General features: G+C 38.7%; 1 protein-coding gene across 1 annotated transcript; it reads left to right on the top strand.

The window, feature by feature from the left end:
* Nucleotides 1-137913: 137913 nt before the first annotated feature.
* Nucleotides 137914-142203, top strand: LOC110779591 (NADH dehydrogenase [ubiquinone] 1 alpha subcomplex subunit 13-B). Its single transcript, XM_021984082.2, has 3 exons — nt 137914-138225; nt 141653-141724; nt 141844-142203. Exons 1-3 carry the CDS (start codon nt 138011-138013, stop codon nt 141986-141988), a joined length of 432 nt encoding a protein of 143 aa, XP_021839774.1. The 5' UTR covers nt 137914-138010; the 3' UTR covers nt 141989-142203.
* Nucleotides 142204-144179: the final 1976 nt, after the last annotated feature.

Here is a 144179-nt window from a genome sequence, read left to right as displayed (position 1 = left end):
GAGAACTTTGACCCTACGGTGTACATTACACCACAAGGTGCACCACTCGCCGTGGTCCCTGTGGATCGAATCGAGAGAGAAGTGTGCGGTGTGTGGGATGATGAGGCTGAAGATATTTACCTATTTCAAGTGTCGGGCCAGGACCTCTTTACTGAAACTTGGCCCGGGTATGCTCTCATTGACACCACCCCTCAGGAGCCCGAGGTCGACAACCTCACCCGATCCGGAAGAATATACCAACCGGATATTCGCCCACCTCCTATGGACGATATCCCAGTTAGGAAAACTCCTGAGAATGGACGGCACACCACCGTCGCGGAAATCATTGAAAATCCTCTTTTGAAACAACTAAAAAGAACTAAAGCCGAAATTACCATCTGGGATCTCATGTGTACTTCAAAAGAACATCGCGAAAAGCTTATTCGCTCACTCGACCTCATCTCAGTACCTACAGATATCACACCTGACTCATTGGTTAGCCATGTCACGAGAGATGCCGGAGAAAATGCCATAGTTTTCACTGACAAAGACTTGCCCAAAGAGGGGGGGTGCTCACAATAAAGCCCTCTATCTAGTAGTTGGATGCAAAGGACAAAACATCCCCCTAGCACTCGTAGATAACGGTACGGCGGTTAATGTTTGCCCATTGCGAACCGCCCATTGCTTGGGGCTAGGAAACGATGACTTCCAAACCTCCACGCAAGGGGTACGAGCTTATGATAACTCCCGAAGGCCTGTGTTGGGAAAAATCAACCTTACCATACAGACCGGGCCTGTGGCGCGCACCACGGAGTTTCAAATAATCGACATCAAGCCCACTTTCAACCTCCTCTTGGGGCGACCTTGGCTCCATGACTTAGGAGGTGTGGCTTCTACCTTGCACCAAATGGTTAAACTTAACCATAACGGGGTATTACTAGAAATCCGCGCCCCTCCTCTCGACGTCAGTTGTACTATGGTTGGAACGGCCGACACTGCAGACAACCTTTACGGGTTTCAAATGGAAGAAGCAATCCAGTTCATCAAAGACTATGATCCAGCATTCCTAGACCCGCACGCATCCCGAGTCATCCCTAGAATGCTGTTAGCTCAAGGTTATTTCCCTGGAACCCCATTGGGCATAAGGAAGAAGCAATGCACATTCCATCCTTTACCCAACAAATCTACTACCTTTGGCTTAGGCTATGAACCAACGGAGGAAGATATTGCTGACCGCCTGTCTGGGCTACGCCTTAACAAGGCCAAACAAACCATCCTCCTTCCCCCGTATCAAAGAACCCTTAATGGAATGTTCGTTCGGGAAGGAGAAGGACACCCATGCTGTGATTTCCCTGAACCCTTCATTCAGGATAGCTTGCTAAAACCAGGATTTGAAATCTTCCATGACTGCCACACCTTGGATGAGGCACCCCACCTCACCAAGACTAAAACAGCTGAAATATTGGACGACCAGGCTCTATGGACATTGTTTAACGAATCGAGGCCTATGGAGGACGAGACTGTGATGACTACCCTAGCTTTACAAGATGAAGGTTTCAATCCAACCCGATTAATCGCTCCTACATCAACACTAGAAGAGATCGAGAACGGATGGGTGAAGACATATCAGTGGGTCAATGCAAAAGGAATAGAATTCAAGATGAGTACCGGTGAAGGACCAAAGTTTTACGAGACTAAACCCAAGGCTTGAGCCACATAGAGCACCGTAGTAAAAAGCGCCTAGTAGTTCTTTAGATTGGTAAAATAAAATAAAATAATAAAGACTTTAGATGGTCCTAAGACCCCTTAGAATATAGGTCAATTTTATTTCAGTGTGTTTTCCTTACGTTCCAAATTAATAAAGGCGTAATATTTCTCCTAAATTTTTTATTCTAACACTAAAGTAAGCACCAAATGTACTTGCGAAATACAAAAATAAAGAGGCGGCCCACTCTAGGCCCAACAAACGAGGCCCACTCGGTCTTGAAATAGTGCCATGGGAACCAATTCCCGAAACCCACAAAATAAACCGCACCATCCCCTTCATATCCCCAAAACATAAAAGTCAACCAGTGACATCATAAAAGTCAATCCATGCAACCCAAAGAAATCGAAGGAAATCAAAATCCAAAACAAATGCAAATGTTGCTTAAAAAGGGAATTAACAAAATGTAACCCCGCCATACCCTTCAAAAACGACACGCACCTCAACCCACCTCAAAAGCCTACACAAAGATCTTCATATCTTCCACACCCTAACTCCATTTTTAAAGCCGTTTCGAGTCACGGATAGAAAAAATTAATCCGGAGAAAAATGCATCTCACGCTAACAGTCAAAAAAGCCTCCGAAATAGCCTCAAAATTGATTTTAAATACGAGCAAAAATCAAAGCACTAAAACGAAAAAAAAAGAAAAAAAGAAATGCAAGAACACGTGAAGCAAAGCGTCAAAAACGACCGCCCAAATCATTTTCAGCGCCCAGGGCTGGGCGCCGAAATCTTTGACGCCCCAGCCTGGGCGTTGAAACTCTCTGCCTGCCTAATTTTTAGAAGTGCTCGTCATTTTATCTGCACATAACGGAAAAATAACGAACACTTGGGGGGTACAGCACGTATCCAAACAGGCTTACCAAAAAAATATAGCCATACAAAAATAGTCGAATTTCATTTTTACATAATACTTACGGCAAAAACGGTAGACGAGACGAAAATAATGATAATACTTCACTCATTTGACCGATTAAGTAATATGCTACCACCTCAGGGCATATCTATTAAAATCCGGCATCCTAGAACTTATTCTAGCTAGAACTACGCGCGACCTGATTCTGACAAGATACGTAGGCAATCCTTACCAAGGATTCGATCCAATAAAAAAAAAACATATATAAATTGTGCAAAAAGTGTTAGACATATAAAAAAAAAAAAAAAAGAGGAGAAACAAAAAATGAAAATGAAAAAATAGAATACGCCTTTATTAAAAATAAAAATAAAATAAAAAGGAAAACAAAGTGCTAAGGAATAAAAAACAAACACAACTGAAATAAATAAAGGGAACCTACACCCTAGCAAGAACTACACTACTCTAGTTCTTCCGGATCATCAAATAAAGTCTTGTAGAGGGCAATGTTCGCAGGATCCACCCCCACAGTCTTCTGCGCTGCCCCTATATCAATCTCCATAAGCACCGGCTCCTGGACACTAACTTCCAAAGATGCCAAGACTTCAGAAACATTCTCAGTTATAACCCGCTCAGCCTCAAGGGCACAGACAATGGTGGGAGAAGGATTATTATCATCAACTACACTAGTCACTGTTTCTACAGGCGGCTGAGCCTTCCTAACCCATACATTGTTCCTGCGACGATCTCCGCGAGAGCTTGCATTTCTTTTAACAACAGCAGACCCCTTCATGTTAGGCATCTTTTTAGGCCTGGAACTGGAACGGGGAGGAACTTCCTTTCGCTTTCGATCAGGACGAGCTTTCACAGTCTCAATACCATGGGTACGAGGTTTGGCAGAATCAGGACCCTCATACTTAACACGAATACGAGGTATCAAAACCTCAGCCGGCTTCCCATTTCGAGCCTCGGTCCTCACAGCTTTATCATCGGAGCTCATCCACAACTTGTAGTTTTCAGAAAGACCCACAAAGCCATTTGTAGCTACGGCCCAACGCGGGAGACCATCATAATACTTAGCCCACGCTAGAACCCGTGCTTGTGAAAAGGCCGCTACTTTAGGTGGTACCGTATCAGAAAAGGGGATAGTCTGCCTTAAACCGTATTGACGCATGACTCGGTAAGGGAAAATATAAGTGGGCCGAGATAGCCCCAACAAAGAAACATAAACCGATACATCAGAACCCCCCGTCATAGTAGTCAAACCCCACTATGGTACTACCCACTTAATAGAACAGATGCCATGAGTAAAAAAGGAGGCCCATTCGGCCTCATCCTGGCCTCGGTGCAAATATTTTCGGTTACCCAAGGCTATAGGGCGATAATGTTTAGGATCGGCAGGAGCTTCCAAGAGCCTAAGCCGTTCCACGAGCCAAATCTGCAAAAAACAGGTACGATAAAAAAAAATAATAAAAAGAAAACGGTTCCTGGGGCGCAGTTTCAACGCCCAGGACCAGGCGCCGATAATTCTAGCGCCCAGCCCTGGGCGCTGAAACTCAGCCCCAAGGCAGGACGAATAAAAAATATATATGCAAAAAAGAACGTATACGAGCGCAAAGAAAAAAAATCGATTACCTGTAGTAATAGGGAGCTTCCCTTAAAATATTCAGGTTTGGCGTCCTTCTTCAGCTCATCCGCACTCAGCAAAGTCTCGGCAACCACCAACGGCATAATAGAATAGAAACTTTCCATCTGGCTAATCAAGGGGATCAACCTTATGTCACCGAACTCACCATTGTTATTCGACAGCAAATAATGATTCAACAAGCAAAATACAAGGGCTCGAATATTCAATTTATGTTCGGTCATATTCTTACTAGGCCTAAAGTGATGTTTTACAAGTTTTGCCAAATTAACCTCATCACCTACAACAATTTCAGCAAGCATGTTAGCATCTAGTCCTAGGAAAGCCCCTATGGTTGTTTTACTCTCTTCAATAGTGCCAGGAGTGGCAGGGGTAGCATTAGTAGGATAACCAAGGATCGCAGCAAATTCATCTAGCAAAGGACATATTTCGTTGCCCCGAAAGACAAAAACATGATGATCGGAATCCCAAAAGCTTAGGGCTGCATGCAGGAAATTATAGTCAATGTTAATTTGTTGTAAGCCTAAAAGTGCCTCTAAGTTGTATTCTTTCAACAAAGCCTTTTCTGTAGGAGTAAGGGCCCGTAGCCAACGCCTAACAGCCCGTTGGAGTGAGAAAGTAGGAATCGACATGACGAAAGCAAGGAGTAACTAAAACACAGCAAAGAAAGAAGGAAATTGAGAGTGATGGAAAATAGGGACGTATCTAGCCCCTATATATAGCTGAACGCATCAAGTGACATCCTGATCCCATTCGAAAACGCGTTAAGAAATCCGAAAGTCAAAATTCGCCAGGAAAGGACTTTCAGCGCCCGAAGCTGGGCGCCGAAATAATTAACTCCCAGCCTTGGACGCCGAAAATGCAGCCCAAGGCCCAGATTTCACAAAACGCGGAGCAGGAAAAGACTTAAAACCGTGTTGCTAGACACGAGGCCCTATTGCAATTAAGATCAAGCCCAAAAGCACCTTTAAGCTCCCAAATAGCAAAAATGGTAAAACTTGGTCGAAGCTTAGACTTGTCTCAAGGAACATATATGTACACTTTTCAAAATAAATATGAAATATCAAGGTCATTCTTCGAAACACCAAAAAAATGTTGTTAAGTCGTTGGTTTCTCAAAAAAAAATTGTTTGTCTGTCAAAGATTAATCCGGGCCAAGCTAAACCGGATGATATTAAACCTCGTCGCCCGAAGATTGAGGTCGCACCCCATGACTTCGCCAAAATAGCACACCACTATGAAAGGTCCCTCGCACATACGAGCACGACCCCAAGCATGATTAAAAGACGTTATGAAGTATGCGAAAAATGACCAACAAAAGCCCAAGTGCTCGAGGGCTCGCGAAAAGTATACTGCAACAAAGAGTGCGCAATGGAAATCACATTCCCGGACTACGTTATACGCCGTCCCATGTTTGGATGATCTCAAAAGAACAGGTTCGACCTCAGAAAAGGGTCGTCATTGACACTTGTACATGGTCCTCTGATCAAAGACCAAGTGGTGGCAAAAATCGAGCCATAAAGACTAGCTCAAAACCACGAAAGCAGACGGTCGCAAGACAAAGGTCCGTCTAAACCCGTTGTCAACCCACGTTCAGGTTACAACTAAATTCGAGCATCCCTCGAAAGAATTCGCTCTTGCAAGAATGAACAAAAGAAATTCTCAAAAAAAAAGAAGAGAAATCACGATAAAAAAATAGGAAACTTGCCCATCTCAGTTGGCAAAATCACGTCACGAACCACACGAGTTCCAAAACGAAAAAACGAATTCAGGGACGTCCACCCTCAGCGGACAGGGTTCGCCCACCCTCAGCGGGCGGGGTCTGCGTCACTAGCCGCGCAAATCCTTAGTTTTCAAAAAAAAAAAATTCAAAATTCAAAATGAAACAGACTCGCCATCTTCAGCCGGCGGGGTCTACGGCGCAAACCACGTAGGTCCTCATTTTCAAAAAATAAACACAAAACAAATTTCAAAACAGATTCGTCCACTTCCATCGGACGGGGTGTCCACCCTTAGCGGACAGGTTCGCCATCTTTAGCCGGCGGGGTCTACGTCACAAAACCGCGTAGGTCCTTATTTTCAAATTTCAAAAACAGATTCGTCCACTTCTATCGGACGGGGTGTCCACCCTTAGCGGACAGGCTCGCCATCTTTATCCGGCGGGGTCGGCGTCACTAAACCGCGCAGGTCCTTAATCACTGCAGCGATAACTTTTTCTGGTTTTCCGTTTCTCCAAAAAAGAACGATGTGAGTAGCTCCCCTTTTTTCAAAAGATTGGTTTTCCGTTTTTTCCAAAAAAGAACGATGTGAGTTGCTTTCCCTTTTTCCAAAGATTGGTTTTCCGTTTTTTCCGAAAAAGAACGATGTGAGTAGCTTTCCCTTTTTCAAAGATTGGTTTTCCGTTTTTTCCAAAAAAGAACGATGTGAGTAGCTTTCCCTTTTTCCAAATTTTAAAGAATGGTTTTCCGTTTTTTCCAAAAAAGAACGATGTGCTGGATTTTCCTTCGTTTTACGTCCCATAAAAACAAGGGGGTTTTCTCGTTTAGCTAACCCTGAAAATGAGAATCTTTTAAAACATTTTTACCTCGTGATTAGGCTTGGCCAGGCCCAATTACACTTTATAGCTTTGATTTCGAAAACATCTGTAGCTACTCCCAATGACAAAGTGAGGGAGTTTCTACGCTTCTTTAGATACTTCCAATGACAAAGTAAGGGAGTTTCTATACTATCCATTGACAAATCCCAATGACACGTGAGGGATATGTCGACACTTCAAGTGATGACCCTTAAGTCAAATGTTATCACTCGGGGGCTCGTGAGACCCTCGCAAACACAGGTCACCATGGCTTGTGCGACGCACTCCGTCTAATACTTTGACCATCGTCTTACTCCAAGACTCAGTCAAAGTGGGGGCTAACTGTAGACACCTACTTTTGTCCCCATTCCCGAAAGGGAAGGTTCGATTATGAGAACATAAATCTCCACTTGACAACGCATCTCCTATAAAATAACGAATCTCAATTCCCCTTTTCATTTCACCCGAAACCTGCTATTTGTAGAAACCTGCTATTTATGGAAACCTGCTAAAAATAGTAAACTGCCATAATGGGTAGTTGTTAAAAGTGGCAAGTCATAAAAGATAGAAACCTGTCAGAATTAGGTGTTGCACTCCAACATAAATCCTAAATGAGATAGAAATTACGAGAGAATCCTATTCCTAATATGATTCGAAAATAAGAGTCACATATTAATTAAAATCCTAACGAGCCTAGAGTTCGTAACGGGCCCAGACGCATTCCTTCACAAGGTTAATACGCACTACATGATCCAATTAAATCTCAAACACTCCGGATTTTAGGAATCCGAATCTGACTAAGAAAATAGCCCAGACCCTATTTTCAACGCCTGGTTCTGGGCGCTGAAATTACCTGGGACGTATTATTTCCTAATTCCTCGTGGATTAGAGCTCTACAATTCTATCTTTCCACGAACTCTTTTCTATGAATAGGGGCCTAAGTTCGACGTGAAAAAAGGACACAGCACACAATTATTATTCTGAGTATTGACTCCAACCCCTAAGCCTAAGCCTCACGCTGCGAAATTGATCACGCGTTCTGTCGCAATCGATCCATAAATCGAACAGAACGTATCATGTCCCATAATTTGAGATTCGTTAAATAAAAGGAGAAATAGCAAAGTCAAAGTGGTTAGTTTTCTGAGAACCGTGACGTACCTCTCAAGGGTGCGTCGTAATGTGTCCCTTTTCTATGATTTAATTGCTTTCCTCGCCCTTTTATGAACTGTTAAACTAATTAAATCTGATTGTTCTATCACGCCTAATAAAGATTATGTTTTTGGGAAATTGGATTATCATGCTAGGTCCCCTAATACAATCTAAATCAGATAATCGCGCTCGATCTAGTATTATATGTTGCATATTGTTAAAATCGACTCAAATTAGTTTAATAGTTAACGCATGTCCCTTCAATTATTTATGTTGAGCTAGTAAGGATATCCTGCCTCTGGAGTTATCGAAGAGCAAGTACTCCTCTCGGTAGTTACAGTCCCCCAAACCCTCAATCTCTACCCTGCGGGTGTACGTTGAGCGATCCCCACCACCAGGGATCACAAGGGAACCTACGGCCGTCGTGGTCAAACATAATTGCACTCCCCCTTTATGTCACGATAACCGGGTTTTGTCAGTTTTTCTCATTGTCGTTAAAAACTGAATGACGACTCCTATATTACTAGTCAATTGGGTGTAAACTCACAGGAAATCCTATTACACTTGATTTGACAAAAAGAAGCGTCACACCCACGAGGGACGAGGTCACGCATTAGCCTCGTGCTTTTTCGACCCCCTCACAATAACTAAAACGGAATAATTCTCAACTAAAACCAGGATGACTTTAATTAGTTCAATAAATTAATTAGTTATATTTTTGAACTAATTATTTCTAAAATGATAACTAAAACTCATAAAAATTAACTAAAACTTCTGAAATTATAACTAATATACTTAGAAAATCTTAATCAAAATTTTAAAATCACAAGTAAAAAGAATTATAACTAAAACACAAAAATCTTTAACTAAAATATATAAAACCTTAACTAAGAGCAAAAAATTATGTTTAAATCTAAAACAAAATTATAATAACTAAAACAAAATTATTATTTAACTAAAATGAAATAAATCATAACTAAAACAACATTATTCTTAACTTAAAACCAAATCAATAATACCTAACACAACTATTGGGAAGTATAACTAATACAGCCACAACTATTGTATAACTAATTGAAATAACAACAAACAGCAGTCAGCAGCCCTAAGCATTCTCACTGCACCGTTGCTAACAGGAGCAGGCGACCTCCAGCCACATTGAACTGTCTTGGCCGCACCGAGTGATCGATTGCGAAGAGGATAATCGCCGCCTCTCCTGCGCTTAATATTTCTCCACCATAATCGGCGTCGGAAACCACACACAATCACCACTCTAACCGTTGCATCCGCCGCTGCTAGATTGACCTAGTTTCCGGTAATTTGACGACAGTCGATGTCACCTAAATCGCATAACAAATAAATCAAATCCATATCCAAATCGCATAAACCGAAAAAATAACCTAATCGAAACAAAATTTGGAAAACATAAATGTAAAATCAACTAAATTAATAAAAGAAAAACTGAAATAAAAACCTAGAACATGAATAAAATGGAGGAGACGAAGGAGAATTGAGGTCGAAGTGATGAAAACCTAAAAAGAAAAACAAATCAACGAAATTCATTACCTTGCCGTCGCAACCATGAAAGATCAAACGCATCGAAAATCGGATCTGGTTAGGGTTTGATCTTTGAATTGTTGGTCGTCACGATCCTTTGTCGTCGCCGCCGCCGTCCCATTCTTCAACCTCCACTCGATCGGTTGGCTATGGAAGGGAGAAAGAGGAGAATTCGACAATACATGGAGGTCGGCGAAAATGAAATCCTGAGGAGAGAGGGAGAACAGAGAGGTCCTGAGGGAGAGAGAGAGAGAGAGCGCGCGGAGAGATTGTGAGGAGAGAGAAAGTGAATTACGGAGGCAGGGTTTGGAAATGAGGGCAAAAACAAGGTTATATTATGATCCAAATAAAAAATCCGAGACCCAATTACGCTTCACTTGACCCGCGACTTTAATTCGGGTATAACTTTTTAGAAAGTTTGTATTCTTTTTGTGCTACGATGTTGCTTGCCTATTTAACCCCCTTAGTAAAGGAAATCAAAATATTCTATTACTAAAACTAGTCGGCTATATATATGTGACGTGTGTGAAAGAAAATGTAGTGTAAGAATATGTGTATTGTACATTGTAATCCCTAATATTTTTTGGGCATTACTATTCGACGCCCATTTTTACGCAAAACGTCCACCTTTATTTAAGGAAATGTCCCTTTTGTCCCTCTCACCCCACCCCACCCCACTCTCACTCACCCCCACTTCTCCACTCACTTACCCCACTTTCTCTCACTAGACCCACCACCAAATTCCGGCAACCACTATTTTTGTCGCCCCACCTTAGCCACCTCCATCATTGGCCCGTCAACCACCACCTCAAGTCATATCATTGTCACTCCCTCAACTCCGTGAGCTCAACCACCGGCACTTCCACCGTCGCCGCCACCACCACCACCTTTTATCGTCATCATCGTGATTGAAGTGGAATTTTGGCCGAGAGCATAAATGAATTTTTATTATGTTTGTTTATATGTTGACTAGAATTAAGTTTGTTTGTTGACTATAATTAAGTTAATAATCAGTTAAGGAAAAAAAATTCGATTGTGTTCATTTGGAAAAATTATTTATTAACATTATAATTAATAAATGACCCTATAAAAAAGAACCTATTTAATAATACAAAACATAATAAAAAATATTAATTAAATAATAATTACAAATGTAATAAATTTTTGACGAAGAATTAATTGAGGAAAAACGACTTATTAACAAAAAAAAGTTACGGAATAGTGCTGACATCCCTATCTTGTCCTAGGGCGGGAATTGGGGTGGGAGCCCTATTCCGTGTTTTATAATGGCGACAAAATAGAAAAAACACGAAATAGGGCTGAGATCCCTATCTTGTCTTAGGGCGGGAATTGGGATAGGAGCCCTATTCGGTGTTTTGTAATGACAAACAAGAATGACAGGAATATGGCTGAGATCCCTATTTCGGCCTAGGGCGGGAATAGGGATGAGGTCCCTATTTTGTCCTAGGGCGGGAATAGGGGTGGGAGCCCTATTCCGTATAAACCGACAAAAAAAAACATGCAACATATACACGGAATAGGGTTGAGATCCCTATTCCATTCCTAGGCTGGAATAGGGCCAATATTCCTATTCCTATCTAGGAATGGAATAGGGTTCTTAGCCCTATTCCATGTAAAACACGGAATAAGGTCAAGATCCCTATTCCATGTTTTACATGGAATAGGGTTGAAATTCCTATTCCATACCTAGGTAAGAATAGGGCAAATTTTCCTATTCCCACCTAGGAATGGAATAGGGTTCTTAGCCCTATTCCATGTAAAACATGCAATAAGGTCAAGATCCCTATTCCGTGTTTTACATGGAATAGGGTTGCAATTCCTATTCTGTTAGGTTATGATACATATGACAATTCATAAATCATGCGGAAAAACCATATAGCCAGGAAAGCATATTATTTACACATAATCATTTAGCATAGTTTAGATGCATACACTTTGTTGCGTGCCCTCCCTAGCTGCGCCCGAACCCAACAAGAACAAGTCTTTAGGACTCCAAGTATCGTCCCTCCGTAGATAGTCCACAGCACGTCCGGATCAGCCTTAAGCTTGACCAACTAGGATCGCCCTTAAGGTACTTAGAATTTTCGGCTAGTATAGGCAATTGTATGACTGAATTTTTTGCTCTCAAAAATCACTTTGAATACTTGAATACTCTATATAAATTATGAGCTCTTAACTCATATTTATAGACCATGGAATAAGTAATCGAATCCTACTAGGATACGAATTAATTAAATTAGAATCCTAGTAGAATTCTTATTTAATTAATTTATCTTTTAGGATTAGGAATTTTAATCATTAAACAAATCCTATACTCTTTAGGTTTCGTATGTGAACACAAACTCTACACGAGCATGACCCGCAAGCTTGTAGGCCATGCCCGCGCACAGCCCACACGACCGCTCGGCCCACGCGAGCTACAAGCCCACGCGAGCTGCAGCAATGCTCGCAGCCCATTGCTGCGCGCGCTGCCATGGCCTGCTGGGCCTGGCCTTGCGCTGGGCCTGGCGTGGCCTTGGTTGTTCGTGTGGCGCGCTTGGCTTGCTGGGCGATGGCCTGGCTTCGTGCTGGGCCCTCTTCCGGCAGGCCTCGTCCGATGCTTATTCGTACGATACGCTTCCGATTAAATTCCCGGTTCCGGAATTCATTTCCGATACGAACAATATTTAATATTTCCGATTCCGGAATTAATTTCCGTTTCGAACAAATATTTAATATTTCCGTTTCCGAAATTATTTTCCGATTCCGATAATATTTCCGATTCTGACAATATTTCCGTTTCCGGCAATATTTCCGATTCCGGCAATATTTCCATTTCCGATAATATTTTCCGATACGTACCATGTTTCCGTTTCCGGCAACATCTACGACTTGGATAATATTTATATTTCCGATACGATCCATATTTCCGTTTCCGGCAATATCATCGTTTCCGGAGTATTCATTTCTTGCCTGTGACGATCTCAGCTCCCAGTGAAACCAAGATCCGTCGATTCCGAATATCCATAGATGGAGTATTTAATGCCATTAAATACTTGATCCGTTTACGTACTATTTGTGTGACCCTACGGGTTCAGTCAAGAGTAAGCTGTGGATTAATATCATTAATTCCACTTGAACTGAAGCGGCCTCTAGCTAGGCATTCAGCTCACTTGATCTCACTGAATTATTAACTTGTTAATTAATACTGAACCGCACTTATTAGACTTAACATAGAATGCATACTTGGACCAAGGGCATTATTTCCTTCATTATCCCACTTGTCCTTAGGGACAAGTGTGCATTTCCTAATTCCTTTGTCGCTCGATGCTTGCTCTTGAACATAAGGTAAGAGTTGTCATCCTTATTATGTCCAGAGGTGTTCCTCGGTTTCAGAGTTCAACTGATCAAATAAACAGATAATCATAGCCTATGATTCATCCGAGCACGGCCATGCATTTCACAGTTTCTAGCTCTCTGAGTGGCCTTGTACAACTTTTAAGCATCTCATCCCGATTTATGGGAGGACAATCCCAATCTTGCGATCTTGAGATTAGACTTTGTTTGATAGGTGATTAATTACCCGAGCGTTGCCTTTATAGCCTCCTTTTACGGTGCGACGGTTGGTCAACGTCAAAGCAACCAGTTCTCAAACAAGTAATCTCAAATCACTCAGGTATTGAGGATTTAGTGTCTAATAATTTTAATGAATTTACTTATGACAGATTTTCATCTCTTACAGTAAAGTTTCATAGGTCTTGTCCGATACTAGTCTTCCCAAAGTAAGTATCTATGAAAATGATTATGACAATGCCATGTCCACATAGTTCAAGAAACAGAACTACTAGTCATCTTGCATTCTAATCGTCTAACGTTTTCTATGCGTCCAATTTTATAGAAAACTCCGACTAGGGACCATTTTCAACCTTTGACATTCAAGTTCACTTGATAGACATTTCTTAGTCACAGGACTGGTCCTGACAGTCTATCTTGAATATATCGTCAAATTGAAGGGACTCATCATTTAATAAACCACAAATTAAATGGAAAAATGAATTCTTTTCATTTGTTGTGAATGATTAACCAATAATGTTTTACAAAGATTTAAATTCTAAAACTCTAAAACTTTAAACATTAAACATGGATATCAAAGCCATTCTCCGATATGCTTGATTCCCATAGCTGCAGTGTGCGAGTTGTGCTTCGCCTGCGGCAGAGGTTTAGTTAATGGATCTAATATGTTGTTTTCAGTTCCAATCTTGTTTATCTCGACTTCTTTTCTTTCAACGAACTCTCGTAGAAGGTGAAATCTACGAAGTACATGCTTGACTCTCTGGTGGTGTCTAGGCTCCTTTGCCTGTGCAATAGCTCCGTTATTATCACAATACAGGGCTATTGGTCCTTTAATGGAGGGGACTACACCAAGTTCACCTATGAACTTCCTTAGCCATATAGCTTCCTTTGCTGCTTCATGTGCAGCAATGTACTCCGCTTCAGTTGTAGAATCCGCAATGGTGCTTTGCTTAGCACTTTTCCAGCTTACTGCACCTCCGTTGAGGCAGAAGACAAACCCAGACTGTGATCTGAAATCATCTTTGTCGGTTTGGAAACTTGCGTCTGTATAGCCTTTAACAATTAATTCATCATCTCCACCATAGACCAGGAAGTCATCTTTGTGCCTTTTCAGGTACTTCAGAATATTCTTGGCAGCAGTCCAATGCGCCTCTCCTGGGTCTGACTGGTATCTGCTCGTAGCACTGAGTGCGTACGCAACATCCGGGCGTGTACATATCATAGCATACATTATTGAACCAATCAATGATGCATATGGAATCCCATTCATTCGTCTACGCTCATCAAGTGTTTTTGGGCACTGGGTCTTGCTTAGAGTTATTCCATGAGACATGGGTAGGTAGCCTCGCTTGGAGTCTGCCATCTTGAACCTATCAAGCACCTTATTGATATAAGTGCTTTGACTAAGTCCAATCATCCTTTTAGATCTATCTCTGTAAATATTGATGCCCAATATGTACCGTGCTTCTCCTAGATCTTTCATCGAAAAACATTTCCCAAGCCAAATCTTGACAGAGTTCAACATAGGAATGTCATTTCCGATAAGTAATATTATCGTCGACATATAATACTAGGAAAGCAATTTTGCTCCCACTGACCTTCTTGTATACACAAGATTCGTCTGCGTTCTTGATGAAACCAAAGTCACTGACTGCTTCATCAAAACGTATATTCCAGCTCCTGGATGCCTGCTTCAATCCGTAGATTGACTTCTTTAGCTTGCATACCTTTTTAGCATTCTTTGGATCCTCAAAACCTTCAGGCTGTGTCATAAACACAGTTTCTGTTAAAACGCCGTTTAAGAAAGCAGTTTTGACATCCATCTGCCATATTTCGTAATCGTAATATGCAGCGATTGCTAACATTATCCGAATAGACTTTAGCATTGAAACTGGTGAAAAGGTTTCATCGTAATCCACACCGTGGACTTGCCTGTAACCTTTTGCAACCAATCTAGCTTTGAAAACTTCAAGTTTCCCATCCTTGTCCTTTTTCAGTTTGAAAACCCATTTGCTTCCAATGGCTTGGTAGCCATCTGGCAAATCGACCAAATCCCATACTTGGTTTTCAGACATGGAGTCTAATTCAGATTGCATGGCTTCTTGCCATTGCTTGGAGCTAGGGCTCGTCATACCTTGTTTGTAAGTCGCAGGTTCATCACTTTCAAGTAATAGAACGTCATAGCTCTCGTTCGTCAAAATACCTAAGTACCTTTCCGGTTGAGATCTATATCTTTGCGATCTACGCGGGGTAACATTTCTAGATTGACCATGATTCTCACCAGATTCTTCTAAAGATCTCTGAGTTTCATCCTGAATGTCATCTTGAGCATTCTCTAGAGTTTGTTGTTCGACTCGAATTTCTTCGAGGTCTACTTTTCTCCCACTTGTCATTTTGGAAATGTGATCTTTCTCCAAAAAGACACCATCTCGAGCAACAAACACCTTGTTCTCAGATATATTGTAGAAGTAATACCCCTTTGTTTCCTTTGGATAGCCCACAAGGATACATTTGTCAGATTTTGGATGAAGTTTGTCTGAAATTAATCGTTTGACGTATACTTCACATCCCCAAATCTTAAGAAAAGACATATTTGGAGGCTTTCCAAACCATAATTCATATGGAGTCTTTTCGACAGCTTTAGACGGAGCTCTATTTATAGTGAGTGCAGTTGTATTTAGTGCATGTCCCCAAAATTCTAATGGAAGTTTGGCCTGACCCATCATTGACCTGACCATGTCTAGCAAGGTTCTGTTCCTCCGTTCCGACACACCGTTCCATTGTGGTGTTCCAGGAGGAGTCAATTCTGATAGAATTCCACATTCTTTTAGATGGTCATCAAATTCATAGCTCAGATATTCACCGCCTCTATCAGACCGCAGTGCCTTAATCTTCTTGCCTAATTGATTCTCTACTTCACTCTGAAATTCCTTGAATTTGTCAAAGGATTCAGACTTATGCTTCATTAGGTAGACATAACCATATCTACTGAAGTCATCGGTGAAAGTGATAAAGTAGATGAAACCACCTCTAGCATTTGTACTCATTGGTCCACATACATCTGTATGGATTAAACCCAATAGTTCATTTGCTCTTTCTCCAACTTTAGAGAAAGGTTGCTTTGTCATTTTGCCAAGTAAACATGATTCGCATTTACCATAATCCTCTAAGTCAAATGGTTCTAGAATTCCTTCCTTTTGAAGTCTTTCTAAGCGTTTCAAGTTTATATGGCCTAATCGACAATGCCACAGATAGGTGAGATCTGAATCATCCTTTTGGCCTTTTTGGTATTTATGTTATATACTTGTTTGTCGTGATCTAATAAATAAAGTTCAATGACTAATCTAGCAGATCCATAAAACATCTCTTTAAAATAAAACGAACAACTATTGTCTTTTATTAAAAAGGAAAATCCCTTAGCATCTAAGCAAGAAACTGAAATGATGTTTTTAGTAAGACTTGGAACATGGAAACACTCTTCCAGTTCCAAAACTAGCCCGGAGGGCAACGACAAATAATAAGTTCCTACAGCTAATGCAGCAATCCGTGCTCCATTTCCCACTCGTAGGTCGACTTCACCCTTGCTTAACTTTCTACTTCTTCTTAGTCCCTGTGGATTGGAACATAAGTGTGAGCCACAACCTGTATCTAATACCCAAGAAGTTGAATTAGCAAGTATACAGTCTATAACGAAAATACCTGAAGATGGAACGACTGTTCCGTTCTTCTGATCTTCCTTTAGCTTCAAGCAATCTCTCTTCCAATGCCCCTTCTTCTTGCAGTAGAAGCATTCGGATTCATAAGTGGGTTGACTGGCCTTCCTCTTTACAGATTTGGCGCCAGTTTGCTTAGTTGGGCTGGCCTTGTTGCCACCTTTCTTAGCATTCCTCTTCTTTCCAGATTTCTTGAACTTGCCCCCACGCACCATAAGCACATCCTGCTTATCACTTTTGAGCGTCTTTTCAGCGGTCTTCAGCATACCGTGAATCTCAGTGAGCGTTTTGTCCAGACTATTCATACTGTAGTTCAGTTTGAACTGATCATACCCGCTATGAAGAGAATGGAGGATGGTGTCTATAGCCATTTCCTGAGAAAATTGCTGATCCAGCCGACTCATATTCTCAATGAGTCCAATCATTTTGAGAACATGTGGACTTACGGGCTCGCCTTTCTTAAGCTTGGTCTCAAGAATTTGCCTATGAGTCTCGAATCTTTCGACTCGAGCCAGATCTTGGAACATGTTCTTCAACTCACTGATGATTGTGAAAGCATCTGAGTTGATGAACGTTTTCTGCAGATCTGCACTCATGGTGGCGAGCATTAGACATTTCACATCCTTGTTGGCATCAATCCAACGATTGAGGGCTGCCTGAGTGACCCCGTCGCCTGCGGCTTCGGGCATCGCCTCTTCTAGGACATACTCCTTTTCTTCATGCATAAGAACTATTTGCAAGTTCCTTTGCCAGTCAAGGAAGTTTTTCCCGTTCAACTTCTCCTTTTCGAGAATTGATCGAATGTTGAATGAATTGTTGTTTGCCATATTTAAAACTACAATTGAAAAGAATAAACAAATAAATAACCATTCACAGTTTCTCTTAATAAACTTAAATTCTAGCATACATGCATAATTCAATGTTCATTAAGCATTTTATTCAAGTTATGTGTTCCGGCAGGTGTGAATAAAATGATTCCAAGATCCTAAAATCATTGAAGAACTAAGCACAGTTTGTCGACTTAATCCTTAAACATCTTAGGTAAGCAAAAGCCTTTTGCTAATAGTCTAAAAACTATTCTTGGTTGATAGGTACGTCTAAGAACTTATTAGGTAAACCTATCGATTTTGCCACGACATAAAAGGACTCCTTACTTATATCGTTGAGTTTCACCAAAACTAACATGTACTCACAATTATTTGTGTACCTTGCCCCTTTAGGACCAATAAGTAACACCTCGCTGAGCGAAAACTATTACTAGATTGATGTAAAGGATATCCAAGCAAGTGTATATTTTGGCATGGCACCTTTTAACTCAATTTTTAACTTTGGAACTTAAGGCTCTTACTATGTTGGTTAGATTTTAAGTGAACTAAAATCCTTAATCATGCAACATAATCAAGCTTTTGATCTCATGCATTTTAAGACATATTTAAAAGCAATAAATAACTTAAAACATGCATAAGATAAATGTGATCTAGTATGGCCCGACTTCATCTTGAAGCTTTAACTTCAAAGTCCGTCTTGAAAATCTCCGTGGGAGGCACCATTTTCTTCAAATAGGATAAGCTATAATTAAAAACTAATTACAACTATTTGATGGTACGCAGACCATATTTGAATTGAAAAACAACTTTGGTACTTTAGACCAATTACATTCAAATTAATGGTACGCAGACCATATTTTCTATCCTATTTGGGCCATACTAGTCACTTCATAACCTGCAAAACAGTACATATACAATATATATACCATTCACCCATTCATTATCATGAATGGCCCACATAGCTGGTTAGTAAAACACATTATGCATCACATAAACATTTGCAGCAATTAATCAAGGGCACCAATAATCTACAAATTATTCAGTCCTTATTAATTCTAATCAAGTTGTTTTAACCTTAAGGATTTGTAGACCTAATCAAGAGTTTATGACTAAAAAAGGGCTCCCACTTAAACCAATAAATTCATATGCTTTACTAATTTTAAACATAAAATGTATTTCTAGTCTAACCGGAAACATACAAATTTAATTAAAATTTAAAGCTCATATAAATTTATAATTGAATCCAAAAAGTTTAATTTAATTTCAGTCGTATTTAAATTAATTTAAGATTTTAATTTTAGTAAAATAATTAGAATAAATAAAATTTATTATAATTACAATATTCAAAATTAAAATCCAAGAAAATAATTTAAATTATTAATTTTAAAATTAATTAAAATTACGTAAACTGAAAATTTCAAATTAAAATTTCAAAACGATCTAATCGCAACGCAACAATCCCACGCAACGCACGCCCATGGGCCACACGCACACAGCCATCGCTGGCCATGTGCGCGCAGCCCATGCGCTGCGTCGCATCGCTGCTGCTCACCATCGCAAGGCATCAATCGAGCACGCGAGCTGGTGTTCGCTGCGCGCGCCAGCGCTCGATGCACGCGAGCCATCGCTCGCTGCGCGCCTGCCTTTCCCGCACGCGAGCTTGCGCTCATCGCAGGAGGCAGCAGTATGCGAGCTGGCGCTCGCTGCGCGCGAGCCATTGACGCTGTGCGTAGCGCTCGTGGCACGCGAGCTTGCGCTCGCTGCGCGCGAGGCTCCGCATGCTTGCGCGAGGCAGTGCGCGCTGTGACGCAGCACGCTTGCTGCCCACACGCGACTGCTCGTGCCTTGCTCTCGCCCCTGCCCACACGCCCATTGCTCACAGCCCACGACGCAAGGCAGGGCTACTGCCTTGTGCTCGTGCACCATGCCCTTGCTCGCTGCATTCGTACCGCATGGGCGACGAGCTCCCTTTCTCGTCGTCGCATGCCCGCACTATACAACACCCCTTAAGGGTTACACGTAGCGTCCATTGCTTTGTGTGTGCAAGTTATATGAGCGAGCCGCATAAAAATTAAAAATTTATATTCAAAATTAATGACAAATTAATAAATAATATTAATTTCATAATTTTAGGGCGAAAAATCGAAAATTTATTATTTAATTGATTTCCGATTAACATGGATTCAAGTCTGGGTCATAAAAATTTAAAATTTAACATAAATTTACAATTTTTATGGTGGTTTTTAATCATAGGTATCTAATTAAATTATAACTAATTATGAAAATCAAATTAATTCTAAATTATTCCAATTTTCAACAAATTAATCATAATTACAAATTAGATTGCATAATTAACAAGGCTAGGCATTCAAACTTGTTAAACATATACAGTAGGTCAATCAAAAATTCAAGATTTATCAACAAGAATCGCAAATATTTAATTTAACACCTTAAATTTACGAAATTTTGCATTCGAAAAACTAAAACCTCCGAAAAGTCATAGTTAGACTTCGAATTTGAGAATTCTGGGTTCGGCCGAAAAATATTATTTTTGTCAAAATTTTAGAATGGCTTTTACATGCGGAATTGACACAAAAATCACTCGATTTGGATGAGTAACGAAGAAACTGCCGAAAAACTGCGTACGTATAATTAAATAAACGCAATTTGCAATTAATTAACAATTACGAAAATTAATCACCCCTTTTAATTCTTGCAAATTTGTAATATTTAACCATGTTCATGCAATTTAGATTATGAAAATAATAAGAGGCTCGTGATACCACTGTTAGGTTATGATACATATGACAATTCATAAATCATGCGGAAAAACCATATAGCCAGGAAAGCATATTATTTACACATAATCATTTAGCATAGTTTAGATGCATACACTTTGTTGCGTGCCCTCCCTAGCTGCGCCCGAACCGAACAAGAACAAGTCTTTAGGACTCTAAGTGTCGTCCCTCCGTAGATAGTCCACAGCACGTCCGGATCCGCCTTAAGCTTGACCAACTAGGATCGCCCTTAAGGTACTTAGAATTTTCGGCTAGTATAGGCAATTGTATGACTGAATTTTTTGCTCTCAAAAATCACTTTGAATACTTGAATACTCTATATAAATTATGAGCCCTTAACTCATATTTATAGACCATGGAATAAGTAATCGAATCCTACTAGGATACGAATTAATTAAATTAGAATCCTAGTAGAATTCTTATTTAATTAATTTATCTTTTAGGATTAGGAATTTTAATCATTAAACAAATCCTATACTCTTTAGGTTTCGTATGTGAACACAAACTCTACACGAGCATGACCCGCAAGCTTGTAGGCCATGCCCGCGCACAGCCCACACGGCCGCTCGGCCCACGCGAGCTACAAGCCCACGCGAGCTGCAGCAATGCTCGCAGCCCATTGCTGCGCGCGCTGCCATGGCCTGCTGGGCCTGGCCTTGCGCTGGTCCCGGCGTGGCCTTGGTTGTTCGTGTGGCGCGCTTGGCTTGCTGGGCGATGGCCTGGCTTTGTGCTGGGCCCTCGTCCGGCAGGCCTCGTCCGATGCTTATTCGTACGATACGCTTCCGATTAAATTCCCGGTTCCGGAATTCATTTCCGATAAGAACAATATTTAATATTTCCGATTCCGAAATTAATTTCCGTTTCGAACAAATATTTAATATTTCCGTTTCCGGAATTATTTTCCGATTCCGATAATATTTCCGATTCTGACAATATTCCCGTTTCCGGCAATATTTCCGATTCCGGCAATATTTCCATTTCCGATAATATTTTCCGATACGTACCATGTTTCTGTTTCTGGCAACATCTACGACTTGGATAATATTTATATTTCCGATACGATCCATATTTCCGTTTCAGGCAATATCATCGTTTCTGGAGTATTCATTTCTTGCCTGTGACGATCTCAGCTCCCACTGAAACCAAGATCCGTCGATTCCGAATATCCATAGATGGAGTATTTAATGCCATTAAATACTTGATCCGTTTACGTACTATTTGTGTGACCCTACGGGTTCAGTCAAGAGTAAGCTGTGGATTAATATCATTAATTCCACTTGAACTGAAGCGGCCTCTAGCTAGGCATTCAGCTCACTTGATCTCACTGAATTATTAACTTGTTAATTAATACTGAACCGCACTTATTAGACTTAACATAGAATGCATACTTGGACCAAGGGCATTATTTCCTTCATATTCAATACCTAGGTAAGAATAGGATTTTTGGCCCTATTCCGTAAAAGAAATTCTAACATGTAACTTGGTCGTCGACAATGGTGGAGGCGGCATCCCTTCTACTTGACCCGATGAGCTAGCCTTTAACTTTTTCTTGGGACCCTTTTCAAACTCGTTCATGGTGGTGCGCCGATGTTGGTGGGTGGAAGTGGTGGATGACGGTGGTGGGTGTCGGCAGTGGTGGCGCCGGTGGAAAAGAGGTGGAGATATTATGGAAAGAGAAAGTGATGTATGAGTTGGGGTGGGGTTTGGGGGTGGGGGGGGGGGGGGGGTGGGGTGGGGTGTATAAGGGTAATATCGGGTTTTTACCATTAAAAAAGCAGGCGACATGCGTAAAAGCGGGCGACGAATAGCGTGGCATTATTTTTAACAATAAAAATTAACTTAGGATACTATTGATATGTTCCGCCGACACCTAAGTGATTTAAAGGTAGAATGTGTGTATTGTACATTGTGAATGTATGGTCCCTAATAACCTTGTAAAGTGTCTCCTGTGATAAAGGCTAACCCTTCTGCTACGGAGCTTGTTTGTTTTGGCGAATGACTCTATGAGAAAACCACAGATCTGTTAGGAATTAAACACAACATAGTTAAGTTGACAGGAATATGAAACGGACTTGGAGTCAAATATAAGTCTTGTTTAGTTTATATGTTGTTTCCTAGTTTAATTAGAATTGTAATTAGGAAATTAGATATGTTTTGGTATGTAATAGTCTCTAGAATTTTTTAGACTTGGGAAGCAAGTATAATTCTAGTAGACGAGGGTTTCTAGTTTAACCTATAAAAGGGGTTTAGGCATAGCTAGAAAATAAGGGGAAAATGCATTGGTGAGATAATCATCAATTGGGGGGTTATTGTATTATTTTGCAGGAACTTAATAATAATATTTGAGGGGAGGAAATCTAAATTTCCTCACAAACACTTGTGTCTTTTATTATTATTTTTTGCTATTTGTTCAATATTGTATTCGTAGGGTCCGTTTCCCAATCGTTCGTAGCACGTGTTTGGTTACAACAAACTGGTATCAGAGCTGGTTTTGCCATGGATGATTACGGGAACAATTACAAGGTAGAACCTTTTAATAGAAGACGGATTTCTCATTGTGACAAAGTACAATTAAAGATATTTTTATACATCAAGGTTTTCGTAAGACTTTGGAAGATAAGAAGCCTGATTCGGTGAACAAGGACAAGTGGGAGGATATGCAACTACGGGCTACTAGTACGATCAGATTGACTCTTGCACCGGAGATCAAGTAAGATGTACGCATTTAAGTCATTGGCCAACAAGTTGTTCTTGAAGAAAGACCTTTATTCACTCAAGATGGAGGAAGACAACGCACTACAAGATCATCTAAATAAGTTTGATGGCTTGATCACCCAATTGATGAGTTTGGATGTGAAAATTGAGGAGGAGGACAAGACAATTTTATTGTTGATATCTCTCACTAAAGTTATAACTCTGTGATAACTAGTTTACTTGTAGGGAAGACAACAATGGCTTTGGACGATACTGTGGTGGCGTTATTCGAGGCGGAGAGGTTCATGAAGCAATGGGGATCGTCATCAATCCACGGAGGAGCAGGATTGGTAGCGGAGGGTAGTAGCAATAACTGAAAAGGCAAGAAGAAGACGAGCAATATAAACCCTAAAATCAAGTGTTGGTACTGTGACGAGGTATGATATATACAATCAAAGTTCCCTAGGTACAAGGAATACTTGATGGCGTTGAGGAACAACAGGGTTAGAGGTGCTACTACTATTGTTACTAGTTTTATATGCACGCGATGCGTGCGGGATTATATAAAAACTTAAAATGTATTGCAACAACTAAATCTAAATATTAGATTAAAAAAATATTCACAAAGTTCATATTTAAAAGAATTAAGGTTATACTATACGATCATACATCTAAATAGTGAAACAAAGTAATCATGCCTTTACATGACAAATAATCTAAATCTTAGTACCAAAATATAAATTCCGAAATTCCATCATATACCTAAGAGTTACTCCATTTTGTTTCATTAACGCCATTTATGAACTTCATCAATCAAACTCTTTGAAAAACTTTCTACATCTTTTTCCACAACCATTTGATGAGGGGATACACAACCAATGCTTGGAATAAACTTAAGTCCTAATCCGAATAATGAAGGACCTTGGAATCAAACCAGAAAAGAAGATGTCAGAAGAGAATGGAGTTTATTCCAATAGATGTCAGAAGAGCAGAAACAATAATTTCTGAAGGGTATCCGTATCACTGATTATCTGTAAAGAACTTCCAAACTTGACATGAGAAACAAATCATCAGTCACACATGCAACATAATTGAATAGGGTTGATCAACATAGAACAACAATTTTATCACTGAAATATTTCAGGTGAGAAACTTTAAAGCAAACTGGAAACATGAAGTAATCGAAGAACGACGACCAGAGCAACAATATTTTCTAGCTCAACCCTATTACTTCCTGTTTTCAATAAGTAAAGTTCCTGTTTTCAGTTTGCTTGAAGTCATTGAAAGATTTCAGGCGATAAACTTTAAAGCAAACTGAAAACAAGAAGTAATCCAAGATCGACGACCGGAGCAAACAACATTTCTAGATGATCTGCTAAGCGGCTTATACTATCAGCATTTCTAGTTTGAACCCGAGGTGACATAAGAAAGTCATTAAGAGACCTTTCATCGAGGGATCTTTGTCTGTTCATATGATACACATTACCATATGAAATCAAATATCGATTACCAATTCATATTAGATTGTCAAACAAAAACCCATAAATCAAAACAAAGAACCCATAAATCAAAAAAAAAGAAAACACAAACGTGGAAATCTAAGTCTGCAAAGAAAACCTAGAAATCCAAAGCTAAGATCACTGAAATCACTGAAAGATTTCAGAAGAGAAACTTTAAAGCAAGATGAAAACAGGAAGTAATCAAAGATCGACGACCAGAGCAAACAATCAGTTTGCTTGAAATCACTAAAAGATTTCCGGAGAGAAACTTTAAAGCAAACTGAAAACAGGAAGTAATCAAAGATCGACGACCAGAGCAAACAATATTCTCTAGATGATCTGCTAAGCGACTTATATTATCAGCATTTCTAGTTTGCAACCAAGGCGACATAAGAAATTCATTAAGAGGCCTTTCATTGAGGGATAATCCCAGGCGAGGCAGAACCATCCGGCGAAGGAGACCTACTGACACACATCATCCACCAAAAAATTATAACATTTCAACTGAATAGCTGCTAAAAGATGTACAACCACCAAATTGTTCATAACAATAACAACTGACCTTTCTTCCCTCTAATGTGACATCTATAAGATAACACAAAAACAAAAACACAAAAACACAATTATCATCATAATTCTTATACCATTACTAAATTGAACAAATAAATGCAAATTGGCATCAAAATTTTGAAAAATTCCAACTTTATATTTCTCCTCCTTTTATTGTTAAAGATTTGGGTGTTAGTGAAGCAATAGCTTAACCCCCTTTTCTCATTTTCTTAATTTCTACTCAAAATAATCAGGAGCCGGATAAATGGGTAAAAGATTAAAAAAACGCAACTGGAATCAGGAAACCCTAAGATCGCATCAGTAATCGAAGCGGGGCGACAATAACCCAGCTCGGAAACCCTAGCCGAGTCGCCGTATATTATGCCACCAAACACAAATACAACTACAAAACCACCCCAAAACCTCTTTATCCTTTAATTGATCATTCAACCATTTCTAAATCCCTAATTTTGATTTCCCCTAAAAAATTGAAACCCTAATTTCGAAATTTATTTATTCTCTAATTTCAAATTTTATTTCACCAAAACAAACCAATTAATTAACAAAAACAAAACCAAGGAAAGTGATCTCACCATCAGTAGGCGCGTTCGACTATTCCAAGGTAACCCTATTACTTCCTGTTTTCAGTAAGAACGACAACCAGAGCAAACAGGTAAATTTTTTTTTAAAAAAGAATTGATCGTAAGAATTACCTGAGGATGAGATCGAAGATTTGGGATCTGATCGAAGATTTGAGAACTGAAGATGAGTGAAGGGAGGAGAGAGAAAACATGTGAGAATGAAGAGGAGGAGATTACGTTATGCGAGACAGTGATTGTTTTGGTGAAGTAAAAAGAGAAAGTCTGAATCTATAATTATTATAGATTGCAAATCCTATAATGGGGGTAAAATGGTACTTTCAAGTACCATTTGTGCTTTGGCCCACCTTTTTTTTCTTTCTCCTTTTTATTTCTGCTTCTCTCTCTACATTTCTGATTCAAAAATTTGAAATTTGAATTTTTTTTTTTTGAATTAAAAAAATTGCCCACATCACATCAGTAATTGTAAAACCTTCTCCTTCGTTATTTTCATTTACTCTCTCATTTTCTCTCTCCTTCGTTATTTACCATAGAAGAAAACACCATCTCCCGCGAAATTGTTCTCCTCCAAAATCACCATTGCTACACCACGATTTCTTTATCATCAGATTTTCTTAAACTTACTTTTTTTTTCGAATTTGAGTAATTTGGGGGAGTTTAACGAAGCTTGAAGTTTGGGCGAGTTCGTTGGAGCGAAGACTAATCCTTCATTCAATTCCAGGTAAAGATGAAATATTTCATTTTAATTCCGTAATTTTTTGATTTCATTGTTGTAGTTTGTGTATAAATTGGGTATTTTTGCTGAATTTTGTTGAAGTTAGGGTTTGGATTGATGAAGAATTGTTTGTTTTTTTGGTTTATAGGGTTTCGTTTGTTTCTGGGTAGATTATCTTGCTAGGAATTCGTTTGTTTCTGGGTAATTCATCATTTCATGCTGGAATGTTTTCATCATTTTTTTCAATTACCGGTGTGTGTTAGTTAGGGTTAATCAAATAATTTCAACCTTTTGGAGTTTTATGTTTTGGAGATGCATGAATCAATACAAAGAATTTATTTTGGGGTTTAGGGTTTAGATAAAGAATGTTTGGTTTGGAGTGTGAATTTATCAAATTTGATATTATATTGTAATTTTTTGGGACCTGTTTTATCATATTTGGTGAATGTAAAGAAAGGGCGGGTGTTGAACTTGTATTATTATGTATTTTACGAATGTATTGTTCAAAATTGATTGAGAATGTGACTGCCTTGAGTTCAAACCACATAGAATGTGTGGCAAATAATAAATTTGGTACATGGTGGTTCTTTTTAATGGAAAGTTGTATATAGTTTGGTATTCAATCTAAATTGAATTAGTACTGTTCTTAATCTTATTGTTTATTTACCTAAATTATTTCACGATGGTTTTCAAAAAGGGACACACTGGAGCCAAACAACCATGGGTGAGTGTTATTAGTTGTTAAATTTGGGTTGTACCCACAGAGTGTAATTCTATATTTGGAGTGTATATATCATGCAGTGTAAGTCTAAAAATGGAGTGTATGATGTAGTGTAATCCTTAACTGTGGCATATGATGCTTTTGATGCAGAAGTTTGCTGTTAGTGATGTTGTGCCTGCTGGTAGCCAACCCCTGGAAGCTGGCACCAGTAAGCGTAAGAGGCGTATACCGGAACCGGAACCGGAAAATGAAGAAAACGAAGAACACTATGAATCTGATGAGGCTGTGTCAGGGGATGATAGTGAGGATTCTCTGTATGAGGATGAAGGAGTGGAAGATGAAGATGTAGATGATGATGATGATTTTACAAATTCTGAAGATGAAGGTGGTTCAAATAAGAGAAAGCAGAACAATAAGAAATTGTATGTTAAGAGCCGGCGTGCTGATGTAGATGATGTGGAAGAGTATGCAGAGGATGCTGGTTATGAGGAGGAACAGTTGTTAAGGCATCCAGGGAAGACTGTTAGGGGTGGGAATTCAAATGAAGAACAAATTTTATTGAAGCGTTTGAAGTTATTGAGGCAGAGGCGTAAGGAGGATGAGGGGGGGAAAGTTGTGAAGAAGATGGTGCTGGAGAAGAATAAGCGTAGGAAGGTTGAGGAAAGTGGGCGTATAAGACAGGGAGGAGTAACAGATGGAGGGAAAAGAGAGTGTCCCGTGAAACAAAAGAGAGGGCCGAAAAAGAAAGATTTTCTGCGGGTTAGTAGAGTGACTTAAATTTTTTACTATATACCCCATTTGATATACTAATTTGGTTATGAACTTGTGTTGAAACAGGTTCCTATTCCAGTACAGCGGATGTCAAGGGGTGAATATGCGAGACAACATGACTTGGTAGTTGCCACTCAAATGGCTAATTGTGAGCGTAAGGTATAAAATTATGTTTTAGTGTTTGTGTAGTTGTTGGATGGGTATGTTTCATCTGTTTGTCTTGTGTGTTTATAATAAATCCATTTTTTGTAGCAACCAAGTGTTATTTGTCGCACCGATGCGTTCTCGAAGTTGATAGCTGGGTTTGATCAAACAAGGAAGGACTGTGTGAAAAAGATGGGATTTGGTGGACTTTTGGAGCTGAAAATTTCGAAGCTTCCGCGGCAGCTTTGCTACTGGCTGATGACCAGGGTAGATGGAGTCAACAGCTTTCTTGTTGGTGGTGACGGGAATTTCATGCCCATCAGCCCTGCCCATTGGGAATATGTTTTTGGAATGAAGAACAGCGGGCTGCCTGTTCCGGCAAGCGATGATGATTTGCCCAACCCTGGGGGGGCTCGTGACATTGCTGTTAAATACGGTGAGAAAAATGCAAAAAACAACAAGACATTTATAGGTATATCAAACTCAACCCGTGCTTTGCAAGGTCCCTTGGACGAGTCGGGTAAGATAAAACCCCTGGCAAATAATCGTCAAAGAACCGAGTTCATGGAGAACTTCATGATTGTGCTGCTGGGACAGATTTTGTGTCCTTCCACTGACGGTGGCAACATGTCCACCAAACTACTCGGGGCTGTATGCGTTGCGAAGGACGCCGATAAGTATAATTGGTGTGAATTTTGTCACAAATGGCTGTTGGAGTACGCCGTTAATTGCCAGAGGAAGTTTGAAGTTCAGGGATATGCTGCCGGGACGGGTGGCTGTGTGTTGTTTTTGCTGGTAAGAGCTATAGTTTTGTTTTTTATCTGTTGTTGAATGTGTTGGAGTATTTGCAAATATTTTATGTGTCTGCACACAATATATTTCCACTTGTTTTAGCATATATTCCGTTCTTTCCGTTGTTGTGCAGATATTCTACCTTGACCGTTTGTGTCGACAACCTGTCCGGTGGGGAGAGTTCCCAAGACTTAAAGTCTGGACTGAAGAGGAAGTGGACAAGGTGAAATATCAAGATAGGAAACCCACCGATGATTATGGGAAGTTGATGGTATGTAATCTGTAACCATCCACCTGAGTTTATAAATGAAATGTAGTTAGTTATTTAATTAATCTGTTAAATTCATGTGTTTTTCACCAGACGCTTGATGACGTTGTGTACTCGGAACCTCATCCACTTTTTGGTAAAGAAGGGAAACGGCCAATAGCAGAAGAGGTTGCTGAACAGATTGCTGAACTGGTATAATTATTTGCATTCATTACCTGTCTTCTTGTGTTGTTATTTAGAACTGGTATGCTTATTACTTATTAAGGCAGGATTCCGAATTGCGTTAATATCTCTGGATCTAGCTATCTTGAGGCTTATAATAATACCTTGGGGGGATTCTGCAGTCCAATGACAATGAATGGATAGTTAATTTATTTAAGGAATGCAGAATCCCCCAAAGTATTATTATGAGGTCTTAAAGAGCGAATGAAGACTTCAGAAGGTGGAGACATACTTCAGTAAACTCCCCTGAACACTTGGGAACAGTCAAGTTTTTGTATGCTGAAAACTAGTAGTCTATGTGTACCAAACCACAGTGAACTACTAGTCTATGTGTACCAAACCACGTTGAAATAGTACTGAAAAAAAGTATTCTATGTGTACCAAACCAAAGTATAATAGTACACCATAAGTGACCCCTGTGAATGTTGTTGTACTGTAGGTTTATACTCGTGTGGAATCTAGGTTTATGGAAAAGCTTACCCCTGTACTTCAACAACTTCAAGAACTCCGAAGCAGTGTTCAGATCATTATACGCAGACTGGGGGCCAAGGAACCTGAGCAATGTACGCAGACTTCTGGCAGTAGTGAGCGTGTAATCAGCGATCATGCGCGTGTTGATGTGAATGGGGGAGCAAGTGGCTGTTAATAAGTGTGTTAAAAACGTGCTGTTAGACGTCGACTTATTTCATGTTTCTGACGATGTTTCTGGTGATGAAGAAGATGTACACGCAACGGTGGGTTTGCGTGAAAAGGTTCCTGCGGAGGGTGGTTTCCACCCCTCAGGAAATCCAAATCTTCCCGGATTCTCTGAGTTCTTAAGGCAGCAATCTGAAAAAGTTCCGATGTTCCGTGATCCTGGTTTTTATGCTAGTGAAAATTTCCGAGGTGAACTGGGAAATTCGTTTATGAGTATGCTTGATTATGTAGGGGATTTTAGTATTGACACTCCTTCTTTTTCAGAGGTACAACCTATCCCGGCTGCGGCTGCGCATGTGCCTGCACAAGTGCCCGTGGCTGTGCCTGTGCCTGTGACAGTGCCTTTTGCAATGGCTCAGCCTGTGCAAGTACCCATCCCTGTCCAAGTGCCCTCAGCAGTCTCTGTGCCTGTGACAGTGCCTTTTGCAATGGCTCAGCCTGCTGAAGCCGCGTCTGTTGAAGTGTATGTGCCAACTGATACTGATGGCAAGTTGGTGCCTCTGGAAAATGCTGTGCCAAACCCTACAGGCAAGGAGGATGACGATCAAGAAGAAGAGAAAGAAGATGAAGAGATGGATGATGAAGAGAAAGATGATGAAGAGAAAGATGACGCTGGCCATCTAAAAAAGGACAAGAAAGATGGTGACGGAGGTGATGGTAGTACTGGTGGAACGACACCTGTGATGGACCTTAATTATGGTACTGGTACTCCCAGTGACAATCAGAAACCACCGCCGAGTGAGGACAAGGAACAACGCGATAGTGCAGATGGTCAAGGTTCTGGGGAAGGCAATACAAAAATTATTCTGGCTCTAGAAAACAAGGTTCTGACGGTGATCAGTAAAACAAATGCACCACCCAACACACGTGGTCATGGAAGGTCTAGTAAACCACCTAAAATTCCCAGTTCAATCCGAACACGTACACAAGCATTCATACATGAGCCCCTGAATGAGGTTGAGATTTCAATTCTGAAATACGTGGAGTCTTGCAACCCTAAAACAAAGACAGAGTATGTTATTCTACTGTATTAATTTCTTAATTTTCTTTGAAATAAATGTATAATAATGATTGTTAATTTGTTTTCAAGGGGAGCTATGTTGATTGAATGTGATGGGAATGACGCTAGTCAGAGGATGTGCTATTCAGTTGTTAATCCTAGAGCCTGTGTTAATTCCCAGTATGTTCGGACCGTAGCAAATCTATACAACAAGGAATGGGCTGCTGATTACCCGAACTCTTCTCGATGAATCATGTTGGACTCCTCCTTTTCAGTACGTTCTACACTTGACAATTTAACAATACTAATACATAATTGATTGTTGTGTTGGGTAGTCAATCCATTTTAATTATATTGATTTATAGTATCAGAAGCTGAACACAAGGGAGACCTATGCGGGTTTGTTGAAGAAGTGGTCGCAGCCCCTTAGGAAGGTGGTTTCTTCGGACATCTCTGTGGTATGATATTTTTACCAAAGTTGACTCATGTTGACTTGTATGAAACATAGTATGAAACATAATGGTGTTTGTGTGTATGTGATACATTACTTAATTAATAAATAAACATATGAGGTTTTTAAATTCTTCTAACACATAGGGAGTAAACAACCTACACATAGTAATGATATACACATAAATAAATATCTGGTTTTGTAGCTTATGTATAAACACTGGTTTACTGTATCTTAAGATGTTATATATTTTTGTAATATGATGGTCCAGGTTTATGTTCCAGTTGTACAACATGAACACTGGTGGTGTGTTGCTTTCGCATTGAAAGACAAGAAGATATGGTTCATCGACAGCATGTTTAATAATCCCGCTTGCGAGCATTCTGAGGAAGTAAAGAAATTGGTATATGGACTGGAGGATAGATTTGTAGGGATTTAGGGTTCCAAATTCTTGTAATTATTCAATGTCAGTCATTGACTATTCTTTTAAATTTCCACATTCCGGCGTTGGATTACGTTTTGCAAGAAAATGACAAGGAGTTCAACGCAGTCCCAGCTTGGAAACCGAATCAAATGGGTATTTGGCCAGTGGATTCTGTAAAGTTTCCCGATTATAATGACAAGTTAGTGGTTTGGTAACTTGGTATTCATGTCTATACTTGTGGATTTTAATAATTTAATGGGTTTGAACATGTAATCTGTTATGTTATTTCTCAGTCGTGCATGCGGAGTGGTGATGCTCATTGCAATTCGAGAGACTGCAGAATCGTTTCTGAAATCCATTAACATCGTGAGTTTTATTAATCTGTTCCAAAAATAAGTACGATTTCGTGAGTTAACATTGTATTATATACTAATATTTTTATTGTACCGCCTAGGGTGATGTTCGGAGTGCTCGTCAATCTCTGTTTTTGTCCCATTTGAATTCCGACTACAACTCATGCCGCCCTCTGCTACCGGAGATTATGGCGACCCATTGTCACTGATTGCAGCCTCTACCAGTAATGAAGTTGAAAAGTTTTTGAAACATTAAGTATTTTTGGGTTAAATGTCTTGCGAAAACTAAGATCTTATTTTGGGTTTTGCGGAGACTAATGTTTTTTGCGAATACTAATGCCTTATAATTGTATTCATCAAAATTGTAGGCAAGGATGTAAAAATACCATACGTGTCCAGTTTGGTATGCGTATGGGCAATGATATGGTACGGAATGATATAAAAATACCATAAGTGTCAGTTTCGTATGCGTATAGGCAATGTATGGTACCCAGTGATAAAAAAAATACCCTGAAAAAACAGTTTGGTATGCGTATAGGCAATGATATGGTACTTTGTTTTGTGAAGTATGGTAATTTAGGGTTAATTTGATTGCCTACAAAACCCTCAAAACATAATATACATCACGAAATTAAAGAACAAGAATTAAATAAGTAAAACAGTTACTATTTTTAGCAGTTTTGGCTGAAATGAAAGGGGAAATGAGATTCGCGGAGGAATGCGTTGCCAAGTGGAGATTTATGTTTACATCTTTCGGGAATGGGGACAAAGTAGACGTCTACACTACCCTTGAACCTTCCCTTTCGGGAATGGGGACAAAGTAGACGTCTACACTACCCTTGAACCCTAAACCCTATTACTCCCTCCCGAAAGGAACGGTGGTCCAAATCAATTAACATCGTTGTCTAATACTCCCTCCGTCCCGGAATACTTGAAACGCTTTCCTTATCGGGCCGTCTCGGATTACAACGCTTCTAAAAATGGAAAATTTACATAATATTTTATTATTTACCTTTTCTAAGGGCCCAACAACAACAACAACAACCCTACTACCAAATCCGTGGACTATGGACCGTGGTGCACATAGAGCATGGTGCACATAGAGCATGGTGCATGGTGCACAAAAAGAACATATGTGCATAAGCAAAAGAACATGCGATATAATATTTCACTTTTTTGTTATAACATGTTCTTTTCTCGTAACCAGATGTTCTTTCAATTATATACCAGTGAATTAAGAAGGTGCACCATGGGGTCTATGTGCACCATGGTCCACCTTCTAAATTGCTACCCCAAATAAACATTAGAAAATTCACGAAATTAAACATTAGAAAATTCAAATAAACATTAGAAAATTCACGACCCCCCCACCACATCCCACTACCTACCTTTCAATTAAATAAGAAGTCAATTATAATGAATTATAATGAATTATAATTGAAAGGGATACGGAATGATATTATTATAAAATAGAGGTCAAATGTACTCTCACACGAATCGCGTGCGTATATGATATGGTACTTTATACTGTGTACTTTGGTAATTTAGGGTTTTTTGGGAATAAGGAGAACGCTTTTGAATGAGATTCAAACATAAGATTCAAACATACATTACAAATAAAAAAATATTAGAATTAAAAAACATAAACATTTCAACTTTCATGTTATTATTGTTATTATATTCTATTCCAATAAAACATAAGATTGGTTTGGTATGCGTGAAGCCAAGACATGGTACTATGTACTGTGACGTTTGGTCATTTAGGGTTATGATATTTAGGGTGCCCCGTAGAACGATCATGCTTACGCTCATATGCCACGTAGAACGATCATGCTTACGCTCATATGCCACGTAGAACGATCATGCTTACGCTACGTGATCTGTTAGGCAAGGTTATGCGATATTGTTGACAACTAAAAATCATACAACAATGTTTGGTGGTTTCCCTAGACCTCGAGTTTGAAAAATAACTCTCTTAACATCTTATTATATTTCTAACTAGATTTTAACCCGTGCGATATATGGATTCTATTAAATTGTTATGTATATACAAATTTTATATACTTCGAATTAAAAATAAGTTTTTGATTTTGTATGAAATTTCATTTTAGATGTAAAAAAATAATAATTTATGAGATTTCACATCCAAAATCAAACAATAATATAAAATAAAATAAATAGAATTCAAATTAAAATCAAACATTAATCCAATATTAGAGCGCCACGTAGAAAAATCTAATGGCTTCGGCCAATAGAAGAATATTTGATAAAATATTAGAGCGCCACCTAGGATTACTAATGGTTGTTTACCAATGAAAAAATAATATTTCTAATTTCGTTTTGAATTTAAAAAACCAACTGACACGTAGATATTTTAATTAATTAATTACTAATATGTACAACTCCATCGATAATCAAACACTCTAATAATTAAAAAATAAACGATTTCCACGTAGAAAATCAATTAGGTGCCATGTAGATATTATAATTAATTAATTGATTAATTACTAATATATACAACTCCGTCTAAAATCAAACACTCTAATAATTAAAAAATAAATCTAAAATAAGATTCATCCAAAATCAAACAATAATCTAAAATAAAATAAATAAAATTCAATTTAAAATCAAACATTAATCCAATATTAGAGCGCCAAGAAAAATCTCGTTGTACATTGACTATTTTACCCTCATCTTTTCCCTTGTACATTAACTATTTTACCCTCATCCACTTGCATTGTACTTGCTAATTTTACTTTAATCAATCAGTCGAAAACGTGTTGAGTTAAAAAATCAGGTACAATATTCATACAGAATGGTACAGTTACACACATAAACCAAACAACAATTAAACTTACATATTCATACAGAATGGTACATAATCACAAATATTAGACAACTCAACTACAACGTTTATAACAGGACTTCTGAATTTGAGTCTTATTTGTATTAGTTCTTCGTCAAGTCATGACAACTCAATAGGTCTTGTGTGAATATAGGAGTACGACTTCCATGAAATGTATGATTTCCGTTGCGTTGAACCTGGTTGCTATTATTTCCAGCAAAGCATTGATATTTATCTGTGCGTTGATAGTTTCTGTCACTACCGTCACCTTGAAAACCTGGAGTACCTTGAAAATTGTGGTTACCATTGCCTCCCTGTATAAACTGATTTCCGGATCCTTCAAAGGTCCCACCTACGTTGCCGGTGAAGTACCTAATGTTGCCTGCGTTTTGGGACATTTGAGTTCCACTTTGGTTTTGTGACATATGAAAAATTCCCTGTCCGCTTAGGTTTTGTGACATATGAACACCACCTACATTTGAAGATATCTGGGACATTTGAACTCCACTCATGTTTTGTGACAGGGGCATAACACGTGGATCTTGAGACCCTATCAAACCATCCCCATCTTGGGACATACGAATCCCACCGACGGACATGCGAACTTGAGACTGTGGAAACAAATTTGTAGCAACACCACCTCCTACTCTAGTAGCAGATGCCTGAATCAGAGCATTAAGTCATTGACCAAAAAACGTGAAGTAGTTCATAATACTGCATAATACATGATCAATAAAATCACCTGATAGTTTTGCATGGGTGCTCCATTGTTGTAGTTGTGTTGCAGATATATAAGAGTCCCACTCATCTGACCTACACAAGCACGGACATTGTTTCCTCCAACTTGATGTTGCGGATCCACTACATTCACCGTATTATACCCAGCCATTACCTGCTGTTGGGGAGGGGACAACACAATATCACTTACAAACAACAAACAACAAATAATCATAGAACAATATGTTGCGCAGTCAGGAACTTACAAATTGATTTGGCCAGCCGGGATGGAAGTTGTTCTGTGCGTTACCGTACTTTATTCCTTGGTGCCCGGTGTAATCAGGATTCATAGCTACCGGATCCATAGGTTTTGTAAAAGGTACAGGAAGATTAGTAGCAGGTTGTTCAGGAGGAGCATCTTCAGCCACGCCTTTCTTGTTTTTCCGTACTTGCTTTTTAGCTGGCTTTGTATTCTCACCAGGAGGGATAAAACGTTTCTCACGAGGCCTATGAGCCTTTACCCCACCTCGTGGAACAGGATCTTTGGCAAGAATGGGTGGTGACTGACAAGGGCTTTCTTCTCCAGAACTATTAGGCGGTTTATTAACCGACCCAGGCGTTGGTGGTCCGTCACTGCCCCTTCTGTTAAGGACGGATGCTGCACCGCCTTCATTATCGGCCACTTCTGCTGTCACTACGTCACTTACATCCATCCGTAACATAGCAGCCCGAACCATCTCAAGCATTATGTCAAGTTTTTGCTCATTCTGGGACCCAAGTAAAGCAGCAGGTTCTACTGCATTCATAATTTTGTCATACCGATTAATTTCCTCTGTTTTCTCAGGATCATGATAAGCTACCTTCACAAGGGTGTGCTTACGTTGAATATCTTTCCTCCATCGATCTATAATGTATGCTGCAGGAACTGTTACCACATTCTCCATGTCTAACACTTTTATTATATGCCTACAAACAATGTCGTGGCACTCAAAGTATTTACAGTCACACTTCCCAAATAAGGTTTCTTTGTTGAACAATACCACATAAGTACGCTTAGGGCCACCCAAAGATATTTCCTTTTTTAAAAACTTCGACCATATCCACACTCTATCGGAGACGGTATGCTCTACCTCAACATCACAAATGTCTTTTTTACTAACAGGGGTCACATAACATACCCGCGTGCACTGGACCTGAACTTCAACAAACTTCGCATCCGTATATACTTTCTGACATTTTCTCTCATACGCAAACTCCCCAACCAAAGGCCTTGTAAAACGGCTACAATTCACATCCGCAGCTCTTTCATCATTCGCCCTACTCTCCATGGCCTTGCAATATCTAGGAGCAAACTGATACAATCTCGTGTTCTTCTTTAGGTACCCGTCGAAAAAACTATTTATGCTTTCAACCCGCTGAGTCGTCTGCATCCCTGCCCAAAATATATGTTTGACATACGCCGGTATCCACATATCTCTCTGCTTGTACAGAACTGCCATTTACAAATTATGAAATATATTCAATTTAACATACTCTATGAACAATTTTGTGTCCTCCAGGAAATTAAACTACTGTTACTGCCTATTCAATTAAACTACTTATTCAATTAAACTACTGTTACTGCCTATGGTATGATTCATTGATTAAATAAGTACCAAATATATAAAGTAATTATACCAAACGGATTAGCAGAGAATCACTGAAACTGATAATATCAACACATACCTTGAAGCCACTTAGAGCTTTGCTTTGTGTCCTTGCGCGTGTCCTTGTTTGTGTCATCAACACATACCTCCAGCTTATATTTTTTAATTGCTTCAGCCCAACCTTCCTCGAACTCTTCTGGTGATAAACTGTTGTAGATTACATTCTGTAACGCCACTTTAATTTGGGGATAATCTGTAAGAGAACCAAGTTTCCGGCTGAACTTTTGCATAATGTGCCACATGCACCACCGATGTCGGGTATGTGGCATTGGCATCACTATTCGAATTGCCTTCCTCATTGCTGCATCTTGGTCAGTCATTATTGCGGCTGGAGCTTTTCCTCCCATACATGACAACCAAGCCCTAAACAACCACACAAAGGTCTCTGCATTTTCATGGGACAATAACGCACATCCTAACAATATAGTTTGTCCATGATGATTTACCCCCACAAAATTCGAGAACGGCAACTCATACTTGTTTGTCAAGTAGGTCGAGTCAAAACATACAACATCACCAAAATACTGATACGCCGCTCTGCTACGAGCATCCACCCACATTACGTCCTGCAACTTTCCTCCTTTATCTAACCGGTGCAGATGGAAAAAGTTTTGGTTATCCTTGGTCATTCTGTCTAAGTAGTTAATCATTGCTGCAGCATCACCATCCCTAAGCCTCAGTCTCATCCTCTTATTCAAAACATTATGAATATCTTTCTTCGAAAATCCTATATTCTCAACCCCATTCCTTCTTCCTGCTAAGTTGTTGAAAATCTGTGCAACGGGCGTCCCTGAATCATGATCATTTTCCATATTTTTCAATAAGACATCTGTAATCTTTTTCACCCTATACATCGAAATCTGATTAGACTTGCTTGGCGTAGGGTTATGGTTCATGTGTTCCTTTACAACAGTCTTCACAACCCAGTTATTCTCACTGGTACGAGAACCATACAACATCACAGGGCAATTACACTTCTTCGACTTCTTCTTAACCATTGGTTCTTCAAAACAAGTCACTTTTTTCCCATTAATCACGCGCCGGTAAGTGGTTCTCCCATAACATTCACACCTCCATACATAGCTCTTAAGGGATTTTGATTTCCCACTTTCTTTGCCACTTTCTTTCCTTTCTTTGCTAGATATACTTCCACCAACACAAACTACACCAAATCCTTGTTGCTCCCCATACAAACGATAATAGTTATTCATAGCTTCCCAACTACTAAAACTCATACCAACAACAGGGGTCGCCATGACCGGACCATTTGTACCTTTTGTCTTCTTAATAGGGGTACTATAAACTGCAGAACTTCTTCCTTCTCCACCTTCCCCATTACCTAAATCTCCAACAACCTCATCCAACTCCGTATCCTCATTAAGGTCATCATCATTTGCCACAAATACTTCTTCATCCAATTCATCACCTGCATCCAGTTCCTCATCATAATCATCAATTACTTCGTAATCATTACCATCTTCAACCCCATCATCAACATCTTCATCAACATCCTCATCAACATCCTCATCAACCTCATGACCCTCATCACCCTCATCACTCTCATCACCCTCACCCTCATCACCCTCATCACCCTCAACCTCATCATCCTCATCACCAAGTAAATCCCAATGCTCATCTAAAGAATCTTCATCCAGTTGATTATCAACAACCTTCATTACCAACACAACTTACTTACTGACTAAACAAAATAAACAACAGAAGTACTAAACTATATATATATATATTCCATAAATGTATATAGTTTGGTACAGTAACAATAACATCCTAACTCAATAATAATAATGTATAATGTATCAAACATCGTTTAATCAGTAATAATAAATCATTAATCGTATAATCACTCATTAATAAAATCATTCATTCATCATAATTCAATCGTATAGAATATCAATACATCATTATGCTTTAAAACTATTTCATTTCAGTTCCTAATTTCATTGTGTTCCTAATCTGATTATGTTCCAAAGCAAATCATATCAATAAATTTATTAACCATAACCCTAATTATTAAATTAAATGATTCATTCATGCTTGTAAACTTACAATTCTAGGAAGATGAAAATCTTTCAAATTATTACAAATTTACCTCGTCTAGTTGTAATCTTCTCCTTCTTCCCTCCACTGTCCTGCTTCCCTCCATAGCTTGTAAACTGAACCGGATCTGATGCCCTTTAAGTGTCCAAACCCAACCCAGCTCTGGATTTAAATTAATAGGAATAACGGAAACTGAACCGGATCTGGATGCCCTTTAAGTGCCCATTTGCGAATGAAGAACTATTTCAGTGCCCATTTGCAAATGAAGAACTATTTCAAGATTTTGGACAAAATAATTTCGAAGAATTAATAAATGGTTTTTATTTGGAGCAAATTCATTTGTAATTGTTTTAATTTGGAGTAGAGAAGATTAATTTGTAATAATTTTTTTAGGATCGCGGATATTAAGAGAAACAAATTTTTGGAGGAAGGAACAAGAAGAACTGCTAAAATGAAGAACTAACAAATGAAAGAGGAAGTGGGAACCTTTGGTTTTGCCGCCAACAAAATTTCACAGAACTTTGGCGCAATTGGTAAAAATTTCACTCTCTCTCTAGGATTTCAGTTGGCGCCAAGTAATATACCATTTTGCTTTTATTTTCTCAGTTTAGTAGCCCCACAATTGTACCATATGAATATAAACCATTATTTAATTGCCATTATAGGTTTTGCAATCTATAATAATTATAGATTCAGAAACTCTCGAAGTAAAAAGGGGAAATGAGAAATTACATGGCCCATTATCTTTAAATAATTAAATTGTTGCTGACTATTTGACGTTACATTGAATAATTTAAGATTAGTAAGCGTTTTTTTTTTTTTACTTTTTAAATTATTAAATAATTAGTTTTTATTGAATTAAAATTGTGAAGTTGTTTGGGGTATATTTTTATTTTTGCTTGGGGACACCAAAAGTGGTGTTATCGAAATGTCCCTCCCCTCTTGGCTTATATAATAGAGATTGATGAGGATATGGCTCTAATGGTGGAGGAGAGTCAAGATTCAAAATAGGGTTGGATTCGGGATATAGGAGCTCACAACATATTTGTTGTAGGAAAGAGTGGTTTACTTCTTATAAACAAAGTGAAAGGTTGTGTGTTACCTTAACTAATGAGGAAGAGGCTAAGGTTGAGGTTATAGGTGAGGTTGAGATTAATGGTGGAAGACTCGAAAATTACGAGAGGTAAGGTATATTTCGAGACTTGATCGTAATCTCATATCTTTGGGTCGTTTGGATGGCTTGGGTTATGCTACTCACATTGAGGGAGGTCGTTTGGAGGTCACCAAGGCTAAAAGTGTGATCTTGAAGGGACGACGAAACAAACAAAATCTCTTCATACTTGAAGGAGGTATTGAGGGACATTTTTTGGCTCAAGTGAAGGCAAGTTCCGAAAGTTGTTTGTTGGTTTGTAAGAAGACTAAGTTGAGTTTAAGGAAAGGGTTGTTAGGAATTAAACACAAGATATGTTTCCTAGTTTAATTAGAATTGTAATTACGAAATTAGATATGTTTTGGTATATAACGGTCTCGATCTGGAATTATTTAGACTTGTGGAACAAGTATAATTCTAGTAGACGAGAGTTTCTAGTTTAGCCTAAAAAAGGGGGTTTATATTTTAGGGGAGCAAATCTAAATTTTCTCAAAAACACTTATGTGTTTTATTATTGTTTTTTGCTATTTGTTCTATATTGTATTGGTAGGTTTTGTTCCCAATCGTTCATGGCACGCGTTTGGTTATAACAAGATCTAATTACTTCGACTAATTTCTCCATCATTCTGGTGCACACGGAGTTTTTGACGACAATTCGGTGCCATGTTCAAGTTATTTCTACACATTCAAGCTGTTTTAGGAGAGAGAGTGAGGAAGGTGGTTTCCATGTTCGGGTATATTTGATTGTGACTAAAGCTATGGTAATTGTGGACTGCTGCTCATGGATGTTATGTGGTTGATATCATACAATAATGATATTATAGAGGGGGGAAGAAGATTATGAAAAATAACAAAACCCTTATCCCAAAAAAACCCCTATCCATAACAACATAAATTAGTAACTTTTAATATAAGCAGTAGTATTAAATGACTCTTAAAAAATATGATAATTTAATTAAGAGAAGAGGCTTTGGAAATTTTCATGTAATGCGAATACGACTGGAAATTCTTTTAAAGAACCAATCATCTTAATTCTTGATCCAATTCAATCTAGGCTCTAGAAGGTTGGATCTGGTCACGAAAATCACTTAGAAGGAGGAGTCCAGCTTCGAAGCGGAATTGGAGCAGTTTTTAGAAAAATGCTCCGGCCCCTTTGGCCTCACGCACCAGCTAGCCTGACTTGGTCAAGTCAGGTTAGCCCCATGTGACCTCACGTGGCATCTTGGTTCATTCATAGGCCATGGTTGGACCCTTTAGGTTTTTTCCCTTGTGTTTATAAGCCCACTTGGGAAAGTTTTTCTCAGTTAGGACATAAAGTAGAATTAATTTTTTTTTTCTAAGCATGCTAAAACTCTTCTTCTGGCCGACCTCTATACTCTATAAGTATAGCAACCCTCTCTAATAATTTTCAAAATATAGTTTAATAAAAGAAGAGTTTTTCTTAATTTAATTGGTTCCTTGCTTTAATTCTATTTTCAACAATGATTTTAGGGTTTTAGAACATTAAACACTTAGCATCCAGGAGTGGGCTATGGTTTAATTATTCAAGTCTTGACATCCAAGAGTGAGTCATGAGGAGATATTAGAGTTTAGCCTTTTCAATTTAAGTGAAGGCTAAACTCTACACCTGTCTCCTGATTAAGCAAACAAGCATCCGTGCAATTGATTGAAAAAGATCGCTCCGGAGCTAAACGACTATTTTTAGTAACTGCCGAAAATAATAACTGCTATGCTAAGTAGCTGCTAAATATAAACCCCGAACAAGATAGTTTTAAGTTGTCAAAGGATAAAATTACATTCCAACTAGTATTTTTCAAGAGAACAAATCGTAAAAGGGTAGAAATTTGGAATTATACTGAAGGATCCAAAAGCTGCGCGCACAACGCAAATCTACTAGCGCAACAAATTTCTAGTGTTGGTAGGCAGACGCAAGTCACTTCTAGCGCCTTCCACGCAGGCGATGGTTATTTCCTGCGAAAATTTTCGTTGGTAAACGTGTTATACTAAAACACAAGTATGACAGATCTGACGCATTTCGTTGAGATTTGGCGCCACTTGGATAACGCGAGATAATTCTTGCGCATACCAGTCAGGCGTTACATATTTCTAGCGCATGCCAGTCAGGTTTCAGCCAACTTACGACTCTTCCTACATCTATCTTTTTTCAGCCATTTTTTCACTATAATACGAGCCCCCGAAACCTCAAAAATTGACAATCAACCATTCATAAGCTTAAGTATTGACCTAATTTAAAATTCTCCCTTATTCTCTTCGTATTATAGAACCTCTGCGAACACCCGCTCTCGAATATTGTACTTCTTATCTATTTCTAAGCCTACCATTTAGTCTAATCTCTAGCCTATACTTGGGATCTAACTAGGACTTTAGGGTAATAGTAAGGTTAAGTACTCTAGAGGAATCAAGACAAGAATCAAGATCTATCAGTCAGCTACCAGGGAGCTCCAACCTAAAAGGAGATCTAGCAAGGACAAGTGGTAAGTTCCTGAGAACCACAATACAATTTCCTATTAATTGTAACGTGCATAATGTTTTACTACTTTCATCACCCTTTATAAACTCAGCGCTCACCTAATCTGATTAATTATCACGCCTAATAAGATAATCTCTGTACCAATCAGATCTTTCTAGGTACCTTAAATCTATCTTAAACCCCTATATGATCTATTCTTTAGTCTAATCTTTATGTGCATTAAAATCAATTCATATTACTAATGTATTCTAATGCATGTCACTAAGTTAATATGTGACACACGTTTCAGACTAGTAAAGACCACTAAGGGTTGACCCTGTGCACTCCACGTATTAGTAACTTTACCCCCGAACCCAAGCTCTACTCCACGAATGCATGTTCCGAAGATTTCCATTCAAGATCACAACTAAACTAATTGATATTGTGATCAAATACTTAAGCCTCTTTACATCAAGCATCTATGGTACTCTTGTATCACGAAAACATGGTTTTGTCAGTTTTCTTCAATAGATATGCTAAAACTGTATGGAAGATCCATTAACTAGTTAAGGCATGATAAGATACTTTCCTTAATTGATTTCCACAACATATGAAGGAATAAATGAGAATCAACTACAATACGTATCCTATTCTGGATAAAAGAAAGGTTGTGCATCTGAAAATTGCATCACGTACGGATCCGCCTTAGCTTCACCAACTAGGATATTTACTAAGGTTTTATGTATTCGGGTTAGGCTATTAATTATGTTCTCCCTTGAATACAGTCTATGTAAAGTATATTGTATGGGTTGTCTATAAATTGTGAACACTAATCACCTATTTATAGAGTAGGAAATAAGGAATTAGTATTTTACTAGTATTCAATTAACTAATCCTATTAGGACTCTAGTTAATTAGTAGCATAAGAATTCAAGGATTAATTAAACACTAAGTGTTCAAATCTATCCAAAATATCTAATTTTAGCAGAAGTAGGAAAAATGATTTCTTAAGGCCGAAGTTACTTGGCGCCGAAGAAATCGCACAAGCCTTGGTGCACAAGGACTCGCCACCAACGCAGCCTTCCAGGCCCATGCTGGCGCGCTCCTTGGCTTGGCCCAAGCGAGGCTCGCTGCTGGCTGTGGCCCATTGCTTGCTGCTGCTTGGTCGTGGCCCATCGCATAACACGCCAGCACCATTGATGGGCGCTAGCCCTAGCGTTGGCGCTGGGCCTTATGCTCGGCGTCGACGATGGGCCTTGTGCCTTGCGATGTGTGTGCGGCCTTTGCTTCTCGAGTGATGAGCCGGCTCGCTTGCCGGCTTGTCGCTCGTCGAGCTTCCAAATCGTTTTTCAATTCCAGAATTTATTTCCGTTTGAACTACATTTACGTTTCCGTTAATATTTCTGATCCCGGTAATAATTTCCTATTCCGACAATATTTCCGATCCCGGTAATATTTCCGTTTCCGGCAATATTTCTATTTTTGTTAATATTTTCTGATACGAACGATGTTTCCGTTTCCGGCAACATCTACGAATTGGATAATATTGATATTTCTGTCATGAACCATATTTCCGTTTCAGGCAACATCTTCATTTCCGGAATATTCTTTACTTTTCCTTTTGACGATTTCAGCCCCCACCGGAACCAAGATCCGACATTTCTGAATGATCATAAATAGAGTGCTTAATGAATAATATATTCACTTAAATACTTGATCCGTTTACGTATTTGTGTGACCCTATGGGTTCAGTCAAGAGTAAGTTGTGGATTAATATTATTAATTCCACTTGAAATGAAGCGGCCTCTAGCTAGGCGTTCAGTTCACTTGATCTCACGCACTGAATTATTAACTTGTTAATTAATACTGAACTGCATTTATTAGACTTAGCATTAGATGCGAAAATGCAGACTTGGACCAAGGGCATTATTTCCTTCAGTATCCCACTTGCCCTTAGGGACAAGTGTGCATTTCCTAATTCCTTTGTCGCTCGATGCCTGCTCATGAACATAAGGTAAGAATAGTCATCCTTATTATGTCCAGAGGTATTTCTCGGTGTCAAAGTTCAACTTATCAAATAAGCAGATAATCATAGCCTATGATTCATCTGAGCACGGCCATGCATTTTACAGTTTCTAGCTCTCCGAGTGGCCTTGTACAACTTTCGGCATCTCATCCCGATTTTCATCTCTTACAATAAAGATTCATAGGTATGTCCGATACTAATCTTATCAAGTAAGTATCTATGCAAATGATTGTGACGTTGCCATGTCCACATAGTTCAAGAAACAGAACTACTAGTCATCTTGCATTCTAGTCGTCTAGCGTTTTCTATGCGTCTACCTTTATAGAAAACTTCCGACCAGGGACCATTTTCAACTTTTGACATTCATAGGACTGGTCCTGAAAATCTATCTTGAATATGTTGTCAAATTGAAAGGACTCATCATTTAATAAACTAAAAAATTAAATGGAAAGAATGAGTTTTATTCATTTCTATGAATGGTTAACCAAATTTTTTTACAAAGTATTAAACTCTAAAACTTTAAAACATTCATTAAGGACATCAAAGCCATTCTCCAATATACTTGATTCCCATAGTTGTAGTGTGCGAGTTGTGCTTCGCTTGCGGCAGAGGTTTAGTTAATAGATTTTAGATGTTGTCCTCAGTTCCAATCTTTCTTATCTCGACTTCTTTTCTCTCCACGAATTCTCGTAGAAGGTGAAATCTATGAAGTACATGTTTGACTCTCTAGTGGTGTCTAGGCTCCTTTTCCTGTGTAATAGCTCCGTTATTGTCACAGTATAGAGCTATCGGACCTTTAATGGAGGGGATTAAACCTAGTTCACCTATGAACTTCCTTAGACAATTATCTTCCTTTGCTGCTTCATGTGCAGCAATGTACTCCGCTTCAGTTATAGAATTCGCAATGGTTCTTTGTTTAGCACTTTTCCAGCTTATTGCACCTCCGTTGAGGAAGAAGACAAACCCAAACTGTGATATGAAATCATCTTTTTCGGTTCGGAAACTTGCGTCCGTATAGCCTTTAAAAATTAACTCACCATCTCCACCATAGACCAGGAAATCATCTTTGTGCCTTTTCAGGTACTTCAAAATATTCTTGGCAGCAGTCGAATGTGCCTCTCCTAGGTCTGACTGGTATCTTCTCGTAGCACTGAGTGTGTACGCAACATCCGGGCGTGTACATATCATAGCATACATTATTGAACCAATCAATGATGCTTATGGAATCCCATTCATTCGTCTTCGCTCATCCAGTGTTTTTGGACACTAAGTCTTCCTTAGAGTCATTCAATGAGACACGGGTAGATAGCCTCGCTTGAAGTCCGCCATATTGAACCTATCAAGCACCTTATTGATATAAGTGCTTTGACTAAGTCCAATCATCTTTTTAGATCTATCTCAGTAGATCTTGATGCCAAACATGTACTGTGCTTCTCCTAGATCCTTCATCGAAAACATTTCCCAAACCAAATCTTGAAAGAGTTCAACATAGGAATGTCATTTCCGATAAGTAAAATGTCGTCGACATACAATACTAGGAAATTATTTTTGCTCCCAATGAATTTCTTGTATACACAAGATTCGTCTGCGTTCTTGACGAAGCCAAAGTCACTGACTGCATCATCAAAACGTATATTCCAGCTCCTTGATGCTTGCTTCAATCCATAAATGGATTTATTAAGCTTACATACCTTTTTAGCATTCTTTGGATCCTCAAAACCCTCAGGTTGTGTCATAAACACAGTTTATGTTAAAACGCCGTTTAAGAAAGCGGTTTTGACATCCATCTGCCATATTTCGTAATCGTAATATGCAGCGATTGCTGACATTATCCAAATAGACTTTAGCATTACAACTGGTGAAAAGGTTTCATCATAATCCACAACGTGGACTTGCCTGTATCCTTTTGTAACCAATCTAGCTTTGAAAACTTCTAGTTTCCCATCCTTGTCCTTTTTCAGTTAGAAAACCCATTTGCTTCCTATGGTTTGGTAGCCATCTGGAAAATCGACCAAATCCTAAACTTGGTTTTCAGACATGGAGTCTAATTCAGGTTGCATGGCTTCTTGCCACTGCTTGGAGCTAGGGCTCGTCATAGCTTATTTGTAAGTCGCATGTTCATCACTTTCCAGCAATAGAATTTCATGGCTCTCATTCGTAAAATACCTATGTATCTTTCTGGTTGAGACCTATATCTCTGCAATCTACGCACGGTTAAATTTCTAGTTGGTTCTTGATTCTCACCAGGTACTTCTAAAGATCTAAGAGTTTCAACCTAAATGTCATCTTGATCATTCTCTAGAGTTTGTTGTTCAACTCGAATTTCTTCGAGGTCTAATTTTCTCCCACTTGTCATTTTGGAAATGTGGTTTCTTTCCAAAAAGATACCATCCCGAACAACAAACACCTTGTTCTCAGATGTATTGTAGAAGTAATACCCCTTTGTTTCCTTTAGGTAACCTACAAGGATACATTTGTCAGATTTTGGTTGAAGTTTGTCTGAAATTAATCGTTTGACGCATACTTCACAACCCCAAATCTTAAGAAAAGACACTTTTGGAGGCTTCTAAACCATAACTCGTATGGAGTCTTTTCGACAGCTTTAGACGGAGCTCTATTTAGTGTGACTGCAGCCGTGTTTAGTGCATGTCCCCAAAATTTTATTGGAAGTTCGTCCTGACCCATCATTGATCGAACCATGTCTAGCAAGGTCATGTTCCTCCGTTCTGACACACCGTTCCATTGTGGTGTTCCAGGAGGAGTCAATTCTGACAAGATTCCACAATCTTTCAGATGGTCATCAAATTCATAGCTCATATATTCACCGCCTCTATCAGACCGCAGTGCTTTAATCTTCTTGCCTAGTTGATTCTCTACTTCACTCTGAAATTCCTTGAATTTGTCAAAGGACTCAGACTTATACTTCATTAGTAGACATAACCATATCTACCGAAGTCATCAGTGAAAGTGATAAAGTAGCTGAAACCACCTCTAGCATTTGAAATCATTGGTCCACATACATCTGTATGGATTAATCCCAATAGATCATTTGCTCTTTCTCCAACTTTAGAGAAAGGTTGCTTTGTTATTTTGCCAAGTAAGCATGATTCGCACTTACCATAATCCTCTAAGTCAAATGGTTCTAGAATTCCTTCCTTTTGAAGTCTTTCTATGCGCTTCATGTTAATATGGCCTAATCGACAATGCCACAGATATGTGAGATCTGAATCATTTATTTTGGCCTTTTTGGTATTTGGGTGATAAACTTGTTTGTCGTGATCTAGCACATAAAGTCCATTGACTAATTTAGCATATCCATAAAACATCTCTTTAAAATAAAACGAGCAACTGTTGTCTTTTATTTCAAAGTTAAATCCCTTAGCATCTAAGCAAGAAACAAAAATGATGTTTTTAGTAAGACTTGGAACATGAAAACATTCTTCCAGTTCCAAAACTAGCCCACAGGGCAACGACAAATAATAAGTTTCTACAGCTAATGTAGCAATCCTTGCCCATTTCCCACTAGTAGGTCGCCTTCGCCCTTGCTTAACCTTCTACTTCTTCTTAGTCCCTGTGGATTGGAACATAAGTGTTAGCGACAACCTGTATCTAATACCCAAGAAGTTGAATTTGCAAGTATACAGTCTATAACGAAAATACCTGAAGATGGAACGACCGTTTCGTTCTTCTGATCTTCCTTATATTTTGGGAATTCTCTCTTGTAATGGCCAATTTCATCACAATAAAGACAGCTTGATGTGGACTTGCCCTGCTTTGTCTTCTTTCTGGAAACTGACTCAGCATTGCCCTTGGACTTTCCACTTTTCTTGAAAGGTCTCCCTTTAGCCTTGAGTAAATATTTGGCTTCACAGTCGAGTACTATTTCAGCATTTTTGACTAGCCGAATAAACTCACCGATTGTTTCTTCTTTTGGTTCACTCGTATAGAACTGCTTGAAGTGTCTAAATCCATCATGAAGTGAATTGAGTAAGATGGAGACGACCATCCTTTCGCTTATTGGTGAACCTAGCAGACTCAAGTGATCAAACAATGAAAACATGTAGTTCACAGGATCCCTAAGTGGTTTACCAACTCTTTGTTTAGAGCGAAGGACTTGAGCATGTGTTTCTTGGACTTCTCGCCTGAAACATCTGTTATGAAGATCAACCTTTAGCCCTTTCATTGATTGAATCAATTCATGGACATTTAGGTCTCTTTCTTCCGTGCTTCCACGACAGATATCCCTTAGATGCCCGAGAAGCATATATGGTTCGTAAGCTACAAACCTTCTATGCCAATCGTCAGGGATGTTTCACAGCATGAGACTCATGACCTTTTTGAGATCTGCTTCCCAGGCGGCGTATCTTTCACGAGTCATTTGTCTTGCATAATAGCTTGCCATGGGGTAGAACTGAAGGAAATAATGCCCTTGGTCCAAGTATGCATTCAATGCTAAGTCTAATAAATGCGGTTCAGTATGAATTAACTATGCAAGTTAATAATTTAGTGAGATCAAATGAGCTAAATGCCTAGCTAGAGGCCGCTTCAGTTCGAGTGAAATTAATAATATTAATCCACAGCTTACTCTTGACTGAACCCGTAGGGTCACACAAATAGTAAGTGAACGGATCAAGTATTTAAGTGAATTAAATACTCTATTTATGAATATTCGGAATCGACGAATCTCGGTTCCAGTGGGAGCTGAAATCGTCAAAAGGCAAAATATGAATACTTCGGAAATGATGATATTGCCAGAAACGGAAATAAAAATATTATCCAAGTCGTAGAAGTTGCCGGAAACGGAAACATGGTACGTATCGGAAAATATTATTGGAAATAGAAATATTGCCGGAATCGGAAATATTGCCGGAAACGGAAATATTACCGGAATCGGAAATATTGTCGGAATCGGAAATATTAAATATTTGTTCGAATCGGAAATAATTCCAGAATCGGAAATATTAAATAATGTTTGAATCGGAAATGAATTCCGGAATCGGAAAACGAATCGGAAATGCGACGTACGAAACGATCGACGAGCTCGCTAGACGCAAGGCCCAACACGAAGCCAGACCCGCGCCAAGAGAAGCCCGCGCGCAGCGAGCTGCAAGGCAAGCGAAGCCCGCGAGCACCGAGCAAGGCAAAGCCCAGCGCGCAGCAAGCGAGCAAGGAAAGGCCCAGCAGCAGCGCCCACGATGGGCCGCGTGCTGCCAACGCCTGCCTTGGGCCGAGCCGCGCACCAACGCCCCTTGTGGGATGCGTGGCTGCTATGCTACGTACGACCAACTCCTTGGTCGTTTAGGATTGCTTGACTAATCGTTTTCCTAATTCTACGCGATTTGAATGTTTGCTAAATCTGAAACACTTAGGTGTTTGATTTAACATTAAATTCTAATGGATTAATTTAACTATAATCCTATTTGATATAGTTATTTGAATCCTAGTAGAAATCTAAGTCCGTTATTTCCACCCTATAAATACGTGGTTCATAATCACAATTTATATACAACAATTCAACAAGTATTCATATAGTTATAAGTTCAAGTGGGAATTTAATAATTTGTCTAAATTAATAATTATCCTTTCCGAATAAACATAATACCTTAGAGAATATCTTAGTTTGTTGAATCTAAGGCGGATCCGAATGTGCTGTGGACTATCTACGGAGGGGCGACATTTGGAGTCCTAAACTTGTTTTTGTTCGGTTAGGGAGCAGCTAGGGAAGGCACCCATCACATGTATGTAGCCTAAATTATGCTAATTGACTATGTGGAAATTAATTTGGATTCCTGGCATTATGATTTTTCCGCATGAAATATATGTTTTATATTTGTTATAACCTAACAGTAGTATCACGAGCCTCTAATTAATTCCATAATCAATTATAGTTAACATGGATAAATTTTATAAATTTGCAATGAATTAAAGGGGTGATTAATTTTGTGTATTTAATTAATTGCAAATTCTTGCGATTATTTGATTATATGTTCGCAGGATTTTTCGGCAGTTTTGTCAATAATGGTTGGAATCTTATAATTTTATAGTGAATTTCGCATGTAAACGACGTTTTAAAATTTTGACAAAAATCCAAGATTTGATGCCGAACCCATAATTCCCAAATTCGAAGCCTAACTATGACTTTTCGGAGGTTTTAGTTTTTCGAAAGCAAAATTTGTAATTTTTATGATGTTAAATTAAATATTTGCGAATCTTGTATGTAAACCTTGAATCTATGATTGACCTACTGTATATGTTTAACAATTTTAAAGCCTAATCTTGTTAATTATACAACCTAATTTGTAATTGTAATTAATTTGTTGAAATTCGAATAATTTAGAATTTGTTTTGATTTTCATAATTAATTACCAATTTAGTTAGGATCCTATGATTAAAAACCACCATAAAATTTGTTGAAATTTAAAATTTTTAATTTTATGACCTAGATTTGAATCCATGAAAATAAATATAATCGGGAATTAATTTGAATAATAAATTTTCGATTTTTGCCCGAATTTAATGAAATTAATATGATTTATTAATTCGTCAATTAAATTAAAGTATAAAAATTATTAATTTTTATAAAACCGATCACCAATGTTGCACGCACGAAGCAATGGAAGCTAAGTGTTACCCTTAAGGGGTGTTGCATTGTGCGGGCATGCGACGACGAGCAAGGGAGCTCGTCGCCCATGCGGTACAAGGCAACGAGCAACGAGGCATGCGCAACAGCCATAGGCTGTGCCGTGTGGGTGGTCAAGCAACAAAGGGCATCGATTCAACGTAGCGCCAAGCACGAGGCAAGGCAGCAACATACGAGCAAGGGAGCTCGCATGCGCTGCGCATGCCAAGGCCCAGCGCTGGCAGCCATCAGCGAGCAAGCCCCCGAGCAAACGAGCAGCACGCACAGCGCAAGGCTGTGCGCAGCAATGGGCAGCACTCGGCCACACAGCGTGGGCCTGGGCGCTGCTTCGTGCACGCGGCCCATGGCGTTGCGGCTGTGTTGTGCTTGGGCGAGGCTTAGGCTTCGGCCTAAGGCCTTGCCTTTACGTAAGGGCCGTTTTATTTATTTTTCGGTTGAAAACGATTTAATTAAATTTAAATTCGTAATTTAATTTTTTCTCGGAATTTAATTTTGATTAATTTAATTATTATAAATTTATTTATACTAATTATTTTACTAAAATTAAAACCTTGATAAAATTTAAATTAATTAATTTTAATCAACTGAAAATAAAATAAAGGGATTTAAATAATATTTTATATGAGCTTTAAATTTTAATTAAATTTGTAAATTTCCGGTTGGACTAGGAAATACAATTTTATGTTTAAAATTCGTAAAGCATGTAAATTTCTTGGTTTTAGTGGGAGCTTTTAATCATTAAACTCTTGATTAGGTCTACATTCCTTTAAGGTTAAAACAACTCGATTAGAACTAATAAGGATTAAATAATTTGTAGATTATTGGAAACCTTAATTAGTTGTTGCAAATGTTTATGTAATGCATGATATGTTCTACTAACTTTCTATGTGGGCCATTCATTGATAAAGGAATGGGTGAATGGTATATTGTAAATGTACTGTTTTGCAGGTTATGGAATGTTACTAGTATGGCCCAAATCGGATAGAAAATATGGTCTGCGTACCATTAATTTGAATGTAATATTGGTCTAAAGTACCAAATTTTATTGCTTTTAAATATGGTCTTCGTACCATCAAATAGTTGTAATTAGGTTAAATTATAGCTTATCCTATTTGAAGAAAATGGCGCCTCCCATGGTGAAATTCAAGACGGAGTTTCCAATCCATTTTCAAGACGGAGGTTGAAGTTGAAGCTTCAAGATGAAGTCAGGCCATACTAGATCACATTTATATATTATGCATGCTTTAAGTTATTTATTGCTTTAAATATGTCTTAATTATGCATGAGATTTTGGCTTGATTATGTTGCATGATTAAGGATTTTAGTTCACTTAAAATCTAACCAACATAGTGAGAGCCTTAAGTTCCAAACTTAAAAAAATTGAGTTAAAAGGTGCCATGCCAAAATAACACTTACTTGGATACATTTACATCAATCTTAGTAATAGTTTTCCGCCATAGTGAGGTGTTACTTATTGATCCTAAAGGGGTAAGGTACACAAATAATTGTGAGTACATGTTAGTTTTGGTGAAACTCAACGATATAAGTAAGGAGTCCTTTTATGTCGTGGAAAATGAGATAGGTTTACCTAATAAGTTCTTAGACGTACCTATCGACCAAGAGTAGTTTCTAGACTATTAGCAAAGGATTTGCTTACCTGAAATATTTTAGAATTGAGTCTAAATACATAATGTGCTTAATTCTTCAATGATTTAAGGATCTTGGAATCATTTTATTCACACATGCCGGAACACATAACTTGAATAAAATGCTTAATAAATATTGAATTATGCATGAATGCTAGAATTTAAGTTTATTAAGAGAAACTGTGAATGGTTATTTACTTGTTTATTCTTTTCAATTGTGGTTTTAACTATGGCAAACAACAATCAAAACATCATCATGGGTTCTGTGCTTATAATCAAGGTGAACCTAACAAATTTTCTTGGATGGGAAGCTAAGCTGGTTGAAGTAGTGAGACTCAATGGATTTGAGTATGTACTGTTCAATCCCATGCCAAGCTACTATGCCAGAGACATGACCCCTGAAAGACATGCCGCCTGGGATGCGGATCTCAAGAAGGTTATGAGTCTCATGCTGAACAACATCCCTGATGATTGGGCTAGGAGGTTTGCAGCTTACGAACCTTTTATGCTCATCAAGAGTCTGAGGGATATCTGTCGTGGAAACACGGAGGAAAGAGACCTAAATGTCAATGTCAGGCCTGAAGGTTGATTCTCATAACAGATGTTTTAGGATGGAAGTCCAAGAAACACATGTTTAGGTCCTTCGCACTAAACAATGGGTTGGTGTTCCACTAAGGTTTCATGTGAACTTTATGCTTTCATTATTTGAACGCTTAAGTCTACTAGGAACATCAATAAGAGAAAGGATGGCAGTCTCTATCTTGCTCAATTCACTCCACAGTGGGTTTGGTCGCTTTAAGAAACTATACATGAGTGAACCAAGAGAAGAAACAGTTGAGGAGTTTGTTCGTCTGGTCAAAAAGGCTGAAATAATACTCGACTGTGAAGCCAAGGATTTACTCAAGGCTAAAGGGAGACCCTTCAAGAAAGGTGGAAAGTCCAAGGGCAATGCTGAGTCAGTTCCCAGAAAGAAGACAAAGCAGGGCAAGTCCACATCAAGCTGTCTTTATAAGGAAGATCAGAAGAACGGAACGGTCGTTCCATCTTCAGGTATTTTTGTTATAGACTGTATACTTGCAAATTCAACTTCTTGGGTATTAGATACAGGTTGTGACTCACAGTTATGTTCCAATTCACAGGGACTAAGAAGAAGTAGAAGGTTAAGCCAGGGTGAAGTCGACCTACGAGTGGGAAATGGAGCAAGGATTGCTGCATTAGTTGTAGGAACTTATTATTTGTCGTTGCCCTCTGGGCTAGTTTTGGAACTGGAAGAATGTTTCCATGTTCTAAGTCTTACTAAAAACATCATTTCTGTTTCTTGCTTAGATGCTAAGGCATTTTCGTTTTTAACAAAAGACAATAGTTGTTCGTTTTATTTTAAAGAGATGTTTTATGGATCTGCTAGATTAGTCAATGGAGTTTATTTACTAGATCACGACAAACAAGTTTATAACATAAATACCAAAAAGGCCAAAAACAATGATTCAGATCTCACCTATCTGTGGCATTGTCGATTAGGCCATATTAACATGAAGCGCATAGAAAGACTTCAAAAGGAAGGAATTCTAGAACCATTTGACTTAGAGGATTATGGTAAGTGTGAATCATGCTTACTTGGCAAAATGACAAAGCAACCTTTCTCTAAAGTTGGAGAAAGAGCAACTAAACAATTGGGTTTAATTCATACAGATGTATGTGGACCAATGAGTTCAAATGCTAGAGGTGGTTTCAGCTACTTTATCACTTTCACTGATGACTTCAGTCGATATGGTTATGTCTACCTAATGAAGCATAAGTCTGAATCCTTTGGCAAATTCAAGGAATTTCAAAGTGAAGTAGGGAATCAGTTAGGCAAGAAGATTAAGGCACTGCGGTCTGATAGAGGCGGTGAATATCTGAGCTATGAATTTGATGACCATCTGAAAGAATGTGGAATTCTATTAGAATTGACTCCTCCAGGAACACCTCAATGGAACAGTGTGTCAGAACGGAGGAACAGAACCTTGCTAGACATGGTTAGATCAATGACGGGTCAGGCCGAACTTCCAATAGAATTTTGGGGACATGCACTAAACACAGCTGCACTCACACTAAATAAAGCTCCGTCTAAAGCTGTCGAAAAGACTCAATATGAGTTATGGTTTGGAAAGCCTCCAAATGTGTCTTTTCTTCAGATTTGGGGTTGTGAAGTATACGTCAAAAGAATAATTTCAGACAAACTTCAACCAAAATCTGACAAATGTATCCTTGTGGGATATCCAAAGGAAACAAAGGGGTATTACTTCTAGAATACATCTGAGAACAAGGTGTTTGTTGCTCGAGATGGTATCTTTTAGGAAAGAGATCACATTTCTAAAATGACAAGTGGGAGAAAAGTAAACCTCGAAGAAATTCGAGTCGAACAACAAACTCTAGAGAATGCTCAAGATGACATTCAGGTTGAAACTTAGAGATCTTTAGAAGTATCTGGTGAGAATCAAGAACCAACTAGAAATGTAACCCCACGTAGGTCGCATAGATATAGGTCTCAACCGGAAAGATACTTAGGTATTTTGAAGAACGAGATCCATGAAGTTCTATTGCTAGAGAGCGATGAACCTGCAACTTACAAACAAGCTAAGACGAGCCCTAGCTCCAAGCAATTGCAAGAAGCCATGCAATCTGAATTAGACTCAATGTTTGAAAACCAAGTTTGGGATTTGGTCGATTTGCCAGATGGCTACCAAGCCATAGGAAGCAAATGGGTTTTCAAACTGAAAAAGGACAAGGATGGGAAACTAGAAGTTTTCAAAGCTAGATATGTTGCAAAAGGTTACAAGCAAGTCCACGGTGTGGATTACGATGAAACCTTTTCACCAGTTGCAATGCTAAAGTCTATTCGGATAATGTTAGCAATCGCTGCATATTATGATTACGAAATATGGCAGATGGACGTCTAAACCGCTTTCTTGAACGGCGTTTTAACAGAAACTGTGTTTATGACACAACCTGAGGGTTTTGAGGATCCAAAGAATGCTAAAAAGGTATGCAAGCTTAAAAAATCCATTTATGGATTGAAGCAAGCATCAAGGAGCTGGAATATACGTTTTGATGATGCAGTCAGTGACTTTGGCTTCGTCAAGAACGCAGATGAATCTTGTGTATACAAGAAGGTCAGTGGGAGCAAATTTTCTTTTCTAGTATTATATGTCGACGACATATTACTTATGGGAAATGACATTCCTATGTTGAACTCTGTCAAGATTTGGCTTGGGAAATGTTTTTCGATGAAGGATCTAGGAGAAGCACAGTACTGTTAGGTTATGATACATATGAACAACATAAATCATGCGGAAAAACCTCTATGCCAGGATTCAAATTAATTGCACATAATCAAATAATTAGTCTAGAACGCATACACTTTGTAGCGTGCCCTCCCTAGCTGCGCCCGAACCGAACAAGAACTAGTCTTTAGGACTCCAAGTGTCGTCCCTCCGTAGAAAGTCCACAGCATGTCCGGATCCGCCTTAAGATTGACCAACTAGAATCGCCCTTAAGGTACTAGGAATTTTCGGCTAATATGGGCAGCAATATTACTGAATTTTGCTCTCAAAATGTCACTCTGAATACTTAAAACTCATCCTTAAATTGTGACCCTAGGCCACATATTTATAGGGGTATGGAAAGGGAATTGGAATCCTATTAGGATAATAATTAGCTTAATTAGAATTTTATTAAAACTCTTTTTAACTAATTCTATCTATTAGGATTAGAAATTAATCATTGAAAGAACCCCATTAGATTTAGGATTTGTATCGAACACAAACACACACGAGCCATGCCCTTGCGGGTGCTCAGCCCGCGCAGTCCTTGCGGCTCATGCGTGCCTCGCAGCCCACGCGAGCGCAGCTCGCTGCCCCATTGCGCGCACTCCTTGGCCTGCTGGGCCTGGCCTTGCGCTGGGCCTGGCGTGGCCTTGGCTGCGTTGTGTTGGTGCGCTTGGCTTGCTGGACGCGGGCCTAGCTTCGTGGTGGGCCTTGGTCTAGCAAGTCTCGTCCGATGCTAATTCGTACGACGCGCTTCCGATTAATTTCCCGATTCCGGAATTCATTTCCGATACGAACAATATTTAACATTTCCGATTCCGGAATTAATTTTCGTATCGAACAAATATTTAATATTTTCGTTTCCGGAATTATTTTCCGATTCCAATAATATTTTCGATTCCGACAATATTTCTTTTTCCGGCAATATTTCAGATTCCGGCAATATTTCCATTTCCGATACGTACCATGTTTCCGTTTCCGGCAACATCTACGACTTGGATAATATTTATATTTCCGATACGATCCATATTTCCGTTTCCGGCAATATCATCGTTTCCGGAGTATTCATTGTTTGCCTTTGACGATCTCAGCTCCCACTGAAACCAAGATCTGTCGATTCCGAATATCCATAGATGGAGTATTTAATGCCATTAAATACTTGATCCGTTTACGTACTATTTGTGTGACCCTACGGGTTCACTCAAGAGTAAGCTGTGGATTAATATCATTAATTCCACTTGAACTGAAGCGGCCTCTAGCTAGGCATTCAGCTCACTTGATCTCACTGAATTATTAACTTGTTAATTAATACTGAACCGCATTTATTAGACTTAACATTAAATGCATACTTGGACCAAGGGAATTATTTCCTTCAGTCTCCCACTTGTCCTTAGGGACAAGTGTGCATTTCCTAATTCCTTAGTCACTCGATGCTTGCTCTTGAACATAAGGTAAGAGTTGTCTTCCTTATTATGTCCAGAGGTGTTTCTCGGTTTCAGAGTTCAACTGTTCAAATAAACAGACAACCATAGCCTATGATTCATCTGAGCACGACCATGCATTTTACAGTTTCTAGCTCTCCGAGTGGCCTTGTACAACTTTTAGCATCTCATCCTGATTTATGGGAGGAGAATCCCAATCTTGCGATCTTGAAATTAGACTTCGTTTGATAGGTGATTACCTGAGCGTTGCCTTTATAGCCTCTTTTTACGGTGCGATGGTTGACAACGTCAAAGTAAGCAGTTCTCAAACAAGTAATCTCAAATCACTCAGGTATTGAGGATTAGTATCTAATAATTTTAATGAAATTTACTTATGACAGATTTTCATCTCCTACAGTAAAGTTTCATAGGTCTGTCCGATACTAGTCTTCCCAAAGTAAGTATCTATGCAAATGATTACGACATTGCCATGTCCACATAGTTCAAGAAACAGAACTACTAGTCATCTTGCATTCTAGTCGTCTTACGTTTTCTATGCGTCCATCTTTATAGAAAACTCCAACCAGGGACCTTTTTCAACTTTTGACATTCAAGTTCACTTGATAGACGTTTCTTAGTCACAGGACTAGTCCTGACAGTCTATCTTGAATATATCGTCAAACTGAAGGGACTCATCATTTAATACTAAACCAAGATTAAATGGATTATGAAAATATATTTCATATATGATAAATGTTCAACCCTAATGTTTTACAACCATGGGCCTCAAACCCATCTTTAAAACAGTTCATGGAATTCAAAGCTATGCTTGATTTCCAGTGCTACAATGTGAGTGTTGCTTCTCACTTGTTGCATAGGTTTAGTTATCATGCTTTGCCAATCTTAATATCCTTTTCATCGAATATTCTTCGAGATATGATGATAAGATTTTTTGAGTATGTTTATTTTGTGATCTAATCTTTCTTGCTACAATAGTGGTTCAAGAACCATCAAGTCAGCAGATATGTGATCCACCCAAGTTCAGTGAAGAACTCTTTAACTTAAACAACCCTGTTTTATTGCTTGTTAGGCAATAAGTACTTTTACTTCAACTGTATAGGTTGCTAGTGATGCTTTGTTTAGATTTACTTATCCAAGCAGTTCATAGATATGCGGAAGACTTTCCAACTATATCTTAGAACATAGAAATTAATATTTAATTTCCCACGCAACAACTCATGGTATCCAATCCATGTTTCCATTTCAAAACACGATGCTCTGTAGCTCGTCCTTGCCAATGGTTAACTCTAAAGGGATCTTGCTTGATCCTTTGCCAGTGTTTATGCGTGTAGTATCAATATTTAGCATATCTTTATTTCCTTGAACCAAGAACTATTCCTATGTACTTTTTCAAGTACCATAAGTATTCTTGATCTCAATCTAGTTGATCTTCACTTAGATCAATATAGATTGGTATATGTTCGTCATGCCTAAAGCCATACGATACGTTTTTGGCGATCCTCATATTATATCATACATGATAAATTCTTTTGCAGAATAATTCCCAATTGAATTCTATTCATGTAACTTTAGCTCATCTTGTTTCAGTAGATACTAATTCCAGCTAAATTCTTTGACATATAATATAGGTTAAGAATCTCATTAGATTATTGGATGTTTAACTTAGTAAATGCTTATACATAGTTCAAACATTCTTTTACTTAGATTTATTCATATGGGTCGAATATCTCCAATGGAGTCTTTCGTGTTTGATTTAGTAAATGCCATTACTTAATCCAAAACAATAATATAAGATCTTTGTAAATAGATCTTAATACCCAGTATGTACTAAGTTTCTCCATGGTCCAGCATTGATTATTAATTTCAAATCTAAGTCATTAGCATTTGAATGTTATTTCACAATAGAGATATGTGTGTGATACACATAGGACCAATCAAGTTTTTACGTACTCCCACTAAACTTCTTATATATCTATAAGAATCATGTGCATTTTATGAAACTAAAATACTTATTAGCTTCACTAAAATACATTTTCAATTCCCAATTGCTTGCTTAAATCTGTACTTAGATTTCATAAGCTAGATTTCCTTTTCAAGAATTTATTTGGATCCACAAATCCTATGACATATCATGTACATAGTTTCTTCCAACATTTGATTGAGGAAGAACTTTTGTCATCCAATTGCCATATGTACCAATATGCAATTATTGCTTGAATTATAGACTTGAGCATTATGATTATGCATGAGTTTCAACATAATCCACACCGTGAATTTGCTTGTAACCTTTAGCAACTAATCTAGCTTTGTGTGTGAACACAATTCCATGTTCGATGGTTTTTATCCTTAAAACCAATTCGTAACCAATAGGTGTAAATCTATTCTTGCAAATTAACAAATTTCTATTTTGTCATCAAAACATTTATTATGTTTTATGGCCTTTAACCATTTAAAACATTGAGTCTATATATGGCCTCTAACCATTTTAGGGAATCTAGGTTTCGTCATATCTTTCTTACAAGTCACAAACTGATTAATCTACATGATAATAGTTTGACTGTAAGTTGTAGGTTTCTTAACTATCTAATAGAAGAATCTCATAGTTTCAGTGACTTGAACTCTATGCCTACTTGGGTATAGAACATCAAACAATAGAATATCAATAGCCACTTGAAAGTCCTTTGAATATTCCGTTCTCCTTGAAGCACTTGTAAAGTCTTCTAAGAGATGTCTATTCTTTAAAGCCACTTCTAAAGTCCTTAAAGAATAAGTGTTCGGATTTTCTGAAGAACTTCGAAAAGCCTCCGGAATGTCCGTTTATGTTTGTTGTTCGCCTCGATGACTTTCGAGGTCTATTTTCTCCCACTTGTCATTTTGGAAACGAATCTTCAAAAGGACATTATTTCGAGCAAACAAACATTATGTTCTCAAATATTCGTGGTAGAAACAATACCCTTGTGTCTCATTTGAATAAATCACAATGAAACGTATATCTATACTTGGGCCTTAGTTTGTTGAATAACAAACACTAAGCTCCCACTGAGTTTAGGAATTCTTTAGATATATTATGAAAAGATATTCTGAAATTACTTTTCAATTGCTTTGACGAATTTGGTTTAGTTTGGTGGTAGTTGAGCCTTTTGTTTAGAAATTATAGGAAAATTCTTTATGATTCATCATTGATCGAATCAAGTACTAATTGACTTCGATCATTCCAACGTAGATATGCCATATCTTATGGAGCTAGATCGTGAAATTACAACACACAATCATTGATGATCATTCTTGACTTAAGTAATCATCAACATGATCTTACCTAGATCTTTATGATTTCTTGCCAAGTGGATTTCATACTTCTGAATCTTTGAACTAGCCAAACAGATTCAAACTTATATCACTTTGAGTAAATAAACCTATATTCACTCAAATCCAGGTGATATAATAAAGTCATAAAATATTTCTTTAGCTTTGAACTCTATTGTCTTAGGTGTTCTAACAATAGTTCATATATTTTGTTACTTTCAACAAGTAAGACTAGATTGTCTTGAATTGATCTAGAAATCAATCAACTTTCAAAAGTCCATCAAAATAGAGCTTTTGAATGTTAACTTGTTGATATGGTCTAAGCACCAATGCTAAAGGTTTGTGGAACTCAAATCAAGAAATTGATTTGAACCTAGTAAAATTCTTATTGTTAAAGAGTTGTTTGTTTTAATCAAGCATACGTGTCTCAACCCGTAAATGACCATTTCATTCAAACTACAAACAAACATTGTTTCTGTCTTTCTTGAATGTGAGTCTTTCTGTGTTTGAAGCAGAAATATAGGTATGTTGATTATGGAACGAAATGGCCATTAAGTTCCAGCCTTTGAAAGGACTTAAAACAAACTAGATGACCCTACAACTAATGTAGCATTGCCATGCTTCATTTCCCACTTGTAGGCCATTAGTGTAGCCAAGCTTCCATTGTTTGAGTTATTACCGAAGTAAGAACCTCAAGCGGTATATGATACCAAGGAACTTTGATTGCTAGGTCACTTCTCTTTATACATAAACTTATAGGTAGAAACAGAATCGTAAATTCCTTTCATTTGTTCCTTGTTTTCCTATTTCTTGTACCCTTTCTTATAGTCTTAAGAATTGACTTATCTAGTGTTGACTTTTATACTTTGTTTAGACATGTCCAATGTCACTCCAACAAAGTTCTTACCATTTTATTTATGTTGAATATTTTTCTTCAACTAGATGATCTTACCAGAAGCTTCTAAAGCTCTCTAAGTATCGATCTATTCGAATGTCTAGGGGCTAGACTCTTTCGAGAATTAAATGGACAAAGATATTAGGTTGTTAACCATTGGTAAAGTTGAGCGTTTAAACTCAATGCTTTATGATCTCAAAACTACAGTGTATTTAGAATTCACAAGCACCAATCGGTTTGCCATTCGACTTTGATACTCGAAAACAACCATAAAAGTCGCTAAAAGAAACGTACATTTTAAATTGCTCATTTTCTCTCATTTCCGTGAATCGTTCTTGGATTCACTACCAATCGAGGAAATTTACTGTTATCTTTCTAAAAGGATTTACTGCAGTGCAAGATATTTAATTATAAACAATAATTAAAATATACATCGAAGCACGCAAAGTCTAAAACATTTATCATGAGTAATAACTTGAAAATTAAAGCAATCATGCAATTTAAACAAGTCATTAGCATTTTATTCGAATTTATTGTTCCGGCAGGTGTGAATAAAATGAATCCAAGATCCTAAAATCATTGAAGAATTAAGCACATTATGTATTTTGACTCAATTCTAAAATATTTTAGGTAAGCAAAGCCTTTGCTAATAGTCTAGAAACTAATCTTGGTTGATAGGTACGTCTAAGAACTTATTAGGTAAACCTATCGCATTTGCCACGACATAAAAGGACTCCTTACTTATATCGTTGAGTTTCACCAAAACTAACATGTACTCACAATTATTTGTGTACCTTACCCCTTTAGAGTCAATAAGTAACGCCTCGCTATGGCGGAAAACTATTACTAAGATTGATGTAAAGGTTATCCAAGTAAGTGTTATTTTGGCATGGCATCTTTTAACTCAATTTTTAAGTTTGGAACTTAAGGCTCTTACTATGTTGGTTAGATTTTAAGTGAACTAAAATCCTTAATCATGCAACATAATCAAGCCATAATCTCATGCATAATTAAGACATATTTAAAAGCAATAAATAACTTAAAACATGCGTAAGATATAAATGTGATCTAGTATGGCCCGACTTCATCTTGAAGCTTCAACTTCAAAGTCCGTCTTGAAAATGGATTGGAAACTCCGTCTTGAATTTCACCATGGGAGGCGCCATTTTCTTCAAATAGGATCAGTTATAATCAAACTAATTACAACTATTTGATGGTACGCAGACCATATTTAAAAGAAATAAAACTTGGTACTTTAGACAAATATTACATTCAAATTAATGGTACGCATACCATATTTTCTATCCTATTTGGGTCATACTAGTCACTTTCATTAACCTGCAAAACAGTACATATACAATATATACCATTCACCCATTCATTATCATGAATGGCCCACATAGCTGGTTAGTTAAAACACATGTTATGCATCACATAAATATTTGTAGTAATTAATCAAGGGCACCAATAATCTACCAATTATTCAGTCCTTATTAATTCTAATCAAGTTGTTTTAACCTTAAAGGATTGTAGACCTAATCAAGAGTTTGTGACTAAAGGCTCCCACTTAAACCAATAACTTTATATGCTTTACTAATTTTAAACATAAAAATGTATTTCTAGTCTAACCGGAAACATACAAGTTTAATTAAAATTTAAAGCTCATATAACATTATAATTGAATCCGGTTTTTAATTTATTTTCAGTTGAATTAAACAATTAAATTTAAATTAATTCAAGGTTTTAATTTTAGTAAAATAATTAGTATAAATTAAAATTTATAATAATTATAATATTCAAAATTAAATTCCGAGAAAACAATTTAAATTGTTAATTTTAAAGTTAATTAAAATTATTTCCGAACTGAAAATCTAAAATTAAAATCAAAACGTATCAATCGTCGCAAGACGAGGCACTTGGGCTTGCGCCCAAGCCCCATCGAGCTACGAGGCTGCTGTGCCCCGTACGACTGATCGCTGCACAAGGCACGAGCAACAGCGCCACACGCACACGTAGCCATCGCTGGCCACGCTACGCGCAGTCCCTGTGCATCGTCGCGTCTGCTTGCTTGCTTGGGCGAGCCAAGCTCGCTGTGGCGCAGCACCATCGCTGCCCACACGCGTCTCGCTCGTCGCTTGTGCCTTGCCCTATCGCCCTCGCCCATCGCACATCACACACGCCCAGGCGCTGGGCCTTGCGCGCGCGCCTAGCTTGTTGCTTGCTGCATTCGTACCGCACGGGCGACGAGCTCCCTTGCTCGTCGTCGCGTGCCCGCACTATACAACACCCCTTAAGGGTAACACGTAGCGTCCATTGCTTTGTGCGTGCAACATCTGTAGGGGAATACAGTTAAACATAATAACATGTGCGGAACAATCCCCAAAGCCAGGAAACATGTATAAAGCACAAATTAAGCATACTTACATTCGAAGCGTGTTTTCCACAATAATCCGTCAACGAACACGAACAAAGAACTCCAATTGTCGTTCCTCTACTTGGTTCACCGACACGATCAGATCCGTCTTGATAATCGTAGCTTAGACAATTAATCAAGATACTTTGCTTTTTGGGAAGAACTCACTTTGGAGGCACAGAGATAATTAGGGTTCTCTGTGTCTCTAGGGTTTTGAGTAATCTGAATTATGATTACAGTAAGTTGGAAATTAGGTCATAAGGTTATTTACATAACCTTACTAACCGGCCAAGCCCGGAGGCAAGGCCGGCTAGCAAGCCACGCGTGAGACAAGCACAGCGCACTGGGCCATGGGCCTCGCTGCTGTGGCTGTGTCGCTGCATAGGCCCGCGCGCACACGCGCAGCTCCGCTCGGCCATGGGCCAGGGCTGCCGTGTTGCCTTGGCCCTTGCTTGCTCGCCTAGCGCGCGCCCATGGGCCTCGAGTGCTTCGTGCACTCGGCTCGTGGGCCGCTCTTCGTATTCGCGTTTAATATATTTCTGATATATTATTTATCGTTTCGTATACGACGAATCACCGTCGTACGATACGATTTATTCGTTTCGCCTAGCTTACGAATATTCGCGATACGATAAACGATTCCGATGCAAGGTCGTATCGTATAATACGTTTCCAACTTAAATCCCGAAAAGCTATTAAATGAATTTCCGATTCATTTAATCCGGTGATATGTTACGTGTCATTGGTGTGACCTTGTAGGTTGAGTCAAGAGTAAGTTGTGAGTTCAATATCCATTAGAACTCACTGATCGGAAGCATTGCTCCAGCTAGCTGTTCCGATCACTTGATCTCACTGAATTAATTGTTCGCAATTAATCGGAACCTTGGTATTAGACTTAATGCACCTTGGGTGAAGGACATATTTCCTTCAATCTCCCACTTGTCATTCAGACAAGTGTGCATCCACATTCCTTTGTCACTTAGTGTTACTTACTGAACATAAGGTAAGATCCAAGCCATCCTTATTAGGTCCAGAAGTGTTTCTCGGATTACAGAGTTCAACTGTCAAACTTTTGCAGAAGGTTAAGCCTAACCATTCTGAGCACGGCCATGCATTTTACAGTATCTAACTCTCCGAGAGGCCTTGTTACACAACAACACCATATCATATCAAAGATAGGAGGACAATCCATTCTTGCAATCTATGAATACTCTCTTTGATTCATAGTGCGCCCAATAACTGCTTTTATAGCCTCCTTTTACGGTGCGACGTTTAGCTAGTATCAAAGCGAACTAATTCTCAAACGAGAAGACATAATCGCTCATGTTCCGAGGAACGGTTTCTAATCACCATTAATGAGAACTACCTATGACATGACTTTAATCTCTTAAAGTGTTCTCATGGTCAATCCGATACAAGATCCAATAAGTATCTATGCAAAAGATTCTGACATCCAGTCACTCTAGTTCAAGAAACAGAACTAAGTAATCTACTTGCAATCTAACCTTCATTAGTCATTGGTCGTCCACCTTTCAATGACCTGGATTAGGGATCCTTTGTGACTTCAATATTCAAGTTCACTTATGGGTGTTTCTTTGTCGAAGAATCCATCTTGACATCCCATTTGAATGATTTGAATCACATGGACTTATCATTTAATACTAAACCAAGATTAAATTTCATAAATGATAAATGTTTAAACCAAATGCTTACCAATTTGTGGGCCTCTAACCCAAAATCAAGCATTTAATGTTTTACAGATATAGGCCTTTCACCCAATACTTAAAACATTCATGGAACTCAAACTTGATTCCATATCTGCATATGAATGTTGTGTATCATTCAATGCAGACGTTTAGTTTATCATACTTTGCTATCCTTAGCATCTTTTCAATCGAAAGCCTTTCGATGTAAGATGAAAAGATCTTTGAATATGTTTCTAGAATGATCTAGTCTTTCGTTGCTGTTTGGCAGACCTGTGATCAACCTGAGTTCATAGAAGAACTCCCACTAAAAACAATTCCCTTTCATTGCTTCTTAGGCAACAATGAATTCATTTCAATTATGTAGAATTTCAAATGATGCCATCCTTTTGGAATATTCCAACCAGTTCACAAAGATACATCTTTCAACTGAGAACTTGGAAACTAATCATTGATTCAGTTTCCCATGCATCACATATGGTTTAGAACCTATGTAACCACCTTTTAATCACGATGCCCAATTGCCCGTGTATGTTTGTGGTTTGCCTAACAACAAGATTCAACTTTTTCTTAGGCAAATGCATGTAGCATCAAAACTTTAGTTATCTTCACTTCCTCTTATCAAGTGCTCATCCTACATCTCCAAATGTATTGGATGTTCTTGATACTATTCCAATGATCTTTGATCCAGATAAATAGAGATTGGCATAAACTCGTCACGATCCAATGTTCACGAGTTATCTTGGCGATCTGTATATCACATTATACATGATTGATTGTAATGGAAAAACCATTCGCATTTTAAAATCCATCCATGTAACTTTTAGCTTCATTCTGTTTCAAGAAACACTGAATCTTGCTAAAATCTTGGCATTGCCATGTGATATAAGGTGAAGGCACCTCTTCAAGGTCCTTCATGCTTAACTTTAGTGATAATAGCCTAGCTTTATACTTAGTTAAAGCATTCATAACTTAGACTTACTCATATGGGTTGAGAGTCTCTTTTGAGTCTCTCCATTGTGTTTGATTTAGTAATTACTTTTACAGAATCCAAACAACGCTTTAGATCCTATCCAATAGATCTTTAACCCAATATGTTCTAAGTTTCGCCATGGTTCTAATATTGACAAATACTTTCAAATCTAACCATTTAGAATTTGAATGTCATTTTTAATACAGAGATATGTATCTCATATATAGAACCAATAAAATTGACTTGGCTCCCACTAAACTCCTCATCTATAAGATGATCCATATTTTCATAAAGCTATGATTGCTCAATAGCCTTTTAGACAAATATGGTCTAATTCCCACTTGCATGCTTTAATTTATGAATAGATTTCTTAAGCTTGCTCTTTTATCTAGCATCCAAAACTTTTACATTGTGTGATGCACACAATTCCTTTCTCCAAGTCCAATTGAGTAAAGTGTTTCGTTTTCCAAGTGCCATATTGCCATATGCAATTATTGCTAGATTTATCCAAAATGTTTCAAGCATTCCGACTTGGTGAAAAAGATTTCAACATTATCAACGCCGTGAAGTTGTTTACAATCTTTACCCACCAATCTAGCTTCTCTTTTGTATGAGTATATAATATCATCTCTATATGTTTTGAAAACATGTTTGCAACCAATGGGAGTAAACCCTTTATGCAAATCAACGTTGTATGTTTAGAAAACATGTTTGCAACCAATGGGAGTGAACCCGTTATGCAAATCAACGTTCTATGTTTAGAAAACATGTTTGCAACTAATGGGAGTGAACCCTTTATGCAAATCAACCAAATCATAGATTTGATTCTTCAAGATGAAGGTACTTTGGATGAAATGGCCTCAAACCATTTTGTATGGCCTCGAACCATACTTTATGTTTCTGATGGACTCGAACCATACTCGGGAATTTTTAATTCGTCGTAGCTAACCTGTAAGTCGTATATTTTTGAAGCACTTTCCAAAGTCTTCATAGTTTTCATTCCTCAAGATATCTATGTATCTTTCTTGGTTGAATTCTATTCCTTATACGATTTACCTAGGTATTGAACATCAAACGTTAGTGTCTATAAAGACATTACTCAAGTCCTTTGAGTATTAGGATTCTCTTGAAGCACTTCTAAAGTCTTCATGAAGCTCTTCCAAAGGCTTCTAAGTATGGAGCTTTTCCAAAGACTCCTAAGTATCCTACATTTGTTTGTTGCTTGACTCGAAGTCCATTCGAGGTCATTTTTCTCCCACTTGCCTTTTTAGAAATATGATGGTTTCCTAAAAGACATTATCTTAAGCAACAACCATATGTTCTCAGATTTGTGGTAGAATCAATACCTTTTGTTTCTATGAGTCGCTCATAAAGAAACATATATTTATCCTTGAGTTTGTTTGATGTAAACACTAACTCCCACTGGGTTTGACAACCCTAGATATATATGCTGAAAAGATGTACTGAACCGAAGTTCAATCCTTATGAGATCTTATCTTAGCTTTGACAACCTTGTTTAGTGTGAAAGTCACTTGAGAGTATCATTTAGAAACTATATAGGAAAATAGTCGTGATTATCGTTAATCGAATAGATTCCGATTTCTCCATTTGGACATACCATTTTCTTATGGAGCTTCGATATGATTGTTATAATGCCATATAAAAAATCTAGATAATCTTTCTTGGCTCATGCAAACATCACCTTGACCCAGCCTAGATGTTCCAAAATTCTTGCCAAGTTGATCTTATACCTTTTTGTGAATTACATTGAAGCATTTCACATATTTCACTTTGAGTAAATATAGCCATATTTTCTCAAATTATTATGAAATAGGTAATTCATAAAATCCATCTTTGGCCCATGAACTTCATTGTCTAGAAACTTCTAACAATAGTCCATTTCTATGTCATGTTCAACAAGCAAGACCCACGTGTCTTAAATTTACTAACTTTCAGAAATCTATGCCATAGAATCTTAGAATGTTGACTTGTTGATATGGTCGTATGACATGGCCAAAGATATGTGGAACACAAATCAAAATGTTTGATTTGAACCTTCTGAAGTTTGAGTGTGAAGAGATTCGTTTGTTTATTAATCAATCATATGACTCAACCCTTAAATGACCATTTCATTCAAATAAACACTCAACGAATGTTTTTGTTTACTTTGAATGTGAGTCTTTCCGTTGTCCAAACAGAAATTGATTATGATGATTAATGGAACATAATACCATTAAGTTCCAGCCTTTAGAAGGACTTTAAAACAAACATGATGACTCTACAATTAATGTAGCACAATTTTGCTTCATTTCCCACTTGTAGGTCAATAACCAGACTTAGCTCCCGAAATTTGAGTTCTTAACAAGAGTTAGAACCTCAAGCGGTAATCTAATACCATGGGGGTTTATTTGCTAAGTCGTTTCTCTTTAACACAAACTTTTAGGTAGAAATTGAATATGAATTCATTTCTTTTGTTCCCCTTTCCTATCCTTTCTAGCATGTTTTCTTATAGTCCTAAAGATTTTACTCTTTGCTTGATCTTCTTACTTTGTTATGCGTACAAAGTCCCTTTCTTTTATTCACTTGAATGACCGCATCCAATGAGTCTAGTTCATTATCAAATCAAAAGAAAATTGGTTGTTAACCATTGGTTATACATGAGTCTTTAACTCAATACTTCATTATTTCAAAAGTACCAAGTATTCTGAATATATGAGGTCCAATTGGTCTACCATTCAAATTTTAGTTTGAAAACAACCATAAAGATCACTATAAGAAAATAGCATTCAAGATACTCTCTCACTCTCCTTTTGTTTGAGAATCGCTCTCAAAAAATAGTTACCAATCGATCGAGGAAATATCGCAGTTCTATTGTCCGAACGCAATAAGGTTGAAGATTGACTATTCTACAAAATCAACTAGCAAAGAAAACATTTATCATACTTTAATAACTTGAAATAAAAGAATTCACGCAATCATCAAAGCTATTAAACATTTCATTCATGCAAAAATAAAACATGGTCCAAAATGAATGAAACGATTCCAAGACCCCAAAAGTCCTAAATCCTTAAGCAACTTTAGCATGTCTTAAGTAGTTTAAGATTTTAGGTAAGCAAAACCTATTGCTAGTAATCTCCAAATTACTCTTGGTTAATAAATTAATGCCATAATTTATCCCATTGCCACAACATAATGACATTGTTGTTTGAGTTGTAACCACAATCAACGTGCTCCTTTAGGACGCCTTACCACCTAAGTCAACTAAAATAGCACCTCGCTTTAGCGTAAACCTACTATCTTAGATTCCTAGATTTTTGTAAGTGCTTGATTTGGAAGGCAATTTTTAAACTCAATATTACTTTGGACCTAGTTGTTTCTATGTTGGTTCGATTATTTAGTGAACTCAATCTAATCGAGTCATAAGAAACAACCTGTTCATGCAAAGCATACATACATCCATACATTCACGCATAATATATATATAGAAGTGCATAAATAAACGGTGATCTAGTATGGCCCAAAACATCTTGTCTTGAAGCATCCAATCTTCATCACCTCCTTGTTAGCTTGGCATCGTCTTGAATCTTCGTTCAAATGCTAACTAAAGTTCTAAACTTAGAAATACTTGAAAATAATAAAATTACATCAAAATTTCCATGGTACGCAGACCATATTTAAAACTTTACATTCAAAGATAGAACGGTACGCAGACCCTATTTAACTATCCTAAATTTGGCCATACTAGTCACTTGGAGTACCTGCATTGCATAAAATATATATTCTACACATTCACCCATTCGTATGCTAAAACGAATGGCCCATGTTAATATGCAAGTATTTACGTGAATTAATTAAAATTCACGTTCACATAAACGCGTCCTAAAAGATTATTCAATTTCCAAATTATTAATCCTTAGACATTATTCTAATTAAAATTGAATTTAATTAAAATAATGCGACCTACGAAACAATTAAAATAATTATTTCATTTTAATTTCATTTAGTGGCTCCCACTCAAACCAATAATTATTCCGGATAATTAATTATGAAATATTAAATTAAAACTCGCGGCCCGGCCCAAGCAAATAAAATATTAAATTAAATATCCCGTTAGCCCAAATTAATGCAAATATACGAAGCCCAACTAATTAAACGATTCAAAAAAAAAAGTTCAATTAAACGGCCTAGGCTTGCGCCCAGCCCGTCGTGCGAGAGGCCCAAGAGCACACGAGCACTGCCCGCGCGCCCCAGCCCATCGTGCGAGAGGCCCAGGAGCACACGAGCACTGCTCGCGCACCCCGCCCCATCGCTCGCGCGCACGCATCGCGTACCCGCAGCCTAGCTGTCCTTGCGCTGCGTGTGTGTTGTGTGTCGAGTGTGCTGGACGTCGCAAGCCTTGTGCTTGCTTCATCGCAGCCCCGCAAGCAACATGCCTGCCCTCTCCTCGCCTAGCGCGCACGAGGCACGCATCCTTGTGCTGCTGCCCGTGTCGCATGGCGCGGCGAGCACAATGGCCTCGTATGGCTCGACGAGCCATACGTCCATCATGCCCATGTTCGTGTTTTTGGTTCGTAAAACGGACCAACTTAATTAAAATTAAATTTAATTCACGAACTTGCATTAATTTTATTTTTCAAAAAGGTTACGATTTAATTTTTTGAAAAACAACGATTTTTAACGATTTAATAAACTTTAACGTCAATCCAATTTCGTAAAATTAATAAATCAAGGGCTAACAATATTCAAACTTTTAAGAACGATCGAATCAACTTTAAAGTTTGAACTTTTAATTAATAAAATCCGAAACTTTATATCGTTCATAAACAATTAAATTTCAGATTATTAATAATTTGGTTTAAGTGCGATTAAAATTAACGAAACCATTCAAAATTTTAATCCAATAATTTTTAAAATTAGCCACTGACCCATGAAATTATACCCCCTTCCCCAATTAACTAAATTATTAAACCAAAATTAAGTAAAATTCAATTAGTGTTGAAAATTTTACGAATTGGGGAAAGGCAAAATTAGGGTTTATACTTATCGGAAAAATCTGAACTTTTTACCCTAGATCAAGCATGTACCCAGCAACATTGTGTCAAAATTTCAAGAAATTCCCAGTAGTTTAGGTTGACCTTTTAATTGAATTACTGTCCGACACATTTAATTTTTAATGAAAAATTAACAAAAACGCCCAAAAACTGATGCTTCGAGGCCTGTTTTCGCAATTTTATTCTCATGAGTTGATCTTAGAAAATCGTTTTCCATCAGATTAGGGTTTTAAAAATCGGAACTGCCAATTTCGCAATTAACACGTAGCGTCCATTGCTTTGTGCGTGCAACATCTGTAGGGGAATACAGTTAAACATAATAACATGTGCGAAACAATCCCCAAAGCCAGAAAACATGTATAAAGCACAGATTAAGCATACTTACATTCGAAGCGTGTTTTCCACAATAATCCGTCAACGAACACGAACAAAGAACTCCAATTGTCGTTCCTCTACTTGGTTCACCGACACGATCAGATCCGTCTTGATAATCGTAGCTTAGACAATTAATCAAGATACTTTTCTTTTTGGGAAGAACTCACTTTGGAGGCACAGAGAGAATTAGGGTTCTCTGTGTCTCTAGTGTTTTGAGTAATCTGAATTGTGATTGCAGTAAGTTGGAAATTAGGTCATAAGGTTATTTACATAACCTTACTAACCGACCAAGCCCAGAGGCAAGGCCGGCTAGCAAGCCACGCGTGAGACAAGCACAGCGCGCTGGACCATGGGCCTCGCTGTTGTGGCTGTGTCGCTGCATAGGCCCGCGCGCACACGCGCAGCTCCGCTCGGCCATGGGCCAGCGCTGCCGTGTTGCCTTGGCCCTTGCTTGCTCGCCTAGCGCGCGCCCATGGGCCTCGAGTGCTTCGTGCACTCGGCTCGTGGGCCGCTCTTCGTATTCGCGTTTAATATATTTCCGATATATTATTTATCGTTTCGTATACGACGAATCACCGTCATACGATACGATTTATTCGTTTCGCCTAACTTACGAATATTCGCGATAGGATATACGATTCCGATGCAAGGTCGTATCGTATAATACGTTTCCAACTTAAATCCCGAAAAGCTATTAAATGAATTTCCGATTCATTTAATCCGGTGATCTGTTACGTGTCATTGGTGTGACCTTGTAGGTTCAGTCAAGAGTAAGTTGTGAGTTCAATATCCATTAGAACTCACTGATCGGAAGCATTGCTCCAGCTAGCTGTTCTGATCACTTGATCTCACTGAATTAATTGTTCGCAATTAATCTGAACCTTGGTATTAGACTTAATGCACCTTGGGTGAAGGACATATTTCCTTCAACATCTATGAGCGTTTTTCATAAAAAATTTAAAAAAATTTAATTCAAAATTAACGACAAATTAATAAATCATATTAATTTCATAATTTTAGGGCGAAAAATCGAAATTTTTTTAATCAATTAATTTCCGATTAACATGGATTCAAATCTAGGTCATAAAAATTTAAAATTTATCACAAATTAACAATTTTTATGGTGGTTTTTAATCATGGATACCTAATTAAATCGTCAATTAATTATGAAAATCAAATCAAATTCTAAATTATTCGAATTTCAACAAATTAATTACAATTACAAATTAGGTTGTATAATTAACAAGCTTAGGCATTCAAATTTGTTAAACATAAACAGTAGGTCAATCAAAAATTCAAGATTTAACAACAAGAATCGCAAGTATTCAATTTCACATCTTAAAATTACAAACTTTTGCGTTCGAAAAACTAAAACCTCCGAAAAGTCATAGTTAGGCTTCGAATTTGAGAATTCTGGGTTCGGCCGAAAAAAAGGACTTTTGTCAAAATTTTAGAATGCCTTTTACATGCGGAATTGACTCAAAAATCACTCGATTTGGTTGAGTAACGAAGAAACTGCCGAAAAACTGCGTACATATAATTAAATAAACGCAATTTGCAATTAATTAACAATTACGAAAATTAATCACCCCTTTTAATTCTTTGCAAATTTGTAAAATTTAACCATGTTAAGCAATCATTGATCATGCAAATAATAAGAGGCTCGTGATACCACTGTTAGGTTATGATACATATGAACAACATAAATCATGCGGAAAAACCTATATGCCATGATTCAAATTAATTGCACATAATCAAATAATTAGTCTAGAACGCATACACTTTGTAGCGTGCCCTCCCTAGCTGCGCCCGAACCGAACAAGAGCAAGAACAAGTCTTTAGGACTCCAAGTGTCGTCCCTCCGTAGAAAGTCCACAGCACGTCTGTAGACACCTACTTTTGTCCCCATTCCCGAAAGGGAAGGTTCGATGATGAGAACATAAATCTCCACTTGGCAACGCATCTCCTATAAAATAACGGATTTCAATCACCCTTTCATTTCAGCCAAAGCTACTATTTATAGAAACCTGCTAAGAATAGTAACTGCCGTAAAAGGTAGTTGTTAAAAGTGGCAAAGTCATAAAAGATAGAAACCTGTCAGAATTAGGTGTTGCACTCCAATATAAATCCTAAAAGAGGTATAAATTCGAAAATAAGAGTTACGTATTAATTAAATTCCTAACGAACCTAGAGTTCGTAATGGGCCCAGACGCATTCCGTCATAAGTTAATACGCACTAAAATACTCGGATAAATCTCAAAAGCTCCGTGTTCTAAGAGTCCAAATCTGACAAAGAACTCGGTCCAGATCCCATTTTCAACGCCTGGATCTGGGCGCCGAAATCTTCAGCGCCCATCCCTGGGCGCTGAAAGTTCCTGGGGCCGTTTTATCTCCGGATTCTTTTTGGATTCGTATCTTACAATCTATCTTTCCACACACTCTTTTCCTATAAATACAGCCTAAAACCGACGTGAAAATAACACACAATTCCATAATCTGAGTATTGACTCTAGCCTTAAGCCTAAGCCTCACGCTGCAAAATTAATCCAACGTTCTGTCGCAATCGACCCAGAAGTCGAACAGAACGCATCCTGCCCCTTGTAGCTTGATGATTTAAGCCTAAATATTGGAACATTGCTTGGAAACCCGAGATTCGTTAAATAAAAGGAGAAACAGCAAAGCCAAGTGGTTAGTTTTCTGAGAACCACAACGCACCTCTCAAGGGTGCGTTGTAATGTGTCCCTCATATGATTTAATCGCTTTAATCACCCTTTTATAAAATTGTCAAACTATTAATTTGATTGATCTATCACGCCTAATAAGATAATACCTTGGACAATTGAATTATCATGCTAGGTACCTTAAATCAATCTAAATAAGATAATCACGATCGATTTAGTATTATGTGTTGCATATTGCTAAAATCAATTCAGAATAGTTTAATAGTTTAACGCATGTCCCTTCAATTATTTATGCTGAGCTAGTAAGGATAACCTGCCTCTGGAGTATTATCGATGAGCACTCCTCTCGGTAGTTACAGTCCCCCGAACTCTCAATCTCTGCCCTGCGGGTGTACGTTGAGTGATCCCCACACCAGGGATCACAAGGGAACCTATGGTCGTCGTGGTCGAACATAATGGCACTCCCTTTATGTCACGATAACCGGGTTTTGTTAGTTTTTCTCATTGTCGTTAAAAACTGAATGGCGACTCCTATATTACTAGTCGATTGGGTGTAAACTCACAGGAAATCCAATTACACTTGATCTGACAACGTCACGCCCACGAGGGACGAGGTCACGCATTAGCCTCGTGCTTTTTCGACCCCCTCACAGTGGCGACTCCGCTGGGGACGTTAATGAAATACTCGTGCTCGTAGGTAATCAAAATAGCCGAAGGGTGAAACGATCCTACCCCACGTTTATTTCCCTATCAAGTTGGGACGACCTGAAAATCAGCAAATTAATGTGAACGGACAGAACCGCATAACGAATCTTGGCTCCCTTGGCATGTTTCATCTCGGGAGTTGGGAATAAGGATACCCATCGCCACCCGGGGGTGCATACGCTTCGAATGTTGTCCACTCGGCTTTTTCTCTAGTAGTACACCTATCCCAAACCAAATCGCTCGCCCACTAGGTCCCTCTCATTGGTGCATGCCCCCTTGGCTTACATCGTGATTGGCCTCTTGGGACGAAATTCGCTCGTGAATGCACTTCCCCGACCGGGGCATGTGTTGGATCGACGATAGAGGAGGTACCAAGCCGGCGCAAATATTACCCATAGAAGCCTATCATAAACTACGTGACATATTATTTTGCTTCATGTTGTAATGTTAGTTGTGTGTAGCGAATTATGTGATTGTGTGTGACAAATAAAGCTAGAAAACCAACGACCCTAAAAATTGCCCAAACATTCATAAACACCAATTGGCCAAAGAGTTGTACCAAAATACGTGTTCCGCAGCCCTGGGCGATCGCCACAAAAATAAGCGACGCCCAGGACAGCCTGTACCGGATCCCACAACGCCGCACAACGCGTAAAGGACGTTATTAGGCAAACACGCAAAATCAAGTCGTATATACGAAAAAAGGATACGCGAACAGAATACGAGTACCAGTCAGGGACGAATTTTCAACGCCCCTGGCTGGGCGCCAATCATTTTCCACGCCCGGCCTGGGCGCCGAAGTTTCTGCCTGGCCTACTGGTCAGGCCCAGTAGCTTTGGTGCCCGCGCATAAAAAAAATGAATAATGAGCGACAAATCTGTTGCAAGGACGTATTGGAAAAAAGGCACTCGACTTTGAAACACGACTCATAAACTAAACAACTCATTATGTCGTCATTAGGCCTCCTATGACGACTATGTTCGGCACTAAACCGAGCACGCTGATTAAATGACCTTGAATGTCACATGGGCAAAGTATTCAAAAAATGATGTTCGAATAAAGTTTTCAAGGAAAAATAATATTCGAATAAAAAATAAATAAATCCGAGTCCAGACTAGGCTATGCCAAAGTACAATCTAAATCCTAAGTCTTAGTTGTCTTATACATAGAATCAGTCCTAATGCTTGGTGTCGTTCTGCAAGTTAAAAGGTTAAACCATATTGAGTCTCCCTTCCTAACATTTAAAAGAAATCAATAAGCACCCATATGTAAATGTCATCCCTTGCTAAGAATGTACGGCCTCAATACTCTCTCTCACCAATAAAAAGAATATATTATGTAATTTAAGTATTTGCAAAATGGAAACAGTCACATTCTGAAAATCATTCCTCCATAGTCGCACAACCCCCAAAGTGAGCCTAAGGTGTCAATACCATTGGCAAAAAAAATTAATGGCCTCAAGGCTCATGATCACATTGGGTCACGACTATCATAGTCCTCTCGAGCCACTCGCTCCTTGAAGTACTCCTAGGTACGGACTAAAAGATTTTCCATGAACGTAACATGACGAACCATGAAAATACCCAAGTCGGCATGCCATAAGGCTACCATTGGGGTAAAGCAATACACACTAAGAGGGAAGCCGCACTAATGATTCTAGTCTTGCAAAAATGAAAATTCGATCTCCCCAACTAACTACCTTGCCAACATTAAGCAAAATGGCGCATGACAAATGAACACCCAAGGGTTAAAATCTAAAGTGTCAACCTACGAAAATTATGGTCAAATTAGCCTAAGTCTGAAAGTCGCTTGGTCAAGTATTATAGGCTTACGCCATGTCATTATTTTGAGTCTAGGCCACCTCCTTGTATTCATACACGGGTTATAATCAGAAAAATTAATGAAAGTTCGAGTCTAAATCACAACTTCCAATTAAATCCCGGAAACTGGAATCTGAAAAGAAGCAAAAAAATTATTTTCGATGTAATTCTTTCGTTAAATTTCAATAAAGTAAAAACAACATTTTGAATCTACGCTATTTACACATTTTAAGAAACGACTAAATACACTTGCAAAGTAAGACAATTTAAAGGTCCACCCTAGGCCTACTAAAATTAAAGGTCCACTATAGGCCTACCAAACGAGGCTCACTCAGTCTCGCCTCGTGACTCAAAGACCACAACCATCTACCTTTTAGCCCAAATAAAAAGGGGGAGAAATCCCAAGCAAAAAAGAAAAAAGAGAAAGAGAAAAGGGAGAGCGAAAAGAGCGAGCCATGAAACACTTAGCCCGTACCTCCCAAAGTGCGAAATTTACCCAAGTAAACGAAGGAAAAGAATTGAGTCAACCAATCCAAATCATACCACAAAAACTACATAAAGTTCTACGATCTTCTACCCTTTCCAAACCTCATGCTTGACTAATACCTATACAAATCATCCTATCTCATTCAACCCATCTTTCAAGCCGTCTTGAGTCACGAATAAAAAAAAAGACAAATGAAAAGTACATTCTACGCTTAACGTTAAAAAAAATAAAGCATTTAGCGCACAAAAAATATTCGCAAATATTTGGCACGAAACGAAAAGGAGCAGCACAAAAAGGCAGCCCAGAACACATTTTCAACGACCAGACCTGGGCGCCAAAGATAATAACGCCCAGCCCTGGGCGCCGTTCTTGCTTATCACTTTTCAACTCCCAATTCCGAAAAGTGTTCGTATATTTTCCTATATACATGCGGAAGAATAACGAACACTTGGGGGTAGAAGATCATATGAAATACGCAAAATACGCGCGCTCCAAAATTTTCGTACACTTATTTCACCCTATTTCAAACATTACGATTCCACTCGAACGTACTTGTTTAAAATCGGCATTCTAAGAAACCATTTTCTGGCTAAGAACTACGCAAGACCTGATTCCAAATTAAATCTATTTAAGGCGGATATGTAGGCAATCCATGATTCGGTCCAACCAATATGCAAAAATGTTATAGCCCATAGAATAACAAGAATAAATAATAGAGTCCCTTATTGAAATTTAATTACTTGCAATCCAAATCTAAAGAAAAATTTAAGTCAAAAGAAGAATCCAAGTCATCAAGATGCCAAAATGAGCACACATCGAAAAATAATAAGGGCACGTACCCTTGCCAGAAGGAGCACTCACACTCCTAGGCACTTAGCCAATACTCAAAAGATCGCTTTGCCTCAATTGAATGGGGGCTAGCGCGAGCGTCCATGACCTCTAAAGTACTCGACTTGACCTTCCCTAAAGCAAAGTAACTCACTTAAAGACCTTCTTTCACCACTAGACACAGTCATAATCGCCAACAAGTAGTAAAGGCAGTAAGCTTGCAATAAAGAGGATTGTTCTACGGCATCGCCCCGTCGTTCCTTCGAACTCAGGGTACCCGTTCATGGTAATTCAAATGCTTGCGAATCCCCTTTGAAAAACAGACATTGTCAATAGGACTTGGCACTTAACCAAGGCTCACCCTACTCAGACATATGACACGGGCATCTAAAATCGAAATCTGAAAGCATCATTAACGAGAAGACATAATAGCAACTGGGGGCTAAAAATTGAAATGAAAGAACTATGGAAAGAACTAAGTATACCTTGACCTTTTGTGCAGACATACACCAAGTAAATCTAAGTCAATTTGAAAGCGGTTTATATTCCCGCAATTCTGGAAAAGATGGCCCTAAAAGCCTAAAGCATGTGCCACACGGGCACAAGTAATATCTTGACGCCTGCACCCTGGCTTCCAGCAAATCCTTAGACAGCATTCCGAAAATCGTAACAGTATTTTGATTCACTCATGTAATCCTGTACGAACCCTTCTATAAGTCAACTTACTTAGGACACCTCGGATTGTACACAGTAGGACTCGAATTTCAAATAATTTTCAAAGACTTCTTCGAACATAATAAAGTGTCGTTGGTTTAAGCTAAGTATGTGTTTATCTTGATGTTGCAAGTGAGTCAAAAAGATTTCTAAATATGATTATGGGTAAAGAAAGGCACCTAGCTTTTGATCAAGGCACACTTCAACATGTGACTACCTTGACCATGGCAATGTCGCACAATACGACATTTACAAGAGAAGTAGCAAATCACTACTCGAACGTACCTCGCACTAAACGAGTCTGGTTCAAACTATTCATGATCCATGTCACCATGAATGCATAAAAACGTATGCAAAGCATTATAGCACCAAGCCAATCCCGTAGCTACAATTGGGGGCTTGAGAAAGACACTCTAAACGTGCTCGAAATGACGATTTTATCGCAAATTCTCGACGCTAATGCTATACACACGTCATAGGGGGACAATCCTAAGGTTTGATCGTGTAAAACGAACCTTAGAATGGCTACAACCCCTCCCTAATTCTAAGCGCTACTTAGAATATATAAAGTCACCCCACTAACAAGGGTAACTGAAAATCGCGAGTCACCAAACTCCGATCAAACTACTGCACATAACGCTCGCCCTACAAGCGCCCGTTACACAGTCTACGTCGTTCCAAAGCAAAAGCGAAAGAAAAATCAAGGATAAAAAAAATAAAAAAAAAAATAAAACATCTATGAATCCTCGCATCGAACGAAGTAATAAGCCGTGCACACCCACGCAGAAGGTGCTACACTTGTTCGAGCACCTGAACGACACGTGATGAAGTACTCCAATGCAAAAAATAATAATGATATCCCAACACCTGGAGGAATGTTCTAAGACACGTTGTTAGGCCACACAAGCCTACGTCGCACCATAAATACAACCATCCCACGGTACAAGTCTTAAAAAAAAGAGTAAGGCATATTGCATTAATGCGGGCACGACCAAGAGTATGAGGCAAAGACTATTTATCGCCCAAATTCAAAATGCAAGCCACACGACTTCTACATTAAGGATTAAAGGTAGCAAAATATTACCTACCACGGAAGGGATAGCTCGCACCTACACGTGTGGGACCCCAAGGCATCTTTCTCGAACGAACCTACAAAAATCGTACGCCAAAAGGAAGCATCCCAACATGCATACTTGGGGGCTCCAAGCTACAAAACGACCGTAGCAAAATAAAAAAAATATACGCGATCAAAGTCTTACGCCTCAAGGTATGTTCCTCGGGCCATATAGACTTGCCCAACTATTGCAATAACTGTACGCCTTAAGAGCGACAGTTCCTTTAAATAATCGCCCCAAAGCGACAAACACCGCAGTCCACCATTCGGCTACGGCTTCTCGAGAAATCATCACGATCACTCAAACTCATTGTGATCTCTAATAAAATTCTACGTTCCAAAAGTAAAGAAAAACAAAAGAGAAGAGAATACGTAGAATTTCCAAGTAAAATAAACGAACGAACAAGAGGCCAACTATGTCATCAAAAGACCAGCCCAAACAATATTTTCAACGCCCCACTTGGGCGTGAATTATTTCTAACGCCCAGGCCTGGGCGCCGAAAAATGAGCCCAGGCCCAAAAGAAGCCCTGACTTCTATAGGGCCCTGTCGTATCCATTCGACTCGAAAATTGCCGATTTCTTTACTGAAAGTCGCACCTCACGGCTTTATGAAGAGTAGCACACCACTACAAAGATCGCTCGCACTTACGAGCACGATCACGATCAAGGACATTACAAAATGTGTATCCCCAAGGAACCTCTTTGACAAGAAATGACCGTCAAGCACGAGTGCTTGGGGGCTCGGGAGAAAATATATATTTCAAAAGAGAGTATGCAAAGTTAAAACAATATTCCCTGACTACGCTGTACGAAGTCCCGTGTTTGGGTAATCTCAAAAGATAAAACCGGATTACGACCTCAAGACAAAGGTCGCCGTTGATACTTATACATAGTCCCCTACTCAAGGACCCAAGTAGTGGCAAAATTGAGCCGTAAAGACTAGCTCAAAACCATGAAAGATGATGACCACGAGACAATGGTCCGTCTAAGCACGTTGTCAACCCACATTCAGGTTGCAACTAAATCCGAGCATCCCTCGAAAGAATTCGCTCTTACAAGAATGAATAAAAAGAAATTCTCAAAAGAAATCAAAAGAACAAATGAAATAGGGACTTTCCCACCTCAATCGGGCAAGATCGCGGCACGTACCACGCGAGTCCCAAATCGAAAAGACGAATTTAGGTTCGCTCACCTCCAGCGGGCGGGGCGCCCACCCTCAGCGGACAGGCTCGCCCACCTTCAGCAGGCGGGGTCTGCGTCACTAACCGCGCAGGTCCTCAGTTTTCGAAAATAAAAAGAAAATAAAATCTTCAAAAACAAAAACAGGCTCGCCATCTTCAGCCGGCGGGGTCTACTTCACAAACCGCGTAGGTCCTTATTTTCAAAAAACATCAAAACGGATTCGTCCACTTCTATCGGACGGGGCGTCCACCCTCAGCGGACAGGCTCGCCCACCTTCAGCGGGCGGGGTCTGCGCCACTAACCGCGCAGGTCCTTAGTCGCTGCAGCGATAACTTTTTCTGGTTTCCCTTTTCCAAAAATCAAAGGATTGGTTTTCCGTTTTTCCAAAAAAGAGCGATGTGCTGGATTTTCCTTCGTTTTACGTCCTATAAAAACAAGGGGGTTTTCTCGTTTAGCTAACCCTGAAAATGAGAATCTTTAAAATGTTTTACCTCGTGATTGGGCTTGGCCAGGCCTAGTTACACTTTAGCGCTTTGATTTCGAAAACATCTTTAGACACTTCCAATGTCAAAGTGAGGGAGTTTCTATACTATCAGTTAACAAATTCCAATGACACGTGAGGAATGTGTCAACACTTCAAGTGATGACCCTTAAGTCAAATGTTATCACTCGGGGGCTCGTGAGACCCTCGCAAAATAGGTCACATACACCATGGCTTGTATAACGCACTCCGTCTAGTACTTTGACCATCGTCTTATCTCGAGACTCGGTCAAAGTGGGGGCTAACTGTAGACACCTACTTTTGTCCCCATTCCCGAAAGGGAAGGTTCGATGATGAGAACATAAATCTCCACTTGGCAACGCATCTCTTATAAAATAACGGATCTCAATCACCCTTTCATTTCAGCCAAAGCTACTATTTATAGAAACCTGCTAAGAATAGTAACTGCCGTAAAAGGTAGTTGTTAAAAGTGGCAAAGTCATAAAAGATAGAAACCTGTCAGAATTAGGTGTTGCACTCCAACATAAATCCTAAAAGAGATAGAATTTGCATTCCTGGTATAAATTCGAAAATAAGAGTTACGTATTAATTAAATTCCTAACGAACCTAGAGTTCGTAATGAGCCCAGACGCATTCCGTAATAAGTTAATACGCACTAAAAGACTCGGATAAATCTCAAAAGCTCCGTGTTCTAAGAGTCCAAATCTGACAAAGAACTCGGGCCAGATCCAATTTCCAACGCCTGGATCTGGGCGCTGTAGACACCTACTTTTGTCCCCATTCCCGAAAGGGAAGGTTCGATGATGAGAACATAAATCTCCACTTGGCAACGCATCTCCTATAAAATAACGAATCTCCATCACCCTTTTCATTTCACCCGAACCTGCTATTTATAGAAACCTGCTAAAAATAGTAACTGCCATAATAGGTAGTTGTTAAAAGTGGCAAGTCATAAAGATAGAAACCTGTCAGAATTAGGTGTTGCACTCCAACATAAATCCTAAAAGGGATAGAATTTGCAAGAGGAATCCTATTCCTAGTATAATTCGAAAATAAGAGTTACGTATTGATTAAAATCCTAACGAACCTAGAGTTTGTAACGGGCCCAGACGCATTCCGTCATAAAGTTAATGCGCACTAAAAGACTCGGATAAGTCTCAAACACTCCGGATTCTAAGAGTCCAAATCAGACAAAGAACTCGGCTCAAACATCATTTTCAACGCCAAGCCCTGGGCGTTGAAATTGCCTGGATCCCATTTTCAACGCCCAGAGCTGCCCTGGGCGCTGAAATTACCTGGGTACGTGTTCTCTCCTAATTCTTCTTGGATTAGTGCTCTAAAATTCTATCTTTCCACGAACTCTTTTCTATAAATACAGCCCCAAATTCGACATGAAACCAACATGACACACAGTTCATATTCTGAGTATTGACTCCAACCCCTAAGCCTAAGCCTCACGCTGCAAAATTGATCCCGCGTTCTGTCGCAATTGATCCAAAAATCGAACAGAACGTATCCTGTCCCTTGTAGCTGAAGGATTAATCCCGGAAACTTGAGATTCGTTAAATAAAAGGAGAAATAGCAAAGCCAAAGTGGTTAGTTTTCTGAGAACCATGACGCACCTCTCAAGGGTGCGTCGTAATGTGTCCCTTCGCATGATTTAATCGCTTTCCTCACCCTTTTATAAAACTGTTAAACTATTAAATCTGATTGTTTTATCACGCCTAATAAAGATAATATCTTGGACAATTGAACTATCGTGCTAGGTCCCTTAAATTAATCTAAACAAGATAATCACGATCGATCTAGTATTATGTGTTGCATATTTCTAAAATCAATTCAGATTAGTTTAATAGTTAACGCATGTCCCTTCAATTATTTATGCTGAGTTAGTAAGGATATCCTGCCTCTGGAGTTATCGAAGAGCGAATACTCCTCTCGGTAGTTACAGTCCCCCGAACCCTCAATCTCTACCATGCGGGTGTACGTTGAGCGATCCCCATACCAGGGATCACAAGGGATCCTATGGCCGTCGTGGTCAAACATAATTGCACTCCCTTTATGTCACGATAACCGGGTTTTGTCAGTTTTTCTCATTGTCGTTAAAAACTGAATGGCGACTCCTATATTACTAGTCAATTGGGTGTAAACTCACGGCAAATCCAATTACACTTGATTTGACAAAAAGAAACGTCAAGCCCACGAGGGACGAGGTCACGCATTAGCCTCGTGCTTTTTCGACCCCCTCACAGTGGCTTCGCCTCAATTGAATGGGGGCTAGCGCGAGCGTCCATGACCTCTAAAGTACTCGACTTGACCCTCCCTAAAGGAAAGTAACTCACTTAAAGACCTTCTTTCACCACTAGACACAGTCATAATCGCCAACAAGTAGTAAAGGCAGGAAGCTTGCAAGAAAGAGGATTGTTCTACAGCATCGCCCCATCGTTCCTTCGAACTCAGGGCATCCGTTCATGGTAATACAAATGCTTGCGAATCCCCTTTTAAAAAAAATCAGACATTGTCAATAGGACTTGGCACTTAACCAAGGCTCACCCCACTCAGACATATGACACGGGCATCTAAAATCGAAATCTGAAAGCATCATTAATGGAAAGACATAACAGCAACTCGGGGCTAAAAAAAATTGAAATGAAAGAGCTAGGGAAAGAACTAAGTATACCTTGACCTTTTGTGCAGACATACACCAAGTAAATCTAAGTCAATTTGAAAACGGTTTATATTCCCGTAATTCTGGAAAAGGTGGCCCTAAAAGCCCAAAGCATGTGCCACACGGGCACAAGTAATATCCTGACGCCTGCACCTTGGCCTCTAGCAAATCCTTAGACAGCATTCCAAAAATCGTAACAGTATTTTGATTCACTCATGTAATCCTGTACGAACCCTGAAGGAAATAATGCCCTTGGTCCAAGCATGCATTCAATGTTAAGTCTAATAAATGCGGTTCAGTATTAATTAACAAGTTAATAATTCAGTGAGATCAAGTGAGCTGAATGCCTAGCTAGAGGCCGCTTCAGTTCAAGTGGAATTAATGATATTAATCCACAGCTTACTCTTGACTGAACCCGTAGGGTCACACAAATAGTACGTAAACGGATCAAGTATTTAATGGCATTAAATGCTCCATCTATGGATATTCGCAATCGACGGATCTTGGTTTCAGTGGGAGCTGAGATCGTCACAGGCAAGAAATGAATACTCCTGAAACGATGATATTGCCGGAAACGGAAATATGGATCGTATCGGAAATATAAATATTATCCAAGTCGTAGATGTTGCCGGAAACGGAAACATGGTACGTATCGGAAAATATTATCGGAAATGGAAATATTGCCGGAATCGGAAATATTGCCGGAAACGGAAATATTGTCAGAATCGGAAATATTATCGGAATCGGAAAATAATTCCGGAAACGGAAATATTAAATATTTGTTCGAAACGGAAATTGATTCCGGAATCGGAAATATTAAATATTGTTCGTAACGGAAATGAATTCCGGAATCGGGAATTTAATCGGAAGCGTATCGTACGAATTAGCATCGGACGAGGCCCGCTAGACGAAGGCCCAGCACGAAGCCAGGCCATCGCCCAGCGAGCCAACACGCACCATCGCATGCCAAGCCTCGACCAGGCCCAGCGCAAGGCCAGGCCCAGCCAAGGCCAAGGGCGCGCGCGCGAGAGCACAGCAGTGGGCCGAGCGCTGTGCGCCTAACGTGGGCCGCAAGGCTTGCGCGGGTGTACGGTGCTCGTGCAATGCTTGTGCGGGAATCCTAAAGCAATCGGGATTCGAAATATGATTAAATCCTAAAACTATTAGATAATGATTATTTAATTAGAGTCCTAGTAGGATTATAATTAAATAAATTAGTATCCTAATAGGATTCCAAAACCTTTTCCATAACTCTATAAATAGGTGCCTAGGGTCACATATTTACATAGATTATTCAAGTATTCAAAGTGAGTTTTTGAGAGAAAAATTCAGTCACACATTTGCCCAAAAGTGTCGAAAATAATAGTACCTTAAGGGCGATTCTAGTTGGTCAATCTTAAGGCGGATCCGGACGTGCTGTGGACTATCTACGGAGGGACGACACTTGGAGTCCTAAAGACTTGTTCTTGTTCGGTTCGGGCGCAGCTAGGGAAGGCACGCAACAAAGAGTATGCATCTAAACTATGTTAAATGATTATGTGTAAATAATATGTTTTCCTGGCTTTATGGTCTTTCCGCATGATTTATGAATTGTCATATGTATCATAACCTAACAGTGGTATCAGAGCCTCTTATTATTTTCATAATCTAAATTGCATGAACATGGTTAAATATTACAAATTTGCAAGAATTAAAAGGGGTGATTAATTTTCGTAATTGTTAATTAATTGCAAATTGCGTTTATTTAATTATACGTACGCAGTTTTTCGGCAGTTTCTTCGTTACTCATCCAAATCGAGTGATTTTTGTGTCAATTCCGCATGTAAAAGGCATTCTAAAATTTTGACAAAATTAGTATTTTTCTGCCGAACCCAGAATTCTCAAATTCGAAGCCTAACTATGACTTTTCGGAGGTTTTAGTTTTTCGAATGCAAAATTTCGTAAATTTAAGATGTTAAATTAAATATTTGCGATTCTTGTTGATAAATCTTGAATTTTTGATTGACCTACTGTATATGTTTAACAAGTTTGAATGCCTAGCCTTGTTAATTATGCAATCTAATTTATAATTATGATTAATTTGTTGAAAATTAGAATAATTTAGAATTAATTTGATTTTCATAATTAATTATAATTTAATTAGATACCTATGATTAAAAACCACCATAAAAATTGTAAATTTATGATAAATTTTAAATTTTTATGACCTAGACTTGAATCCATGTTAATCGGAAATCAATTGAATAATAAATTTTTGATTTTTCGCCCTAAAATTATGAAATTAATATTATTTATTAATTTGTCATTAATTTTAAATATAAATTTTTTAAATTTTATGCGATTCGTTCATATAACTTGCACGCACAAAGCAATGGACGCTACGTGTTACCCTTAAGGGGTGTTGTATAGTGCGGGCATGTGACGACGAGCAAGGGAGCTCGTCGCTCATGCGGCACGAATGCAATGAGCAAGGCCATGGTGCACGAGCACAAGGCAGCAACCCTGCTTTGTGTCGTGGGCTATGAGAAAAAACGAATGGGCGAGGGCGAATGCAAGGCACATCAGTCGCGTGTGGGCAGCAAGCGAGCTGCGCCACAACGCGCACTGCCTCGCGCAAGCACGCGGAGCCTCGCGCAAGCACGCGGAGCCTCGCGCGCAGCGAGCGCAAGCTCGCGTGCCACGAGTGCTCCGCCCAGCGTCGATGCCGCGCACAGCGAGCGCTGGCGAGCGCACACAGCGAGCGCTGGCGAGCGCACACAGCGAGCGCTGGCGAGCGCACACAGCGAGCGCTGGCTCGCATGCAGCGAGCGCTGGCAAGCGCGCATAGCGAGCGCTGGCGAGCGAGCGCAGCGAGCGATGGCTCGCGTGCATCGAATGCTGGCGCGCGCAGCGAGCACCAGCTCGCGTGGAGCCTTGCGAAGGATAGCAGCAGCAGCGATGCGACGCAGCGCATGGGCTGCGCGCACATGGCCAGCGATGGTTGTGTGCGTGTGGCCCATGGGCGTACGTTGCGTAGGGTGTTTGCGTTGCGATTAGATCGTTTTGAAATTTTAATTTGAAATTTTCAGTTTACGTAATTTTAATTAATTTTAAAATTAATAATTTAAATTATTTTCTTGGATTTTAATTTTGAATATTGTAATTATAATAAATTTTATTTATTCTAATTATTTTACTAAAATTAAAATCATGAATTAATTTAAATACGACTGAAATTAAATTAAACTTTTGGATTCAATTATAAATTTATATGAGCTTTAAATTTTAATTAAATTTGTATGTTTCCGGTTAGACTAGAAATACATTTTTATGTTTAAAATTAGTAAAGCATATGAATTTATTGGTTTAAGTGGGAGCCCCTTTTAGTCATAAACTCTTGATTAGGTCTACAAATCCTTAAGGTTAAAACAACTTGATTAGAATTAATAAGGACTGAATAATTGGTAGATTATTGGTGCCCTTGATTAATTGCTGCAAATGTTTACGTGATGCATAATGTGTTTTACTAACCAGCTATGTGGGTCATTCATGATAATGAATGGGTGAATGGTATATATTGTATATGTACTGTTTTGCAGGTTATGAAGTGACTAGTATGGCCCAAATAGGATAGAAAATATGGTCTGCGTACCATTAATTTGAATGTAATTGGTCTAAAGTACCAAAGTTGTTTTTCAATTCAAATATGGTCTGCGTACCATCAAATAGTTGTAATTAGTTTTAATTATATCTTATCCTATTTGAAGAAAATGGTGCCTCCCACGGAGATTTTCAAGACGGACTTTGAAGTTAAAGCTTCAAGATGAAGTCGGGCCATACTAGATCACATTTATCTTATGCATGTTTTAAGTTATTTATTGCTTTTAAATATGTCTTAAAATGCATGAGATCAAAAGCTTGATTATGTTGCATGATTAAGGATTTTAGTTCACTTAAAATCTAACCAACATAGTAAGAACCTTTTAACTCAATTTTTAAGTTTGGAACTTAAGGCTCTTACTATGTTGGTTAGATTTTAAGTGAACTAAAATCCTTAATCATGCAACATAATCAAGCCACAATCTCATGCATAATTAAGACATATTTAAAGCAATAAATAACTTAAAGCATGCATAAGATAAATGTGATCTAGTATGGCCCGACTTCATCTTGAAGCTTCAACTTCAAAGTCCGTCTCGAAAATCTCCGTGGGAGGCACCATTTTCTCCAAATAGGATAAGCTATAATTAAAACTAATTACAACTATTTGATGGTACGCAGACCATATTTGAATTTAAAAAACAACTTTGGTACTTTAGACCAATTACATTCAAATTAATGGTACGCATACCATATTTTCTATCCTATTTGGGCCATACTAGTCACTTCATAACCTGCAAAACAGTACATATACAATATATACCATTCACCCATTCATTATCATGAATGGCCCACATAGCTGGTTAGTTAAAACACATTATGCATCACATAAACATTTGCAGCAATTAATCAAGGGCACCAATAATCTACCAATTATTCAGTCCTTATTAATTCTAATCAAGTTGTTTTAACCTTAAGGATTCGTAGACCTAATCAAGAGTTTATGACTAAAAAGCGCTCCCACTTAAACCAATAAATTCATATGCTTTACTAATTTTAAACATAAAAATGTATTTCAAGTCTAACCGGAAACATACAAATTTAATTAAAATTTAAAGCTCATATAAATTTATAATTGAATCCAAAAAGTTTAATTTAATTTCAGTCGTATTTAAATTAATTCATGAGTTTAATTTTAGTAAAATAATTAGAATAAATAAAATTTATTATAATTACAATATTCAAAATTAAAATCCAAGAAAATAATTTAAATTATTAATTTTAAAATTAATTAAAATTACGTAAACTGAAAATTTCAAATTAAACATTCAAAACGATCTAATCGCAACGCAAACACCCTACGCATCGCACGCCCATGGGCCACACGCACACAGCCATCGATGGCCATGTGCGCGCAACCCATGCGCTCGTCGCATAGCTGCTGCATCTACCCATCGCAAGCCATCGCACAAGTTGGTGGTCGCTGCGCGCGCGCCAGCGCTCGATGCACGCGAGCCATCGCTCGCTGTGCGCGCTCGCCAGCGCTTGCTGCGCGCCCTCCAGCGCTTGATGCACGCGAGCCATCGCTCGCTGTGCGCGAGCAATTGCGCGCTGCGCGCGATCAGCGCTGGGCGCAGCGCTCGTGGCACGCGAGCTTGCGCTCGCTGCGCGCGAGGCTGCGCGCACTTGCGCGAGGCAGTGCGCGTTGTGGCGCAGCTTGCTTGCTGCCCACACGCGACTGCCATGCCTTGCCTTCGCCCATGCCTATTCATCCATAGCTCGTGGCCCACGACACAAGGCAGGGCTGCTGCCTTGTGCTCGTGCACCATGCCCCTGCTCATTGCATTCGTGCCGCACGGGCGACGAGCTCCCTTGCTCGTCGTCGCATGCCCGCACTATACAACACCCTTAAGGGTAACACGAAGCGTCCATTGCTTTGTGCGTGCAAGTTATATGAACGAATCGCATAAAAATTTAAAATTTATATTTAAAATTAATGACAAATTAATAAATTAATATTAATTTCACAATTTTAGGGCGAAAAATCGAAAATTTATTATTCAATTGATTTCCGATTATCATGGATTCAAGCCTAGGTCATTAAAATTTAAAATTTATCATAAATTTACAATTTTTATTGTGGTTTTTAATCATAGGTTTCTAATTAAATTATAATTAATTATGAAAATCAAATTAATTCTAAATTATTCTAATTTTCAACAAATTAATCATAATTACAAATTAGATTGCATAATTAACAAGGCTAGGCATTCAAACTTGTTAAACATATACAGTAGGTCAATCAAAAATTCAAGATTTATCAACAAGAATCGCAAATATTTAATTTAACATCTTAAATTTACGAAATTTTGCATTCGAAAAACTAAAACCTTCGAAAAGTCATAGTTAGGCTTCGAATTTGAGAATTCTGGGTTCGAATTTTAGAATGCCTTTTACATGCGGAATTGACACAAAAATCACTCGATTTGGATGAGTAACGAAGAAACTGCCGAAAAACTGCGTACGTATAATTAAATAAACGCAATTTGCAATTAATTAACAATTACGAAAATTAATCACCCCTTTTAATTCTTGCAAATTTGTAATATTTAACCATGTTCATGCAATTTAGATTATGAAAATAATAAGAGGCTCGTGATACCACTGTTAGGTTATGATACATATGACAATTCATAAATCATGCGGAAAAAACCATTAAGCCAGGAATACATATTATTTACACATAATCATATAGCATAATTTAGATGCATACTCTTTGTTGCGTGCCTTCCCTAGCTGCGCCCGAACCGAACAAGAACAAGTCTTTAGGACTCCAAGTGTCGTCCCTCCGTAGATAGTCCACAGTACGTCCGGATCCGCCTTAAGATTGACCAACTAGAATCGCCCTTAAGGTACTATTATTTTCGGCTAAAATGGGCAAGAGTTATGGCTGATTTTTCTGCTTAAAAATCCTAGTTTTGAATACTTGAAAACTTATATATAAATAATGACCCCTAGGCCCTTATTTATAGAGGTATGGAAAAGGAATTGTAATCCTACTAGGATGTGGATTTGTTAATTAGAACTTTATTAGGACTCTAAATAACAAAGCAATTCTAATAAGATTAGGATTTTAATCTTCGCACGAATCCCAATAGAATTAGGATTTCCGGCATACGCATCGCACAAGCCGTGCACCCGCGCAGGCCTTGCGGCCCACGACAAGCGCACAGCCCATGTGCGGTGCTGCGTGCGCGCGCGCGCCCTTGGCTGGGCCTGGCCTTGCGCTGGGCCTGGTCGAGGCGTGCGTTGCGTGCGGCTCGCTGGGCGATGGCCTGGCTTCGTGCTGGGCCTTCGTCTAGCGGGCCTCGTCCGATGCTAATTCGTACGATACGCTTCCGATTAAATTCCCGATTCCGGAATTCATTTCCGATACGAACAACATTTAATATTTCCGATTCCGGAATTAATTTCCGTTTCGAACAAATATTTAATATTTCCGTTTCCGATAATATTTCCGATTCCGGCAATATTTCCATTTCCGATAATATTTTCCGATACGTACCATGTTTCCGTTTCCGGCAACATCTACGACTTGGATAATATTTATATTTCCGATACGATCCATATTTCCGTTTCCGGCAATATCATCGTTTCCGGAGTATTCATTTCTTGCCTGTGACGATCTCAGCTCCCACTGAAACCAAGATCCGTCGATTCCGAATATCCATAGATGGAGTATTTAATGCCATTAAATACTTGATCCGTTTACGTACTATTTGTGTGACCCTACGGGTTCAGTCAAGAGTAAGCTGTGGATTAATATCATTAATTCCACTTGAACTGAAGCGGCCTCTAGCTAGGCATTCAGCTCACTTGATCTCACTGAATTATTAACTTGTTAATTAATACTGAACCGCATTTATTAGACTTAACATAGAATGCATACTTGGACCAAGGGCATTATTTCCTTCAGTCTCCCACTTGTCCTTAGGGACAAGTGTGCATTTCCTAATTCCTTTGTCGCTCGATGCTTTCTCTTGAACATAAGGTAAGAGTTGTCATCCTTATTATGTCCAGAGGTGTTTCTCGGTTTCAGAGTTCAACTGATCAAATAAACAGATAATCATAGCCTATGATTCATCCGAGCACGGCCATGCATTTCACAGTTTCTAGCTCTCCGAGTGGCCTTGTACAACTTTTAAGAATCTCATCCCGATTTATGGGAGGACAATCCCAATCTTGCGATCTTGAGATTAGACTTCGTTTGATAGGTGATTACCTGAGCGTTGCCTTTATAGCCTCCTTTTACGGTGCGACGGTTGGTCAACGTCAAAGCAACCAGTTCTCAAACAAGTAATCTCAAATCACTCAGGTATTGAGGATTTAGTGTCTAATAATTTTAATGAAATTTACTTATGACAGATTTTCATCTCTTACAGCAAAGTTTCATAGGTCTTGTCCGATACTAGTCTTCCCAAAGTAAGTATCTATGCAAATGATTATGACATTGCCATGTCCACGTAGTTCAAGAAACAGAACTACTAGTCATCTTGCATTCTAATCGTCTAATGTTTTCTATGCGTCCAATTTTATAGAAAACTCCGACTAGGGACCATTTTCAACCTTTGACGTTCAAGTTCACTTGATAGACATTTCTTAGTCACAGGACTGGTCCTGACAGTCTATCTTGAATATTTCGTCAAATTTGAAGGGACTCATCATTTAATACTAAACCAAAATTAAATGGAATATGAAAATACATTTGATATATGATAAATGTTCAACCCCAACGTTTTACAACCATGGCCCTCAAAACCCATCTTTAAAACAGTTCATGGAATTCAAAGCTATGCTTGATTTCCAGTGCTACAATGTGAGTGTTGCTTCTCACTTGTTGCATAGGTTTAGTTATCATGCTTTGCCAATCTTAATATCCTTTTCATCGAATGTTCTTTGAGATATGATGATAAGATCTTTTGAGTTTGTTTAGTATGTGATCTAGTCTTTCTTACTTCGATAGTGGTTCTACGCATTTTGTAATGAAGAACCATCAAGTCAGCAGACATGTGATCCAGCCAAGTTCAGTGAAGAACCTTTTAATGTAAACAACTCAAATTTATTGCTTCTTAGGCAATAAGTACTTCTACTTCAACTGTTTAGGTTGCTAGTGATGCTTTGTTTGGATTTGCTTATCCAAGCAGTTCACAGATATGTGGAAGACTTTCCAGCTGTATCTTAGAACATAGAAATTAATATTTTAATATCCCACGCAACAACTCATGGTCTCCAATCCATGTTGCCATTTCAAAACACGATGCTCTATAGCTCGTCCTTATCAATGGTTAACTCCAAGGGAATCTTGCTTGATCCTTTGCCAGTGTTTATGCGTGTAGCATCAATATTTAGCATATCTTTATTTCCTTGAATCAAGAACTATTCCTATGTACCTTTTCAAGTACCATAAGTATTCTTGATCTCAATCTAGTTGATCTTTACTTAGATCAATAGAGATTGGTATATGTTCGTCATGCCTAAAGTCATACGATACGTTTTTGGCGATCCTCATATTATATCATACATGATAAATTCTTTTGCAGAATATTTCCCAATTGAATTCTATTCATGTAACTTTAGCTTATCTAGTTTCAGTAGATACTAAATTCAGCTAAATTCTTTGACATATAATATAGGTTAAGAATCTCATTTAGACTCTTTGATGTTTAACTTAGTAAATGCTTATACATAGTTCAAACATCCTTTACTTAGATTTATTCACATGGGTTGAATATCTCCAATGGAGACTTTCGTGTTTGATTTAGTAAATGCCATTACTTAATCTAAAACAATATTATAAGATCTTTGTAAATAGATCTTAATACCCAATATGCACTAAGTTTCGCCATGGTCCATTATTGATGAATAATTTCAAATCTAAGTCATTAGCATTTGAATGTTATTTCACAATAGAGAGATATGTGTGTGATACACATAGGACCAAATAAGTTTTTATGTACTCCCACTAAACTTCTTATACATCTATAAGAATCATGTATATTTTATGAAACTAAAATGCTTATTAGTTTCACTTAAAATACAGTTCCCATTCCCAATTGCTTGCTTAAATCTGTACTTAGATTTTATAAGCTAGCTTTCCTTTTCAAGCATTTATTTGGATCCACAAATTCTATGACATACCATGTACATATTATATTCCATCATTTGATTGAGGAATACGTTTTGTCATCCAATTGCCATATGTACCAATATGCAATCATTGCTTGAATTATAGACTTAAGCATTACGATTTTGCATGAGGTTTCAACACAATCCATGCCATGAATTTGCTTGTAACCTTTAGCAACTAATCTAGCTTTGTGTGTGAACACAATTCCATGTTTGATGGTTTTTATCCTTAAAACAAACTTGCAACCAATAGGTGTGAAACTATTCTTGCAAATCAACAAAATTTCAATTTTGTCATCAAAACATTGAGTATGTTTTATGGCCTCTAACCATTTAAAACATTTGAGTCTATATATGGCCTCTAACCATTTTAGGGAATCTGGGTTTCGTCATAGCTTTCTTACAAGTCACAAACTCATTAATCTACATGATAATAGTTTGACTGCAAGTTGTAGGTTTCTTCACTATTTAATAGAAGAATCTCATAGTTTCATTGACCTGATCTCTATGTTTCTTCACTATCTAATAGAAGAATCTCATAGTTTCAGTGACTTGAATTCTATGCCTACTTGGGTATAGAACATCAAACAATAGAATATCAATAGCCACTTGAAAGTCCTTTGAATATTCTGTTCTCCTTGAAGCACTTGTAAAGTCTTCTAAGAGATGTCTATTCTTTAAAGCCACTTCTAAAGTCCTTAAAGAATAAGTTCGGATTTTCTGAAGCACTTCGAAAAGCCTCCAGAATGTCCGTTATGTTTGTTGTTCGCCTCGAAAAACTTTCGAGGTCTATTTTCTCCCACTTGTCATTTTGGAAACGAATCTCCAAAAGGACATTATTTCGAGCAAACAAACATTATGTTCTCAAAAATTCGTGGTAGAAACAATACCCTTGTGTCTCATTTGAATAAATCACAATGAAACATATATCTATGCTTGGGCCTTAGTTTGTCGAATAACAAACACTAAGCTCCCACTGAGTTTAGGAACTCTTTAGATATATTATGAAAAGATATTCTGAAATTACTTTTCAATAGCTTTGACGAATTTGGTTTAGTTTGGTGGTAGTTGAGCATTTTGTTTTAGAAATTATAGGAAAAGTCTTTATGATTCATCATTGATCGAATCAAGTACTAATTGACTTCGATCATTCCAACGTAGATATGCCATATCTTATGGAGCTAGATTGTGAAATTACAACACACAATCATTGATGATCATATTTGGTCTCAAGTAATCATCAACATGATCTAACCTAGATCTTTATGATTTCTTGCCAAGTGGATTTTATACTTCTGAATCTTTGAACTAGCCAAACAGATTTAACTTATATCACATTTGAGTAAATAAACCTATATTCACTCAAATCCATGTGAAATAATAAAGTCATAAAACCTTTCTTTAGCTTTGAACTCTATCGTCTAGGCGTTCTAACAATAGTTCATATTCTTTTTTACTTTCAACAAGTAAGACTAGCTTGTCTTAAGTTGATCTTGAAATCAACCAACTTTCAAAAAGTCCATCAAAATAGAGCTTATGAATGTTAACTTGTTGATATGGTCTAAGCAACAATGCCAAAGATTAATGGAACTCAAATCAAGGGTTTGATTTGAACCTAGTAAAGTTCTTTAAAGAGTTGTTTGTTTTAATCAAGCATATTGACTCAACCTGTGATTGACCATTTCATTCAAATAAACAAACAATCATTGTTTTTGTTTTTCTTGAATGTGAGTCTTTCTGTGTTTGAAGCAGAAATTTAGGTATGCTGATTATGGAACAAAATAGCCATTTAGTTCCAGCCTTTGAAAGGACTTAAAACAAACTAGATGACCCTACAACTAATGTAGCATTGCCATGCTTCATTTCCCACTTGTAGGTCATTAGTGTATCCTAGCTTCCATTGTTTGAGTTATTACCGAAGTAAGAACCTCAAGCGGTATATGATACCAAGGAAGTTTGATTGCTAGGTCACTTCTCTTTAAACATAAATTTATAGGTAGAAACGGAATCGTAAATTCCTTTCATTTGTTCCTCATTTTCCTATTTCTTGTACCTTTTCTTATAGTCTTAAGAATTGAATTCTTTAGTGTTGACTTTTATACTTTGTTAGACATGTCCAATGTCACCAACAAGGTTCTTTACCATTTTAATTTATGTTGGATATTTTGTTTCAACTAGATGATCTTACCAGAAGCTTCTAAAGTTCTCTAAGCATCGATCTATTCGAATGTCTAGGGACTAGACTTATTCGAGAATTAAATGGAAAAAAGATTTTAGGTTGTTAACCATTGGTAAAGCTGAGCGTTTAAACTCAATGCTTTATGATCTCAAAACTACATTGTATTTTGAATTCACAAGCACCAATCGGTTCGCCATTCGATTTTGATACTCGAAAACAACCATAAAAGCCGCTAAAAGAAACGTACATTTTAAATTTCTCACTTTCTCTCATTTCCGTGAATCGTTCTTGGATTCACTACCAATCGAGGAAATTTACTGTTACCTTTCTAAAAGGATTTATTGCAGTGCAAGATATTTAATTATAAAAAATAATTAAAACATACATTGAAGCATGCAAAGTCTAAACATTTATCATGAATAATAACTTGAAAATTAAAGCAATCATGCAATTTAAACAAGTCATTAGCATTTTATTCGAATTATGTGTTCCGGCAGGTGTGAATAAAATGATTCCAAGACCCTAAAACCATTGAAGAATTAAGCACAGTTTGTTGACTCAATTCTAAAACATTTTAGGTAAGCAAAAGCCTTTTGCTAATAGTCTAGAAACTACTCTTGGTTGATAGGCACGTCTAAGAACTTATTAGGTAAACCTATCGATTTTGCCACGACATAAAAGGACTCCTTACTTATATCGTTGAGTTTCACCAAAACTAACGTGTACTCACAATTATTTGTGTACCTTGCCCCTTTAGGACCAATAAGTAACGCCTCGCTGAGCGAAAACTATTACTAGATTGATGTAAAGGATATCCAAGCAAGTGTATATTTTGGCATGGCACCTTATAACTCAATTTTTAAGTTTGGAACTTAAGGCTCTTACTATGTTGGTTAGATTTTAAGTGAACTAAAATCCTTAATCATGCAACATAATCAAGCCACAATCTCATGCATAATTAAGACATATTTAAAGCAATAAATAACTTAAAGCATGCATAAGATAAATGTGATCTAGTATGGCCCGACTTCATCTTGAAGCTTCAACTTCAAAGTCCGTCTCGAAAATCTCCGTGGGAGGCACCATTTTCTTCAAATAGGATAAGCTATAATTAAAACTAATTACAACTATTTGATGGTACGCAGACCATATTTGAATTTAAAAAACAACTTTGGTACTTTAGACCAATTACATTCAAATTAATGGTACGCATACCATATTTTCTATCCTATTTGGGCCATACTAGTCACTTCATAACCTGCAAAACAGTACATATACAATATATACCATTCACCCATTCATTATCATGAATGGCCCACATAGCTGGTTAGTTAAAACACATTATGCATCACATAAACATTTTGCAGCAATTAATCAAGGGCACCAATAATCTACCAATTATTCAGTCCTTATTAATTCTAATCAAGTTGTTTTAACCTTAAGGATTCGTAGACCTAATCAAGAGTTTATGACTAAAAAGCGCTCCCACTTAAACCAATAAATTCATATGCTTTACTAATTTTAAACATAAAAATGTATTTCAAGTCTAACCGGAAACATACAAATTTAATTAAAATTTAAAGCTCATATAAATTTATAATTGAATCCAAAAAGTTTAATTTAATTTCAGTCGTATTTAAATTAATTCATGATTTTAATTTTAGTAAAATAATTAGAATAAATAAAATTTATTATAATTACAATATTCAAAATTAAAATCCAAGAAAATAATTTAAATTATTAATTTTAAAATTAATTAAAATTACGTAAACTGAAAATTTCAAATTAAACATTCAAAACGATCTAATCGCAACGCAAACACCCTACGCATCGCACGCCCATGGGCCACACGCACACAGCCATCGCTGGCCATGTGCGCGCAACCCATGCGCTCGTCGCATAGCTGCTGCATCTACCCATCGCAAGCCATCGCACAAGTTGGTGGTCGCTGCGCGCGCGCCAGCGCTCGATGCACGCGAGCCATCGCTCGCTGTGCGCGCTCGCCAGCGCTTGCTGCGCGCCCTCCAGCGCTTGATGCACGCGAGCCATCGCTCGCTGTGCGCGAGCAATTGCGCGCTGCGCGCGATCAGCGCTGGGCGCAGCGCTCGTGGCACGCGAGCTTGCGCTCGCTGCGCGCGAGGCTGCGCGCGCTTGCCCGAGGCAGTGCGCGTTGTGGCGCAGCTCGCTTGCTGCCCACACGCGACTGCCATGCCTTGCCTTCGCCCATGCCCATTCATCCATAGCTCGTGGCCCACGACACAAGGCAGGGTTGCTGCCTTGTGCTCGTGCACCATGCCCCTGCTCATTGCATTCGTGCCGCACGGGCGACGAGCTCCCTTGCTCGTCGTCGCATGCCCGCACTATACAACACCCTTAAGGGTAACACGAAGCATCCATTGCTTTGTGCGTGCAAGTTATATGAACGAATCGCATAAAAATTTAAAATTTATATTTAAAATTAATGACAAATTAATAAATTAATATTAATTTCACAATTTTAGGGCGAAAAATCGAAAATTTATTATTCAATTGATTTTCGATTATCATGGATTCAAGCCTAGGTCATAAAAATTTAAAATTTATCATAAATTTACAATTTTTATGGTGGTTTTTAATCATAGGTTTCTAATTAAATTATAATTAATTATGAAAATCAAATTAATTCTAAATTATTCTAATTTTCAACAAATTAATCATAATTACAAATTAGATTGCATAATTAACAAGGCTAGGCATTCAAACTTGTTAAACATATACAGTAGGTCAATCAAAAATTCAAGATTTATCAACAAGAATCGCAAATATTTAATTTAACATCTTAAATTTACGAAATTTTGCATTCGAAAAACTAAAACCTTCGAAAAGTCATAGTTAGGCTTCGAATTTGAGAATTCTGGGTTCGGCAGAAAAATACTAATTTTGTCAAAATTTTAGAATGCCTTTTACATGCGGAATTGACACAAAAATCACTCGATTTGGATGAGTAACAAAGAAACTGCCGAAAAACGGCGTACGTATAATTAAATAAACGCAATTTGCAATTAATTAACAATTACGAAAATTAATCACCCCTTTTAATTCTTGCAAATTTGTAATATTTAACCATGTTCATGCAATTTAGATTATGAAAATAATAAGAGGCTCGTGATACCACTGTTAGGTTATGATACATATGACAATTCATAAATCATGCGGAAAAAACCATTAAGCCAGGAATACATATTATTTACACATAATCATATAGCATAATTTAGATGCATACTCTTTGTTGCGTGCCTTCCCTAGCTGCGCCCGAACCGAACAAGAACAAGTCTTTAGGACTCCAAGTGTCGTCCCTCCGTAGATAGTCCACAGTACGTCCGGATCCGCCTTAAGATTGACCAACTAGAATCGCCCTTAAGGTACTATTATTTTCGGCTAAAATGGGCAAGAGTTATGGCTGATTTTTCTGCTTAAAAATCCTAGTTTTGAATACTTGAAAACTTATATATAAATAATGACCCCTAGGCCCTTATTTATAGAGGTATGGAAAAGGAATTGTAATCCTACTAGGATGTGGATTTGTTAATTAGAACTTTATTAGGACTCTAAATAACAAAGCAATTCTAATAAGATTAGGATTTTAATCTTCGCACGAATCCCAATAGAATTAGGATTTCCGGCATACGCATCGCACAAGCCGTGCACCCGCGCAGGCCTTGCGGCCCACGACAAGCGCACAGCCCATGTGCGGTGCTGCGTGCGCGCGCGCGCCCTTGGCTGGGCCTGGCCTTGCGCTGGGCCTGGTCGAGGCGTGCGTTGCGTGCGGCTCGCTGGGCGATGGCCTGGCTTCGTGCTGGGCCTTCGTCTAGCGGGCCTCGTCCCATGCTAATTCGTACGATACGCTTCCGATTAAATTCCCGATTCCGGAATTCATTTTCGATACGAACAACATTTAATATTTCCGATTCCGGAATTAATTTCCGTTTCGAACAAATATTTAATATTTCCGTTTCCGATAATATTTCCGATTCCGGCAATATTTCCATTTCCGATAATATTTTCCGATACGTACCATGTTTCCGTTTCCGGCAACATCTACGACTTGGATAATATTTATATTTCCGATACGATCCATATTTCCGTTTCCGGCAATATCATCGTTTCCGGAGTATTCATTTCTTGCCTGTGACGATCTCAGCTCCCACTGAAACCAAGATCCGTCGATTCCGAATATCCATAGATGGAGTATTTAATGCCATTAAATACTTGATCCGTTTACGTACTATTTGTGTGACCCTACGGGTTCAGTCAAGAGTAAGCTATGGATTAATATCATTAATTCCACTTGAACTGAAGCGGCCTCTAGCTAGGCATTCAGCTCACTTGATCTCACTGAATTATTAACTTGTTAACTAATACTGAACCGCATTTATTAGACTTAACATAGAATGCATACTTGGACCAAGGGCATTATTTCCTTCACACATAACTTGAATAAAATGCTTAATAAACATTGAATTATGCATGTATGCTAGAATTTAAGTTTATTAAGAGAAACTGTGAATGGTTATTTATTTGTTTATTCTTTTCAATTGTAGTTTTTAATATGGCAAACAACAATTCATTCAACATTCGATCAATTCTCGAAAAGGAGAAATTGAACGGGAAAAACTTCCTTGACTGGCAAAGGAACTTGCAAATAGTTCTTATGCAGGAAGAAAAGGAGTATGTCCTAGAAGAGGCGATGCCCGAAGCCGCAGGCGACGGGGTCACTCAGGCAGCCCTCAATCGTTGGATTGATGCCAACAAGGATGTGAAATGTCTAATGCTCGCAACCATCAGTGCGGATCTACAGAAAACGTTCATCAACTCAGATGCTTTCACAATCATCAGTGAGTTGAAGAACATGTTCCAAGATCTGGCTCGAGTCGAAAGATTCGAGACTCATAGGCAAATTCTTGAGACCAAGCTTAAGAAAGGCGAGCCCGTAAGTCCACATGTTCTCAAAATGATTGGACTCATTGAGAATATGAGTCGGCTGGATCAGCAATTTTCTCAGGAAATGGGTATAGACACCATCCTCCATTCTCTTCATAGCGGGTATGATCAGTTCAAACTGAACTACAGTATGAATAGTCTGGACAAAACGCTCACTGAGCTTCACGGTATGCTGAAGACCGCTGAAAAGACGCTCAAAAGTGATAAGCAGGATGTGCTTATGGTGCGTGGGGGCAAGTTCAAGAAATCTGGAAAGAAGAGGAATGCTAAGAAAGGTGGCAACAAGGCCAGCCCAACTAAGCAAACTGGCGCCAAATCTGTAAAGAGGAAGGTCAGTCAACCCACTTCTGAATCCGAATGCTTCTACTGCAAGAAGAAGGGGCATTGGAAGAGAGATTGCTTGAAGCTAAAGGAAGATCAGAAGAACGGAACAGTCGTTTCATCTTCAGGTATTTTCGTTATAGACTGTATACTTGCTAATTCAACTTCTTGGGTATTAGATACAGGTTGTGGCTCACACTTATGTTCCAATCCACAGGGACTAAGAAGAAGTAAAAAGTTAAGCAAGGGTGAAGTCGACCTACGAGTGGGAAATGGAGCACGGATTGCTGCATTAGCTGTAGGAACTTACTATTTGTCGTTGCCCTCCGGGCTAGTTTTGGAACTGGAAGAATGTTTCCATGTTCCAAGTCTTACTAAAAACATCATTTCAGTTTCTTGCTTAGATGCTAAGGGATTTTCCTTTTTAATAAAAGACAATAGTTGTTCGTTTTATTTTAAAGAGATGTTTTATGGATCTGCTAGATTAGTCAATGGACTTTATTTATTAGATCACGACAAACAAGTATATAACATAAATACCAAAAAGGCCAAAAAGGCTGATTCAGATCTCACCTATCTGTGGCATTGTCGATTAGGCCATATAAACTTGAAACGCTTAGAAAGACTTCAAAAGGAAGGAATTCTAGAACCATTTGACTTAGAGGATTATGTTAAATGCGAATCATGTTTACTTGGCAAAATGACAAAGCAACCTTTCTCTAAAGTTGGAGAAAGAGCAAATGAACTATTGGGATTAATCCATACAGATGTATGTGGACCAATGAGTACAAATGCTAGAGGTGGTTTCAGCTACTTTATCACTTTCACCGATGACTTCAGTAGATATGGTTATGTCTACCTAATGAAGCATAAGTCTGAATCCTTTGACAAATTCAAGGAATTTCAGAGTGAAGTAGAGAATCAATTAGGCAAGAAGATTAAGGCACTGCGGTCTGATAGAGGCGGTGAATATCTGAGCTATGAATTTGATGACCATCTGAAAGAATGTGGAATTCTATCAGAATTGACTCCTCCAGGAACACCACAATGGAACGGTGTGTCAGAACGGAGGAACAGAACCTTGCTAGACATGGTCAGGTCAATGATGGGTCAGGCCAAACTTCCATTAGAATTTTGGGGACATGCACTAAATACAGCTGCACTCACTATAAATAGAGCTCCGTCTAAAGCTGTCGAAAAGACTCCATATGAGTTATGGTTTGGAAAGCCTCCAAATGTGTCTTTTCTTAAGATTTGGGGATGTGAAGTATACGTCAAACGATTAATTTCAGACAAACTTCATCCAAAATCTGACAAATGTATCCTTGTGGGCTATCCAAAGGAAACAAAGGGGTATTACTTCTACAATACATCTGAGAACAAGGTGTTTGTTGCTCGAGATGGTGTCTTTTTGGAGAAAGATCACATTTCCAAAATGACAAGTGGGAGAAAAGTAGACCTCGAAGAAATTTGAGTCGAACAACAAACTCTAGAGAATGCTCAAGATGACATTCAGGATGAAACTCAGAGATCTTTAGAAGAATCTGGTGAGAATCATGGTCAATCTAGAAATGTTACCCCGCGTAGATCGCAAAGATATAGATCTCAACCGGAAAGGTACTTAGGTATTTTGACGAACGAGAGCTATGACGCTCTATTACTTGAAAGTGATGAACCTGCGACTTACAAACAAGCTATGACGAGCCCTAGCTCCAAGCAATGGCAAGAAGCCATGCAATCTGAATTAGACTCCATGTCTGAAAACCAAGTATGGGATTTGGTCGATTTGCCAGATGGCTACCAAGCCATTGGAAGCAAATGGGTTTTCAAACTGAAAAAGGACAAGGATGGGAAACTTGAAGTTTTCAAAGCTAGATTGGTTGCAAAAAGTTACAGGCAAGTCCACGGTGTGGATTACGATGAAACCTTTTCACCAGTTGCAATGCTAAAGTCTATTCGGATAATGTTAGCAATCGCTGCATATTACGATTACGAAATATGGCAGATGGATGTCAAAACTGCTTTCTTAAACGGCGTTTTAACAGAAACTGTGTTTATGACACAGCCTGAAGGTTTTAAGGATCTAAAGAATGCTAAAAAGGTATGCAAGCTAAAGAAGTGAATCTACGGATTGAAGCAGGCATCCAGGAGCTGGAATATACGTTTTGATGAAGCAGTCAGTGACTTTGGTTTCATCAAGAACGCAGACGAATCTTGTGTATACAAGAAGGTAAGTGGGAGCAAAATTGCTTTCCTAGTATTATATATCGACGGCATATTACTTATCGGAAATGACATTCCTATGTTGAACTCTGTCAAGATTTGGCTTGGAAATTTTTTTCGATGAAAGATCTAGGAGAAGCACAGTACATATTGGGCATCAAGATTTACAGAGATAGATCTAAAAGGATGATTGGACTTAGTCAAAGCACTTATATCAATAAGGTGCTTGATAGGTTCAAGATGGCGGACTCCAAGCGAGGCTACCTACCCATGTCTCATGGAATGACTCTAAGCAAGAATTAGTGCCCAAAAACACTTGATGAGCGTAGACGAATGAATGGGATTCCATATGCATCATTGATTGGTTCAATAATGTATGCTATGATATGTACACGCCCGGATGTTGCGTATGCACTCAGTGCTACGAGCAGATACCAGTCAGACCCAGGAGAGGCGCATTGGACTGCTGCCAAGAATATTCTGAAGTACCTGAAAAGGCACAAAGATGACTTCCTGGTCTATGGTGGAGATGATGAATTAATTGTTAAAGGCTATACGGACGCAAGTTTCCAAACCGACAAAGATGATTTCAGATCACAGTCTGGGTTTGTCTTCTGCCTCAACGGAGGTACAGTAAGCTGGAAAAGTGCTAAGCAAAGCACCATTGCGGATTCTACAACTGAAGCGGAGTACATTACTGCACATGAAGCAGCAAAGGAAGCTATATGGCTAAGGAAGTTCATAGGTGAACTTGGTGTAGTCCCCTCCATTAAAGGACCAATAGCCCTGTATTGTGATAATAACGGAGCTATTGCACAGGCGAAGGAGCCTAGACACCACCAGAGAGTCAAGCATGTACTTCGTAGATTTCACCTTCTACGAGAGTTCGTTGAAAGAAAAGAAGTCGAGATAAGCAAAATTGGAACTGATGATAACATATCAGATCCATTGACTAAACCTCTGCCGCAGGCGAAGCACAACTCGCACACTGCAGCTATGGGAATCAAGCATATTGGAGAATGGCTTTGATGACCCTGTTTAATGTTTTAAAGTTTTAGAGTTTAAATCTTTGTAAAACATTATTGGTTAATCATTCACAATAAATGAAAAGAATTCATTTTTCCATTTAATTTGTGGTTTATTAAATGATGAGTCCCTTCAATTTCACGATATATTCAAGATAGACTGTCAGGGCCAGTCCCGTGACTAAGAAATGTCTATCAAGTGAACTTGAATGTCAAAGGTTGAAAATGGTCCCTAGTCGAAGTTTTTTATAAAATTGGACGCATAGAAAACGTTAGACGACTAGAATGCAAGATGACTAGTAGTTCTGTTTCTTGAACTATGTGGACATGGCAATGTCATAATCATTTGCATAGATACTTACTTTGGGAAGACTAGTATCGGACAAGACCTATGAAACTTTACTGTAAGAGATGAAAATCTGTCATAAGTAAATTTCATTAAAATTATTAGACACTAAATCCTCAATACCTGAAGTGATTTGAGATTACTTGTTTGAGAACTGGTTGCCTTGACGTTGACCAACCGTCGCACCGTAAAAGGAGGCTATAAAGGCAACGCTCAGGTAATCACCTATCAAACGAAGTCTAATCTCAAGATCGCAAGATTGGGATTGTCCTCCCATAAATCGGGATGAGATGCTTAAAAGTTGTACAAGGCCACTCGGAGAGCTAGAAACTGTGAAATGCATGGCCGTGCTCGGATGAATCATAGGCTATGATTATCTGTTTATTTGATCAGTTGAACTCTGAAACCGAGAAACACCTCTGGACATAATAAGGATGACAACTCTTACCTTATGTTCAAGAGCAAGCATCGAGCGACAAAGGAATTAGGAAATGCACACTTGTCCCTAAGGACAAGTGGGAGACTGAAGGAAATAATGCCCTTGGTCCAAGTATGCATTCAATGTTAAGTCTAATAAATGCGGTTCAGTATTAATTAACAAGTTAATAATTTAGTGAGATCAAGTGAGCTGAATGCCTAGCTAGAGGCCGCTTCAGTTCAAGTGGAATTAATGATATTAATCCACAGCTTACTCTTGACTGAACCCGTAGGGTCACACAAATAGTACGTAAACGGATCAAGTATTTAATGGCATTAAATGCTCCATTTATGGATATTCGGAATCGACGGATCTTGGTTTCAGTGGGAGCTGAGATCGTCACAGGCAAGAAATGAATACTCCTGAAACGATGATATTGCCGGAAACGGAAATATGGATCGTATCGGAAATATAAATATTATCCAAGTCGTAGATGTTGCCGGAAACGGAAACATGGTACGTATCGGAAAATATTATCGGAAATGGAAATATTGCCGGAATCGGAAATATTGCCGGAAACGGAAATATTGTCAGAATCGGAAATATTATCGGAATCGGAAAATAATTCCGGAAACGGAAATATTAAATATTTGTTCGAAACAGAAATTGATTCCGGAATCGGAAATATTAAATATTGTTCGTAACGGAAATGAATTCCGGAATCGGGAATTTAATCGGAAGCGTATCGTACGAATTAGCATCGGACGAGGCCCGCTAGACGAAGGCCCAGCACGAAGCCAGGCCATCGCCCAGCGAGCCAACACGCACCATCGCATGCCAAGCCTCGACCAGGCCCAGCGCAAGGCCAGGCCCAGCCAAGGCCTGGGGCGCGCGCGCGAGAGCACAGCAGTGGGCCGAGCGCTGTGCGCCTAGCGTGGGCCGCAAGGCTTGCGCTGGTGTACGGTGCTCGTGCAATGCTTGTGCGGGAATCCTAAAGCAATCAGGATTCGAAATATGATTAAATCCTAAAACTATTAGATAATGATTATTTAATTAGAGTCCTAGTAGGATTATAATTAAATAAATTAGTATCCTAATAGGATTCCAAAACCTTTTCCATAACTCTATAAATAGGTGCCTAGGGTCACATATTTACATAGATTATTCAAGTATTCAAAGTGAGTTTTTGAGAGAAAAATTCAGTCATACATTTGCCCAAAAGTGCCGAAAATAATAGTACCTTAAGGGCGATTCTAGTTGGTCAATCTTAAGGCGGATCCGGACGTGCTGTGGACTATCTACGGAGGGACGACACTTGGAGTCCTAAAGACTTGTTCTTGTTCGGTTCGGGCGCAGCTAGGGAAGGCACGCAACAAAGAGTATGCATCTAAACTATGCTAAATGATTATGTGTAAATAATATGTTTTCCTGGCTTTATGGTTTTTCCGCATGATTTATGAATTGTCATATGTATCATAACCTAACAAACTCTTCTATAAGTCAACTTACTTAGGACACCTCGGAATGTACACAGTAGGACTCGGACTTCAAATAATTTTCAAAGACTTCTTCGAACATAATAAAGTGTTGTTGGTTTAAGCTAAGTATGTGTTTATCTCGATGTTGCAAGTGAGTCAAAAAGATTTCTAAATATGGTTATGGGTAAGGAAAGACACCTAGCTTTTGATCAAGGCACACTTCAACATGTGACTACCTTGACCATGGAAATGTCGCACAATACGACATCTACAAGAGAAGTAGCAAATCACTACTCGAACGTACCTCGCACTAAACGAGTCTGGTTCAAACTATTCATGATCCATGTCAACATGAATGCATAAAAACGTATGCCAAGCATTATAGCACCAGGCCAATCCCGTAGCTACAATTGGGGGCTTGAGAAAAACACTCTAAAAATGCTCGAAATGACGATTTTATCGCAAATTCTCGATGCTAATGCTATACACACGTCCTAGGGGCACAATCCTGAGGCCAATCGTGTAAAACGAACCTTAGAATGGCTACAAACCCCTCCCAAATTCTAAGCACTACTTAGGATATACAAAGTCACCCCACTAACAAGGGTAACTGAAAATCGCGAGTCACCAAAACTCCGATCAAACAACTGCACATAACGCTCGCCCTATAAGCGCCCGTTACACAGTCTACGTCGTTCCAAAGCAAAAGCGAAAGAAAAAGCAAGGATAAAAACTGTCCAATTCTGCCCAGAAATCATTTTCAACGCCCAGAGCTGGGCGCCCATATCTTTAACGCCCCAGCCCTGAATATCTCTGCTTGCCAAATTTTGCCCAGATATAAAAACAAGAAAGAAACATCTATGAATCCCCGCATCGAACGAAGTAATAAGCCGTGCACACCCACGCAGAAGGTGCTACACTTGTTCGAACACCTGAACGAGGCATGATGAAGTACTCCAATGCAAAAATAATAATGATATCCCAACACCTGGAGGAATGTTCTAAGACACCCTGTTAAGCCACACAAGCCTACGTCGTACCATAAGTTCAACCATCCTACGGTACAAGTCTAAAAAAAGAGGCATAGACTACTTATCGCCCAAATTCAAAATGCAAGCCACACGACTTCTACATTAAGGATTAAAGGTAGCAAAATATTACCTACCACGGAAGGGATAGCTCGCACCTACTCGAGCGGAACCCCAAGGATCTTTCTCGAAAGAACCTACAAAAATCGTACGCCAAAAGGAAGCATCCCAACATGCATGCTTGGGGGCTCCAAGCTACGAAACGACCATAATAAAGAAAAATCTCAAAGCAAATGTTTGAACGATCAAAAGGGCACGATGCTTGATCCCACTTCGTGAATAGGCCTGAACCCTATCAAGCTTCTAAGCAAACTATTCAACATCGATCATTTCTCAAAAGAAAAAATGATTCAAGCAAACTGATTAATAGACCGCACGCAACGGCCATTCTATGAACGCTCGTTCGCACATACACATCATCATTCTAAGAATCAAACATTCACGAACACGTTCAAAAGGAAAAATATAAGAGAGATCAATGTCTTACACCTCAAGGTATGTTCCTCGGGCCATATAGACTCGCCCGACTATTGCAATAACTGTACACCTTAAGAGCAACAGTTCCTTTAAATAATCGCCCTAAAGAGACAAACACCGTTGTCCACCTATCGGCTACGGCTCCTCGAGAAATCATCACGAGAAAGTCCTGCCCAGGACGCACTTTCAACGCCCAGGACCAGGCGCCAGATATTCCGACGCCCAGACCTGGGCGCTGAAAATCTGCTCAACTCATTGTGATCCCTAAAATTCTACGTTCCAAAAATAAGGAAAAAACAAAAGAGAAGAGAATACGTAGAATTTCCAAGTAAACAAGAGGCCAACTGTGTCATCAAGAAACCTCGCCACAAATCATTTTCAGCGCCCAGCGCTGGGCGCCGAAATCTTTAACGCCCAGGCATGGGCGCCGAAAATTATCCCAGACCCAAAAAGGCCCCTGACTTCTATAGGGCCTTTTTGTATCCATTCGAATCAAAAATTGCCGATTTCTTTACTGAAAGTCGCACCTCACGGCTTTGTTAAGAGTAGCACACCACTACAAAGATCGCTCGCACTTACGAGCACGATCCCAAACACGATCAAGGACATTACAAAATGCTTATCCCCAAGGAACCTCTTTGACAAGAGATGGCCGTCAAGCACGAGTGCTTGGGGGCTCGAAGGAAAATAAATATTATGCAAAGTTAAAACAATATTCCCAGACTACGCTGTACGAAGTCCCGTGTTTGGATGTCTCAAAAAATAAAACCGGTTTACGACCTCAAGACAAAGGTCGCCGTTGATACTTATACATAGTCCCCTAATCAAGGACCCAGGTAGTGGCAAAATTGAGCCGAAAAGACTAGCTCAAAACCATGAAAAGGTGATGACCACGAGACTATGGTCCATCTAAACACATTGTCAACCCACATTCAGGTTGCAACTAAATCCGAGCATCCCTCGGAAGAATTCGCTCCTACAAGAATGAATAAAAAGAAATTCTCAAAAGAAATCATAAGAAAACAAATGAAATAGGGACTTGCCCACCTCAATCAGGCAAGATCACGGCACGCGAGTCCCAAATCAAAAAGACGAATTCAGGTTCGCTCACCTCCAGCGAGCGGGGCGTCCACCCTTAGCGGACAGGGCTCGCCCACCTTCAGCGGTCGGGGTCTGCGTCACTAACCGCGCAGGTCCTCAGTCTTCGAAAATGAAAAGAAAATAGAATCTTCAAAACAAAGCAAAAAACAGGCTCGCCATCTTCAGCCGGCGGGGTCTACGTCACTAACCGCGTAGATCCTTATTTTCAAAAAACTTCAAAACAGATTCGTCCACTTCTATCGGACGGGGTGTCCACCCTTAGTGGACAGGCTCGCCATCTTTAGCCGGCGGGGTCTATGTCACAAACCGCGTATGTCCTTATTTTAAAAAAAAAACACAAACAAATTTCAAAATAGATTCGTCCACTTCTATCGGACGGGGTGTCCACCCTTAGCGGACACGCTCGCCATCTTTAGCCGGCGGGGTCTGCGCCACTAACCGCGCAGGTCCTTAGTCGCTGCAGCGATAACTTTTTCTGGTTTTCCCTTTTTCCAAAAATTAAAGGATTGGTTTTCCGTTTTTCCAAAAAAGAGCGATGTGCTGGATTTTCCTTCGTTTTACGTCCTATAAAAACAAGGGGGTTTTCTCGTTTAGCTAACCCTGAAAATGAGAATCTTTAAAAACATTTTACCTCGTGATTGGGCTGTGCCAGGCCCAGTTACACTTTATAGCTTTGATTTCGAAAACATCTTTAGATACTTCCAATGACAAAGTGAGGGAGTTTCTACACATCTTTAGATACTTCCAATGACAAAGTGAGGGAGTTTCTATACTACCAGTTGACAAATCCCAATGACACGTGAGGGATATGTCGACACTTCAAGTGATGACCCTTAAGTCAAATGTTATCACTCGGGGGTTCGTGAGACCCTCGCAAAACAGGTCACATACACTATGGCTTGTGTGACGCACTCCGTCCAGTACTTTGACCATCGTCTCATCCCGAGACTCAGTCAAAGTGGGGGCTACCTGTAGACACCTACTTTTTTCCCCATTCCCGAAAGGTAAGGTTCGATGATGAGAACATAAATCTCCACTTGGCAACGCATCTCCTATAAAATAACGAATCTCGATCACCCTTTTCATTTCACCCGAACCTGCTATTTATAGAAACCTGCTAAAAATAGTAACTGCCATAATAGGTAGTTGTTAAAAGTGGCAAGTCATAAAGATAGAAACCTGTCATAATTAGGTGTTGCACTCCAACATAAATCCTAAAAGAGATAGAATTTGCAAGAGGAATCCTATTCCTAGTATAATTCGAAAATAAGAGTTACGTATTGATTAAAATCCTAACGAACCTAGAGTTTGTAACGGGCCCAGACGCATTCCGTCATAAAGTTAATACGCACTAAAAGACTCGGATAAGTCTCAAACACTCCGGATTCTAAGAGTCCAAATCTGACAAAGAACTCGGCCCAAACATCATTTTCAACGCCCAGCCCTGGGCGCTGAAATTGCCTGGATCCCATTTTCAACGCCCAGAGCTGCCCTGGGCGCTGAAATTACCTGGGTATATGTTCTCTCCTAATTCTTCTTGGATTAGTGCTCTAAAATTCTATCTTTCCACGAACTCTTTTCTATAAATACAGCCCCAAATTCGAGAAGAAACCAACACGACACACAATTCATATTCTGAGTATTGACTCCAACCCCTAAGCCTAAGCCTCACGCTGCGAAATTGATCCCGCGTTCTGTCGCAATCGATCCAAAAATCGAACAGAACGTATCCTGTCCCTTGTAGCTGAAGAATTAAGCCCGAAAACTTGAGATTCGTTAAATAAAAGGAGAAATAGCAAAGCCAAAGTGGTTAGTTTTCTGAGAACCATGACGCACCTCTCAAGGGTGCGTCGTAATGTGTCCCTTCGCATGATTTAATCGCTTTCCTCACCCTTTTATAAAACTGTTAAACTATTAAATCTGATTGTTCTATCACGCCTAATAAAGATAATATCTTGGACAATTGAACTATCATGCTAGGTCCCTTAAATCAATCTAAACAAGATAATCACGATCGATCTAGTATTATGTGTTGCATATTGCTAAAATCAATTCAGATTGGTTTAATAGTTAACGCATGTCCCTTCAATTATTTATGCTGAGCTAGTAAGGATATCCTGCCTCTGGTGTTATCGAAGAGCGAGTACTCCTTTCGGTAGTTACAGTCCCCCGAACCCTCAATCTCTACCCTGCGGGTGTACGTTGAGCGATCCCCATACCAGGGATCACAAGGGAACCTATGGCCGTCGTGGTCAAACATAATTGCACTCCCTTTATGTCACGATAACCGGGTTTTGTCAGTTTTTCTCATTGTCGTTAAAAACTGAATGGCGACTCCTATATTACTAGTCAATTGGGTGTAAACTCACGGGAAATCCAATTACACTTGATTTGACAAAAAGAAACGTCACGCCCACGAAGGACGAGGTCACGCATTAGCCTCGTGCTTTTTCGACCCCCTCACAGGCGCCGAAATCTTCGGCGCCCAGCCCTGGGCGCTGAAAGTGCCTGGGGCCGTTTTATCTCCGGATTCTTTTTGGATTCGTATCATAAAATCTATCTTTCCACACACTCTTTTCCTATAAATACAGCCTAAAACCGACGTGAAGATAACACACAATTCCATAATCTGAGTATTGACTCTAGCCTTAAGCCTAAGCCTCACGCTGCGAAATTGATCCAGCGTTCTGTCGTAATCGACCCAGAAGTCGAACAGAACGCATCCTACCCCTTTTAGCTTGATGATTTAAGCCTAAATACCGAAACATTGCTTGGAAACCCGAGATTCGTTAAATAAAAGGAGAAATTGCAAAGCCAAGTGGTTAGTTTTCTGAGAACCACAACGCACCTCTCAAGGGTGTGTTGTAATGTGTCCCTCATATGATTTAATCGCTTTCATCACCCTTTTATAAAATTGTCAAACTATTAATTTGAATGATCTATCACGCCTAATAAGATAATACCTTGGACAATTGAATTATCATGCTAGGTACCTTAAATCAATCTAAATAAGATAAGCACGGTCGTTTTAGTATTATGTGTTGCATATTGCTAAAATCAATTCAGAATAGTTTAATAGTTTAACGCATGTCCCTTCAATTATTTATGCTGAGCTAGTAAGGATAACCTGCCTCTGGAGTATTATCGATGAGCACTCCTCTCGGTAGTTACAGTCCCCCGAACTCTCAATCTCTGCCCTGCGGGTGTACGTTGAGCGATCCCCACACCAGGGATCACAAGGGAACGTATGGCCGTCGTGGTCGAACATAATGGCACTCCCTTTATGTCACGATAACCGGGTTTTGTCAGTTTTTCTCATTGTCGTTAAAAACTGAATGGCGACTCCTATATTACTAGTCGATTGGGTGTAAACTCACAGGAAATCCAATTACACTTGATCTGACAACGTCACGCCCATGAGGGACGAGGTCACGCATTAGCCTTGTGCTTTTTCGACCCCCTCACAACGTCCGGATCCGCCTTAAGATTGACCAACTAGAATCGCCCTTAAGGTACTAGGAATTTTCGGCTAATATGGGCAACAATATGATTGAATTTTGCTCTCAAAATGTCACTCTGAATACTCAAAACTCATCCTTAAATTGTGACCCTAGGCCACATATTTATAGGGGTATGGAAAGGGAATTGGAATCCTATTAGGATACTAATTAGCTTAATTAGAATTTTATTAAAACTCTTTTTAACTAATTCTATCTATTAGGATTAGGAATTAATCATTGAACGAATCCCATTAGATTTAGGATTTGTATCGAACACAAACACACACGAGCCACGCCCTTGCGGGTGCTCAGCCCGCGCAGGCCTTGCGGCCCATGCGTGCCTCGCAGCCCACGCGAGCGCAGCTCGCTGCCCCATTGCGCGCGCGCCTTGGCTTGTTGGGCCTGGCCTTGCGCTGGGCCTGGCGTGGCCTTGGCTGCGTTGTGTTGGCGCGCTTGGCTTGCTGGACGCGGGCCTGGCTTCGTGTTGGGCCTTGGTCTAGCAAGTCTCGTCCGATGCTAATTCGTACGACGCGCTTCTGATTAATTTCCCGATTTCGGAATTCATTTCCGATACGAACAATATTTAACATTTCCGATTCCGGAATTAATTTCCGTATCGAACAAATATTTAATATTTCCGATTCCGGAATTATTTTCCGATTCCAATAATATTTCCGATTCCGACAATATTTCCGTTTCCGACAATATTTCAGATTCCGGCAATATTACCATTTCCGATAATATTTTCCGATACGTACCATGTTTCCGTTTCCGGCAACATCTACGACTTGGATAATATTTATATTTCCGATACGATCCATATTTCCGTTTCCGGCAATATCATCGTTTCCGGAGTATTCATTGTTTGCCTTTGACGATCTTAGCTCCCACTGAAACCAAGATCCATCGATTCCGAATATCCATAGATGGAGTATTTAATGCCATATTAAATACTTGATCCGTTTACGTACTATTTGTGTGACCCTACGGGTCCAGTCAAGAGTAAGTTGTGGATTAATATCATTAATTCTAAGCGGCCTCTAGCTAGGCATTCAGCTCATTTGATCTCACTGAATTATTAACTTGTTAATTAATACTGAACCGCATTTATTAGACTGAACATTAAATGCATACTTGGACCAAGGGCATTATTTCCTTCAAGTACATACTGGGCATCAAGATTTACGGAGATAGATCTAAAAAGATGATTGGACTTAGTCAAAGCACTTATATCAATAAGGTGCTTGAAAGGTTCAATATGGCAGACTCCAAGCGAGGCTACCTACCCATGTCTCATGAAATGACTCTAAGCAAGACTCAGTGCCCAAAAACACTTGATGAGCGTAGATGAATAAGTGGGATTCCATATGCATCATTGATTGGTTCAATAATGTATGCTATGATATATACACGCCTGGATGTTGAATATGCACTCAGTGCTACAAGCAGATACCAGTCAGACCCAGGAGAGGCACATTGGACTGCTGCCAAGAATATTCTGAAGTACCTAAAAAGGCACAAAGATGATTTGCTAGTCTAAGGTGGAGATGATGAATTAATTGTTAAAGGCTATACAGATGCAAGTTTCCAAACCGACAAGGATGATTTCAGATCACAGTCTGGGTTTGTCTTCTACCTCAACGGAGGTGCAGTAACTTGGAAAAGTGCTAAGCAAAGCACCATTGCGGATTTTACAACCGAAGCGGAGTACATAGCTGCATATGAAGCAGCAAAGGAAGCTATTTGGCTAAGGAAGTTCATAGGTGAACTTGGTGTAGTCCCCTCCATTAAAGGACCAATAGCTCTATATTGTGACAATAATGGAGCTATTGCACAAGCATAGGAGCCTAGACAACACCAGAAAGTCAAGCATGTACTTCGTAGATTTCACCTTCTACGAGAGTTTGTTGAAAGAAAAGAAGTCGAGATAAGCAAGATTGGAACTGACGACAATATCTCAAATCCATTAACTAAACCTCTGCCTCAAGCGAAGCACAACTCGCACACTACAGCTATGGGAATCAAGCATGTTGGAGAATGACTTTGATGTCCTTAATAAATGTTTTAAAGTTTTAGATTTTAATACTTTGTAAAACGTTTTGGTTAACCATTCATATAAATGAATATAATTCATTTTTCCATTTAATTTTGTGGTTTTATTAAATGATGAGTCCCTTCAATTTGACGATATATTTAAGATAGACTGTCAGGACCGGTCTTGTGACTAAGAAATGTCTATAAAGTGAACTTGAATGTCAAAAGTTGAAAATGGTCCCTGGTCGGAAGTTTTCTATAAAGGTGGACGCATAGAAAACGCTAGACGACTAGAATGCAAGATGACTAGTAGTTCTGTTTCTTGAACTATGTGGACATGGCAATGTCGCAGTCATTTGCATAGATACTTACTTTGAGAAGACTAGTATCGGACAGACCTATGGAACTTTATTGTAAGAAATGAAAATCTGTCATAAGTAAATTCCATTACATTATTAGACACTAATCCTCAATACCTGAGTGATTTGAGAATACTTATTTGAGAACTTGTTACTTTGACGTTGTCAACCGTCGCATCGTAAAAGAAGACTATAACGGAAACGCTAAGGTAATCACCTATCAAACGAAGTCTAAACTCAAGATCACAAGATTGGGATTGTCCTCCCATAAATCAGGATGAGATGCTGAAAGTTGTACAAGGCCACTCGGAGCGCTAGAAACTGTAAAATGCATGGTCGTGCTCAGATGAATCATAGGCTATGATTATCTATTTATTTGATCAATTGAACTCTAAAACCGAGAAATACCTCTGGACATAATAAGGATGACTACTCTTACCTTATGTTCATGAGCAAGCAAGAAGCGACAAAGGAATTAGGCAATGCACACTTGTCCCTAAGGACAAGTGGGAGACTGAATGAATAATGTCCTTGATCCATTATGCATTCAATTCTAAGTCTAATAAATTCGGTTCAGTATTAATTAATTATGCAAGTTAATAATTCAGTGAGATCAAGTGAGCTGAATACCTAGCCACAGGCCGCTTCAGTTCGAGTGGAATTAATAATATTAATCCACAGCTTACTCTTGACTGAACCCGTAGGGTCACACAAATAGTACGTGAACGAATCAAGTATTTAAGTGATTTAAATACTCTATTTATGAATATTCGGAATCGACGAATCTCGGTTCCAGTGGGAGCTGAAATCGTCAAAAGGCAAAATATGAATACTCCGGAAATGATGATATTGCCGGAAATAGAAATATGGATCATAACGGAAATATAAATATTATCCAAGTCGTAGATGTTGCCGGAAACGGAAACATGGTACGTATCGGAAAATATTTGGAAATAGAAATATTGCCGGAATCGGAAATATTGCCGGAAACGGAAATATTACCGGAATCATAAATATTTTTGGAATCGAAAATATTAAATATTTGTTCGAATCGGAAATAAATTCCGAAATCGGAAATATTAAATATTGTTCGAATCGAAAATGAATTCCGGAATCAGAAAACGAATCGGAAGCGCGACATACAAACCGATCGACGGACGAGCTCGCTAGACGCAAGGCCCAGCACGAAGCCAGGCCCGCGCCTAGAGAAGCCCGCGCGCAGCGAGTAGCAAGGCAAGCGAAGCCCGCGAGCAAGGCAAAGCCCAGCGCGCAGCAAGCGAGCAAGGCAAGGCCCAGCAACAGTGCCCACAATGGGCCACGTGCTGCCAGCGCCTGCCTTGGGCCAAGCCACGCACCAACGCCCCTTGTGGGCTGCGTGGCTGCTATGCTACATACGACCAACTCCTTGGTCGTTTAGGATTTCTTGATTAATCGTTTTCCTAATTCTACGCGATTTGAATGTTTGCTAAATCTAAAACACTTAGGGTCTGTTCGGTATCACTTTAAATTTCGAGTTGTGAGTTTTATGAAAATGAAGAACCGGTTTTAGTTTTGTTTTACCAAAACAAAAAACTGATTTAAAAAACAAAAGAAAGCCCACCCTGGATGAGTCCCCACGAAAAAAAAAAAGAGAGATGTTCTTAAATTTATGGGCTTCCTCTCTTTCTCTCTCCTCTAGCTACTAACCCACCATGGATGAGTCTTTCAGTTCTTCCTAAGGCAAAGAGCAAACACCGGAGTCCATGGTTAATTTTTCATGAATTAATCTCAGAAACTCTTTATTTAATTTGGTAGATCTTTAAGTTCTATGGAAGGCATAAATACCAACAATAAACCACACATTTTCTCTCTCTTCAACATCCATAAATACCAATAATGAACCTCGAAAATCTTCAACCTATTTTCCGACGAGTGCCTCATTTTCCTATAAATTAGATGAACGGAGATCTTAAATCATAGGATAGAAAAAATATATAGGGTTGACGAAATTTTTGATTTGGAATTTTCGGAACATCTACTACTAACGATGAAAAGTTATTGAGATTTTAACAAGGTAGAATTTTTTTTTTTTTACAATTTCAAAGCATTGAATAACAAGAGGAGAGAAAAATATCATGCAGAAAGGAAGAATGGGGTTGAGTACTTAAGCAGTATTGTATTACGGAGTAGAAGATTGATAACAGTGAGAAAGAGAGGAAATAGGTGAGAGAATCTGCCTTGTAAAAAGAAAACGCATTTCCAAAAAAATCAAAATCCAAAAACCACTAAAGTGGTTTTGTCTTTTGCGTTTAAATTCTGTAAAAACCGAATGGAAGTTTGATAGGCGTATTTTCCGTCGTTGATAGAAAACAACCTATGCAAACAATATTTATAAAACCACTCAACTACCGGCTAGCGGTAAGCAAAGGGATCGTCCCAAAGAAACGGTGGTTATTGAGTTTGAAAGTCAATCTAGTTCGGAGAAGGATTTGGTTTTGAATTGTCACTTTTAAGAATCTAAAACTAAGAATTATGCAAAAATTGAATCAAGAAAGGGAAACGTTAGGGAGTCGGGGATAGGCTAGGGAAACCGGGGGAAATGAATTCAACTATCTAGCAATGGTGATCATGCAACGAAATGGTGATTAGGCAAATGGCATCTAAAGACGAACCCGCCACCTCTCGGATAGGGAACGCTAAGCGTCTAATCCACGGAAGAGCTTTCGCCTAATCCTAAACTAAACTAACTAGCATATAATAGGCACCGCCATTTGATCATACAAGATAGGCCCACAATCTCTCGCCAAACCTATCCTATGGTTCCATGTGAATCCAATCGAATAGCATTTGCAACTACCACTCAACTAACATGGATATCCTATCATCAAATCATATTTAATCACATGAATCAACCAACAATCAATCAACAATTTCCCCTAATTAAGCCCCTAGATTCTCCCCTTTCCCTAATCTAATTCTACTCACTAATCATTCTAGAAATCAAGCAATCCATTAATTCTAAGCTAGCAAGCATGAAATTGAAGGAATAGGAGAAGAGAATTAAGAGTTCAATTGCACAATCAAATCACAAATTGAAAATCAAAGTAACTTCAATCAATGAAATCAAGAACTCAAGAAATTAAGGAATTGAAGAACAATCAACAACAAAGCAAGAGCAAGAATTAAGAAACTAAGAATTAAATTGCAAGAAAAAGAGAAGAGTTGAAGGAATTACAGATTTGAAGCTTGAAATCAATGAGTTTCTCTCTCTAGAACACTAGCTTGAAGAGCAAAATAACTAAAACTTCCTAAATTCTATTTCTGAAATTAATTGTTAATGAAAATAAAGAAAATTCTATTTATACTAATCCCCAAAAATAGGAGATTTAAACTCGAAAACTGAATCCCGCGCAGCCGTGCGAACGGGCATACCCAGCTGCGATCGCACCTGTGCGATCGTGCTGTGATTCCATGCGAACGAGCTCAGCAACAATTTTCCTCCTTCGTGCCGTGCGATCGTGCTCAGCAACCGTGCGATCGCACGGTTCTGACTTGGCCAATTCTTCATAAATCCTCATGTGCTCGCACAGAAATTCAGTGCGAGCCCACCGAAATTCCGTGCGAGCGGGCTCCTCTGCGGTGCGATCGCACAAAATCACTCATAATTCCTGCATCGATTTTCCAGATTCGTGCGAACGAGCTCTTCTTCTGGTGCGGTCGCACAAATTCCCATATAGTTCCTGCATCGATTTTCTGAATTTGTGCGAACACACACTCTTGTGGGCACGAGCACACGAACCTGCTTGACTTTGGAGGCAACTTTGCTGACCCGTGGGAACGCACATAAATTCCGTGCGATCGCACGGGCTCTGTTCGAGCAATTCTCAGCCATTTTCCATCATTTTCAACATTTTTACCTGAAAAGTACAAAGATGGAATAAGGGGATAAAAATGCAACAAAACTATGCAAAACTATCAAAAAGCATAATGAAATTCTATAAAATCCTAGGCCTAGAGCGACATAAATTCCGCTCATCAAAGTTGATTTTAAAAACAATTTTGGCGAACAGGTTTGTTTTTTATTTTTATGAAAAAAACGAAAAAACGAAAAACCATAACAATACCGAACATCCCCTTAGGTGTTTGATTTAACATTAAATTGTAATGGATTAATTTAACTAGTTGATTTAGTTATTTGAATCCTAGTAGAAAACTAAGTCCGTTATTTCCACCATATAAATACGTGGTTCATAATCACAATTTATATACAACAATACAACAAGTATTCATATAGTTTTAAGTTCAAGTGGGAATTTAATAATTTGTCTAAATTAATAATTAACCTTTCCGAATAAACATAATACCTTAGAGAATATCCTAGTTGGTTGAATCTAAGGCGGATCCGAACGTGTTGTAGACTATCTACGGAGGGGCGACATTTGGAGTCCTAAACTTGTTCTTGTTCGGTTCGGGAGCAGCTAGGGAAGGCACGCATCACATGTATGTATCCTAAATCATGCTAATTGACTATGTGGCAATTAATTTGGATTCCTGCTTAATGGTTTTTCCGCATGAAATATATGATTTATATTTGTCATAACCTAACAAGAACAGTTCATACTCAATGCCATTGAGTTTGACCACTTCTACTAGTTTCCCTTCCCATTCAAGAAATTTTGTTAGGTTCAACTTGCCCATGAGTTCAGAACCCTTGATGATGTTTTGATTGTTGTTTGCCATAGTTAAAATTACAATTGAAAAGAATAAGCAAATAAATAACCATTCATACATGCTCTTAATAAACTTAAATTCTAGCATACATGCATAATTCAAAATTTGTTAAGCATTTTATTCGAGTTTTTGTGTTCCGACAGGTGTGAATAAAATGAATCCAGGATCCTTAAAATCATTGAAGAATTAAGCACATTATGCATTTTGACTCAATTCTAAAATATTTTAGGTAAGCAAATCCTTTGCTAATAGTCTAGAAACTATTCTTGGTTGATAGGTACGTCTAAGAACTTATTAGGTAAACCTATCCCATTTGCCACGACATAAAAGGACTCCTTATGTCGTTGAGTTTTATCAAAACTAACATGTACTCACATCTAATGTGTACCTTACCCCTTTAGAATCAATAAGTAACACCTCTCTATGGCGGAAAACTATTACTAGATTGATGTAAAGGTTATCCAAGTAAGCGTTATTTTGGAATGGCACATTTTAACTCAATTTTTAAAGTATGGAACTTAGGGCTCTTACTATGTTGGTTAGATTTTAAGTGAACTAAACTCCTTAATCATGCGACATAATCAAGCCGCAATCTCATGCATAATATCAAGACATACTTAAAGCAATAAATATCTTAAAGCATGCATAAGATTTAAATGTGATCTAGTATGATCCGAATTCATTTTGAAGCTTCAACTTCAAACTCCGTATTGAAAATGGATTGGAAACTCCGTCTTGAATTTCACCATGGGAGGCGCCATTTTCTTCAAATAGGATATGCTATAATTAAACTAATGACAACTATTTGATGGTACGCAGACCATATTTAAATAAAAACGTTGGTGCATTAGACCAATTTTACATTCAAATTAATGGTGTCAGCCCATATTTACTATCCTATTTGGGCCATACTAGTCACTTTTCGCAACCTGTAAAAGAGTACATTTACAATATACCATTCATCCATTCATTTATCAATGAATGGCCCACTTAGCAAGTTAGTAGAAAATTATGCATCACATAAACATTTGCAGCAACTAATCAAAGGTTCCAACAATCTACAAATTATTCAACCTCATTAGTTCTAATCGAGTTATTTTAACCTTAAAGGAATAAAGACCTAATCAAGAGATTAATGACTAAAATCTCTCACTAAAACCAAGAATTTACATGCTTTACTAATTTTAAACATAAAATTGTACTCCCTCCATTCCTAAATGATCTTCCTATTTGGTGTTTGGGGTGGAAAATAAGAAAATGAAATCTTGTAATGATTGGGTGTAAGAATAATGATTGAGTGTAAGAGAAAATAATAAATAAATGAAGAAAAGTAATAAAGAAATGAAAGAGAGAGAAGATATTTTTATTAAAGTAATAAAAAATCATAAAAGTGAGGTTGGGTGGGTGAATGGGGAAATGCGAATGAATTAAATAAGGGATGGTGGGGAAATTTATGGTAAAAAGTAATATCCAAAAATAGAAACAGGAAGATCAAATAGGAAAGACATTTATAGAAACAGGAAGATCAAAAAGGAATGGAGAGAGTATTTCCTAGTCCAATCGGAAACTTACAAATATAATTAAAATTTAAAGCTCACATAAAATCATTTTATATCCCTTAATTATTTTCTTGTTGAGTAAAATTAATTAATTATAATTTTACCAAGATTTTAATTTTATTAAAATAATTATTATAAAATAAATTATAATAATTAAATTAATCAAAATTAAATTCCGAGAAAAATCAAAATTACAAAATTAAATTAATTAAAATCGTTGTTCAACGGAAAAATTAAAACGAAAGGACCCAACAAACTAAGGCAAGGTCGTAGGCCAAAGCCCACGCCTCACCCAAGCCGTACAGCAGCAGCGCCCAAGGGCCGCGTGCACGAGTGCAGTGCCCATGGCCTGCTTTGTCGATGTTCGTGTGGTGCATCGCAGTGAGCAACGCAGCAGCCAACGCTGTGCTTGCTCCTGTGCGCTGGTCAGTGGGCTAGGCGCAGCGGCACGCGATCTCCCTTTGCTCGTCGTGTTGCTCGCCCTGCCTCTTGCCTTGCGCTTGATGCTCGTCGCCTTGCTCTATCACTCGCACAGCACACACCAAACAGGCCCTTTGCCTGCGCACGCATGCTTGTGCATTGCTCGCTGCCTAGTACCGCATGGGCGATGAGCTCCCTTGCTCGTCGTCGCATGCCCGCACCATGCAACACCTCTTAAGGGTAACACTTAGCTTCCATTGCTTCGTGCGTGCAAGATTGTGAACGATTCATAAAAATCAAAACTTTTATAATTAAATTTAATACCAAATTAATAATCCATATTAATTTCACTAAATTTAGGCGAAAAATCAAAAATTTATTAATCAAATTAATTTCAGATTACATTATTTCTTAGGAATTAAAATCTAGGTCATAAAATTTTTAAAAAAAATCATTTTAACAAATTTCATGGTGGTTTTTAATCATAGGATCCTAATCAAATTATCAATTAATTATGAAAATCAAAACAAATTCTAAATTATTTGAAATTCAACAAATTAATTCTAATTACGAATTAGGTTGTATAATTAAAAAATTAGACCTTAAAATTGTTAAACATAAACAGTAGGTCAATCATAAATTCAGATTTACATACAAGATTCGCAAATATTTAATTTAACATCATAAAAATTACAAATTTTGCATTCGAAAAACTAAAACCTCCGAAAAGTCATAGTTAGGCTTCGAATTTGGGAAGTCTGGGTTCGGCATCAAATCTTTGATTTTTGTCAAAATTTTAAAACGTCGTTTACATGCGAAACTCACTATAAAAACATAAGATTTCGACCATTATTGAAAAAACTGCCGAAAATCCTGCGAACATATAATCAAATAATCGCACGAATTTGCAATCAATTACAATCACGAAATTAATCACCCCTTTAATTCGTTGCAAGTTTATAAAATTTAATCCATGTTAACTATAATTGATAATGGAATTAATTAGAGGCTCGTGATACCACTGTAAGTTTATGAACAATAATATAAACAATATATATTCTTACGGGAAAACCATAAAGCCAGGAATCCAAATAATTGCCACATTGTCAATTAGCATAATTTAGGGTACATACAATGTGATGCGTGCCTTCCCTAGTTGCTCCCAAACCGAACAAGAACAAGTCTTTAGAGCTCCAAGTGTCGCCCCTTCGTAGATAGTCCACAGCACGTTCGGATCCGCCTTAGCTTAAACAACTAGGATATTTACTAAGGTTTTATGTACTCGGGTTAGGCTATTAATTGTGTTCTCCCTTGAACACAATCTATGTAAAGTATATTGTATGGGCTGTCTATAAATTGTGAACAATTTATAGAGTAGGAAACAAGGAATTAGTATTCTACTAGGATTCAATTAACTACTCCAACTAGGACTCTAGTTAATAAGTAGCATTAGAATTCTAGGATTAATTAACACTAAGTGTTTCAAGTCTATCCAAAATATCTAATTTTAGTAGAAGTAGGAAAACTGAATTCTTAAGGCCCAAGTTACTTGGCACCGAAGAAATCGCACAAGCCTTGGTGCACAAGGACTCGCCACCAACGCAGCCTTGCAGGCCCACGCTGGCGCGCTCCTTGGCTTGGCCCAAGCGAGGCTCGCTGCTGGCAGTGGCCCAATGCTTGTTGCTGCTTGGTCGTGGCCCATCGCATAACATGCCAGCACCATTGTTGGGCGCTAGGCCTAGCGTTGGCGCTGGGCCTTGTGCTCGGCGTCGTCGCTGGGCCTTGTGCCTTGCGATGTGCGTGCAGCCTTTGTTTGTCGAGTGATGAGCCGACTCGCTTGTCAGCTTGTCGCTCGTCTCCGATTCGTTTTCCGATTCCAGAATTTATTTCCGTTTCCAACATTATTTACGTTTCCGTTAATATTTTTGATTCCGGTAATAATTTCCTATTCCGACAATATTTTCGATTCCGGTAATATTTCCGTTTTCGGCAATATTTCCGATTCCGACAATATTTCTATTTCCGTTAATATTTTCCGATACGAACTATGTTTCCGTTTCCGGCAACATCTACGACTTGGATAATATTTATATTTACGTCATGAACCATATTTCCGTTTCCGGCAACATCTGCATCTCCGGAATATTCTTCACTTTGCCTTTTGACGATTTCAGCCCCCACTGGAACCAAGATCCGTCATTTCCGAATGATCATAAATAGAGTACTTAATGAATAATATATTCACTTAAATACTTGATCCGTTCACATACTATTTGTGTGACCCTACGGGTTCAGTCAAGAGTAAGTTCTGGATTAATATTATTAATTCCATTTGAACTGAAGTGGCCTCTAGTTATGCATTCAGTTCACTTGAACTCAGTGAATTATTAACTTGTTAATCAATAATGAACCACATTTATTAGACTTAGCATTAAATGTATAAATGCAGACTTGGACCAAGGGCATTATTTCCTTCACTTTGTTCCCGGAAATACCCTGCTCGAGGGGCAAATATTATGGGCATAATTACGGTCCACCGTGGACCACTCAAGATACGAAACATGTCACCCCATTCTATCTACTATTGTGTTGAAGGAAATAATGCCCTTGGTCCAAGTATGCATTCTATGTTAAGTCTAATAAATGCGGTTCAGTATTAATTGACAAGTTAATAATTCAGTGAGATCAAGTGAGCTGAATGCCTAGCTAGAGGCCGCTTCAGTTCAAGTGGAATTAATGATATTAATCCACAGCTTACTCTTGACTGAACCCGTAGGGTCACACAAATAGTACGTAAACGGATCAAGTATCTAATGGCATTAGATACTCTATCTATGAATATTCGGAACCGACGGATCTTGGTTTCAGTGGGAGCTAAGATCGTCACAGGCAAGAAATGAATACTCCGGAAACGATGATATTGCCGGAAACGGAAATATGGATCGTATCGGAAATATAAATATTATCCAAGTCGTAGATGTTGCCGGAAACGGAAACATGGTACGTGTCGGAAAATATTATCGGAAATGGAAATATTGCCAGAATCGGAAATATTGCCGGAAACGGAAATATTGTCAGAATCGGAAATATTACCGGAATCGGAAAATAATTCCGGAAACGGAAATATTAAATATTTGTTCGAAACGGAAATTAATTCCGGAATCGGAAATATTAAATATTGTTCGTATCGGAAAATTTAATCGGAAGCGCATCGTACGAATAAGCATCGGACGAGGCCTGCCGGACGAGGCCCAGCACGAAGCCAGGCCATCGCCCAGCAAGCCAAGCGCGCCGCACAAACAGCAAGGCCAGGCCCAGCAGGCTGCGCGCAGCGCGCAGCGCGCACAGCGCGCACAGCACGCGCAGCGCACAGCGCGCACAGCGCGCAGCGCGCACAGCGCGCAGCGCGCGCGGGCGCTGAGTGGGCTGCTGCTCGCGCGCACGCATGAGGCCCATCGTGGCTGTCGTGCGTGTGTGTGCAAGTGTTTGTGTTCGTGCACGTTTCCTAAAACATGCAGAGTTCGGTTAATGATTAAATTCCTAATTCTAATTGATAAATTAATTAAATTAGAGTTCTTGTAGGATTCTAGGTTTGATTAATTTGTATCTGAATAGGATTTCGATTCCCTTTCCATACCGCTATAAATATGAGGCTAGGGCTCACAATTTATAACACAAGTTTCAAAGTATTCAAAGTGAGTTTTTGAGAGAAAATTCAAACACACATCTTGCTCAAATTGCCGAAATTTTCTAGTACCTTAAGGGCGATTCTAGTTGGTCAATCTTAAGGCGGATCCGGACGTGCTGTGGACTATCTACGGAGGGACGACACTTGGAGTCCTAAAGACTTGTTCTTGTTCGGTTCGGGCGCAGCTAGGGAAGGCACGCAACAAAGAGTATGCATCTATTCTATGCTAAATGATTATGTGTAAATAATATGTTTTCCTGGGTTTATGGTTTTTTCCGCATGATTTATGAATTGTCATATGTATCATAACCTAACAGTGGTATCACGAGCCCCTTATTATTTTCATAATCTAAATTGCATGAACATGGTTAAATATTACAAATTTGCAAGAATTAAAAGGGGTGATTAATTTTCGTAATTGTTAATTAATTGCAAATTGCGTTTATTTAATTATACGTACGCAGTTTTTCGGCAGTTTCTTCGTTACTCATCCGAATTGAGTGATTTTTGTGTCAATTCCGCATGTAAAAGGCATTCTAAAATTTTGACAAAAAGAGTATTTTTCTGCCGAACCCAGAATTCTCAAATTCGAAGCCTAACTATGACTTTTCGAAGGTTTTAGTTTTTCGAATGCAAAATTTCGTAAATTTAAGATGTTAAATTAAATATTTGCGATTCTTGTTGATAAATCTTGAATTTTTGATTGACCTACTGCATATGTTTAACAAGTTTGAATGCCTAGTCTTGTTAATTATGCAATCTAATTTGTAATTATGATTAATTTGTTGAAAATTAGAATAATTTAGAATTAATTTGATTTTCATAATTAATTGTAATTTAATTAGAAACCTATGATTAAAAACCACCATAAAAATTGTAAATTTACGATAAATTTTAAATTTTTATGACCTAGACTTGAATCCATATCAATCGGAAATCAATTGGATAATAAATTTTCGATTTTTTCGCCCTAAAATTATGAAATTAATATTATTTATTAATTTGTCATTAATTTTAAATATAAATTTTAAATTTTTATGCGATTCGTTCATAAAACTTGCACGCACGAAGCAATGGACGCTTCGTGTTACCCTTAAGGGGTGTTGTATAATGCGGGCATGCGACGACGAGCAAGGGAGCTCGTCGCCCGTGCGGCACGAATGCAATGAGCAAGGGCGTAGTGCACGAGCACAAGGCAGCAGCCCTGCCTTGTGTCGTGTGCCACGACCAATGGACGAATGGGCATGGGCGTAGGGCGAGCCAAGGCAGTCGCGTGTGGGCAGCAAGCGAGCTGCGCCACAACGCGTGCTGCCTCGCACAAGAGCGCGCAGCCTCGCGCGCAGCGAGCGCAAGCTCGCGTGCCACGAGCGCTGCGCCTAGCATTGCTCGCGCGCACAGCGAGCGATGTCGCCCGCCCAGCGAGCGATGTCGCGCGCCCAGCGAGCGATGGCTCGCGCGCCCAGCGAGCGATGGCTCGCACGCCCAGCGAGCGATGGCTCGCGCGCCCAGCGAGCGATGGCTCGCGCGCCCAGCGAGCGATGTCGCGCGCCCAGCGAGCGATGTCGCGCGCACTGCGAGCGATAGCCCGCGTGCGATGAGCGCTGGCGCGCGCAGCGAGCACCAATGCGTGCGGAGGCTTGCGATAGGGATGCAGCAGCTATGCGACGAGCGCATGGGCTGCGCGCGCATGGCCAGCGATGGCTGTGTGCGTGCGGCCCATGGGCGTGCAACGCGTAGGGTGTTTGCGTTACGATTAGATCGTTTTGAATGTTTAATTTGAAAATTTCAGTTCACGTAATTTTAATTAATTTTAAAATTAATAATTTAAATTATTTTCTTGGATTTTAATTTTGAATATTATAATTATATTAAATGTTATTTATTCTAATTATTTTACTAAAATTAAAATCATGAATTAATTTAAATACGACTGAAATTAAATTAAACTTTTTGGATTCAATTATAAATTTATATGAGCTTTAAATTTTAATTAAATTTGTATGTTTCCGGTTAGACTAGAAATACATTTTTATGTTTAAAATTGGTAAAGCATATGAATTTATTGGTTTAAGTGGGAGCGCTTTTTAGTCATAAACTCTTGATTAGGTCTACAAATCCTTAAGGTTAAAACAACTTGATTAGAATTAATAAGGACTAAATAATTGGTAGATTATTGGTGCCCTTGATTAATTGCTGCAAATGTTTACGTGATGCATAATGTGTTTTACTAACCAGCTATGTGGGCCATTCATGATAATGAATGGGAGAATGGTATATATTGTATATGTACTGTTTTGCAGGTTATGAAGTGACTAGTATGGCCAAATAGGATAGAAAATATGGTCTGCGTACCATTAATTTGAATGTAATTGGTCTAAAGTACTAAAGTTATTTTTCAATTCAAATATGGTCTGCGAACCATCAAATAGTTGTAATTAGTTATAGCTTATCCTATTTGAAGAAAATGGTGCCTCCCACGGAGATTTTCAAGACGGACTTTGAAGTCAAAGCTTCAAGATGAAGTCGGGCCATACTAGATCACAAATATCTTATGCATGTTTTAAGTTATTTATTGTTTTAAATATGTCTTAAAATGCATGAGATCAAAAGCTTGATTATGTTGCATGATTAAGGATTTTAGTTCACTTAAAATCTAACCAACATAGTAAGAGCCTTAAGTTCCAAACTTAAAAATTGAGTTAAAAGGTGCCATGCCAAAATATACACTTGCTTGGATATCCTTTACATCAATCTAGTAATAGTTTTCGCTCAGCGAGGTGTTACTTATTGGTCCTAAAGGGGCAAGGTACACAAATAATTGTGAGTACATGTTAGTTTTGGTGAAACTCAACGATATAAGTAAGGAGTCCTTTTATGTCGTGGCAAATTCGATAGGTTTACCTAATAAGTTCTTAGACGTACCTATCAACCAAGAATAGTTTCTAGACTATTAGCAAAAGGCTTTTGCTTACCTAAGATGTTCTAGGATTAAGTCGACAAACTGTGCTTAGTTCTTCAATGATTTTAGGATCTTGGAATCATTTTATTCACACCTGCCGGAACACATAAATTGAATAAAATGCTTAATAAACATTGAATTATGCATGTATGCTAGAATTTAAGTTTATTAAGAGAAACTGTGAATGGTTATTTATTTGTTTATTTTTTTCAATTGTAGTTTTAATATGGCAAACAACAATCAAAACATCATCATGGGTTCTGAGCTTATGGTCAAGCTGAACCTGACAAATTTTCTTGAATGGGAAGCTAAGCTAGTTGAAATAGTCAAACTCAATGGGCTTGAGTATGTACTGTCACATCCCATGCCAAGCTACTATGCCAGAGACATGACCCCTGAGAGATTTTACGCCTGGGATGCGGATCTCAAAAAGGTTATGAGTCTCATGCTGAACAATATCCCTGATGATTGGGCTAGAAGGTTTGTAGCCTATGAACCTTTTACGCTCATCAAAAATCTGAGGGATATCTGTCGTGGAAGTACGGAGGACAGGGACCTGAACGTCCATGAGTTGATTGAATCAATGTCTGGTCTAAAGGTTAGTTCTCCCAACAGGTGTTATAGGATGGAGGTCCAAGAAACACATGTTCAGCTCCTTCGCACTAAAGAAAGGGTAGGCGTCCCAGGCAGGTTCCATGTGGATCTTATGTGTTCATATTTTGATCGCCTAAGTCTACTAGGAACACCAATAAGCGAAAGGATGGCAGTCTCTGTCTTGCTCAATTCACTACACAGTGGGTTTGGTCGCTTCAAGCAACTATACCTAAGTGAACCAAGAGAAGAAACGGTTGCAGAATTTATTCACCTTGTCAGAAAGGCTGAAATAGTACTGGACTGTGAAGCCAAAGATTTACTCAAGGCTAGAAAGAGACCATTCAAGAAAGGTGGAAAGTCCAAGGGCAATGCTAAATCAAAGCAGGACAAGTCCACATCAAGCTGTCTTTATTGTGATGGAATAGGCCATTACAAAAGAGAATGTCCAAAGCTAAAGGAAGATCAGAAGAACGGAACAGTCGTTCCATCTTCAGGTATTTTCGTTATAGACTGTATACTTGCTAATTCAACTTCTTGGGTATTAGATACAGGTTGTGGCTCACACTTATGTTCCAATCCACAGGGACTAAGAAGAAGTAGAAAGTTAAGCAAGGGTGAAGTCGACCTACGAGTGGGAAATGGAGCACGGATTGCTGCATTAGCTGTAGGAACTTACTATTTGTCGTTGCCCTCCGGGCTAGTTTTGGAACTGGAAGAATGTTTCCATGTTCCAAGTCTTACTAAAAACATCATTTCAGTTTCTTGCTTAGATGCTAAGGGATTTTCCTTTATAATAAAAGACAATAGTTGTTCGTTTTATTTTAAAGAGATGTTTTATGGATCTGCTAGATTAGTCAATGGACTTTATTTATTAGATCACGACAAACAAGTATATAACATAAATACCAAAAAGGCCAAAAACAATGATTCAGATCTCACCTATCTGTGGCATTGTCGATTAGGCCATATAACTTGAAACGCTTAGAAAGACTTCAAAGAGAAGGAATTCTAGAACCATTTGACTTAGAGGATTATGGTAAATGCGAATCATGTTTACTTGGCAAAATGACAAAGCAACCTTTCTCTAAAGTTGGAGAAAGAGCAAATGAACTATTGGGTTTAATCCATACAGATGTATGTGGACCAATGAGTACAAATGCTAGAGGTGGTTTCAGCTACTTTATCACTTTCACTGATGACTTCAGTAGGTATGGTTATGTCTACCTAATGAAGCATAAGTCTGAATCCTTTGACAAATTCAAGGAATTTCAGAGTGAAGTAGAGAATCAATTAGGCAAGAAGATTAAGGCACTGCGGTCTGATAGAGGCGGTGAATATCTGAGCTATGAATTTGATGACCATCTGAAAGAATGTGGAATTCTATCAGAATTGACTCCTCCTGGAACACCACAATGGAACGGTGTGTCAGAACGGAGGAACAGAACCTTGCTAGACATGGTCAGGTCAATGATGGGTCAGGCCGAACTTCCATTAGAATTTTGGGGACATGCACTAAATACAGCTGCACTCACTATAAATAGAGCTCCGTCTAAAGCTGTCGAAAAGACTCCATACGAATTATGGTTTGGAAAGCCTCCAAATGTGTCTTTTCTTAAGATTTGGGGATGTGAAGTATACGTCAAACGATTAATTTCAGACAAACTTCATCCAAAATCTGACAAATGTATCCTTGTGGGCTATCCAAAGGAAACAAAGGGGTATTACTTCTACAATACATCTGAGAACAAAGTGTTTGTTGCTCGAGATGGTGTCTTTTTGGAGAAGGATCACATTTCCAAAATGACAAGTGGGAGAAAAGTAGACCTCGAAGAAATTCGAGTCGAACAACAAACTCTAGAGAATGCTCAAGATGACATTCAGGATGAAACTTAGAGATCTTTAGAAGAATCTGGTGAGAATCATGGTCAATCTAGAAATGTTACCCCGCGTAGATCGCAAAGATATAGATCTCAACCGGAAAGGTACTTAGGTATTTTGACGAACGAGAGCTATGACGTTCTATTACTTGAAAGTGATGAACCTGCGACTTACAAGCAAGCTATGACGAGCCCTAGCTCCAAGCAATGGCAAGAAGCCATGCAATCTGAATTAGACTCCATGTCTGAAAACCAAGTATGGGATTTGGTCGATTTGCCAGATGGCTACCAAGCCATTGGAAGCAAATGGGTTTTCAAACTGAAAAAGGACAAGGATGGGAAACTTGAAGTTTTCAAAGCTAGATTGGTTGCAAAAGGTTACAGGCAAGTCCACGGTGTGGATTACGATGAAACCTTTTCACCAGTTGCAATGCTAAAGTCTATTCGAATAATGTTAGCAATCGCTGCATATTACGATTACGAAATATGGCAGATGGATGTCAAAACTGCTTTCTTAAACGGCGTTTTAACAGAAACTGTGTTTATGACACAGCCTGAAGGTTTTGAGGATCCAAAGAATGCTAAAAAGGTATGCAAGCTAAATCTACGGATTGAAGCAGGCATCCAGGAGCTGGAATATACGTTTTGATGAAGCAGTCAGTGACTTTGGTTTCATCAAGAACGCGGACGAATCTTGTGTATACAAGAAGGTCAGTGGGAGCAAAATTGCTTTCCTAGTATTATATGTCGACGACATATTGCTTATCGGAAATGACATTCCTATGTTGAACTCTGTCAAGATTTGGCTTGGGAAATGTTTTTCGATGAAGGATCTAGGAGAAGCACAGTACATATTGGGCATCAAGATTTACAGAGATAGATCTAAAAAGATGATTGGACTTAGTCAAAGCACTTATATCAATAAGGTGCTTGATAGGTTCAAGATGGCGGACTCCAAGCGAGGCTACCTACCCATGTCTCATGGAATGACTCTAAGCAAGACTCAGTGCCCAAAAACACTTGATGAGCGTAGACGAATGAATGGGATTCCATATGCATCATTGATTGGTTCAATAATGTATGCTATGATATGTACACGCCCGGATGTTGCGTACGCACTCAGTGCTACGAGCAGATACCAGTCAGACCCAGGAGAGGCGCATTGGACTGCTGCCAAGAATATTCTGAAGTACCTGAAAAGGCACAAAGATGACTTCCTGGTCTATGGTGGAGATGATGAATTAATTGTTAAAGGCTATACGGACGCAAGTTTCCAAACCGACAAAGATGATTTCAGATCACAGTCTGGGTTTGTCTTCTGCCTCAACGGAGGAGCAGTAAGCTGGAAAAGTGCTAAGCAAAGCACCATTGCGGATTCTACAACTGAAGCGGAGTACATTGCTGCACATGAAGCAGCAAAGGAAGCTATATGGCTAAGGAAGTTCATAGGAGAACTTGGTGTAGTCCCCTCCATTAAAGGACCAATAGCCCTGTATTGTGATAATAACGGAGCTATTGCACAGGCAAAAGAGCCTAGACACCACCAGAGAGTCAAGCATGTACTTCGTAGATTTCACCTTCTACGAGAGTTCGTTGAAAGAAAAGAAGTCGAGATAAGCAAAATTGGAACTGATGACAACATATCAGATCCATTAACTAAACCTCTGCCGCAAGCGAAGCACAACTCGCACACTGCAGCTATGGGAATCAAGCATATTGGAGAATGGCTTTGATGTCTCTGTTTAATGTTTTAAAGTTTTAGAGTTTAAATCTTTGTAAAACATTATTGGTTAATCATTCACAATAAATGAAAGGAATTCATTTTTCCATTTAATTTGTGGTTTATTAAATGATGAGTCCCTTCAACTTGACGATATATTCAAGATAGACTGTCAGGACCAGTCCTGTGACTAAGAAATGTCTATCAAGTGAACTTGAATGTCAAAGGTTGAAAATGGTCCCTAATCGGAGTTTTCTATAAAATTGGACGCATAGAAAACGTTAGACGATTAGAATGCAAGATGACTAGTAGTTCTGTTTCTTGAACTATGTGGACATGGCAATGTCATAATCATTTGCATAGATACTTACTTTGGGAAGACTAGTATCGGACAAGACCTATGAAACTTTACTGTAAGAGATGAAAGTCTGTCATAAGTAAATTTCATTAAATTATTAGACACTAAATCCTCAATACCTGAGTGATTTGAGATTACTTGTTTGAGAACTGGTTGCTTTGACGTTGACCAACCGTCGCACCGTAAAAGGAGGCTATAAAGGCAACGCTCAGGTAATCACCTATCAAACGAAGTCTAATCTCAAGATCGCAAGATTGGGATTGTCCTCCCATAAATCGGGATGAGATGCTTAAAAGTTGTACAAGGCCACTCGGAGAGCTAGAAACTGTGAAATGCATGGCCGTGCTCGGATGAATCATAGGCTATGATTATCTGTTTATTTGATCAGTTGAACTCTGAAACCGAGGAACACCTCTGGACATAATAAGGATGACAACTCTTACCTTATGTTCAAGAGCAAGCATCGAGCGACAAAGGAATTAGGAAATGCACACTTGTCCCTAAGGACAAGTGGGAGACTGAAGGAAATAATGCCCTTGGTCCAAGTATGCATTCTATGTTAAGTCTAATAAATGCGGTTCAGTATTAATTGACAAGTTAATAATTCAATGAGATCAAGTGAGCTGAATGCCTAGCTAGAGGCCGCTTCAGTTCAAGTGGAATTAATGATATTAATCCACAGCTTACTCTTGACTGAACCCGTAGGGTCACACAAATAGTACGTAAACGGATCAAGTATCTAATGGCATTAGATACTCTATCTATGAATATTCGGAACCGACGGATCTTGGTTTCAGTGGGAGCTAAGATCGTCACAGGCAAGAAATGAATACTCCGGAAACGATGATATTGCCGGAAACGGAAATATGGATCGTATCGGAAATATAAATATTATCCAAGTCGTAGATGTTGCCGGAAACGGAAACATGGTACGTGTCGGAAAATATTATCGGAAATGGAAATATTGCCAGAATCGGAAATATTGCCGGAAACGGAAATATTGTCAGAATCGGAAATATTACCGGAATCGGAAAATAATTCCGGAAACGGAAATATTAAATATTTGTTCGAAACGGAAATTAATTCCGGAATCGGAAATATTAAATATTGTTCGTATCGGAAATGAATTCCGGAATCGGAAAATTTAATCGGAAGCGCATCGTACGAATAAGCATCGGACGAGGCCTGCCGGACGAGGCCCAGCACGAAGCCAGGCCATCGCCCAGCAAGCCAAGCGCGCCGCACAAACAGCAAGGCCAGGCCCAGCAGGCTGCGCGCAGCGCGCAGCGCGCACAGCGCGCGCAGCGCGCAGCGCGCACAGCGCGCGCAGCGCCCAGCGCGCGCGGGCGCTGAGTGGGCTGCTGCTCGCGCGCACGCATGAGGCCCATCGTGGCTGTCGTGCGTGTGTGTGCAAGTGTTTGTGTTCGTGCACGTTTCCTAAAACATGCAGAGTTCGGTTAATGATTAAATTCCTAATTCTAATTGATAAATTAATTAAATTAGAGTTCTTGTAGGATTCTAGGTTTGATTAATTTGTATCTGAATAGGATCGATTCCCTTTCCATACCGCTATAAATATGAGGCTAGGGCTCACAATTTATAACACAAGTTTCAAAGTATTCAAAGTGAGTTTTTGAGAGAAAATTCAAACACACATTTTGCTCAAATTGCCGAAATTTTCTAGTACCTTAAGGGCGATTCTAGTTGGTCAATCTTAAGGCGGATCCGGACGTGCTGTGGACTATCTACGGAGGGACGACACTTGGAGTCCTAAAGACTTGTTCTTGTTCGGTTCGGGCGCAGCTAGGGAAGGCACGCAACAAAGAGTATGCATCTATTCTATGCTAAATGATTATGTGTAAATAATATGTTTTCCTGGGTTTATGGTTTTTTCCGCATGATTTATGAATTGTCATATGTATCATAACCTAACATGTGTAACATGCGCATGAATGCTCTGTTGTGTTCATGACACCTGAATGCGGATCAAGCCACCTAGGTCTAATAACGTGAGATCAGTCCAGATCAGCTAAGTAAATCCTAACCCTACACATGTCTTTTACAAGTGAGGTAAGCCTCATGTGTCACAATCAGGCCAAAAAGCCCATTTATGTCATCCTTCTGATGACAGCTCGAGCTAAAAGGACACATGCCCTATCACCAATGATCAGCCAATCAAATTACTTGTTTTTTAGGGTATTCCTCTTAATACCTAGTACTATATAAGCTCCAAGTCCAAAGGAACAAGGAACATTCACATTCAATACAACATATCTAATATCGAGCTCTCCCTTTCTCTACTTTCTCTCTGTAAAAAAGAAACTTACTTAAGAATCGGCGAGAATATTTCGAAAGGAATATTCTTGTTTTGTAGGTTAGACCGGTGATCCGACATTATTGGACCGGACACCTCCTCGTCAACCTTTCCAAGAAACCCCACATCAATGGTTTCATGGATCTAAAAACCTTCCCCTCTCGCCATTCCATCTCCCTCGTCACTAGGGCTGCACAACGATCCAAAACCGGACCGGGTCGGACCGGAATCAGAATCAAGAAAGTTTTCGGAACGAAGACCAGACTGAAATTTTTTGCTCTGGACCGGCTTTTTCTGGTCTGGTCCAGGTTTAGACCGTTTTGGATCGAACTTATTGAATATGCTTTGTACAATTTTCGAGGTTATTTATTTCCAAACAAAATGTAGTTAGCTAATCACTCAAACATTAGTTCTCCATTTTAAGGGAGTTGAAATAGATATAGAACAATAAATAGTAGGAAAATAAAAGAAAATAACACATAATAGTAGTGTACTAAAGAAGATTAATAATTTAACTAATATAAAGCGAGTCAATCGGACCGGACAGGACATACCAAAACCCGAAAACCAAAATTTAAAGGACATAAGACCGCACTGAATCAACCGGTCCGGTCCGGGTTGGACCGGATTATGAACACCCCTACTTGTCACCGATCACCTGTTCACCCCCCAGTTATAGTAGTTGTCCTTTGCGGCAAAGCTCTACGCAACCAGTCAGTTATTCAAAGCGACGATCCCGATTGTTAGCCGCGGCCGAGAAGAGAAAAAATGACGGAGGCAGTAATCAGGAACAAGCCAGGAATGGCTAGCGTGAAGGACATGCCTCTCCTTCAAGACGGTCCTCCACCTGGTGGTTTCGCTCCCGTCCGTTACGCCCGTCGTATCCCCACCAAGGGTCCCAGCGCTATTGCCATCTTCTTAACCACTTTCGGCGCTTTCGCTTGGGGTATGTACCAGGTTGGCGAGGGCAACAAGAAGCGCCGGTATTCTCTCTTTCTATCTCTTTTTTTTCCCTTTCTTTTGTAGATGAAGCTGGATCTTGTTGATTTTGCTTTGTTTAATCGCATTTGACTTTTTGGGGATATCTTGAATTGAAATTGATGGGTGGGTATACTGTGGATTTAAAAAATTGGTGCTTAAAGGCCTTCGATTGGCTGACATTTATGGGTTTTGATGTTTTTGTTAAATGGTGGTTTGGGATTGTTGCCGGGTTTTTGTTTGTGAGATTTAAGAGCTTATGAGAAGAAATGAAATTGAAATTTGGAGCTGAATGAGCTACATTTAGTTGATTTAACTTAGGGTTTTCTACTGAAACAAGGATATAGCCTTTGTAAGTTGTTGGTATGATAGGTGGGTTTGTTAAGTCATTTTTTGTCGTGTGAGGAAGGTTTTACAGGGTTAGGCTTTGGGTGTCGAACATGTTGAAGAATAAAGTTAATGTAGAATGGTTGATGTTGGCAAATGTTAAAATGGAGTTATGGAAAGGTTAATGTAAGGAATGCTAAAATGAAGAATAAGGTTAATGTAAGAATGCTAGATAAAATAGTACATGGATTTCGCGGTTAAGGTGATTAGGAAGTCTAGGCCAATGACTATTTTCTGTGTTATGATTGGGTGGAATGAAATGATTTCCATGAAGAAAGAACGTCTAAGAGATCGACCATAATCTGTGCATCATAATCTGTGGAATCTAGAAGTGGTTATCTAATATTCTAGGAAATGTCTTTCATATCAATCCCTGTGGAAGTGTGGCTATGTCCATAACTACACCCATTGTTGACAGTTTGCTTTACCATACCAATCTGATTTGAATGTGAAGTGAATGGTTGACCGGGGTCATCCTTGTAGTTGTAGAAGATTTGTTCTTGAAGAAGAGACATGATGAAGGCCTGAACCACCTGATGCTGACTGAGAATGGACATTCTCTTCCTCGCGTTGCTCTATGCCATTCCATTTCGTGATTATGTAAGGGCATAAATAATTCCGAGATCTTTCTTCTGGGGACTTAGTTATTTACAATGTAGTAGCCTTATTTGTTGGATTGACTCTCCCTTGGATGAATGAACGCCAGATTTGATCTTCTTTTCACACATGTTTTGTTTACTCTGTAATCCTAATTACCGAAGGCGGTAAGTGGTTTAGGTGTTGTGAGAAATTTAAGCTGTCTTACCAGTTACCCCTTCAATTCTTCTATTACTACCTCCATTTACCTTGTTTTATTGATGAAGACTACTTCCAGTTTTTGGATTGGGCTTGTAGGATGTGAGTTAGACTAATATTGGTTGTTTATCATGTCATTTTTAAAACTAATAGCAAGTTCTGTTTCCTTCAGGATTAGGTTATTTGATGTGACACCATTGATCTTGAATTTCACTGGGATACTTATTTCAAATTCAGTTTCTGATTAATTTAATATAAATTTTCAACCAATAAATCTTTCTTTCTAGTCAATTTTGATTATTACTTCAACTAGCACTTAATGTATTTTGAATTTTCATGAAACATGAATTTTCCAACTCAAAGCACTACCCTTTTTATACACTATATATTGCTTTTTTTACATCAAAATTGAGCTTACACAGTATCAAATTGATATAGGACAATCTTATTGAAGTCAAAATTTTGATGATTTGTCAACCATGAAATGTGCTTAGTCAAGTACATGGTTAGGAGCCCTTTTGGCTAGTATAGGTATGCATATATGCTTAATCTGCGAAAAGGTCTATGCACTTGGCTCGTGAAGATGTTTATAGACTAGATTAATGATAGTTGGCCTGTAGGTTGATTGTCTACATTGTTTTATGTGGGAGGAGGCTAAATCCTGCTGATGAAAGAAATCAAACAATTCCCAGTCTTAATAAATGAAATGAGTGGACTGGATTGAATCCCAGTAAATAGATCTAATACAATAGGTAAGAATGACAACACCATGGTCTAGTGCGAGAATTAAAAAATTGTTGTGTTGCTGGTGATTTTGTGGTTATTTGGAGGTAAGATGAATATTGAAGAACATGTGTTGCTGAGATCAGAGATCTTTATGATTGTGTACTTTGGCTACCTATTGGACTGGGTTATTATTTACTCTCAATAAAATTGTGGTTTATGGGCCCCATTTCTGGTGGTTAAAGAGGCTCTTTTAGGCTACTTGCTTAGCATACTACGAGGAGCAGGTTTTTCGGATGGATTGCATGAAGAATTCTAGGGGTTTTCTAATAAAGGAAAGAGAGGTTAACTTTTGAACTGAGCATCTATGGCTTGGCTAGATTTTGTAGCTAATTGTTTTTCATGTTATCACCTGGGATGAGTCTCCCTCCAATTTGCTTCCCTTGTCACTCTACGTCTACGTAATGTCATGTAAATCACAGCAGCTTTTCTGAGTTGTGAGTCATCCATCACATATGGAATTTGGTTATGCAGGGGGATGTTCTTTGTGTTATCCATGAAAATTGATTACAGACTGCGAAACATTTATCTTTAGACGTATGTATAGCAAAAAAGTTCTCTGCTCTGCCAAAGTTTATGTGAATTATTTAATGACAATGCCTTTCCGCTAAAGGATTAAGACAGAAGTCTTTTTATGGTTTCAAATTATATTTGAGGTAAAATGGGGCTCCTTCAATCTTTTATCTGAAAAGGGAAACGGGTTTTAGGCTTTGGTTTAGTTTTCTTAGTATTTTTAACAGTGGGCTTCCACTGTCCTGAAGGCCCCTCTGCAATTTACCATATCCCTGATATGCAAAAAGGATTGTACTATTACTGCTATGTAATTAAGTCCAGAACTAAGAATAACTGTTTGAGGTAGCTACAAAGGCCCCCAATTCTGTGCACTGAGGTAAATTGATGTAATAACAACTAGGATATGTCTCATCATTCATGAATTCTGGTGACTACTAACTAGCTAAATTTCTGCAACCTTATGTCTTTTTCAACCATAAACCTCTTGCAAAACCATTCCTGCCATAAATTTCCTGTTGGCTTTTTTGTCACTTAGATGTCATTTCTTAATGATCAACCACTAGCCTTCCTTTCCCTGCCTCGCTTAGGTTTGATTCTTTGTAAAAAAGCTTTTACCATTCATGTCAGAAGATGATGAAAACTGTGAAGTCCAAAGTTGAAATCCAGTGCTTGTTATCAGATCCCAGCTACTAAACCCTGGATGACTATTATTACTCTTTATCAAAGTTGAAAATGACATGTTAGTTCATGGAGTATAGAGCTAGGATTCTACATATAAGCCTAATTATCTAGTTCTTAGTATGACATTATTTTTTACAAGGTAAGATGAAGGGCCCTACCGGGCCTGAACCCCTCTCGGGTTAACAGCCAGTAATGGCTGTGGAATGAAAATACGCTTCTATGTAGCTTTACTTAAAAGATGTTGGTGTATACTTATGATTAATATATGAATAGGGTAATCAAGGAAGAGAAATATGCTGCTCGCAGAGCTATACTGCCTTTGCTGCAAGCTGAAGAGGATGAAAGGTAATTAAACTTTCATTCTGATGCTTAGGATGTATTACTTCCTCTTGTTTTTAATTTTTTTTTTGCAGTAGGTATTATACATTGTTGTAAATTATTTTTTTACCCACCATGATTCACAGATTTGTCAAAGAATGGAAAAAGTACCTAGAAGACGAGGCCAGAATTATGAAGAACGTACCAGGCTGGAAAGTAGGCGAGAATGTTTACAACTCTGGGAGATGGATGCCTCCTGCAACTGGTGAGCTTCGTCCTGAAGTTTGGTGATCCAATTTGCGGATAGTTTGTGTTTTCAGATCTTGTTCATCCCTTGCTGCAGCAAAAAAATTTCAGTTTGCTGTCTCGTTTTAGGGCACTAATAATAATGTAGTGTTCCAAATATTTCTTTATCCTCCAAGTGAGTGTGTCACACTATTTGCTGCTGTTATAAATATGATTGAAGGGTCACCTTTGTGTATGGCACTAGTATTTTTCTTCCTCTACTTTGTCATCCATCTACGTTTTCTATTAGCATTTTGAAGAAAAGATGTTAGAACATTTGTTGTGTAATGTTGGAATTTAGAGCTCATAAGCACCGATACACGATACAGAGAGCTGCGGAGATTAAAAAAGGTTATTGGCCTACAAATGAGTTGTTTAGTGAAGGTTTCATTATTGTCTTCATGTGATGCCTGTATTAGTTCTTTGTTTTATGGCTTAAACAGTGCCCCAAACCCCAAAGGGAAATGCATTCCATAGTCTCCCTGTTACCTATAAATCAGGAAGCATATTTTGATAATACTTGACTATACTGTTATTGTGGTTTTGTTATGGTACAAGGAAAACTTAGAGGTCCCTTCTTTTATGGGAATTTATGGAAAATCCTAGCCCCCCTCTCCTAAAGCCTACCCGTTACCTAATTAAATGAATTACTTTCTTCAATTTCTTTCTCCTCTCTTTGTTTTAGATCTGAAAATGTAGTTCTCTACACGATTTCAATGGAGTTTCTCCATTTTATTCCTATTCCCCTTTTTTTGTCGAAAATGTGGGGAGTTCGGCTGGAAATTGAGTATATGTGAGGTTGATAACTTTTAATGCAGATAAAATCGGCTCAGTTCAGCTAAATCGGACGAGATTTAGCCGTTTATCAAAACACCGAGGTTCTTGTTTCGGCCAGTTCCAAAAAGTTCACGAAATGAGAATTTTAGTGAATTTAACAAGTTGTTTTGAGAAAATGCTAAAACCCAAATACGACCACCATATAAATAACTTTGTGTGCATCAAGTGGCTTGATTTTTTTTACAATATAACCCTCAAAGGGGTGCCACTTGAAGTTCATGATTAAACATGTTCTATACATTTCGGATCCTAATTTGAACTTCGGAAAATACCCTAATAATATTGAATAATCGAAGGAGTCGCCACCAGCACTGACTCGGAGAAAACATTTGTAGGGGTTTAATTTCAACGCCCCTACCCCAGGAGGTCTTACCCTCGTAGGATGTCTTTTTTAGGGACGAATTTGACTAACAGAATTTAGGGCTTGACTTGCTTAACAAATGGGTAAACGAATAGGCCAAAGTAGAGAGTCGCCAATGGATCTTTTTGGGAGATCCATAAACCTTTATATGAAATTTGAATGGAACGTTTAGAGATAAATCGATTTGAGACATATCCACATAATTGTTCCTAACTTCCTATCAAATTCGGAGAGAACTTAACTCCAAAATGGTCATGGACCGAAGATGGATACGAGGACAAGGTTATGAGTCAATATTGTATCGACCCACTTCCTATCTGTCTCTACTCCGATTCACACAATTATTGAGAAATGCAACAACTAAGCCTACAAATGTTAATTAGGGTCATAAATTATAGACCTAAATTAGTTCATCTAACCATGTAAAACCAATTAAGGTACCAATTAAGATTATCTTTTTTAAGTGTAAATGAGAATAATAGGTCTTAATTAGCAATTAAAAGGGTGATTATGCACAATTAAAATGATGTAAAACACGATACATGGCATAATAATAATTGAGTTAATAAAACATCCTACAAAAACAAAGGTTAGCACATGTATTAATTACAAATAAAAAAGAGGAAATTAAGAGAAATTTATACACGATTTGCATAAATTAGTGTTGTGCTACAAAATAAAATAAGTTAGTTTAATAAACTATTTAAGTAATATTTATAAAATTCATGCATAATTAATTACCTTTAACCTAAAAGATAAATTACAAGTTAATATAAACAAAATAATTACAAATGAATGAAGTATATAATATAAGCATGAACAAATAATTTAAGCTTAGAATTTAATTGAATTCAGCCACGAACAATGAGCGACGAAGCAAGGGTACGTTCACGCCGAGTCTGGCGAAGCAAACCAGAGCTAACGCAATGTGCCTGAAGGAAATAATTTCCTTGGTCCAAGTATGCATTTAATGGTAAGTCTAATAAATGCGGTTCAGTA

The sequence above is a fragment of the Spinacia oleracea genome, chromosome 1, assembly GCF_020520425.1.
Source record: "Spinacia oleracea cultivar Varoflay chromosome 1, BTI_SOV_V1, whole genome shotgun sequence".
Classification (NCBI taxonomy): Eukaryota; Viridiplantae; Streptophyta; class Magnoliopsida; order Caryophyllales; family Amaranthaceae; genus Spinacia; species Spinacia oleracea.
This window is presented reverse-complemented; position numbering and strand designations above follow the sequence as displayed.

Excerpts from the sequence above, each read along its gene's own strand:
- LOC110779591 (XM_021984082.2), top strand. The coding sequence starts at position 138,011 with ATGACGGAGGCAGTAATCAGGAACAAGCCAGGAATGGCTAGCGTGAAG. Across the intron at positions 138,226-141,652 it reads GAGGGCAACAAGAAGCGCCG|GGTAATCAAGGAAGAGAAAT; the intron begins GTATTCTCTCTT and ends ATATATGAATAG. Across the intron at positions 141,725-141,843 it reads CAAGCTGAAGAGGATGAAAG|ATTTGTCAAAGAATGGAAAA; the intron begins GTAATTAAACTT and ends CATGATTCACAG.